Here is a 144179-nt window from a genome sequence, read left to right as displayed (position 1 = left end):
CTGTCTGCCTCCTCCCCTTCAGTGACTCTGAACCACTTGAAGTTGCCTGGAGGTGCGTCTTCATGATGCGCACACCTGTGTCCACTAAGGCCCTTCCTTCCACCTGGGATGCCCACCTGTGTCCTTGGTGGCCTGAGCAATCAGAGGCAGCTGAGACGCAGTCTGCTCTAGGGTCTACTTCTTGCCCCTCCCCCTCCCCCAGAGAAGAGGCAATTATTCCTTCTTAATTAAGGTCAGCAGTGATTTTAGGTGGGACACACATAGAGCGTAAGATATCATCAAACCGCGTGGTGAGAAAGTCACTCCCCTTCAGGTTTTCAATACTTCACACGAGGAAGTTTCGTTTTGGTGCTGGTGTGTCTTTAACACCTCTGTAATCCTTGCCAACCTCCTTTTTTAACAGAGAGTGAGCCTAAGTCTCAACACTTTCAATAGGAAAAAAGCGTTAGCTAGAAGTCAACAGCGCTGAAGTGTTTCCACCGTTTGTATTTTTACAGTTTCTTTCGTGGCAAGTGATTCTAGTTTTACATTTTTCACAGCGCTATAAAGTTTCCTTCAAAACCACATTTATTTGGCCAATGAAAAGGGAGTCAATTTAAAAGGGAAAACCTTAAATTAACAATGTGGCTGGTACGCAGCTAGGACAAAAAGAGAGGAGGGGTTCTTGAGTGACAAGTTTGGAAAAATCCTGAAATAGATCAGCTGTATAATCTCTTCTAAGAAAAACCCTCCAGCTCTTATAGGGTGTCCGTGTTGTTTGTGGAGCCATGCCTGTGTCTAACACCAGGTTCACAATTGCTGAGGGCAGGAACCATGTCTCCCCAGTCTTGGAGCCCAGCTCCTCACAAAGATGCTGGCAAATTCAGGCACTCCAGTACCATTCGTGAGAGAAGAGGGCGTTGCCGGTGATTCATCTTCCTGTCCTCAGCTAAATTGTGTTATCCCCATAGTGACAGTAAGAGGAAGAGGAGAAGTAATACTAGTAACTGTTACAGCGATAGTAAGAGTAGTAACAGTAATAGTAGCAGGAGTAGTCATATAATAGGAGTAGTTGTTGCAGTAATAGAAATCTCACAGTATTAATAGTAGCAACCGTTTACTGAGCACCTAATGCGGGTCAAGTATTGGGCTTAAGTGTACACCCATCTGTTCATTCAGTTCTCATGACAACCCTATGAGGCAGCTACTCTTATTATCTCCATTTTACCGATGAGGACATTGAGGCTTAAAATAATTTGCCCAAAGCTGCTCAGCTGGGAAGCAGCCGAGCTGGGAATCTAAGATCTGACTCCCAGGTCTGTGCTCTTCACAACCAGACAACCCCTCCTGCAAAGGTTTCCAGCATGCAAAGCTGTGTACCTTTCTGAAGGCAACAGGAACGCTGCTTCAGCAATTCATGTATAATTTAAGGGAATTCTGAAGCAGTTTGAATATTTAAATTGTGTCTCATCAAGGCAAAGGAAAAAACCTGCTTCTCTTCAATCTACGATCCCCAGAAATTCAGTGGAATATCTGAGAACTTTCCCATCTCTGCTCCGTCTCCACACACCCACCAGCCCCACCCATGCCATCCCCAGCCTCCGGCCTTTCATTTTACTGAAGAAATGAGATTCAGATGGAAAAATACTGGCACAAGCTTGACCGAGGTTCTCTAATAAAGACACTGTGCATCACGCATCAGCTGCTGCTGTTGCTATGGTGACAGCCACAATTTCTCCCAGACAGCTTGGGTCTGAAGGGAGGGTGGACCCTAGGGGAACAAGTGGATTTCTCCAACCTGTCAGTCCCTCTCACCTTTCCCTTTTCTCTCAGCTCCTCCACTCCCACCAGCCCCTGCACTTCCTTAGATGACGCCCACAGCAGGTACTAGCACCCCCAGACCATCGTAATTAGCAACTGGCTCCGAGCCCAGTCTTCTGGCAGCGCATTCCTCACCTTCCTCGCCAGCCAATCTCCTTTCCCCAGCATCCCTCCATCAGCACTGCAGCAGCTGCGGCACCAACAGCCTCAGCACCAAGGTCACCACCAGGGCCCACAATGACGAGGCACCCCCTTGCTCCCTGGGTGGGCATTACACCATTTAATGCCTCACGATTGCCTGAGCCGTTTCGGGTAATAAAATTGTGATTCTTAAAAAACAGGGTGCCCTCAGGATGATGAATAAGGGGAAACTCCAGTCCTTGGAGGGGCTAAGAGATTCATTTGGCTTAAGATTAATCACTTAAGTTCTCCAGGACAGAAGGAACAGAGCAAGATGGGCATAAGATATCCTAGAAGGGTGAGGAAAGAATCAGAAAAGTTCGTGTGTCAGTGCAGCTTGGAGCCAGGGGTACTGAAGATGGTGGTGATGATGAGAATGAGGATGATGAGGAAGATGAGGATGAGCATCATGATGACAACAGTAGTACCATTTATTGTTTACTCTGTGCCAGACACTGTAATTCGCACTTTATAGGCATTGGCGCCTTTAATCCTCACCTCAACTATGTAGTAGCCATGTGGCAGCTACTGTTACTACACCCGTGTCTCAGATGGGGACATAAGGCCTAAAAAAGTTTCAGATAGACGTGAGACATCCTTTCCTCCCCATCACAATACGGACACATAAAAGCAGGTAAACTGCTCAATGTATTGTGACAGAAGCTGACACTCTGCAAAGTAACCCTTTTAAGCATTGTTTATTCTCTCAAAACATCTCCCCCTCGACAACAAGCATATACACACATGTAGAGACTGGGCTAAATCTGAACAATCATGTGATGTAAACGTTTTAAAAATGGATCACAAGAAAGGTTATTGAAAGCCTGCCAAAGTCACCATCCCAGTCAGTCCACTCAAATTCTCCAGCCAACGCACCAATTTCATGCAATTTTCTGGTCCCAAGAGGGGGAAAAAAAATCGAAGAACCAAGACCTCTGGTGGACAGAGACAACCAACTGAAACTGCCAGTGAAGTGCAGAAAGGCAGTTTGCATGAGAAAGCTATGACTGTTCCCACTCAGATGGTAAATGCCTGCATCTCCCAAGATTCCAGGATGCTAAAGGATATGAATACATTTAACTTTGGAAGAGGATTCATTTTGGATACGGGATATTGAGTACCCGCAGGGGATCTAGGAATTCACACCACCTCAACCCGTGGACTCCTGGAGACCTTTGCATCTCTGTGTACAGGAGGTTACACAACTTCACAACCACAATCCAGAAGGATGTGTCACCCCTGGCTTTTCTTGCTTCTCTTTCCCCACTTGTCAAAAGCAATCCTGTTCTTCATGCCTAACGGAACTATTCCTAACCAAAGCATTAGGGCCGAATGAAAAAGGAAGAGCTGGCCGCCTCCCAGACTCTAAAATAACTTCAAGGATGGGCATTTAATTCAGATAATGCCTCCGAATTCTTATATGTGCCAATAGGAGGGAAACAGTCAAGGCTGATCCGCACTGTCTCCACTTCCTCACCTTCCCATCACTCCTCCACCTTCTCCCCTTCCCACTCCTCTCACTCCTGAAACTCTTCTCATTGTGGTCACCCATGACCAAGGGAGACATCTTGATTTCTTCACTGGGTTTGATGTAGCTGATCGCTCCTTTTCCTTCTGACTTTTTTTCCCTGTAGGATCCATGACATCCCCTCCTTGTCTCTCTGTTTGCTCCTTTATCTTCTCTTTCCTTTTTCCTTCTCTTTCCTTTTCCTCAGCCCTTAGGTGTTCCTATTCCTCAGGGTTCCACTAGCTTCCTTCTCTCTTTATATTCATTGATGTGACTTTAAATATCAGCACCGTGCCGCTGACGTCTTAGCTTCTGTCTCCCGTTCAGGCATCACTTCTGAGCTCCTAGGTTGGCGTCCAGTTGCCTCCTGAATATCCCCTGGTTGTCCCATAGTTTCCTTAAACCCACCATGTCCAACACTGGGCTTATTCTTCTTCCCTCAGTCTATTCCACCTCCAGTTTTTTTCCCTCAGACAAAAGCACCAGAGTTCACCAGTTGCCCAACCTTGAAATACAGGAGTCACCCTGAATTCCTCCCTCCTCTCACTCACCACATCCAGTCCCAGAATGCGGTGGGTTTAGCTGTGAAACCGATCGTGAATTGCACAGCTGCTGCCTTGTTTCTTGTGCTCATAATCTCTCTAGTTGCCTCGTCTTGCCTCTGCTATGCGTATTCCATGAGAAATTGAACTCGGTCTGTCTTGTTCACCATTTTATCTCCAGTACCTAGAATAGTGCCTGGGCACAAAGTAGTGCTCAGTACATACTGTTGAATTAGTGAATAACTCCTTGAACAGACCCTGCCTTGGACTGCCCGTGGTTCCTCTATTACATCTCTTCTTATCTATTGTTCATGTGGTTGCTGTATTATCTTTCCAATGGTAGGTATCCTCCATGATGTCCCCCAATGGTTCCTGCCTTCTGATATTCATGACCTTGTATAATCTTGTCCCCTTACGTGTGGGCTGGGTCTAGCAAGTCCTTCTAATAAATCAAACATGGAAAAAGAAGTGATAGGACGTCACTTCTAAGATTAGATGACAAAAACCTCTGACTTCCATTTCGCATGCCTTCTCCTGCTTGCTCTGTCTGAGGGAAGACAGCTATTATGTTGTGAGCCATCCTATGCAAAGAGCCACGCAGCAAGGAACTGAGGAAGAATCTCCTGCCAACAGCCAGCGAGGAGACCTGCCAACAGCCATATGAGTGAGCTCAGAAATGGGTTCTTCCCCACTTGAGCCATCAGATGAGACTGTAGTCTTGGTCATCACCTTGATTGCAGCCTTGTGAGAGACTATGATCCACAGAAACCATGAGATAATAAATATTGTTTTAAGATGCTAAATTCTAGGGTGACTTATTACATACATATAGATAATTAACACATGACCTAAGGGTCAGTTTCAAACTGCAAGCTCTAAGACCTCTAATAGCATAAGTTAACTGTGGTATGTCCATAGTATGAATGCTTTGGAGTAGTTAAGAGAAACTAAGTTGATCTAAAGGTTCTAATGTGAAAAAGCTTTCAAGACATTGAATTTTAAAAAGCAAGATGCAGAACAATACTTATTGTAGGATATTGTTCATGTAAAAGAAAAAAACCAACTCAACACAATATATTGTCTATAGCTACATGTAAATGTGTGTAAAGGCATGGAAATAATCCTGGAGGTAAACAGATCAACTGATAGCAGTGGTTACTTCAGGGTGGTTAAGAAGGTCTTAAACTTTGTCTACAATTTTTGAAAGTTTTATACAAAGAATATATTTATGTATAACTTTTGTGATAAAAAAGCAAATATTACTTTTTTTTTTGGAAAGACAGCAGTTTTTTTTTTCTGCTTTATCTCCCCAAACCCCCCTGTACACAGTTGTATATCTTAGTTGCACGTCCTTCTACTTGTGGGATGTGGGACGCCGCCTCAACGTGGCCTGATGAGTGGTGCCATGTCCGCGCCCAGGATCTGAACCCTAGGCTGCCGCAGCAGAGCATGAGAACTTAACCACTCAGCCACGGAGCCGGCCCCACAAATATTACTTTAAAAGGAAGGAAACAGGCGTAGAGGTTTTTTTTTTTTTTTTTTTTTAAAAAGATTTTATTTTTCTCCTTTTTCTCCCCAAAGCCCCCCGGTACATAGTTGTATATTTCGTTGTGGGTCCTTCTAGTTGTGGCATGTGGGACGCTGCCTCAGCGTGGTCTGATGAGCAGTGCCATGTCCGCGCCCAGGATTCGAACCAACGAAACACTGGGCCGCCTGCAGCGGAGCGCGCGAACTTAACCACTCGGCCACGGGGCCAGCCCCAGGCGTAGAGGTTTTATTGTTCAAAATGAAAACACCTTTTTTAATTAGGAACGCTTATCCCAATAAAACTCACATAATACAGACAGGGTAAAATAGAAAATAAATGTCCATAATCACCCTATCTCCCCAATTCATCATTAATAACAGTTTATTGTATATCCTTCCACACTTTCTTCTAAATCTAATAAATAAAAATTAGATCCTAATTTTACCTACTGTTCTGTAGGCAGATTTTTTTCTACTAATGACATATTCTGGACATGTTTCTATACTCATATATATGGAGCTACTAATTTATTTTTGCATAGTTGTATGTCATTCATTATGTCCATGTGTTGTAATTAATTCAACTGCTGGTGTAAGCTCCACGAGAAGAAGATTTCATAAAGCTTGTTTACTGCTGCATCCTTAGGGGCTTGCACAGTGCCTGCAGCTTAATGGGTACTCAAACAATATCCGTTGAGTGAATTAATTTAATTAGTCAACTACTGAGAGACGATTGGTTTGATTCCACCATAGTACATCTTTTCACCCTAGTACGATTATTCCCTTGAGATGAATTCCTACAGGTGAAATTTCTGGGTCAAAAGGGATACCTTAGTTTGAAACATGTTGGCAAATTCCTCCACATTTCGCTTCTACTAGATTCTGTTCCTGCTCATCAGTAGATGAAAGTACCTAGGTTGCCCCACCCTCACCAGTGTGGGGTGTAATTTATCTCTGACATGAAGTCGTGACGGGATACTCAACTATAACTATTGTGTTGGAATTGGAGAGCAGGTCTTTTATGAGACTGGGCAGAATGCACTGAGCCTACGAGGCATGCTTGGAAAATTAATTTAAATGAAGAGTGCTCAGTCAAGATCCCAGCAGGAAAGAGCAGGCACACTCAAATTAGGTGATTTAAGGGTCATTTCATGAAAGAACTCTTTCCAAAGGCAGGCAGGGTGTCAGAAAAAACCATAAGCATTCTCGGGGACTAATTACAGTGGGTTCTGTTAACACCCCTCGGCCTGAAGGGGCCAATGGGAAGAGAGATTGGTGTAATCTGGAGATGGAAAAACCTATGAGGAAAGGGCCACCTTACAGGAGCTGTAACCCTCAGGCACCTGCACCCGGAGACCCGGTAAGGAGGAAGCTGGAGAATAAATACCCTCAACCCCATTCTCTTTCCCCCTAGTCACCTTCTGGGGCTCTCTGTGGGTCAAAAGTAATGGGAAGTCAGAGAGTAAGGGAGCCCGTTGAATAGTCTATGCAGTTGGCCTCCCCAGGCACAGGGCATACAGCATACAGTAAGTGCTCAATAAATGTGTCATTGAATTTAACCCTCACAGCACTCCTTCAAGGTAAGCACTTACATCCCAATGGGGAAGCTGAAGCTCAGAGAGATTAATTAACTTGCCTAAGATCACGCAGCTAGTTTGGGAGGCTCCCAAGCCCTGTGCTCTTAAGTGCTAGGAGCTTGGATGTGAGGGCAAGTAGACAACAGTCAGCACACTTTGTCAAATATTGGAATTCTCCAACAGACGGCCGGATCTGAAGAGCAGTGATGGCAGCAAAAGACTCTCCCGCAGTTTCTATGACACGTGAGGGGGTAGCTCAGGTGAGCCGCAGCACAAGAGGCGCGACTCCCAGCTGGGGGCCCAGCGGCATCCCAGCGACACCAGGACACCGCCGCGGACGCGCACCCGGGCGGGGGCGCAGAGCGCCGCGCTGAAAGTCTGATTCTGGAAGTCAACTGCCCGAGTTCAGGTCCTGGCTCTGTCGCCGACTAGCTGTGTGACCTTGGGCAAGTTCCTCAGCTCCAGCTCTGGCTTGTTTCTTCACGTGTAGAGAGAGGATAATCATCGTACTTGCTTTGGGAGGACTGTGGGGAGGACTTCCCGAGTGAAACGGTGTGGCGAGTCCAGCCCGTTATCGTGGGCGTGGACACTAACTCAGAGGGATCGGCTGCTTCCTGGCCTCCCTCCCCTTCCAAGGTCCTGCTGTGCCATCCCTCCTTAAGCAGACTCTGCACCCTGAAGCCAGAGGCGTCTTGTCCAGGCCTCCACAACCTTCTTCTCAGTATTTTCTGCGTTGTGGACCACACAACTCTGTCGCAACTGCTGAACTCGGCCACGGCAGCGCAGAAGCGGCCACACGCATCCCGTGAACGCGCGTGTGGCTGTGTTCCAATAAAGCTCTATTTACGGACACTGAAATTTGAATTTCATGTAATTTTTACATGTCGCAAAATAATTTTTTTTTTAATTTCTTTTAAAAATTTAAAAACCGTTCTTAGTTTGCAGGCTATACAAACAAGCACAAACCAGATTTAGCCCTCGGTCTGTAATCGGCCAACCCCGACGCTAGGCCCCTTCCGGCAGGGTGGACCCCCTAACGGCGCCCAGGGAACCTGCCTTTCTTCTGTACTCGCTCAGAGTCGCTCTGGGAAGCAGCCCCACCTCTTCCCATTAGAGAGTAATCAGCCGCGAGCCCTGTGTGGTCCAGCTTCTGGCGCTCGCCTGCGTGCTGCTGGGGACTTCAGCCCCTCTGGCCTTCCTCCAGGGCTTCCAGGAGCCAACTCCTTCCCGCCTCGGGGCTTCGAGAGGGGCACTTTCCTCCGTCCTGAGTCCACCTGCCCACCCGCAGGCTGTGTGACCCTGGGCCTGCATTTGTCTTCTTTCCCACTGTACTTTCAAGGCCCAACGATAGTGCCTAGCACACAGTAAGTGCTCAATAAATGTGCATTGAATTTAACCCCACAACGATCCTTCAAGGTAGGTGCTTGAAGGATACCTTGGGGTATACCAATGGGGAAACTGAGACTCAGACTGATTAATTAACTTGCCCAAGGTCGCACAGCTCGTTTTGGAGGCTCCAAAGCCCTGTGTTCTTACGTGCTGTGCTCTGTTGCCCAAGATCTCTCAACGTGCCTCAAATTCCGGGGCCACCATCAACTGTCTGGGCGAGTCATTTAATCTCTCTGTGCCTCAGTTTTCTCATCAGTAAAATTGGCGTAATAATAACAACACCTTCTTCATTGGGTCGTCATGAGGATTGAATGAGTTAATAAATCTAGAGTGTGTAGGAATGTGCCTGGTGCCCAGCAAGCACCAAATACATGTTAGTCCTCGTCAGCATTAAGCCCCCAGCTGTGAAGGAGACTAAGGAGGTCTTAGCTCTGGGCAAAAAATGGCTTCCTCCTTCAGCGCTGGGGTGACGCTGCCCCGGGGACCCTGAAGGGGCTGGAGTTGCTGCTCAGCCTTCGGTGCTGAGGGCCCCCGGAGGGGAGGCCACTGGACATTCCTAGTGAAAACCGGGACCTCTCAGACCTGGAGGTGAGGCCACCCTGGCTTCGCGGGGGTTAAGTCCAACCAGAACGTGTTTATTTTCCCCTGTGCCTGGAAGGGCCTCTCTGGTCTCCATGGCAACGTGATTTCCTGTCCTGGTTTTCCCTTGGATGAGATACCTGCTGAATGCGGAGGGCCTGGGCGACAGCTTGGGGTGGAGGCCAGCGCTGAGGCAGGCCACTTTAACTGCCTCCCCCGGGCCGGCCGGCCGAGGGGCCAGCCCAGCCAGGGCCCGTGTCACAAGAGCCGTTGTTTACTGGCCCAGACATCCAACTTGAGGGTGACGTCATGGAATCCAGCCCGGAATCCTTGTTACACCCCCTTTTCTTTCCTCCGTTTCAAGGGTTTTGTTTCTTCCTGAGGCCGAAGAAACAGAGGCTCACACACATCCCCAATTTGCTAAGAATACTCCTAAGCCCTCCTAATCATGGCCTGTACCCTGGGTCTGGGAACTTCACTAACAATTGTTCCTTCATTCATTCAGCAGCCATTTTATTCATTCAACAAACATTTGCATACTGGCTTAAATGCCAAAACTGTGCTGGCGCTGAAGAAACAGAAGGGACAAGTCAGGTCTTTACTTTTAAGGAGCCTCTACTGGAGAATGGAGACAGGCATGTAAATAGCTAAACACCCTACACCGTGCTCGGTGCTGTGGCAGAGGCCTCTGCCAGGTGGTGTGCAGTTATGATGGGAAGCGCAACCTCTGCTACCTGCCTGCACTCAGATTCAGCTCCTAAACTCCGTGGCCTTAGGCAAATCCTAGCCTGAGCCTCAGTCTTCTCATCTGTGAAAGGGGGCCAATGATGGTACCCACCTGGGGGCGTCATATAGCATGGTGTTTAGGAGTCTAGGACTCGGAGTGGGACTGACTGGTTTGGGTCTCAGCTCTACCACTTACTAGCTCTGTGTCCTTGGGCAAGTTACTTAACCTCTCTGTTCAATAGGGATATCCTAGTGCCCGTCGCACAGAGCTGTTTGAGGTTTAAATAAGTGAATGCATGCACTGAGGACTGCTCTTAGACCTGTCTGTATTATTACCACTACCTCAAGGGACCCTGGGAGCCCAAAGAAGGGAGAGGAAGGGTCTCTCTGGAGAATGGGGGTGTGAGCAGTGGGAGAGGCCTTACAGAAGAGCAGCATCTAGATAATTAGTTATTCAATGTCTGTATCTCTCCCCGTACTTCCCTGAGGTCAGGGGTCATATCTGCATTGTTTATCATCTTACCCCCACCTCCTAGCACAGTCCGTGGAGTAGGAGATCAATGAATGTGGGAAGGGCTGAATGACTAAAACACAAGTCCAACCTCTGTATCACGGAATTCAAGATCTTTTATAATTTGACTAAGATCCACTGTGATGGTTAATTTTACATATCAACCTGACTGAGCCACAGGGGCCCAGATGTTTGGTTAAACATTATTTCTGGGTGTGTATGCAAGAGTGTTTCTGGATGAGATGAACATTTGAGTCAGTAGACTGAGTAAAGCAGATTGCTCTACCCAATGTGGGTGGGCCATATCTAATCCGTTGAAGGCCTGCATAGAATAAAAGGCTGAGTAAGAAAGAGTTCTCTCTCTCCACCTGACTGTCTTCAAGCTGGGACATCGGTCTTCTGCCTTTGGACTTGGACTTGGGCTGGGACGATACCATTGGCTCTCCAGGGTCTAGACTTCTCCATAGTCCATAGTCGTGTGAGCCAATTCTTTACAATAAATCTCTTTCTGTATAATATCCTATTAGCTCTGTTTCTCCGGAGAACCCTGTCTAACACACTCAATCTAATTTCTGGAAATTCTTCCTGGCTCTACTGCCCTCGGCTCTAGTTGTAATAAACCTCAAGAAGCCATGGCTGTTTAGGTTGTTCCAACTTTCTTGGGCAACCTTCTTTTCTTCCCCAGCAAGTGAAACCCTACTCATTCATTTATTCACGATTATTTAAAATAAGAATTGTGAGAATTGAAGGAATAGAGTGAAGGATGCTTTGAGATAGATTGTGAAGGAGATTGTGCTGTTCCCCAGCACCCCTCCCGCTCCTCTCCACCGTTCTGATCGATCCTCAGCTCCAGGGAAGAGGGGAAGGGAGGAGCCTGACTGATAAAAACCAGTTATGATATTTTATCCTCCATGTCACTGACTGATTCAGAAATCCAGACCTAGGTCAATCAGAATACGGCATTTTCCTAGAGACAAGGATCGGTCTAAGAATGGGTGATGACCCAACTCAGGCCAGTGAGGCCCAGAGGGAAGTTAGACAGGGCTCATGACGCTTAGGAGAAAGACTCCGGATACACCAGTCTCTCCTCTTCTGGACATTGTTGAGTGACAAAGTGAGACCAGCAGTAAAGCTGCCTTCTCTCTATGAGCCTGTGAACGAAATCTATGTGGGACCAAGCCAAGGCAAATGGAGCAGGAGCCACGGGGTCCAATCTGGCTGGAGGTCTACTCCATGTCTGGACTCTGTTAGATTCAGTGAATTTCCACAGTGATGAATCCAGAAGGAGGAACATTTTCTGGTAAAAGAAAAAAAACATCCAGGAACATCCTAACTGGTATAAACATGCAACATGGGGATCTACCCATCAAGAGGCAACATAGGTTCTTCCAGAGAAGAGTGGCAATGACCAAACCCAATGCTTTAAATAGAGCCCTCTGGCGGCAGTGAGGGAAGTGAACAGGATCTGAGACTGGAGGCAGCACCAGGCTGTAAGATGTCTGGTGCGGACATGGACCAAGGATGGATGGTGGAAGGAGACGCCTACAGCTGGAGGCTAAAATCTACACATTGACAAGGATTCTTCCTCAAACTCTAAATGTTCTGAGACTGTGGGACCACATGACAGGCCTGGAGAAAATTTAGGAATATTCATTCATTCATCCAAATATTTTTTTGAGCTCTTATGTGGCAGCACTGAGCTAGCTGCTGGAGATACAGCATGAACAAGACAGAAAAACTGCTCTCCTTGTAGTGCTGACATTTTAGCGGTGAGACAGACAATAAACCAAATGTATAAGTACACATATAAAGTTGGTTACGTGGTGACAGAGGCTATGAAGAAAAATTTTAAAAAGGAAAAAGGAATAGGGAGTGTCAGGGAAGAGAAATTATCTAGTCAGGAGTTCCCAATCTATGGTCTTGAAAAGTAGAGGTTTTCCTCAACAAAAAGCTTCAAGGAATGGCACCTTTCTGTATTCTGTGGCTGACACAAAGATCATTACTATTATGATAAAATAACCCTAAGATTTAGTGAGTGCCTCCTATGTGAAAACCAAAAGCATTGTTCCAATCTGTTGACAAGTGCTATTTTATTTAATCTCCATTTTAGAGATAAGGGAACCAAAAGTCAGTGACGTAAAGTAAGCCACCCAAGTTGGCGCCACGGTGATGGTTCTGAACACCGAGTTCTTTGTTTTGCCTTTTGACTGTATGGTACTAACTTAGCAGGGTAACTCCTCTTAATTCCAAATCCATGTTTCTTGGCAGCTACAATTAGTAGTATTAGATAAGACAACTAAAGAGAAAATGACTTCAGGACAAAGGCTATGTTTGATCAGATAAATGGAATCTTTCAAATGTGCTCGATGAGAGGAAATACAAAGGTCTTTGGAGGGTAAACACAGTTCAGCCTGACCTCGACCCAGATAGGCTTTGCACCAATATTCTTGATTATCTCTCACTCCATTGCCCATGTATCTCCCCCTTTTGCTTCCTAAATTATAAGCTCCAGGGGCTGCCAGGAGTTTGTTGGAGGTCTGGAACAGACCCAGAAAGGTGAAGATCTTTGGTACTTGGAGCAGTGAGTCAACCAGATTTCAGAGGAAGGGCTCCTTGTCCCTTACTCATACACGCAAAGAAGCTCCATGCAGTTCTGGAAACCCCGTGTCAGAGACCCAAGGGACAGAAAGCAAAGCAAAGGCTGTTCCGTGGACGCCCTTACTCGGGGCTACTTGGCTCCTCTCCCAACCACTTTTTTTATAATTATAAGTTAACTTATTAGAAAATTATTTTAATTGTATACACAATATATGAATATATTCTCCTTTAAAAAAATTAAAATGTAACCGGTAAGGCTAAAGTCCCCAATCTTGGGCTTCCCTTCCCTGCTCCTGTTTCATGTGTTTGGAGTGGATCCTTCCAGATGTTTTTCTAAACATTTCCTTTCTATGGAATCCACATACTGTTACTGTCTATGTGGGTTTTTTAAAAAAAATAAATGGTGTCATATTGTACATGTAATTCTGAAATTTTCACTCTTTATTTAAGAGGTAGTCAACTCTAGAAATCTCACCAGGAACTATTTTTAGTGAAAACCCAGGGAGGAAAACTAATATTTATCATTGGTTCCAGTAGGTGCCAGACACTGCGCTAAGCCACTTATCACAAATCCCAGAGGTTTCAGATTTGAGCCAAAGCTGTATTTACCCTAGAGTAAGCTTGCAAATATATTGCCAACTGCAGTATATTTAAAATAATAGTTTAATAATAATAATAGTACCATGAAAAATAATCATAATAAACATATACTCATACGGTGGCAAGATAATTTATGAGCTATTAACTCATAATTTGTTCCCGGTGAATTTTCCCTCTCGCTCCAAGAAGGAAACCAGACCTTGTGTCCTCTCCCCTGAAAGGGGTGGTTGGTATGGAGGACAGCAGAAGTAAGCTCAAAACAACCCCCATCTCTGGCTTTGTTCTTCAAAATATCATTTGTCTCGGGATTTACCTTGGGTCATCTCTGAAGAAGAGAGGAGGAGAGCAAGTACCTTGAAGGAGGGGAGGCAGAGCGACAAAAGCCAAGGGGACAGAATGGTCCCCAGGACTGGAAGCAGGCCAGAGACTGGCATGTCCCCACCCATGTCCCACCTCTTACAACACCCTGGGAAGTTGGCAGTACCGCAGAGGGCAATGACCTCATGTAGCGATTTGGCCTGGGGCCTGGGGCTCCCAGCTTAGCCCAGGCCCCCTGTGTTTGAGCTCTTCACAACAGCAGCCAAGCCACTTATCTCTAAAACCCCACTCATGGACTCGGACAATGGTGCTCAGTGCAGTATTCCAAGGGCAAGACCTGACAGAGCTCCCAGGACCATCGCCCACTAACAGCTGAGAAGGTCCAGGGAGCTGTTGGGGCACCCAGGGCTTTACTTTGATTTAGAAAAAACCCACAAAGTACTGTGACATCCCTTGCACCTGAGTGTCCTGGGCCTTGTGCACAGTAGACTCTATAATCCCACAGTGAGGGTGTTTCTGTTTTTTCCTTTTGTCGCTGAAGCTGAGGCTCTTGGAAGGGAGGTCAAGCAGTTAGCAAGTGGTAGGAGGGAACTCAATTCAAGTCTGCCTGATGCTGAAGCCCATGCACACACAACCATCCCAAATTACGACATCTACTTGTATTAGCTACGGTGCTTTCGGCTGCACGTCACGGAAGGCCAATGCCATCTGGCTTTATCTAAGGAAGGAAATTTATTACATCAACACATGAAATGGTCCAAGCAGGGTTTATGTGAGTCACAAACGTTATGGCTCTTTTCTCTCCCCATTTCTCCATTCCATCTCTTCATACTTGGCTGTGTTTTCAGTTAAGTTCATCTTGTGATTTCAAGAGGGCCTCCCGAAGCTTCTGGAGCTGTGGCCGTCCTTGTTGACACAGCGTGGAAAAGCAAGTCTGCTTCTCCAGTATTTCAACTGAAAGCACTGGATGTTGAGTCTTTTTAGCTCTGAAGATTAATTTAATTAGTGAGGTTTGGTGGCCAAGACGAACATCTCTCTTCGCCCTTAAAACACGCTCTCCTGACCCTCCTGGTGCCACAATGCCTGAGAGGCCACCACTAAAGTTACTTCCTGAGAACACCCCTGTTGACATGCCCAGATGGCCCCAAGGAAAGTGGCCCCTTACAGGGAGTTGGGCTCATCGGTTTGGCTGCCTGTCAGCTGGGAATATCCTTACGGAGGTGGGGGTAGGGCACGGCAGCAGGGCAGATTTCCGAGGGCCTCCTGCTCTGCTGACTTTAGCTCTGATGGATTTGCCATCATAGCCCCAAAAGTGCTAAAGAGACTAACAATATGCAGCACTGAGCAAGAATAAAGGGCAGATAAGGGTATAGGAACTCGTACCTCAGAGAATCTTATTTCCCAAGGACATGACATGATTCAAAAGCATCCGTAGCTTGGGGCGGCCGGTGGTGCAATGTTTAAGTTCGCATGTTCCGCTTTGATGGCCCGGTCCACCGGTTTGGATCCCCGGTGCGGACAGAGCACCACTTGTCAAGCCATGCTGTGGCAGGCATCCCACATAAAACAGAGGAAAATGGCCACGGATGTTAGCTCAGGGCCAGTCTTCCTCAGCAGAAAGAGGAGGACTGGCAACAGATGTTAGCTCAGGGCTAATCTTGCTCAAAAAAAAAAAAAAAAAAAAAAGGCATTGGTCGCCTGCCCCCAGTTCATTGTGCCAAAGTGTAGGATCATTCTAATTTTCAGTCTAACGACTGATTTGGCCCTGAACCAATCACTAGTAGTCTAGTGAGACTGGAGCACACTGATTGGCTCAGCCTCAGTCACAGGCTCCACCCCTTGAGCCTGGGGTTAATCACTTTCGCCAAAGCATGAGGGGGTGGAGTAAGAATGAGGGTGGGGGTGGGGTGGGATGAGGGTGGAGGACCTCCCTCAAGCTGAATCACTCTATGTCTCAAGAAGGGGAAGAGCTGATTGGGGGCCATCCCACTGCTCTCTGTGTGTATGAGAGTTTGAGAAGCTTCGTGGGAAAGCATGCTAAAGGTTCTTGTTCAGTCAAAGACAGTGGGTCAGAGGTGAGGGGCGGTTCTGAGACCAGCCCTCAGATTATCCTCCCACCCCGGACTTAGACACAAACCTGAGCCGCAGAGGCAGGAAGATACTATTTTACGCATTTTCCTAATAGTCTTCTGAGAGTGACAGGAAGCGGTGTGTACCTGACTCTAGGCACAAGTACAGACTTATGCTTATCAACCGGCTGATGTTGCCAGTTGCTTATCTAATATCCGTTCTCCTCATTCTTCCCCACTTCGTTTTGGGCAGGACTGTGCCCAAATACCTTCTCATCTTTCCTTGAAGCTATTGGTAGCCATGTGAAGACATTCTTGCCAATGAGATGTAAGCAGAGCTTTGCTGGAGATATGTGGGACGGCTTTTGCTTTTGCATTAAAAACGCACACTCGAAACTGGCCCTCCCCTTTACCCATCCTCCTTCTTTCTGCCTTGGTCACGGACTTGATGGCTGGAGCTGAAGCAGCCATCTTGTGGCCATGAGAATCACAAAGACACAGACTTGGATAACATTAAAATCCTGAAACAATGGCAGAAAATACATACATCTGGGTATCTTTTGATTTCTTTCTTTCAAATCCTGTTTTTAATGTTTGTTTATATGCTTATGTCTCACATGTGTGAGAAAAACAAATCCTTGTTGTTTAGGCCCTTATTAAAGTAAATGGTGATCCCTGGATCTACAATATCAGCATCACATGGGAGTTTGTTAGAAATGCAGAATCTCAGGTCTGCCCCAGATTCCAAATCAGAATCTACAAGATCTTCAGTTAATTCATAGATCCATTACAGTGTGAGAAACCATGGTTTCAGTAATCATAAGAGTGTGGCTGCATGCAATCTAACCAACACGAAGAGGTTGCCTGGCCCTACAAGATTGGATAGGCACCATTTTTGGCATCAGCCGTAGCGGGAGATCATTACAGCCAGTGGCGTGGGAGAGAAGGAAAATGGCAGGGCAGCCAGGAGGACTAAGCTGTGGCACCTTTTCCAGATATTTATGAAGTACTTATATGGTGTTCACTATGTTCCAGGTACTGTTACAAGCGCTATGCCAATAGTAGCTTATTTAATCTCCATGGCAACCCTTTGGCTCATTTCATGGATGAACAAATCAAGGCACAGATAGGGTGAATCACAGAGTTGGCAAGTAGCAGAGCCAGGATAGGAACCCACGCATTCTACTTCTGGAGTATCTGCTCCCTTCCCTGGGGTCTCCCCATAGTCTTTGGGGAGAATTTTAAGGAAGCCAAAGAACCTGCAGAGAGAGTAGGATGTGTACGAGTAGGCTTTCACATTCCGATTTCCTCCCGGCTAGTGTGGTTTGGGAGGCATGGGCCCCCATTTATCTCATGTAATCTTCACTGCTTCATTCCGTCGACACACACTTGTTGAGTGCCTGGTGTGTGCCTTGAACTGGGGATACGATGAGGAGCAGCTACTTCACCTGCCTCCACGGACCTGTAGGGGAGACGGACAGGTAGAGTCCCGAGGTGGCGCAGTTCGTCCTGTGAAGGAGGTATATGCACAGTGGGCAGCGCTGTGGGAGCAACGGAGAGGGACGCCTACTCCCGGGAGGCCAGCAGGAGATGGAAAAGAGCCAGAGGAGACCTGAAGGATGCCCAGGAGACCTTCAGGCAAAGCCGGGCTGCTGAGGGAATAACTAATACAAAGGCCCGGAGATGGGCAAGAAAGCACCACGCTGGAGGGCCACCCATACCATCTCTTCCACAGCCAGCCCTGAGGGGGTAGATGTTATGAAGTCCCATTTTACAGATGTGGAAACTGAGGCTCCAAGAGGCTAAGCAGTGTGCCAAATGTTGTGTTACACATCCAATAAGTAGCAAAGACAGGCTTTAAATCTAGATCTGATGCCAAAAGCTGTGTTCCTTCTACCACACTTTATCCTGCCCCTTCTAGAATCAGGGACCTTATGCCTCCGGGGCCAAGAGACTTTGGCCAGCGGTAACCCCAGTATCTGGTGATAGCTGGGATCAAAAGGTGTCCCCGAGGGTTCCCTCGCACTCTTCTCTTTTTCTTACTGCTGTCCTTACCACTCGTTGGCTGCGGGTCTCCAGGATGGAGGCGATTGATTGCTGTGCTCAGTAACTAGGTTCAAGGTGATGGGCTGTGCCTGTTAGGCCTGCCTGCTCCAGTGAGAGGCTGGCCCCGGGGAATGTCCCACATACGTGTCTCCCCCCGCCACCGATCCCTGACCCCCCACCTTTAGCCATTCTCCACACGCCAACCTGTTAAACATCTTTTCTAGCTTCTTTAACAAACCGCTGGTCTCCTCCCCTCTCACGTTCTCTGGTGGCTAACAAGGGGACTGACACATTATCAGACAGATTTATCTCTGCTCTTTGGATTTATTTGTCATTGACCCAATGCCCTGAGGCTGCCAAATGGAATCTGGTCATCGCAGGCTGAATTAATGAAAGCCTAGGGCCCAGGACCAAGGAGGTGGACTCGGATCAGCCCTCACCTGGGAAGAACATTCAGTTCTGGGAGGAAGGTTGCTAAAGGCAGGCAGTTCTGAGGAGTCTGTCCAGAGAGTGCAAGGCTCAAAGCCAGAGCGTGTGAGTAACATTGAAAGAATCGGGTTGTCTGGCCTGAAGCAGCGATGACTCAGGAGGAGATGGCTCCCAAAAGAGGCTGCAGGGAACTGCAGGGGAAGCTTCAGGAGCCGGGGCTCACTGCCCCTTCAGAATTTGTTCCTCTGCTGGCAGCTGGGCCTGCGATGCTCCGGAGTCCCCTCGAGCTCCCCTCTCACCCTCTTCCTAAGTTCGTCTAACTTTCCCCTCTCCTCAAACCCACGCCCTGCTCTCTCTTCTCTCATTTTCACAAATGATTTTGCCTTCTCTCCAGAGAAAATTGAGGCCAGTAAGAAAAAATTCTCTGCAGTATCAGCTAATTAGCATCTGAACTCATCCTCTCCTCCTTCCCTCTGGGCTCAGGGAAGAGAGACGAGACTCCTTCCAAGGCCATTTCTTCCTCCGACTCTGGAGTCCGTCCACCAACCTTTTGCTTTTTCTTCAACATCTCCTCCTGTGCTGGTTCTTTCTCCTCCTCCTATCCCAGAAGCCCAAGTCTCTCCTCTCCTAAACAGACAAGCCTCCCACTGCCTCCACGAATCAGCTTTTTTCTTATATCCCCATGCAGGTAATCTTGACACTTCCTCTTCTCCCAGTTTCATACATAAACTCTATCAGATCTTCAAGTCATGCCATAATCTGCCAGTGCTGTTTAAGATATTGTAGAATATTAGATGGAACCATATGAAATTGCAATATTTTTTTTGCTAAAAGCTTTATTGAGATATGATGCACATACCCTACAATTCGCACATTTAAGGTGTACAATTCAATGGTTTTTAATATTTTCACAGATTTGTATAACCATGACCACAATCAATTTTAGAACACTTTCATCACCCCAAAAAGAAACCCAATATCCTTTAACCATCACCCCCTATCTCCCAATCCTGCCTCCGTGCTCTAGGGAACCACTAATTTACTCCATTTGTCTATGGATTTGCCTATTCTGGGCATTTCATCTAAATGGAATCATATAATATGTGATCTGTTCTGACTGGCTTCTTTCACTTAGTACAATGTTTTCAAGATTCAGTCAGCATGCATCAGTACTTTATTCCTTTTTATGGCTAAATAATATTCCATTCAATGGATGTACTATGCTTGTTTATGCATTCATCAGTCCATAGACGTTTGAGTTATTTCTACTTCTTGACTATTATGTGTAGAACCACTAAAACATTTATGTGCAAGGTTTTGTGTGGATATATGTCCTCATTTCTCTCGGGTATATACTTAGAAGAGGATTTGATGGGTTATATGGTAATTCTATGTTTAACTTTTTGAGGAACTGCCAGACTATTTTCCAAAATGGCTGCACCACTTTACGTTCCCACCAACAGTGTATGAGGATTCCAATTTCTCCACATTTTTGTCAGCACTTGTATCTGTCTTATTGCTTTTAGCAATCCTAGTGGATGTGAAGTGGTATCGCATTGTGGTTTTAATTTGCATCTCCCTAATGACTAATGATGTTCAGCATATTTTCATGTGCTTATTGGCCATTTGTATATCTTCCTTGGAGAAATGTCCATACGGATCCTTTGCATATTTCTTATTTGAGTTACATGTCTTTTTTATTATTGGGTTGTAAGAGTTTCTTATGTATTTTTTCTAGATAGAAGTCCCTCATTAAATATATGGTTTGCAAATATTTTCTCCCATTGTATACGATATCTTTTCATTTTCTTGGTAGTGTCCTTTGAGGCACCAAAGTTTCTAATTTTGATGAAGTCCAATTTTCTGTTTAATTTATCTATTTTATTGTTATTGCTTATGCTTTTGGTGGCATATCTAAGAAACCATTGCCAAATCCAAGATCATAAAGACTTGTTCCTACGTTTTCGTTGAGAATTCTACAGTTTTTGCTCTTACATTTAGGTCTGTGATCCATCTTGAGTTAGTGTTTGTACATGGCATGAGATAGGGATCAAACTTCATTCTTTTACATTTGAATATCCTGTTGTTCCAGCACCCTGTGTTGAAAAGACTGCTCTTTCCCCCATTGAATTGTTTAACGTCCTTGTTGAAAAATCAATCCATCATAAATGTAAGAGTTTATTTCTGGATTCTCAGTTTTGTTCTATTGATCTATCTGTCTATCCTTATGTCAGTATCAAACTGTTTAATTACTGTGTTTTGTAGTAACTTTCGAAATCAAAAAATGTGAGTCCTCCAGCTTTGTTCTTTTCTAGATGGTTTTGTCTATTCTGGGTCCCTTACATTTCCATATAAATTTTAGGATTGGCTTGTCAATTTCCATAAAGAATATAGCTGGAATTCCAATACAGATTGTGTTAAATCTCTCGATCCTTTTGAGAAGTGTTGCCACTTTAACAATTGTCTTGTGAATGTACTTCCATTTATTTCAACTTTCTCTAATGCAATTGCTATTTTTGTAGTTTCAAAACAGTTGAATATTGGCAGTTTGGGATGGTTCAACCTAATATATAGAGAAGAAAGTCTTTCAAATTTTTCCATAAAGCCACTGTGACATTGATACACAAACCAGAATCCAGGAGCATCAGTAAACCATAATGCACTGCAACCCGTTACCAACAAAGTTGGTGGTTCCCTGTGGGGAGGGGCGTAGGGCGCCAACTGGGAGGTGGACGTGGAGAGCTCCTGGGGTGGAGTCGCGTATGTGTATACACTTTCCTGATAGTTCTTCCGGCTTTGCACTTTTCTGGCTGCATCTTATACTTCCATAAATAAATGAATAAGTTTATTTAAACAAACAAAAAAGCTCAATACTACAGTTGGGGTTATTCCAAGAATGCAATGCTAATGATTGATACTTACAGAGCATTTACTATGGACCAGGCACTGGTCAAAGGACCTTGTATATGTGTATTCATTTAAATCTTGCAACAACCCTATGCCTTAGGTGCTATTGTCAACTGTTTTATAAAGGAGGCATCAAAGACACAGAGAGCCTTTCTAAGAAACTTGCCAAGGTCACACGTATAGTAAGTGGGAGATCTGGAATTTAAACGAGCCAGCCTGGCCTTTCAAACTCTACATTATACGGTCTCTCTACTGATCTTAGAGGAACTCTTAATACTGGCTAAAGGAGAATAACTATGCTACTCTTCTTAGAGACTAACAGGATATTTAGTAAAATTCCACATCCATTATTGACATGATAAAAAACATGTTTAAGTTTAAAAATGCATCCTGTTTAAGGTTGAACACTAGAAGCATTTTCCATCATAGTCTGGAACAAGATAGGAGAAATATAGTGCTGCTATTATTTAACATTATTTTAGGTGTACCAAGATTAAAAAAGAAGAAGTTTAAGAGTTCTGAAGTGGAGACAATCTGATGACTATTTGCAGGTAATATAATTGCATATCTAGACAATCCAAGAGTACCATTAGAAAATCTCTTATAAATGATGAATTAAGTCAGAAACGTAGTTGGTTATAAGATTAATATCCAAAATCAGCAGCATTTCTATGTTTCAGGAAAAAAGCTAGAAAAAAATGGAAGAAAATACTGTACTTAAAAGAGTGCCAAAACCCACTATTACAACATCAGCAACAAGAAAAACTGAAGGAAAATGAAAGAAGAAACAAATGAAAATACATATCCTATTCATTAAGAAGAAGATTTAATGATGTAAAGATGCAAATTTTCTCTAAATTAACCTTTATGTTTAATTTTAGATCAGTAAAAAACACATTATGAGATTATTTTGGAAGTAGACTCACTGAGTCTAAAGTTCAAATGGAAAAATAAACAAATGAGGCTAGCCAGGAAAATTCCAAAAAAAGAAGGTAATAAAGAAGGATTAACCCTAGTATGCATTGAAGCATATTATAAAGCTGCATTTATGAAAAAAGTTTGGTACTGGTGCATGAAGAGAAAGGCAGATTATTGAAACGGATTAGAATCTAGAAACAGACCCAAATTCATCTGAGAAGCTAATATATGGTAAAGCTGTTTTTCAAACCAGGGAGGAAAAAATAAATTTACGCAGTACAGTAGTCGGCATTGGGGTAATTGTCTAGCCATTTCGAAAAACACAAGTTAAAGCTGGATGCCTATCTGATTCCTTACACCGAATAAATTCCCGATGGATAAACAATTTAAATGTAAACAAATGAAACAAGAAAAAAACCCCGAAAACATGGACATAAACACACACATACATAATTTCGAGTTGGAGAAAGTCTTTCCAAGTAAGACACAAAACTCAGAAACTAAAAAGGAAAAATTAATTACATAAAATTTAAAACAATTTCATAGGATAAAAATAGCACAAACTAAGTTAAAAGGTAGGTAGCAAGCTAGAAAAAAAGTGTTTCGCAATGCAGGTTACAGACAAAAAAATGTCCTCAATATACAAAGAGCTCTTAGAAATAAAAAGGAAATATGAATAGCTTTAAAATTGGACAGAGAATATGAAGATGAAGTTCACAAAAAAGAAATAGAAATCGCTTATAAACACATGAAAAGTTTCACAACCTCACTAGTGACTAAAGAAATACAAATTAAAATGAGATAACAGATTGGCAAAGATAAAAATGTTTAATAGAGCCCAAAACAAGTAGGAGGAAATAGACACTTTCATAAATTTCTGGTGAGGGTATGACTTGGCACAATCTCTTTGACAGGCAACTTGGTAATATTTATCACATTTTAAAATGCTCAGGGGCCAGCCCTGTGGCCAAGGTTAAGTTCAAGCACTCTGCTTTGCCGGCCTGGGGTTTCACCAGTTTGGATCCTGGGCACAGATGTGGCACCGCTCATCAGGCCATGCTGAGGCGGCATCCCACATGCCACAACCAGAAGGACCCACAACTGAAATATACAACTATGTACTGGAGGGCTTTGGTGAGAAAGGAAAAAGAAAAGATTGGCAACAGATGTTAGCTCAGGTGCCAATCTTTAAAACATTCATATCCTTGACCCAGCTAGTCCACTTCTATAAATCTATGCCACAAATATCTCAAAAATGTGAACAAAGGTATAAAAGAATGATTTTTTTTAACAATCACAAACTAACAAAAATTGAAAGTATGGAAAAAAGAACTTTTATTTTCCTGAACTATTTGAGAGTGAATTGCTGACACAAATCTGAAAATAGACCCAAATACATGCCACATCACCCTGGAATAAATTAGTGTCTATTTCCTACAAGCGAGGAAATTCTCCTACATAACCTCAATACAGTTGTTAAGTCAAGAAATTGACACTGAACTCATCTAATCCTCAGACCCCTGTCAGGTCCATAATTATCTTGATAATGTCTTTTTAGCAAAAGATCCAGGTCAGAATCAAGCATTGCTTTCAATTGTTTTATCTCCCAGTCTCCTTCAACCAGGAGCAGTTCCTCAGCCTTTCCTTAACTTTCATAACCTTGACACTTAAAAAAACTATAGCCCATGGGTCTGGGCCAGTGGTGTGGTGGTTAAGTCCGTGCACTCTGCTTCGGCAGCTGGGGTTCGCTGGTTTGCATCCTGGGTGTGGACCTACACACTGCTCATCAAGCCATGCTGTGGTGGCGTCCCACATACAAAATAGGGAAAGATTGGCACAGACTTTAGCTCAGGGCCAATCTTCCTCAACAAAGCAAATTACAGCCCAGTTATTTTGAAGCATTAATGTCCCACAATTTAGCTGGTCTGAGGTTTCCTTAGGATCAGGTTCAAGTTATGCATCTTTGACAGGAACAGCACAGGAGTAGTGCTGCACTCTCACTGCATCCTACCAGGCAGCGTGAGATTTTGAAGCGTCCTGTTCCTGAGGATGATCACTTCGGTCACTCGATTAAGGTGGTGTCTGTCAGCCTTCCTTAATGTAAAGTTACTCTTTTTCCCTTTTAATTTATAAGTGTCTTGTGGGGGTGTTTTGAAATTACATAAACATCCTTCATCCTTGTCAAGATTTTTTTTGGAAACAGCTTTATTGTCTCACATATTAAAGTGTATAATTTGATAAGTTTTGATGTCTGTATACAGCTGTGAAACCATCACCACAGTCAAGATAATAAAGATATCCATCACCCCCAAAAGTTTTCTCCTGCCTTTTTGTAATCTTTCCCTCTCACCTTTCCCTGAATCTTCCCCATCCCCACGCAAGCACTGATCTACTTTCTATTACTATAGAATAAGTTGTTTTCTAGAATTTTGTAAGTTGAATCATACAGTTTGTATTTGTTTTTGGTCTGAGTTCTTTCTATCAGTGTAATTATTTTGAATTTCATCTATGTTGTGTATACCAATAATTCATTCCCTTTAAATGCTGAAGAATATTCCATCATATGGGTATACACCAATTTATTTATCCATTCTTTTGTTGATGGACAATTGGGTTGTTTCTAGTTTTGGGGTATTACAAATGAAGCTTCTGTGAACATTCATGCACAAGTCTTTGTATGGACAAATGCTTTAAGATCTCTTGGGTAGGGATCTAGGAATGTAATGGCTAGGTCATATGGTGAGTGTGCTCTTACCTTTTTAAGAAACTACCAAAATGGTTTTCCAAAGTAATTGGATAATTTTATGTTTCCCTCAGCAGTGTATGAGAGCTACAGATGCTTCCCCTCCTCACCAACAAGAGTATGATGAGTATTTTTAATTTGGGGCATTCTTATAGGTGTGTAGTGGTATTTTATTGTGATTTTAATTTACATTTCTCTAATTACTAAAGATGTTGGGAATGTGTCTATCTTATTTACGGAAGTGTCTGTTCAAATCTTTGGCCCATTGAAAAGATAGGTTGTTTTCTTATTATTGAGTTTCGTGGCTCCTTTATGTATTCTAGATGCAAATTCTTTATCAGATTTGTGATTTGCAAATATTTTCTCCCAGTTTGTGCCTTGCTTTTTCATTCTCTGAACAGTGTCTTTTGAAAAGCTGTACTTCTTAATTTTGGTGTTTTATGGATCGTGTTTTTGGCGACTCGAAGTCATTGCCTGACCCAAGGCCACAAAGATTTCTTCTATTTTCTTTTAGAAGTTTTATCGTTTTTGTTTTCATATTTAGGTATGTGATCCACTTTGATTTAACATTTGTATATCATGTGAAATATGGGTTGAGGTACTATTTCCTTTTTCTTTTTTAAAGATTTTATTTTTCCTTTTCCCCTAAGCCCCCTGGTACATAGTTGTGTATTTTTAGTTGTGTATCATTCTAGTTGTGGCACGGGGGATGCCGCCTCAGCGTGGCCTGATGAGTGGCGCCGTGTCCGCACCCAGGATCGTACTGGCAAAACCCCAGGCCGCCAAGCAGAGTGCGCGAACTTAACCCCTCAGCCACGGGCCGGCCCCAAGGTACTATTTCTTGCATATGGATATCCAGCAAAAGTTATTGACAAGACTATCTTTGCTCCACTGAACTGTCTTTGCATCTTTTGATGAAAATAAATTGACCATATGTGTATAGGTTTATTTCTGGGCTCTCTGTTCTGTTACATTGATTTATTTGTCTATCTTGATGCCAAGACCACACTATCTTCATTACTGCAGCTTTATCACGCCTTGAAGTCAGCTTGTCTACTTCCTCCCATTTTGGGTTTTTTCCAAGGTTGTTTTGGCTATTCTATGTTCTCTGCAGTTCTATATGAGATTTAGAATCAATCTGTCAATTTTACCAAACAAAACAAGTCTGTTTAAATTTTGATTCTCATCACATTGGCTATACATCAATCTGGGGAGAATTGACATCTTAACACTAGTGAGGTTTCCAATCCATAAACATTATGTATCCATACATTTGTTTAGGTATTCTTGAATTTCTCTCAATGTTTTGTAGTTTTGTGTACAGGTTTTACGCATTTTGTCAGACTTATCCTTAAGTCTTTCACACTTTTTGATGTCATTGAAAATGGTTGTAATGTTTAATTCCAATTTCCAATTGATCATTGCTATCGTATAGAAGTGCAACTGATTTTCGTATGTCGCTTGTGCATCCTACAACCTTGCTAAACTCACTTACTAAATCTAGTAGTTTTTCATAGATTCCACGGAATTTCCTGCATAGATCATCATGCCATCTGTTAATAACACAGTTGTACTTCTTCCATGCCACTCTCGTGCGTTGGCTAGAACCTCCAGAACAACGTTGAGTAGAAGACGTACGAGCAGACATCTTTGTCTTGTTCCTGATATTAGAGGGAAAATAGTCACTATTTCATCACTAAGTATCATGTTGTAGAATTTTAGTAGATGCCTTTTATCATGTTGAGGAAGTTCTGCTCTATTCCCTGTTTCTTTGTTAAATCAGGAATGGATATTGGATTTTGTCAAAGCTTTCTCCACATCTATTGTGATGATCACATGGTTTTTCTTTTTAGTTTGTTAATATGATGAATTACATTGATTGCATTTCTGGAATATCACCATCTGGTTGTGGAATATTGTTCTTTTTATATATGGTTGGATTTGTTTTGCAAAAATTTTACATTTTGTGCATTTGTGTTCATTAGAGATATTGTAGTTTTCTTTTCTTGCAATGCCTTAGTCTGTGGTACTGGAGTAATGCTGGCCTTATGCAAGGAATTGGAAAATAGTCCCTCCTCTTTAGTTTTCTGGAAGAGTTTGTATTATTTATTTTTTAAATATTTGGTAGAATAAATGAAGCCATCTGGACCTAGAGTTTCTTCATGGGAAGGTTTTTAACTACAAAGTCAAATTTTCAAATAGACGTAAGACTATTCAGGTCATCTATTTCTTTTTGAGTGAGCTTGTAGTTTGTGTCTTTCAAGGAATTTGTCCATTTTACCTAAGTTGCTGAATTATTTGGCATAACCTGGTTCACAGTATACTCTTACTGCCATTTTAGTATCTATAGAATTTGTAGTGGTAACATATCACTTCACTCATTTCTGACACTACTTTGTGTTTTTCATCTGTTTTCCTAGCTAGAAGTTCATGAATTTCATTGATCTTCTCAAAAACTAGTATTTGGCTTTATTGCCTTTTCTCTATTATTTTTTGTTTTCTGTTTCACTTATTTCTACTTTGATCTTTATTATTTCCTTTCTTCTCTTTATTTTGGGTTTCATTTGCTCTTATTTTTCTAGTGTCTTAAAGTAGAAACTGAGGTCATTGATTTAAGATGTTTGTTTGTTTGTTTGTTTTTAAAGATTTTATTTTTCCTTTTTCTCCCCAAAGGCCCCCAGTACATAGTTGTATATTCTTCGTTGTGGGTCCTTCTAGTTGTGGCATATGGGACGCTGCCTCAGCGTGGTTTGATGAGCAGTGCCATGTCCGCGCCCAGGATTCAAGCCAACGAAACACTGGGCTGCCTGCAGCAGAGCGCGCGAACTTAACCACTCGGCCATGGGGCCAGCCTCTAAGACGTTTGTTTAATATAAATATTTAGTGTGCTATAAATACCTCTGTAAATAGTGCACTAACTACATTCTACAAATTTTGGTATGTTATGTTTTTGTTTTCCGTTATTCATATACTTTAATTTCCTTTTTGATTTCTCCTTTGACCCTTGGATTATTTAGAAGTGTGTTGTATTTCCAAATATCTGGGTTTTCCTAGATCTCTTTCTGCTATTTATTTCCCATTTTATTCTACTGAGTATGAGGATATATTGCGTACGATTAGAATTCTTTTTAATTTATTGAGGCTCTTTTATGACTCAGAAAATTGTTTATCTTGGTAAGTGTTCCGCATGCAATTGAAAAGAATGTATATTCTATTGTTATTGTGTGGAGTGTTCTATATATGTCAATTAAGTCAAGTTGGTTGATAATATTGTTCATATCCTTACTGATTTTCTGTCTACTTGTTCTATCAATTATTGAGATCTTTGGCTAAAATTGTAGATTTGTCCATTTCTCCTTGCAGTTCCATCATCTTTTGCTGTATTTTGAAGCTCTTCTAGCCCTTCTTTTTTTTTTTTTTTTTAAGATTTTATTTTTTTCCTTTTTCTCTCCAAAGCCCCCAGTACATAGTTGTGTATTTTTTAGTTGTGGGTCCTTCTAGTTGTGGCATGCCGCATGCCGCCTCAGCATGGCCTGGTGAATGGTGCCAGTCCGCGCTCGGGATTCGAACTGGCAAAAGCGTGGGCCACCAAAGCAGAGGGTGTGAACTTAATTACTAGGCCATGGGGCCGGCCACTCTTTGAGCCCTTCTGAAGCTGCATAAACTTAGGATTGTAATGTCCTCTTGATGAGTTGACCCATGATCACTATAAAATGACACTCTTGCCCTGATAATATTCTTTACTCTAAAATCAACTGTCTGATATTAATATAATCTCTTCACCTTTCTTTCGATTAGTATTAGCTTAGTTTATTTTTTGCATCCTTTTACTTTTAGCCTATTTATGTCTTACTATTTAAAGGAGGTTTCTTGTAGGCAGCATGCAGTCGAATCCTTTTTTATCCAGTCTGACTATCTCAGCCTTTGAATTGGGATGTTTAGACTACTTACATATGACGTGACTTGGTAGATTTTAAATTTGCATTTTGGCTATTTGTTTTCTATTTGTTCTTTTTTCCATTTTCCTTTTTTTCCTGCATATTTTTAGTTGAGCGATTTTTATGATTCCATTTTACCCCTTTGTAGAATGCCAAGACCATTCAGCGGTTAGAGGATAGTCTTTCAACAAATGGTGCTGGGAAAACTGGATAGCCACGTGCAACAGAACAAGTGGATCCTTACATCATTTTACCCCTTTCTTGGCTTATTAGTGATAAGTCTTTATTATGTTATTTTAGTGGTTGCTGCAGGGTTTACACATATATACATTCTTAACTTATCATGGTCTACCTTTAAGCAATAATGTATATGTTGGTAAATAGTCGTCACAACAGTACCTCCATTTTTGCTGCCCCGGATTTTGTGCTATTGTTGTCTTATATTTTATTTCTACATATGTTGTAAACCCCACAATACATTTTATCATGTTTATTTTAAACAATTATCTTTTAAAGACATTTAAACAATAAGAAAAGTGTTTTTCATATTGTCTGTGATTTACTTGTGTAGGTACCCCTGCAGTGCAGTTTTTCTCAAATTTGGAAAAATTTTTATCATTTCTTCAAATATTTCTTCTATTCTCCTATCCTCTCCATCAAGGACTCCAATAACACATATATTAGGCCTTTTAAATTGTTCTTCAACTCACTAGTGATGTTTGTTTAATTTTCAGTCTTTTTTTCCTATTTGTTTCATTTTAGGTAGCTTCTGTTACATCTTCAAATTCTCTAATCTTTTTTTTTGCAATGTCTAATCTGATGTTAATCTCATTCAGCATATTTTTCTTCTCTTATGTTGTAGTTTTTATCTCCAGAAGTTTTAATTAGGTTTTAAAAAAATTATTTTGGGGGCCAGTGCAGTGGTGTAGTGGTTAAGTTTGCGTGCTCTGCTTCAGCAGCCCGGGGTTCACAGGTTTGGATCCCAGGCACAGACCTACACACTGCTCATCAAGCCATGCTGTGGCAGTGTCCTATATACAAAATAGAGGAAGATTGGCACAGATGTTATCACAGCAACAGTCTTCTTCAAGCAAAAAGAGGAAGATTGGAAACAGATATTAGCTCAGGGCCAAACTTTCTTGCCAAAAAACACAAAAAACAAGAACAAAAAATATTTTCCAGTTCTCTACTTAACCTTTAGAACATACAGAATACAGTTTTTCTTTGTTTGTTTGTTGGTGAGGAAGATTTGCCCTGGGCTAGCATCTGTGGCCAATCTTCCTCTATTTTGTATGAGGGTCACTGCCACAGCATGACTGATGAGTGGTGTAGGTCACTGCCCAGCATCCGAACCTGCGAAGTGGAGCACACCAAACTTAACTACTACGCCATGGGGCCAGCCCCTGGAAAATAGTGGGTTTTTTGTAGGGTTTTTTTAAGATTTTATTTTTCCTTTTTCTCCCCAAAGCCCCCCGGTACATAGTTGTGTATTTTAGTTGTGTGTCCTTCTACTTGATGCATGTGGAATGCCACCTCAGCATGGCCTGATGAGTGGTGCCATGTCCACACCCAGGATCTGAACCAGCGAAACCCTGGGCCACTGAAGCGGAGCACACGAACTTAACCACTCGGCCATGGGGACATCCCTAAAGTTTTGTTGTTTTTTTTTTTTGAGAGATTAGCCCTGAGCTAACATCCATGTCCACCTTCCTCCACTTTATATGTGAGACGCCTGCCACAGCATGGCTTCCCAAGCGGTGCCATGTCTGGACCAAGGATCCAAACCCGTGAACCCCAGGCTGCCAAAGCGGAACGTGTGCACTTAACCACTGCACCACCAGGCCGGCCACTGGAAAACAGTTTTAATAACTATTTTTATGGCGTTTCCTCCTAATTTTAGCATCTGTGTCATTTCTGAGTCAATTTCAATTGACTAATTTTTCTCTTCATTTTAATCGTATTTTCCTACTTTTTTGTATTTCTGTTAGATGCCAGACATTATGAATTTTACCTTGTTGGGTGTTGAATATTTTTGTGTCACATAAATGTTGTTAAGTTTTGTTCTGGGATATAGTTAAGTTACCCAAAAACAGTTTGAAACTTTTAGGGATTTCTTTTAAACTTTATTGGGTAGTACAAGAGCAATGCTTGTTTGGGGCTAACTTTGTCCCACTATGGATGCAAAACCCTGCTGGGTATTCCATCTGATGCCCCAGGTTGTTTACTCTGGCTGTTGGGAACAGGAACTATTCCAAGCTCTCTGGGAGCCCTCATATTGTTTCTTCCAATCCTTTTGGGTGGTTCTTTCCCAATCTTGAGTAGTTTTATGACATGCATGTACAGTTCAGTTCTCAGCTGAAGACCCAACCATGACTCTCTGTGGATCTCTGGAGCTCTCCATCCGTGCAGTTCTCTCCTCTCTGGTAGTCTGACCTGTGAACTCTAGCCACTTTGACCTCTCCAGACTGTCAACTACATTGTCTCAACTCAGAGAATTCGCTCTGCTTGGGTTCCCCTTTCCTCTTCCACTGTATCGTTGCCTGGAAACTCTCCCAATCAGAAATCTAGGGCAATCATAGGGTTCCCTTCATTTGTTTCCCATCTCTCAGGGTTCACTGTCTTTTATTACTTGATGTTCAATATCTTGAAAACTGTTGTTTCATAAATTTTGTCTGTATTTTTAGTTGTTCAAGAGTGCTGGTGAATATAGTTTTGGTTGCCCCGTCTTGGTTAGAAGTGGAAGTCCTTGTTCCTCATCTAATGTTTAAAGGATGAATGATATACATTTGTCTATACAGACATACAGTTTCCTACTTTAGTGACTGGGTTATAATCCCTTCTACCATTATTTATTTTAATGTTTAAATTGTCCTAAATTTGGTCAGTGGGTATAAAAATTTTTAAATATAAAAATGTTTAACGTAGCATTTCTCCACCAAAATTAATGGACTGAGAGCAAAGGAAGTTGGCCCTCAAGGAGAGGCAGGATGCCATTATCACTTGTTCCATTCAGAGAAAAAAGCAGGGAAACAACAGATTATTTTAGCAATAAATGTTGCCCTAGTAAGAGGCAGAAGTACTCACTTTATCCTCAACAAAACAGTGAAGGTGTCTGGTGGGTCTGGTGGGAAACAAGAGCATCATGGAAAGAATGTTGTTTGCATCTGTAAGATAAAGCAAAATGAAGCAAATCTAAGAAACAAAATGGACGTCTAGGATAATCTAGTTCTTGCTGGTAGTCAAGATGGTAACAAGCTAGTGACTGGGAAAACAACCATGCACCTTGACACATGTTATGGAACTGCTTGGAAGAAAAACAGTATTCATTCCTCATCATTCAAAAAATAGTAATTTAATGTTTAATTCCTCCTGGGCACAGATCTGGACACTGGGGTGCAACACTGAACACAACAGACGCGTCCTCACTCTCAGGGGCCTTACATGCCAGCAGTGCCTGGAAAAAATGAGTTATCTCACGAGAACATGTGAGATTCCAGCCCTAAATGTTCAAGAGGTTCTTTCTAGAGGGCTGAATTTCCACCTGAATGGGAGGGGACAAGAGTCAGGGAAGTTTAAGTTAGTATTGGTACTTGAGTACCGTTCACATGATTATTAGTTACAGAGAATCTCAGGGAAGGCTTGCCAAAGGAGGTAACATTTGAACTTGGCTTTGAAGTGGGAGTTTGTTAGGTAGACATAATAGGAAAGGGGCTCCCCTCAGAGGAAATAACATGTGCAAGTCGTATAGGCATTGAAAAACAAGAGAAGATAGCAACAATTCAATAGCACTGGAACACAAAATAGAAATTCTAAGAAATGGGGCAGGTCAGGTAGTAAGAGTTCTCGAACAGCCTTTCATACTAGGCAAGGGGTTTCAGTAGTGGTCTATAGAATACAGAGATCCATTCAAAAATTTTAAGCAGCTGCAAGACCTGATCAGATTTACTTGTTAGAAAGATAATTGTGGTGGCATTGTGGATATTTGGATAGAGGGAGGTGAGCAAAGCATGGAAAAATCACTCCTTCACTTAATAGGTATTATTAAGGGCCTAATTTTCACTAGGCATTGTGCTAGATGCTGCAGATACAGGAGAATAAGACAGATATGGTCCTTGCACTGCTGGAGCTTACAAAGACTCGGGAGAATCAAAGACTAAACAAACAATGACAGAAATACTGCATCACAAATGTAATCATGCTATGAAGACGAAGTAGAGGATACCTTTAGAATATGTGACTGGGAGACCTAATGGCGTCAAGGCAGGTGGTGGTCAGAAGAGTCTTTCCTAAGGAAGTTACACAGGGGTTGAGAGCTGAAGGATGGTTGGGAGCAGTCTGAGTGAAGGTCTTAGAAAATGAAAGAGCCCTGCTATTGTTTGGAGCCTGTGAGCGAGGGGAATGAGTGGAGATAACATTGGGGAGACACTGAAGACCATGTTAAAGATATTAGGCTTTGAATCAAGAGCCCCAGAAAGCCTTTGAATCATTTTAAGCTGGAGAGTAAGCTGAGTAAGTTTTCATTTTCAGAAAAATCACTGAGGCTGCTCTATGGAGAATGGTTTCAAGAGGCGAAGAGTGAATGTGTACAATGCCAGCAAGGATGTGGAGCAAGCAGAACTCTTCCTGGGATCGCAAATGGAGCCTGGTGTCACCATTTTAGAAGCATTTTATAGCTTCTTATATAGTTATGTATACACTTATCCTGTGATTCAGCAATATAAATATTCCTAGCTATTTATCCAAGAGAAATAAAAACATATGTCTACTGTCCACAAAAAGACTTGTACAAGAATGTTCATAGCAGCTTTATCCATAACAGCCCCAAACTGGAAACAACCCAAATGTCAGTGAACAGGAGGATGGTAAACAAACTGTGGTACATTCATTCAATGGAATACTTCTCAATAATAAAAAGGAATGAACTTCTGAGACATGCAACAACGTGAAGGACTCTCACGGATGTTATGTTCAGCAAGAGAAGCCAGACACAAAAGGATATGTATGGGATGACTTCATTTATATGAGGTTCTAGAACAGATAGTACTAATTTTCAGTGATAGAAATCAGAAAAGTGGTTTCCTGGTGTTGGGGGCGGGCGCAGGGAGCAGATGAGTGATGGAAAGTGGCCAAAGGGAATTTCCTGGGGGTCATGGAAGTGTTCCAAAAATTGATTGCGGCAGTGTTGCATGGGTGTATTTATTTGTCAAAACTCATTGAATTTTTCACTTCAAATGTGTGTTCTTCATTGTATGTAAACTATGCCACAACCAGAAAAAAAGAAGAAGAAAAGAATCTGTGGAGTTTTCAGGGTGTACTGGGGGTGGCAGTGGAGAAGCAGAGGAAGGAAAGAATGGGAGTGAAGTTCAGATCGGAAACAAAATAACTTATTGATGCACCGATGAGGGAGAGGAAGGAATCAAAACTGACCCTTAGGTTTCTGGCAGGGGAAGCTTAGTGACTGGTATTGGTATACTGACCTGGGGAAAACTGACCCTTTGGGGGCAGGTTTACGTGTGGTGGGGAGAGATGGACAGAGAAGGAATAAGGAGGCTAAATTTTGACCTGTCAGTTTGTGTGGCATCCTGTGGCCCCATTACGCTACACTTAATCCTACCTTTCTAGATTCTTCACTGGAGTATCAGACTTCCTTAGGACTCCTTCCTCTGCTCTTTTCTCTCTCCATAGCAATGGTTCTCAACAAAGTAATACTTTACCTCCACTCCCCACAGAGGGTTGGGGAAACCACTGAAATGCATTCGGTTGTCACAAAAAGGTGGGGGGTTTGCTATGACGATTCAGTGGATAGATGCCATGGATGCCGGACAGCAATGGTCCCACGAAATGGAGAATTGCCCCGCTCGCTGGAAATTCACATAGGCAAAAGGCATGTTTATAATTATCTGAGGACCTAACACCTTACTTTTTCAGTTTTAATATACCCTGAATTTCCCGTAACGCAATTACCATATAAATTGAGGGGGAATTGTTTTCTAGTTGTTCGGAACTTGACCGAGAGTTGTTCTCTATTCCAGGTAAATTACGTCTCCAACATCACGATCGTTCTTGGTGTGTGAGTAATCAGTTCCACACTGCTGCGCCATTCTGCATTTGTAGGAGTGATTCCGCACATAGGCGTCAGCATCTGCCTACTTTACTGTTTTCCAGTGTAGACATTCCCGAACATTTACATAGTGAAAGGCACTTTATTATACTTACTTTTCTTTTCTTTCTCCTTTATATCAGAGATAAGTCATTACACATGATTTTTAAGTCATGTGTGAGGTAGATTATATTTTCTATGATTCTATATTTTCTATGATTATCATGTTGGGATAATGAGGGGTAGTGTTACAAAATATTTCTCATCAAAAGGGGCTGCAGGGGCTAATATGGTTGAGAAAAGCAGATCTGCAATGTAGTGGTTAGTGATCTGGGCTCTGGAGCCGAATGGCTTGGTTTTACCAGTTACTATTTAGGTGACCTTGGGCAAGTTAATTATTGTCATCTGTAAAACGAGTATAACATCCCTCCTTCATAGGGCTGTGTGAGGCCAACAATAATAATTAGTTAACATTTGTAAAGCACTTAGAACAGTTTATTACTGGCACACAAGTATCAAATAAATTTTAGTTAGATAAAATAAATATACTCTCTCCAGGAAATCGCACTCATGTTTATGTGTTCAATTTCCATTTATACATTATTGTGGAAAATTTTCTAAATTTAAAAATATTTTGCATCAGCTTTGCCTAGAAAAATACATATACATCTCAAGATGGCATTTGGTAGAGACTTGGGAGAAAAATATGCTTTTCTTTGATGTATATAATTTTCCAAGTATTAGATGAGTCATTCACCCTTCTCAGTAAGATAAAGAAGAGAGGGTTGGAGAACATTTATGTTCTGGTAAAATCAGAAACCAAAGGAACAAAGAACCCAAGGAAGAAAGACAAGTGGAGAAAAGGTCTCATTTAGGTTTAAATTTGTGCAGCATCTGTTTCTTATTACGCTCAGTAAGAAGCAAGAAGCTTCCTGAGATACTTAGAGATTCTTTGCAAGCTATTCCATAAAAAGTTATTGTAGGAAAGGCATTTAACGTTATATACAAATTCTTGAACTGTAAACTTCAACCATGAGGCATGCGAAATATTCTAATATTCACTTAATCTAGGGAATATGCTTGTTGTAGGAAATGGCTTTGCTTACACAAATGAGCTGAGTGAATGAAACCCATTACTCTACAGAGGATCTTGTTTCTGGTTTGTTCCTAAGTGACTAGACAAGCAAAATAAAAATGGCGGCTCCACTGGATGTAAAGCCAAATATAATATGAAGCCTGTTTTCATTGACAATGAGGACGCACAAATTTAAACCTCCAGCCCAAAACCCTTCCCCTGCTGTTCCCTGGGTCCTGAGTTGGCTGCCCCCATCCTTCAGCTCTCAAGTGAAGCTTTACATTTTCAAAAAAACCTTCTTCGACCATATAATCTATGTCATACTCCTTTGTTTTCACACTTTCTTAGAGCAACAGTTCTTTCCTTCTGTGCACTTGTCATAGCTTGTACTTACACAGTTCATCATTTGCTTAAAAAAATCTGTCTGCCACATTAGACTTAATCCATCAGAGAAGTTCCTCACGAGTGCCAAAAACTGGGCCCTAGTACAGTTCCTAGCACACAGTAGGTTCTCAATAAATATTTGCTGCAAGGGCAAATTATCATTTTGGCATTCTGGGGTACACAGGTGAGATATGGGCTAAAGATAGGAATGTGAGAGTCATCTCCAGTTAAACAGTATTTAAACACAGGAGAATGGATGAGATCACCCATCCTGAGAAGAAAGTGGAGATGAGACAGGTAAAGTCTGGAACAGAGCCTTGGGGATCTCCAACATTTAATTATTATAAAGCAAGAGATGCTGGCAAAGGAAACAAAAATAGGAATGGCTAGAGGGGTAAAAAGAAATTCAGGAGAATGTGCCACTAAGACAGCCAGGAAAACTAGACCTTCCTAAGAAGGTGGGAGCGGTCAGTTGTGGCAAATACAGCTAAGAAATAAATCAAGATCAGAATAGAAATGTTACCACTGAGTTCATGGCTTCAAGGTCGTTCGTGACCTTGATAAGAGTGATTTTGGGGGAGGGGTGGGAGATGTCAGCTCAGAGTGGGGTGGGAAAGGAGGTGAGCAGCTGAAAGCAGCTGGCGTAGAACACTTCTTCAAGAAGGTTTGCTGTGAAGGAGAACAAAACAATGAAGCTGGAGAGGAATGAAGCATCAACAAAGTTGGTTTTGTTTTGTTTGCATTTTTTTAGTGGAAATTACTAGAATATGTTTGTATGGTGATGGGATATGTTCGATATAAAGAGAGACTAATTACTGAAAAAGAGAAAGAATGACAAGAAGAGAAGATCCCTTAGTAGGTTCCTGAGAAGGAGTCAGTGCTGAGCTTATATTGTCATTCTTCTTTGACCTACCCCTATGCACCAAGTTTAAGTAAGAGAGAATTTAAAAAGTGATTAGTATGACTTCATAACGCAGCAGTGGAGGGGTCATATGGGACATGTCAAACCACTCTGGAAAGAACTTCAAGAAATCATATCTTCTCAGCTTCCTTTGGGCTGGGAATTAGTTCCAGAGTTTCTCAATCTTGTGCTGTTGGCGTTTTGGTTCACTCTTCTTTTTTTTTTTTTTTTTTTGAGGAAGATTAGCCCTGAGCTAACATCTGCTGCCAATCCTCCTCTTTTTTCTGAGGAAGACTGGCCCTGAGCTAACATCCGTGCCCAACTTCCTCTACTTTATATGTGGGACGCCTACCACAGCATGGCTTGCCGAGCGGTGCCATGTCCGCACCCGGGATCCGAACCTGCGAACCGCGGGCCGCCAAAGCAGAAAGTGTGCACTTAACCACTGCGCTACCAGGCCAGCCCCATGGTTCAAATACTCTTGTGTTGTAGGAGACTGTCTTGTGCATTGTAGGATGCTTAGCAGAATCCCTGGCCTCTACCCACTAGATATCAGTAGCATCCAGTTGTGACAACCAAAAACCAGACATTGCTAAATGTCCTTTGGGGTGCGGATGTGTGCAAAATCTCCCCAACTGAGAACTGTTGAGTTATTCAAACTTACAAAAGTCTAATAAATAGAATCAACTAATCTTACCTGTGTAAATGTTGATAAATACTACTGTTTTTATTGCCTTATGCTGTTGTGGAAAATTATTCATAAACCTGCTATGAAAATATATTCTGCTATACATACATGTCAGTATTTTTTAACTCCTAAAGAGATACTATAACACAATTTTTAACATTTTAAGTAGAAAGAACAATAAAAGAAAACCAAACCAAATACATGTATGGATGAATCGACCTTAGGGATGATGGCAGGAAACAGAAAGTCACTAGCATTTACGGGTGCCCCTACATTTTACATTTTGTAAACTTAACTTAAAACCCCCCCTTTTTTTTTGACATGCTCATTGTACAAAAATGAAACCAAACCCTCCCCCCCAAAAGCCAGATGCATTAAGAGAAGAAAATTAAAAACCTCATAACGTGATCAGTTAACATTTTGGAGCATAAGCTTTAGGACTTGCTGTGCATCCATCCATTCATTTATTCATTAATTTACTTATTACACATCTCTCTCAGAGGACAGGGACTGGGCAGTCAAGATTTTGTGTCTTTTTAATGGGAGACACTTGGGCATGTTTTCAAGCCAGTGGAAGGACCATTTAGAAAAAGGAAAATGGGATGATGCAGAGTGAGATTTCTGAGAAGAAATGAATTTTAAGCAGAGGAGGAATTATCTTTAAGAAAAAAAAAGCGTTGTGAGAGGATAGAAAGAATATGCAAATATTACACAGGAGTATATGTATCTGATTGTATCTACATGTATGTATATTGCTGTATCTACCTGTAGATATGTATGTATCTACATGTAGGTATTTTTTAACTTTACACGTTTGTATCTTACTGTGTCTACATGTTTCTCACCATGTGAGCTACTTTGGAATGTGCTTTTTCACCTATTCTATTGTAACCATTTTCCCCATTCAGTCACTCTTCCTCCACATCATTTTTACAGTTCCCTAACGCATGCCAGGAGTTCAGCCACCTCCTAATGTTGGACATTTTAGCCGTTTACAATTTTTCACCATCATCAATGCTGGGACTTAATATCTTGGTGGTGAAAAATTTGTAGATATCCCGGGTTATTTATTTTCTGAATGGAAATTTGGGCAAGTGGAACTGCCGAGTCAAATGGTCTGCAAAATTCGGTAGCTAAAAATCGCTTTTCAACCTCACGGCCCGCCTCAGGTACGCGTTCTTTACCTGAGGAGGAAACACAGAAGCAGAGGGGTTAAATAACTGGCCCAAGGTCAAAAATAATTAGAAGTGATGAATTTCAAAAACCACGCGGGCTCATCATGCTGCGGCAGGGATAGTATTTGCGGTTCACGGATTTTTCTTTCTTTCTTTCTTTCTTTTTTTTTGGTGTGTTTCAGTGGGGGAGGGGCCGGCTGGCAGGGAAGGAAACTTGTGTCGCAGCAAAGAAGGAGGACGGGAGGGACTCGAGTCAGATCAGAGCCGGCCGCGGCGAGAAAGGCTGGGCTCGGGGCTCGGCGGGCCCCCCAGCCGCTCTGCGGGGCGCCTCGGAAGCTGTGACCCCCCAATAGGGGGGTCCGGCTGGGGGTCGCGCGCCGAGCCCCGGCGGTTGCCAAGGGCCTGCCCCGTCTGCAGGTCCAGTTGCTAGGGCCTCCATCTTGAGGCCGCCGGCCGCGGCGCCCCCGGAAGAGGTTGCCGAGCGGGGCATTCACTTCCGGTCTGGGGCCTGCGGCGGCGGTGGCGGCGGCGGCGGCGGCAGCGGCGGCAGCGGGTCGGTGTAGAAAATGGCGCTGGTGCAGCGGCTCGGGCCTCTCCCCGCGGCGCTGCGGAGGGCTTGAGGCTCGCGAGCCTCACTCGCCGCGCCCCACTTGCTCGTGCACTTTACACACATGAGGTGAGCGGGGCGGGGGTCCTCCCTCCGGGCGGGCGGAGCCTCGGGCGCTGCCGCAGGGCCCGCGACCGCGGACGGCGGCGGCGGCGGCGCCAGGCGTCCCGGAGACCTCGGGCCTTGGCGGGGGGCGCGGGCGGCGCCGCTGCGGAGGCCGGCGGGAGGCCCGGAGGGGCCGCGCTGCGCCGCGGGGGCCGGGCCGGGGGCCGCGCGGGCCGCCCGCAGTCCGGGCTGCAGCCCCGCAGCTTTGCGAGCCCCCCCGGGCTCCCCTGCCGCCCCTCCCCCATCCGGCCCCGGCGCGAGCCTCTGCCGCAGCAGCTCCGTTTCACGCGCATCTCTCTCTCTCTCTCTTTTTCTTGTTCCAGAGAATTGGAAGCTAAAGCTACCAAAGACGTAGAAAGGAATCTTAGCAGGTAAGATGGGCGAGCTCTTCGTCTGTCGCCCCGTGAATCGTGTCTTTCCACTCTGGTTCGCCCTTTCTGGGTTTAGAAGTTCCCCGGTGTCATTTTCTCTCGCACGCAGGGGACAGGCATTCGGCAGAAGAGGCCAGAGGGAATATTGCATGGAGCGATTGCGGGGAGATGCGTAATTACGCATGTGTTCCTTTCTTTGGGGGCAAAAAACAGCGAAAAGCAATTCTTGTAAACTTAGTTAAAGCATTCTCAGCCTTTTAGAATTTAATTAGGGGACTTGTGTATTAATTACTATTGTAAATGGTTGCAGGCATTGTGTGACTCATGATTGAGGCCGCCCTTATGGCGGGCTGTCAAACTGTTTTGGCTTCCCCGTTATTACTTTGTAACTCAAATTGTTGCCTTTATAAAAAGATACTATGTGTTCGCATTTTTTCCAACACATTGTAGTCGGCCGGGTTCTGTTGCACTGGAAACAGTTTTGCCCTTGAACTTCACCAAGCATAAACTGCGTTTTGTTTTCTTTTGAAACTACATTTGTGTCTACGTTCGGTGTGTGTTCTTTTTATCAGCTGGTAAAATAATTAAAATCTGTTCCCAGTAAGTGGTTATCGTTCCTTTGGGGCCTAAGTGCTTTTGCACTGGTAACTTAAATCTTCTCCACAAAGGGAGTTTTTTTGTTTTTTAAACGATGCCTTTATGGAAATGTTCAGCGTTATTGAGCTGTAATTGCTTAAGCATCAGGGCATTGCACTGTACTTAACTCTTTTTCACATTCATGTTGTCTTACAGTCTTTTCCTTTCTTATTCGCCTTTTTTTTTTTTTTTTTGCATCATACTGGGACACTCTGAGAAACTTCTGGATTAATTTAATCAGTGAGCAGCTTTCACTAGGATAGAATAAAATGAAATTTCTCCTGTCTCAGTTCTTAATGTAATTCGTGCTTCGTGACTGTTTTTAGGTTTATGTTGAGGTTATTAACACTCACAAATCAAATCATGTGAATATTTTTCACCACATAGAATCATTCCAAATTGCTGGTCTTTTGAGTTTTATAGCTATTAATCTGTTAAAGTGATCATTAAAGAATCTATTCAGTTAGTGAAGGATGGGCGTTATTGGCTTACCAAATAAGAGATTTTTTTGTTAGAGTAATTACGGCATTATTTAAAGGAAATTAAGCTTGACATCACTGACTAAATTACTGTTCGTTGGACATTTAACTAAGTTTTGTTGTCAGAAGCTATTAAAGATTTGTTAAGATATGAAACCATTAAAGAAAACAGGTTGAGTTTTTAAGGTGTAATTTCATTAGCCGCAAGGAGCTTGGAGTTTGGGTCTATTTCTTCTATTTTTGCTTTGTCAGGTAACTATATCAGTATAATTCCTATGGAGGTATTCTGAGACTTGATTAAAAATTGTCTCTACCACAGGTATAATTTTTATATGCTATTACAGTTGGATAGAGCTTGAGGTTTCTGTATCAGAGTTTGAACCCTGGCTCTGCCACTTACAATATGACCTTGACTTGGCAAATCACTTAGCCTCTCTGTGCCTAATCTATAAAACGAGAGGTTTGGGCCAGCCAGTTGCTAAGTCTGTGGTCCCTTGGGTTATATAAAAGGAAGTCACATAAAGGCCTCGGAAATCTAGTAGGCAGACTAAGAAGTATTAAATAAATAACACAGGGTAAATGATGTGTAGGGGTCAAAAGAAGATACCCTCCCCTTCATATACTTGAGGATCTTTAGTTGATCAGAAGGAACGAAAAAGAAAAATACTTGTCAAGGAGGTTACGAGGCAGTATGTGCTAAGAACCGTAAGAGGGGAACATTTCCTAAAGGTTAAAAGTGTTCTGAGGAGGGAGAGATGTGATTAGATGGGCAAATGCTTCATTTCAACTCTCTCTAGCTCCATGCTTCCTTTTTCCCAGATAAGAAGAGCCTGTCTGACTTTACACGTTCGTGCTCTCCCCAGGAAGTCAAGGCAGTATTCTGTATTCATTTAGTAAACATTTCTTGAGCATCTTTCATGTTCCAAATGCAAAACTAGGCACTAGGGAGGGGAAGAACGGAAGCAGGTAAATTTATTGAATGTTTACTATCTGCCTGACGCTCTTTTCTGAAGACTTTACGTGGACTCATCTGGTCCCTGGAACACTCTGAGGTGGGTATTATTATTATCCCTGTTTTACAGATGAAGAATTTGAGGCACAAAGAGGTTAGGTAACTTTTAGGAGTCCACGCCACTGGTAATTAATTGGAGGAGCTGTCAAGCTTTGGACTATATTGTATTGTCTCTTACTAGAGGCATGGTTCTTTACCTTGAAAAATTTGAAAATCTCTTTGGGGAGGCTGAACTCACAGATACGTGCAATTTTTCTAGATTAGAGTTTCTCAACCTGGGCACTGTTGACATTGCAGTTTAGATAATTTATTATTGTGAAGTCTGTGCATTGTGGGATGCTCAGCAGTGTCTGAGGACTCTCCACTCAGTTCTGACAGTCAAAAATATCTTCAGATATGCCCTATGTCCCGTGGAGGGCAAAAATCACCCCCACTTGAGAACCACTGTTTTAAATCTTTCTATTTCCTGATGATAACCAAAGATTTGGATTTTTAACGTGAAATCTTTAAATGTTAAATTTACCATCTTTTAATGGGAGTTCACACCCCATTGTGTGGACCCTCAGTTTGGAAACTCTATCTCTGAATGTCAGAGATGTATTGCGATTCTCCTTTTCCTCTGCTAAGCTGCAAATCCTCCTCAAGACGGTGTGCCAGGTAGCCAGTGCCATTTAAACAAAATTGGCACAAGGGATAAATTAGTTTACCACCCTAGGTAAACTATCTTTCTTAGTTCACTATTGGCCATTAAAATTGCTACTTGATGTCAGTGTCCTGGGCATGCAAAAGAGGGAACTATAATGTCTACATGGGAGTGATCACCGATTGAACTGAACTTTAAAGAATGGAGTCAGTGTTGAAAGGCAGAGAAGAGAGTAGTGTAAGAACAGCAGCAGAAATAAAGGCGCAAAATCCAGAAAGTACAGGGAATTTGTAAATAACAGTGAGTAGTTCTGTTGGATTGGCATATAAGGGTGGGGACAGCTGTAGAGATTCTTGAATATCAGGTTGAGGACTTTTTGCCTAGATCTTTAGATAGTGGGGAGCTCTTGGATGTTTTGGGTTGGGTAGTGATATGATAGAATAGTAACAACTAGTGATCTAGGCATGACCTGAATTAAAGTGGGGGCAGAAAAGGGTGACATTAGAAGATACTGAGGAAGTGGAATCTGGGATTTGGCAGCTAACTAATCTGGGATTAGTTGTGAGAGGAGTCCAGATACACAGGGGTCTTGGGTGAATGGGAGATTGACCTACCCTATGAACAGGTCAGAACAGAAATAGGAGTTTGTGTAGAGAAGATGATGTTACATTTTCCAGTTGTAAAAAATCTCTTCTAACACAACTGATCTAATTTTAAAAAATATTTTGGAGGCCAAAGCTATAGAATCATTGAGTATTTAGAGCTGGACCATAATGTTAAATAGAGACCAGCCAGTAGTCTGCCCCATTCATTTTACAAATGAGAAAACTGTGGTTGAGACAGATCCAGTAACTTAGTCAAGGTTATATCTTCTAACAAGTGACAGAGTTGGGATTCAGACAGGCCTTTTGATTCTAACTATAGGGTTCTTCCAACTATGCAGTATTTTATTTTATACTGCACTATAGAAAAAAGATAACTTTGACTTCTCCGGTCTGAAAATAAAGAACAATGGTCTTAACCATATTTTGTGCCTACTCCAGTAATGAATTTACTGTAATGTAGGGTATATTGTCTAAAGCAGAAGTTACATGCTTCATGTTATGCTGATTCTTTTTTCTCCCAAACTCAATTATTAAATGCCATTATACAATAAAAGTTGTTAAAGATGATGTAGTACCATACAGTGTAGCATCTAAACTGGGACAGCTTTATCTGAGACACTTGTGCCTGGGGCAAATGCTATTAAATAAGAAAAGACTAGGGACAACAGGAGTAAATCAGGGAATTAGTTTTCTCCAGATAAGGTGGACCCGGCTCTTGCAGTTCATCAACCTTTATCTGAAAAAAAAAGTGATCTTGTGATTTTGTTAAGCTTCTCTGTTGCTTTCCTGTGATGTGGTTTGTAGGCCAGCAAATTCATACCGGTAAGTTTCTTTCTAGCCTAATTTGGCAGCTGTGTGGTAAATTAATTGATAAAATAAATGCATCACAAACTGTAAGCTTAATTGTAAAGTGTGTAACAACCCTCTGTGGTAAACTTAAATATAAACATGATTAAAAAATCTGAATATCAGTCTATAATCTCTTGTGAATTCTGGCATCAGAAGTACGTCTGCAAGTATAAAGTCCTTTACGGATCTGTTTTATGACAACCTCAAAAGTATTGGCCGAGTCTGGAGAGGTTAGAACAGACGTGTGCCGTATGTATTCTTCTCAGACTCACTTAGGAGAAGTCTCTCACTCAAAATCAAGAAAATATCCTCCCATTTAAAATTTTTAAAAAATCATTCTAACCATCAGCAAAGTAGAAAGAATAGTGCATAGAATACCTGTATCTCTCTCTGGGTTTACCGATTAGTGTTTTGCCACATTTCTTTTATCATGCCACTTCACCCCTAAAGAAGACAACCTGTATCTCCCAAGAACAAAGGCATTCTCCATAACGACAGTTAACTTATTACGCACGGGGAACTTTAACTTTGTTACAATGCTATTCGATCCATATTCAAACTGTTTCAATAATATCTTTTCAGATGTTTGTTCTTATCCCTCAATTCCTTAATCCAGGGTTGCGTTTAGTTTTCTTGCCTGTAATTTCATTACATCAGGAACAGTACCTTATCCTTTTCTTCTCCTTTCGTGACGTTGACATTTTGGAATAGTCCTGACTAGTTTCTGCAGGCTTCAATTTGGATTTGTCTGATCATTTCTGTATGATTAGATTCAGGTTAAACCTTTTTGGCAGGAACGTCACAGAAGTGATGTGTTTGTTCTGAGGGCATCACATCAGGCTCCCTCCCCCACCATTTTTAAGCAAATTAACAGGAAGTTTACCCAGTACTTTTGCCTTTACACTAACTAATGTTTCTTTCATTTTAGGATATGCCAAACAATTAGTTTAAACTAAGATAAAATTTTAAAGGGTTGCTAGGTCTTCTAATTACAGGTCTTCATGTTTAAATTGATCAATTGTAATGATCGCAGCTTTTTTGAAGATTTATTGTTAGACATAAAAGTTGCTTGTTTTCAGCTTTCATCAGTGATAAACTGGTAACCCTGCTAAGAAAATGAAACATATATCCTGGGCTTGTGATACATGTTTTTAAAAAGAATGCCCCATTGAAGTTAGAGTGGCATTGTGCCACCAAAACAGGGGTTCTCATCCTGGATTCTACAGAGTGACCATAGATGGTATGAAGTAGTTTGAAAAATTGCATTGTGTGCTTTAAGAAAGATGGTCCTTAGCATTGATCAGATTTCAAAGATTAAGAAACTGTGTTATAGGGAGGATGTCAGAGGAGTGAAATAATATCAATAAAAAGGAGATTTCAAGATTCAAAAGAGAGAAAGTAACATTGACTGTGGCATAAAAAAAAAAACTCTGAAAAGAAATATAGTTTAAATTTCCTATGAAGGTGGTCTTATTTTTAAAATGATTTGCATGTTGTGTGTGTGAGTTGGCTATGAAGCAGAAATCCCAGCCTTTCTACTCTTGTAACTAGGGAAAAGCATTTTGAATTTTCAGCAGTAGTATGTTATGTGATGATGACTCAGCTGACTTCCGTTTCAAGTGGAATGTTCAAAACAGATTGAAACCTGGTTAAGGAATTTTATACTTTGAACCTTAGAAGATATTTTCTGCAAACAGCAATTGATTGGATTTTGTATAATAACAAACAAGATTAAGCCGAGTCGCTTGTTTCGCTGTTCTTCCTGGTGGTTTTGAGTCAGCTAGCATTTGTCGTGCAGCTTGCTGCAGTGACACTGAATGCTTTTATAATTTTGACATCTCTGTTTTGGTGACTTCGGTCCCTTCTTTCTCTTATTCTTTTGAAGAATCCCCCTGAAACACAAGGAAATAGTGCTGTGTGGTGCTGAAGTATGCACTGATTTTAAATATATCTTTAAGCATTACAGCTGTTGGATAACTGCCTATACAAAGGATGTCAGAGGAATATGTTTTACTTAATATTCTACTTGTGAATCCCTAGGCAACATGAGGCATATAAGTGAGAATCTCACCATGTAAAGGTAGAAAGGGACATAAATGTGCATTCTTTATACTGCTGCAGGTTAATCATCCTCAAGTAACAGTTCTGAGCCTGCCACTCACTATTTCTTAGAGCTGTTTGCTGGCTCCCCAGTGACTGAAATTTAAGCGCAAAGACTTGTCTGTGCTCAGCTTATCTCTTTAGTTTTATCGCCTCTACCTCTTGCCCTATCCTCAGCTTCTTCTCTGAAGGTTCCTTCAATTTTTTAAAAACGGCTTTATTGAGATAAAATTCACATACCATAAAATTCACCCTTTTAAAAGTAGACAATTTGGTGGTTTTTAGTACCTTCACAGAGTTGTGCAATCATCATAACTATCTGATTCCAGAACATTTTTATCCCCCCACCTCAAAAAAAAAAACCCATATCTATTAACAATCACTTCCCATTCACCCCTCCCCACAGCCCCTGGCAACCACTAATCTGGACTGTCTCTGTGGATTTGCCTATTCTTGACATTTCATATAAATGGAATCATGCAATGTGTGGCCTTTTGTGTCTTGCTTTTTTCACTTAGCATGTTTTCAAGGTTCATCCATGTTGTAGCATATATCCATACTTGTTTTTTTTTATGGGTGAAAAATATTCCATTGTATAGCTATACCACATTTTGTTCATTCAGTTATCAGTTGATGGGCATTAGGTTTGTTTTCACTTTGGGCCTATTATGAATAATGATGTTATGAGCATTTGTGTACAAGTGTTTGTGTGGGCGTAGGTTTTCACTTCTCTTGGGTATATACCTTGGAGTGTAATTGCTGGGGCATATGGTAATACTCCTTAACTTTTTGAGCAACTGCCAGACTGTTTCCAAAGCGGCTGCACCATTTTGCATTCCCACCAGCAATGTATGAGTGTTCTGTTTTCTCCACATCCTCACCAACGCTTGTTACTGTTCTTTTTTATTGTAGTTATCTTAGTGGGTAGGAAGTGGTATCTCATTGTGGTTTTGATTTGCATTTCCCTAGTGACTAATGATGTTGAGCATCTTTATGTGCTTATTGGCCATTTGTGTATCTGATTTGGTGATATCTTTTTTCAAATCCTGTGCCCATTTAAAAAATTTGGTTATTTTTTTTATTGTTGAGTTGGAAGAATTCTTTATGTATTCTAGATAGAAGTCCTTTATTAGACACATGGTTTACAAATATTTTCTCCCATTCTGTGGGTTGCCTTTTCACTTTCTATTTTCTTTTTTAATTTTTAATTTTTTTAAATTACAGTAACATTGGGTTTTATCACTTTCTTGATGTTGTCCCTTGAAGCACAAAAGTTTTAAGTTTATATGTCCAGTTTACCATCTTAACCATTTTTGAGTGTACATTTCAGTGATTATTAAGCACTTTCACAGTTTGTGCCACTATCACCACCATCCATCTCTGCAACTTTTTTCATCTTGCAAAACTGAAACTCTGTACCTATTAGACAATGACTCTCCATTCTCCTTTCAAGCCCTGGCAGCCACCATCCTACTTTGTCCTTATGTACCCCAGCTAAGTGGAATCATAGAGTATTTGTCCTTTTGTGACTGGCTTATTTCACTTGATACAGTATCCTCGAGGTTCATCCATATTGTAGCATATCAGCCAGTTGGTTTTTGTATGTTGATCCTGTATCCTTCAGCTGTGCTAAACTCGTTTATTATTTCTAATAGTCTTTGTGTGTATGTGTCTTCCTCAGGACATTTTATGTATAAGATCATGTCTGTGAATAGAGATAGTTTTATAACTTCCTTTCCAGTCTTGGTGCCTTTTATTTATTTTTCCTGCCTAATTTTTCTGACTAGAACCTATAGTACAATGTTGAATAGAAGGGGCAAGAGCAGACGTTGTCTTCTTTCTAATCTTAGAGGAAAAGCATTCAGTCTTTTTTTTTTTTTTTTAAAGATTTTATTTTTTCCTTTTTCTCCCCAAAGCCCCCCGGTACATAGTCGTATAGTCTTCGTTGTGGGTCCTTCTAGTTGTGGCATGTGGGACGCTGCCTCACTGTGGTTTGATGAGCAGTGTCATGTCCGCGCCCAGGATTCGAACCAACGAAACACTGGGCCGCCTGCAGTGGAGCACGCGAACTTAACCACTTGGCCACGGAGCCAGCCCCGAAAAGCATTCAGTCTTAACCATTTAGTATGATGTGAACTGTGGGCTTTTTGTAGATGGCCTTTATCAGATTAAGGACATTTCCTTCTATTCCTAGTTTGAGTGTTTTCGTCTTGTCATGAAAGAGTGTTGGATTTTGTCAAATGCTTTTTCTGTGTCTGTTGAGATCATCATGTAGCTTTTGTCCTTTGTTCTATTAATATGTTGTATTACATTGATTGATTTTCGTGTGTTAAACCAACCTTGCATTCCTTGGATAAATCCCACTTGGACATGGTGTATAGTCCTTTTTATATGTTCCTAGATTTGATTTATTAGTCTTTTGTTTGCGGATTTTTGTGTCTGTATTCACAAGGGTTATTGATCTGTAGTTTTCTCTTGTGTCTTTGCCTTCTTTTGGTACATGGTACCTGATTTGGTCTGGTTTGGAATCTGGAATTTAGGTTCTTTAGCTGTTGGTTTGGCATCTACTTCATTCTGCATTGTGCTATAATAATTATTTTTGTATATTCAGTTCCATTTTCATTTTTTCTTTTTAATTTTTTTCCAGCTTTGTTAAGGTATGATTGACAAGTAAAATCAGTTCCCTCCCCACCCCTCAGCAGTTAGTGTGCTGCCCTTGTGTGGTGTGTTTAATTTTTGTTGAGATATAATTGACATCTAACTTTGTGAAAGTTTAAGGTATACAACATGCTGATTTGATACATTTATATATTGCAGTATGATTACCACTGAAGCATTAGGTAACACCTCTATTGTGTCACATAATTATCATTTCTTTTTTGTGGAGAGCATTTAAGATCTAGTCTGTTTGCAACTTTGAAGTATATAATGTAGTATTGTTGACTGTAATCACTATTGTTTGCATTAGATCTGCAGAACTTATTCCTCTTCTAGTTGCAAGTTGGTACCCTTTAACAACATCTCCCCAATTCCACCACCCTCCAGCCCCTGGTAATCACCATTCTACTCTCCGTTTCTACAAGTTCAGCTTTTTTAGGGTCTGCATATAAATGATATCACACAGTATTTGTGTTTCTCTCTGACTTATTTCACTTAGCATAGTGCCCTCAAAGTCCGTTCATGTTCTCGCAAATGGCAGAATTTCTTTCTTTCTCATAGCTGAGTAATATCCCTGTGTGTGTATATAGATATAAGAAAACACATTTTCATCTATTGATGGACACTTAGGTTATTTCTATATTTTGGCTATTGTGAAGAATGCTGTAATAAACATGGGAGTGCAGGTATGAGTTTTTGATACTCTGTTTTCATTTCCTTTAGATATATACCCAGAAGTGGGATTGCTAGATCATTGGTAGTTGTATTTTTAATTTTTTGAGGAACCTCCATTCTGTTTTCCATAGTAGGTGAACCAATTTACAGTCCCACCAACAGCACACACAGATTCCCTTTCCGCCTGTCCTCGCCAGCACTTATCTCTTGTCTTCTTGATGATATTCCTTCTAAGAAATATGTCGATTCCATTTTCTACTGCGTGCTCTCCCTTCTTTGTGGCAACCTTAACCTTAGCCCAGTGCGCTGTTTTGTACCTAGTCTCTTGTAGCTACCATTTAGTATACACTCAGTATGTGCATCTGTTAAGCACTTCCTCTGCATTACCTAATTTGATCTTCACAACAGCCCTTTGAGGGAGGTACAATTTGAGGGAGACCTCTTTGTAAACGAGGAGTTGGAGACTTTAGAGAATTAAACAAGTTGCTTGCACAAGTAGGTAGTGGAGTTGAGATTAAAGCCCACTTCTCCTTGGCATTGGAGTCAGAACCCTTAGCTGTATGCTGTGCTGCCAGGAAATGGTTGTTAGAATAGATTTCCACTGGTCCTTAAAAAAGTAGAATGTGGGTAGAAGTAAGAGTGAAGAGAGTGCATGTTTGGTGGTGATGATGGGGTTAGCGTGTTAGTAGAGGCAAGGAAGCAGGGATTGGCATTTAATTGGAGTGCCCAATGCTGGAGAATACATAGTAGTAGAACTGGTTTTTGTCCCCAGAGCAGTAATTAGTCCTATTTGGAAAAGTGAGTTTAACATCTGAAATAGTTAGAAAATGAGGATTGTTTAATTAGAGGTCAAGGGTGAGGTTTTGTATGTGTTGGAAAGAATCATGAAGGAACTAGTAATTAAGCCTCAAAAGAGGAGTCGAATTTAGGAGGGTAGTTTAGCAAATGGAATTTGGGGTCAGACCATACAAGTCACTTAGACTTTCTGATCCTTGGTTTCTTTAAATGTCAAATGGGAATAACGTCAGTTCTCTGTTTCGAGGTTGTGGCTTCAAAATGGATGCTATCTCAGAGTACTTTGTAAATTATAGAGTGCTTCTTTCATTCTAGTGGGGTGTGTGTTCTCTCAAATTTCTAATCTCACCAACTGTCCTCAATAGGAGCTTTTTATTTTAAGATAATTTCAGACTTAGAGAAATTTTGCAAGAATAGAACAAAGAATTCTTGAATATTCTTCAAATGTTAACATTTCACGACATTTGCTTTATTCTTCTCTCTTTTTATAAACATACTGTTTTTTTCTGAACCATTTGAGATTAACTTGGAGATATATGTCCCTTTAACCCTTAAAAAGAAATATTTATTACCTAAAATCAAAGACATTTTCTTAGTAACTACAGTACCATTATCAAAATTGGGAAAGTAGTATTGGTGCCATCCTAATAGTGAGTCTGTAGACCTTAGTCACATTTTGCCAATTGTCTCAATAATGTCTTTTAAAGCAAATAAAAAAAATTTTCTGGTCAGAGATTCAATCCAGGAACACAGGTTGCATTTAGTTTTCATGTTTGTTTGGTCACCTGCATTCTGGGACAGTTTCTCAGCCTTAGTGTTTGAAGACCTTGATATTTTTTAAAGAGTACAGGCCAGTTACTTGGTAGAATGTCCCTCAGTCTGTATTTGATGTTTCCTCTTGATTAGATTCGGGTATGGATTGTTGGTAGACCGATGTTGTATGTGATTAGTGTGTCACAGCAGAGGTGCATGATGCCCGTCTACCCCATTCCTGGTGGCAGTAACTTCAACTACTGGGTTAAGGTGGTCTATGCAGAGTTTGTCACTGTACAGTTAGTATTTTTCCCTTCATAATTGATAATTATATTGTTGGGAGAACTTTGAGACTATGTAAGTAACTTGTTTCTCATCAAGATTCTTGCCTGAATCAATGAATTGCCAAATAGTGATTTTCTAAGTCTGTCATTCTTTCTACATTAGTTGACATTCTCCTGTAAGATCTGTCCCTTTACCCTATGCATTCATCCATTCATTTATTAATATCAGTAGAGACTCACGGATTCTTACTTTTTTCAGTGAGTTATAATCCTTTACTAGCATTATTGTATTGCTCAGATTATAGGGCCACTGGAAGCCCCCTTCAAGCTCAACCTCCTACTTTTTGAAGAGATCCACACTGTGTATCTGGATCTTCACTGCTACCTCTTTATATCCTATTTTCCTATTTCCCGTTCTTAAGAGGAGGATGCTGACTCTTCACTACCGTCTGTGTCTCTAAAGTTAAGCTTTTTGCCTATGCTTTATGATTCAAAATGAAATACTGTCTAGAAATACACACTGTTGCTGCCACCCTGACTCTTCTTTTCTCCTCATAGTCTTGTCACAAATAGGTGCTTTTATTTGTGGGTGTGTACTTCCAGAATTTATTTATGCAAATACAAGCACGTGGGGATATATAGTCTTATCTCTCCCCCCTTTTTTAAGAGATTGCCACTTGAGCTAACATCTGTTGCCAATCTTTGTGGGGTTTTTTTCTTATTCTTCTCTTCCCCAAAGCCCCCCGTACATAGTTGTATATTCTAGTTGTAAGTGCCTCTGCTTGTGCTGTGTGGGACACCGCCTCAGCATGGCTTGATGAGTGGTGCTAGGTCCGCATCCAGGATCCAAACTGGCAAAACCCTGGGCCGCTGAAGCAGAGTGCGCGAACCCAACCACTAGGCCACGGGGCCGGCCCCTCCCCGCTTTTAACACAAAAGATAGTATACTGAACCTTAGTTTCTTTCCCGATTAACTATACACCTTCCAGATCCTTTGATACCAGAACATGGAGACCTTCTTTATCTGTTTTACAGCTGGAGAGGATTCCATGTTATGGATGTGTCAGTTTTATTTAACTACAACACTATTTGCAGATATAGACTGCCTTTAAGTGTGAGCTAGCCTCTGTCTGTTACACCATCTATTATTATCTTCTCTGATATGTTTGTTCTTTATCCCCTTTTCTAGCTGCAAATATGTACTAGTCTTTCTTATTTTAAAAATAATCCAAAAAACTTCATTTTTTTCCTCTTCATATCATTGCCAAAGTTTTTGAAAAACTGATCCGAACCCCCGACTCTGCTCTTACCTATTTTTGCTGTAATTAGGTTTTCATCTCTACTATTTGCTGAAATTACAATTTTGAGGGTTACCAGTGACTTTCTATTATGTAGTGCTAGACTGGCTTTGGTGATTAATCTAGGTGTAGGAGGACAGGGAGGAGGAAAAAAAGAGGAGTCGGCAAACAGATAGAAAAAGAGGAAGCAGAAGGCTGGGAGAAAATAGAATAAAGTGTAAGGGAAAAAGTAGGTGGAAAAACATTTTTTGGCAGAAGGTGTGAAATGTATTTTCATAACTAGCTTGTAACATACAACTGACTTCTGTTGAAGATGAGCTGGCTTATGGTAAGTTGGTGACTGATGGGCTAGTGGGCCCTCTGCAAAGTTGCCCCCTATTTTCTTTCCTAAAGCGTGATAGGAACATCTAACCCCTTATCCTATTATGATCATTTCTGACAGCAGAGCCTCCATTTTAAAATTTTTGCCTTCTAAAATCTGGAGTTGTCATTAACATCTCTCTGTTTTGTCATTTTTATTAATGTCAGCTATTCCAATTTCTAATGATTATCCTGGATTTATTTTTTGCTTTTCATTTTCACTGCCAATATCATGGTTCTGGACAGTACACATTTACTTGGATGGCTGCAACAGTGTTCTCACCCTATTCAGCCAGTATATTTCTTACTTTTCCCCAACACTTATCCCCGCTTTTCTATCCTCACTATCCCCATCAATACAACTCACTGAAATTGCTGTGCCAACAACTCTCCGTGCTTTGCTGGTGTCCTTGCCCTTCTGTGCTCCCTTACCTGAAAAGGGCTGCCTCTCTGTGTGTAGAAACCCTCCGTCTTCTTCAAGACCCAAGTCAGTCTTTACCGCTCCACCAACCCTAAGCCTTCCATAGCCATAACAGCTCTCATGCACAGCTTATTTTCCTAAACTTGTTTACAGCCTCTACCAAATGATTGCTTTTTTCTTTCTTTCAGGTGTATTTGGTGGTTGTTCCTACAAAATTGTGGTTTAAAATCATGTTTTCTACTTGGGTTCTCCCAGTGCACAGCAGGCTTCCTGGCTTATCGGAATCCCTAAGTAATTCTTATTGATTTATTGATTAGACATTGTGTAGGTTATTATTAAATTATTTTGATGCAAAGTCAGCTCTTCCAGGTACCTTGAGGGTCTGCTCTCCTCTGCTTCCCTTCTGTACTGTGGAAAATGTGTACTCTTTAATGGGATTTTCTTTTGGTTTTTCTGGCAAATGACATACTGTTCTGGATCCTGACCTTTTTTTTTTTTTTTTTGACTCAGCAGTGTGTTCTAGAAATCTTTCTATGCAAAGTCATGCTTGTCAGGGATCCCCAAGAGAAGTCTCAGGCTTGATGATTCACCAGGAAGACTCACTCTTGGCTTATAGTCGTACTAACGGCTGTGCTTTATTGCAGTGAAAGTATACAAAGCAAACTTGGCAAAGTGAAAAGGCACGTGGGACAAAATTTGGAGGAAACTAGGTGCAAGCTTCCAGGAGTTCTCTCCCTGTGATGTCACACAGGACATGCTTAATTTCTCTAGCATCAAATTATGACACTGTGTAAAATGTCTACCAGGATAGTTCATTAGAAATTCAGTGCCCAAGGTTTCTCTTAGGGGCTGGTTATGTAGATACCCTCTGCCTAACATATACCAAAATTCCACACTCCCAGAAGGAAAGCAGGTTTTCAGCATAAACTGTGTTGTTTGTGCAGTTTATCCTTATCAGTTAGGGAATGGTGGGAACCTTCTTGAAATCCAAATTCCTTGACATCAGCCAAGGACCAAACTTATTGTGCTTTGATGATCACAGTCTCAGACCTGCTGGGTTAACTGTTTTCTGCACACCATGGAAATCTGCAACCTCCCTCCTTTTTTAAAACTACCGTGTGGTCTTCCATGGTAGGGATACATTCTGGTTTGTTTAACTTTTCCCTATTGATTGGTTTTTAGGCTGTTATTTTGCAGTGTCTGTTTTTGTACAGTTCCTTTTCTAGAGGGTTAGATTGGAAGTGATGGGTCATAACATAGTGACATTTAAAATTTTAGTATTAATAAATACTACTAGATTGTTCACCAGAGGGCTTTCCATACTTCCAACAGCAGTTTACAGGAGTACCCTTTGGAAATGATTACTTTTAATGATACTCATGTTGGAAATGTAGAAAAACTGACCGTTAAGCATCAGGAAGAGCAGGACCAGGAAGGACATTCTAGATCCCAGGTGTATCCTGCTGCCATTATGGACGTTTGCCTTACCCATTCTCTTCCTGCTCCCAAGACTCTTGTTTCTCACACACATCTACTTCTTCCTCTGTCTCTAATCTTTCTCCTTGTTGCCTTTAATTATTGGTGTGAAGGCTTGTGATTTTTTTTGTCTTTCATTATAGAAAACTTCAAACATACACAAAAATAGAATAAGAAACCTACACGCACCCATTACTCAGTTACAGCAATTGACAACATTTTGTCAATCTTGTTTCATTTTTCTCTTTACCTTTTTTTGGGGGATGGGATGGGGCCTGGAGTAGTGAGAGCACATTTTAGACATTGTGGTGTTTTAAAAAACGTTTTTTTGTACGGTCACATGTTGCTTAATGATGTCCTGAGAAGTGTGTTGTTAGGCGATTTTGTCATTGTGCAAACACCATAGAGTGCACTTACACGAACCTAGATTGTCTGGCCTCCTGTACACCTAGGCTCTGGATGGTACTAATCTTATGGGACTATTGTCATATATGCCATCCCTCGTTGACTGTAACGTCATTATGCGGTGCATGACTGTGCTAATTTACAGAAATAACGCATGATAAACCATAACATTTTAAATAGAGTTGTACTTTTTAAAAAACTTAATTTCCCTAAATACTTGGTTCAGTTGTGATGTTATTCTGATGTTCCTAGTTCAGGAAGGTATTTCTTCATGTCTTTCTCTAAATTTGTATAAAGTTAGACAAATAGACAACTTAAGAAAAAATATGTGGGGCCGGCCCTGTGGCTGAGTGGTTAAGTTTGCATGCTTTCACTGGTTCGGATCCTGGGTACCGACATGGTACTGCTCATTAGGCCATGCTGAGGTGGCGTCCCACATGCCACAACTAGAAGGACCCACAACTAAAATATACAACTATGTACTGGGGGGATTTGGGGAGAAAAAGCGGGGAAAAAAGAAAAGACTGGCACCAGTTGTTAGCTCAGGTGCCAATCTTAAAAAAAAAAAACATACGGGATAACGTTCACATTTCTGCAACTTGCTTTTTTCATTTAACAATATCTTAGGGACATTCCTTGAAATCAATAAACAGATCAACTCCTTTTTAATATAATATGCTATGTTATGAATATATAGCCACTTCTTTATTGATGGACATTCAGTTTTTTTGCTTTTCAGCCCTGTGAACCTTGCAGTGAGCTTTCATGTGCATATGACCTTGTGTACTAATGCTTTATTACTGTAAGATAGATTCTGAAGAATTGGGGTGACTGGTTAGGATATGTATAAACTTGAATTGTTAAAACTGTTACCACAGTACTTTCCAAAAGGTTATAGTGGTTTTCCACCAGCAATATAAGACAAAACCTCTTAACTTTCACTCCCTCCAGCACTGGATATTATTACTCTGCAAAATTTTTGCCAATAAAATTAGTAAAAAAGAAATGGTATGTATTATAGTTTTAAGTTGGCTTTATTAGAAAAAAAAGCAATTTATTAAAAAAATAATATATTGAGTGGGGTTTATACTAGCAAATGCAAGTGTGGTTTAATACTAGAAAATCTATTGATACAATTAATCATATCAGTAATCAAAAGACAAAAATCTTATAACCATTTCAACAATACAGAAAAGAAATCTAACATCTAGTACACACTCATGACTGAATCTCCTAGCAAACTAGAAACAGAGAACAGCCGTTTACTTTTTAAATATTAAAATTTACTCATTTAATATTAATACTTGAAATTTTTTAACATTTAATTTTTTGAATACTTATCTTTCATGTGGTTCAGAAATTAAAATATATAAAAAGGTTTGTAGAGAGAGATCTCTCTTCCTCTCATCCCCCATCTACCTAGTTCCTCCTGCCCCCTCCCCCACAATCACTATTAGTTTGTTAGGTGTTCTTTCAGAGTCATTTTATACACGTACAGGCAAGTATGACGCATATCCTATCTCATGCTTTTTATGCAAATGCTAGCATACTATGTACTCTGTCATGCCCCTTGCATTTTTCATGATGGGTTTTTTTTAAAGGACATTTTGCTCATTTCTGATAACTTTCTAGCTGTCTTCCTATTTCTCTCTCTCTCTCTCTTTTAAACTATTGAACTCCTCAAATGTGGGACCTTACAGCTGTTCACTAGTTGTGGTCTAGTTGTTTCTCCTACATCACCTTCCCACAAATGTTCACAAAATAAAAAATAGTGAAGTTACTCTCTTAAAGATCACCACTGCCTGGTCCCCTCTTGTTAAAACCACTGGCTGTTCACTCTTTGTTTTTGATTCTCTTGCTGTTCTTCCTCCTCGTTACATACTTTCTTGGAACTCTAATACTTGGTGTTTTCTGAAGTACATTCTGTTATAAGTGTTCTGGTGGAAGGTAGAAGGAAGTAAGAAAAGGATTGTGGAGACACACAGTCTGGGGAAAAGATATGCTTTAAGTAAGAAGATATATTACTTAAACTATCTAAAGGAGAAGGATTCTCTGTGGCTCCTGAAAAGAGCTAGTACTTTATTTTGGGAAGTATCATGGTCTGGGGAAAGGAAAGGCCATGACTTGGAGAACCTGGATTTGAATCTTAACTCCACCCTGGGTTAAGCTATATGACCTTGGACAAGTCACTTAACCTTTCTGAACTTCAATTTTTTTGTCTGTAAAAGGGACACTTTACCTATTGTTTTTTTAAAAGTGATAATTAAATGGGAATATATGTGAAAGTGCCCAGCATAGTCATTAACATTTTAATCACTTGGAGGTTGTTCTCATTCCTAGGTCCAGAACTTGCAGATTTGAGGTACCTTACTACTCACCTTCAAGGGATGAATGTTGTGTTTGTGGAGTATGTATCAAATATGATGGCCCTCTTAGACCTATCAGGTCCATCAGTCCTTAGTCCTTTTGATAGATGTGGTAAATGATAGAGTCAGATGTCTTAAATAAATTTCTATTAGCATTTAAATCCTGAAAGCCAAAGTCTTTGGCACAGGTGGTTTATTTATATATTTTTTTCCAGTTGGCTTTCTGAAGGAAGAGATGTGGTAAAAGTTTGATTAGTTGGCTGTGATGACAGTGTTGAAGAATAGAACTTTTTTTCTCTAAGCTTTCAGTATCGGCTGATATTGTAGCAAATATTTCCTTGAGAGGAAATGTGGTACATCTTTTAAGTACTGAAGAGACCATTTTTGTCCAGGAAAACAGTTGCTAATCTCATCAAAAAGCCTCCAAAACGAAATTTGAGAAGGGGGAAAAATTCCAGGTAAATGGTAAGGGAACATCCCGTAGAGTAAAATTATAGTGACATAGAACAAGATTAGAAAAGGCCACATATGTAATTCACAAGGGAACATGAAGAACAAATGTTGAAGATTCCTAATGTTTCTGCATAAAAAGTTCCAATAATATCTTGACAAAAGTAAATGCAGGCTTCTGGGTGCCACTGAGAACTGGGGAGAGGGGTTCGTGACTAGGCATTTGAGCGCTTCCTAGAGGCACTGTTAGGCACTCCTCATTTAGTCATTATAAAAGTGTTATGAAGTAGATGTATACGGTAATTTATCCCCAGCTTTAATGAAGAAACTGAGGCCAAAGAAGGTTAAGCATTTAGATCTAGTAATCAACTTTTGATAGGTAACATGGCAATGATATAACTTAATTGCCTTTGTTTACTAATTGTTCTCTTCCTCGCATATGCTGTAGCTTTCTTGATTGTTCACTTTTTCAGGATTATTGTGTGAGTGAGCTTGCCCACTCTCATCACCTCCCTCACACAGAATGGGAAAGAGAATGAGTCATGGTTACAGTTGGCGCGAATCTGTTTTGCTACTCTGTTAGCCACGTGACAGTTCTACTTGCAACAAAATGACAAAATATAACAACAGTTATCATACTCTTCTTCCAACTTCTAACTGATTTTATCAGCCATATACTTAACCTTACTAAATTGTCATCTATCATACATAATGTCACTCATGTTTTCACTGTCTCTCTGCATCTCCACTATCTTCCATCTGTAAAGCCGAAAATTTTGTATAATCTCATTGTAGTACACTTACAACACACCTTTCAATTTCTTATGTATTTTCCTATCTTTCTCATTTTATCTTCCACTGCATCGCCACTAGCATATGCTTTCCAGCCTTATAAATTATTTGCAGTTCTCCTGATGTCTAGTTCATGTCCCTTGAATCTCCTCTTGTCTGTCTGATATCCCCTCTGGAAAGCTTCCTCAGGGCAGAGTTAGGTACCTTGTGTGTTGATTTTCTTCAAGTATGTGATGATGTTTGTTTGGTTGTTGATACTATGAATGAAGGTTTAGCTTCTAGACTCTAAGGTGATTAACATAGTAACTGGAGTGAGTTTCCTCTAATTTTGTATAGATTTCATTACCCACTAGGCTCCTAACGAGAACAGGAGAGCTGAGGCTGAGTTCTGTATGTATGAAGGGTGCTGATTGGCAGGCTTTACTTTAGGGTGTGTTGGATGGGACTGGCAGTAGTTTCCAATAAGAAAGGCTTTTTGACCTGGGCACCAAACCCATTGTAGAAGCTCTACCGCACTCCTGCCAATGGTTTAGTTTCTTTAGAGAGTGTTTCTTCGGTTTTAGGCTGGATTCAAATGCAGCTGCTACCTGTGGCCATGTAGGCATGGGGATGGAAAGTGAGTGGGAGGAACTGAGTAGTTGTGGTCTTTCTATTCCTTAGGCGTTCCTTTGCTCTATGCCTGTTTCTGCTTTCCCAGCTCTGAACTTGGTGCCTCTCTAGACCTCCACGAGAGGATGGCACATCCATCCATTCAGGGCTTCTCTTGTGTTTATTCTTGCATTGTAGCTTTTTTTTGCTCTTGTTTATTCAGCAGCTCTGAATAGATTTGTTACCCTTTTTCCTATCATTTCAGTAAGGTAGAGTGGAAAGGAAGAGGCAAACACATTTGTCTGGTTTATCATTTTGAAATCCTGAGCCAGAGGTTCTGTAGACAACTTTGAGCATTTGTGATTTTAAGAATTGAAACATGCTTATATAATGAGTTTTATTGATTCCCAAGTCTTGATAGAATAGTTTGGAATGTTTATAGGATATGAAGTTATTGTAATGCTGAAATACATCATGTATTTATGAATAACTTGTGTTCTAAAATTAGTTATAAAGCTTTTTAGAGCAAGAAAGCCCAAAGGTCCCATAGATGCCTGGGTAGGAGAGGACTGTGGGGTGGTTCCAGGCGTTGCCATTGGCTGCTAATTGATAATTGGGGCCAGAATCAAGGTAACTCTGGCTTACATGATATTGTTTACATTCTAGAATTGGAAGGAGTAACTTGTTTCCCAATGTAAAATTTGCTAATTTTAGGTTGCTTTCTTTGATATGACATTGAGATAAAAGCTCTACCACTTGTGTGTTACTAAAGAAAAGTACTGTATAGTGGCTCTATAGTTAGATTTAGTTTGCAAGTTGTATTTCAATAAATAATAAAAGAATAATTTATCATGTCTTCTAATAAGAGTGAAAATGAATCTGTATGCAACATTATTTTTATTTCTTAATACATTTTGGGAAAGTTAATTGCAACTGTGTGGTTCAGGGATTTAGTGCAAGAAGAAGAACAGTTGATGGAAGAAAAGAAAAAGAAAAAAGACGACAAGAAAAAGAAGGAAGCTGCTCAAAAGAAGGTAGTATATGTATAAACTATTTATATTAAGCAATTTAAACAGATTTAAAAACAAAATTACTCTTATTGGATTTTTTAAAGCATTTGATTTAATGTTTTAACTTCAGTGGAGATTCATTTTAATATCTAATGTCTTTGAATATGCATATATAGTAACTTGCCAAGTGTGTACGATTTATTGCATAGTTATTTAATCTTGCCACTAGTTTTTTCAAAGGTAAGTGCTTTATATAGGCTTTATCTTTCAATTAGCTGTTGCTAGGTTTTCATGATACATTGTTTTATAAGTGAGAAGAGCATGGAATTTGTAGCTGCATAGACAGGATTTAAAATCTGGGTCTCCCACATAGCATACAGAACAATGTGGCCTTAAACTTTATTTAGCCTCTCTGGGCCTTAGTTTCCTTATGTTTGTAAAGTGAGAATTGAATTAAATGAGATAATGTAATACATAACACAATAATACACATAATAGGAAATAAAGTGTCCGTTTTCTTTTCACTTTTCATTCGGTACCTGGGCTGATTTTCAAAATTTGCAGTTTACGTTAGGGTGTTTTAAAATAACCCAAAGACACTATTTGCTGCAAAATACCTCTAGTCAGTACGTTGTCAGAAACTGTAACCAAAGCAATACTAATTGTGGAAAAATAAAATATTATGTAAAGATTTTTACAAATTAGAAAGATTGGTGACAGATAACTAACCTGGCAGTCATCTCCTACTGTATCAAGGTTTCCAGAACTTTAAAAATGTTCTAAAAGACCCAGTGAAATTACTGTTCCGTTTCTCATTTCTGTATTCTAGTGAAAAATTATGATTAATTTTTAATATATACCTCTTTTGTGCCAGACACTGTGCTAGGAACTGGATATAGACTACAGCAACATACTTCTCTTTACATTATTTAATAGAGAAATACGTTATTTAATAGAGAAAAACGCAGGAGACAAAACTGTGGTAGGTAGGGAACTGTTGAAGCACAGAGAGAAGTGCTTAACTCAGCCTAAAATGGGGCAGAGGTACAGGGAACTTTTCTTAGAATAGAAATTTGCCAAGTGAATAAGAAACAGAGAAAAGGATTCCAAGCAGAGTAAACTCAGAAGTGTCCATAGCCTGTTTGTGTTCAAATGTGGCTTTTGATGGGGCAGGGGGAAAGCCAAGGGTAGAAATGTCAGGGGATGAGATTGGAGAGGTTGATGGTAGCTGTCAGCTCTTCTTGGGGTTTTGGTCATTGGATGTTGGGGAAAACACTGAAGACTTTTTAGTAGAGTGACACAAAAGTTTGTATTGTAGAATGTTTACCTCGGCAAATTGTGGAAGTGGGTCAGAAGGGATAGAAACTAGAGACTGAAATACTAGTCGTGGGCCTATTAAAAGAATCCACACAATTTGAAAGAATATGAAGGAAGAATAATCTAGATTGACTCTTAGGTTCCAGATTGGGTGACTGACTATGTCTTGGGAGCAAACCAAGTTAGAGAATACACAGAAAGGGGAAAAGAGATATAGTTCAGTTCTGGATATGCTGAGCTTAGGGTATCATCAGCATGAACTGTGGAGGTGTAGAGTTAGGCGCGCTGGAGGATTAAGTGATGAGATAATGGGTGACCCTACTCGAAGGCCTTTGGTTGCTCTCAGGAGTGACTCGGAAGAGATGCATTGGTAATTGTCATAGTTAGGGTTTGGAATAAGTTTCTAGCTTTGGCATTGACTCTTTCAGAGGCCTGTTGGTATAAGACGGTCTTTGCATCTAATCAGTCTTTGCTCAGGATGTGTTAGGAAACAGTTGTGTCCTCAGTAAGTCTAAGGTTGAGGGAAGGCTTATCAGACTTCTATGGTGTGAAGGCCATTTACTTAATGAAAAGAGCTCCTAAGAAACTTAAGAGATTTGTGGAGGAAGAAGTAAAAGTGTACTTTACATAGAATCGGTAGTTGGCTAGCATCTGAGTGTTGGATTAAGCCCTGCTGATCCCTACTTCTAAGGAATTTAAGATTTAGCTGGTAAGTCAGGATGTATGTGAAATGGCTAGAGAAGAGGCCTAAGGAATTAAATAATAAAGCATGTTTATTTGGAATTGACCCTATTTACTGAGGAAATTCTAAGAAAGGGGGTTCACTGGACTGATTTCTTTAAATATTGTGTTTTTAAAATATGTAGTGTGGGTATAATTTTTAAATTGTAACATATACAAATAATGGCTCTAATTGTTAAAGTTCATCTTTATATTTTTTCATAACCAAATCTCCAAGTCACCAAGTCAGTGTCTTTAATACACGAATGATGATTTTTGTGCCATTTGGCTTCTCACCAAATCTGAAGTGACACCTCTTCATATTCTTTCCCGCTCTATCCCTGTCTCACCCCATTGTTCTAATCTCTCACCCTAACCATGTCCTAGAACCATCATCAGAGGCTTAGAGATACAGGGAGTTTTTTCTCCTTCTGCTAGATCTTCAGCATTGATAGAGTATTCCTGTCTGTCTCATAATAGCCACTGAACACTATAAAGGAAAATGTAATACTGCTAATAAACCTTAAGTGTAGTGAGCTAGACTGCCACTGTAAATAAGACTGTTCTTCAGATTCTAAATAACTAGCTTACAACTGAATTTGAATACGCTATTGGTGAAATGAGGACAGCTGGTATTTCTATAGGCTGTTACCAAATAGCTATTAAAAAACAAAACAAAACTCCGAGTTGGCACACTTGTATCCCGTATGAAAGATTGTGAGTCACAGGAGTTTGAAGACAAGTTTCCTCAAGCTTGTCTTCTGTCTGTGTTGGAGCCAGCAGGTGTATCCAGGTAGGTGACAGGTATCTACATGAGCCAGGGCGGCAGGCCTATTTATATAAACATTGGAACGTAAACTCACTACAGTAAAAAACCCTGCCTGTTTATGTAATCTCTGTACACTTAAAAAACCTATGTGTATTTCTGAAAAAGACTTCAGATGCTGTTTGTTCTAATCCATTCATTTTCAGTATAAGGAACTCAAGCATTAAAATGAGTTACGTGGCTAACCATGGTTATATCAGGGTGAGAGAACTAGGAATAGAATTGAAATCTTCTCATTCCCCCTGCTGGTGCTTTTCCAAAACTTGGTGCCATGGCTTTTATCCTTTTGATGCAGAACATTATCTTATACTTTTGCTTTATTTTTCACAATCTAAAGGTGAACTTTAAAGCTGAAAATAATATATTATGGTAATTTTTATAAGGCATTTAATAGGTCTTTATGGCATGAATACAGAAACATATTTAACAGTCTCTAATAGCCACTGTAGTCCTTTAAAGAAATTTAAATTCAGACCACAGGTTATGTTCTATTTTATTTTTTTTCCTCTCTTTTTTTTTTGAGGAAGATTAGCCCTGAGCTAACTACTGCCAATCCTCCTCTTTTTGCTGAGGAAGCCTGGCCCTGACATCCATGCCCATCTTCCTCTACTTTATATGTGGGACGCCTACCACAGCGTGGTGTGCCAAGCAGTGCCATGTCCACACCCGGGATCCGAACTGGCGAACCCCAGGCAGCTGAGATGCGGAATGTGCAAACTTAACCACTGCACCACCAGGCCAGCCCCTATTTTCTATGTTAAGTAAACAATTAGAGAACACAACTCCTTATGTAAACAATTAGACACCAACAAGTCTCTCACTACAATATTTTTACCATGATAGTTTGCCTTACTTTGTTATTTAAATATAAATTTATATATTTAAATTCCTCTTTAGAGAAATTTTACGCAAAAATTATGTGATTTTTCTTATATTTCAGCCTTAATACATCTCTAATTAATAATAGAGCTCAATGACTGGATGGCTTTGTTTGTAATTTTTTGTGTGTGAAAAGCCTTCTATCTCACATCTAAGTATCATAGCTGTTTACTTCTCCTCCGATTCTAGGGCTTAGGAGATAATGTGATGTATCCCGGGAATGCCGTTTCTGTACTTAAAAAAGGGCAGCAATTGTAGCAGTTAGTCATTACCATGGCTTTAGCTCCAGGTTCTGTTTTTAGAAGAAATTGTTAGAAGGAATCTTGAGAGAAACGTAGTGAGGAGGGAAAAGGAGGTTGAGAAATAGGTTAATTATAGAGGGATAATTTAGTATAACCTTTACTTTGAGCATGTAATTGTAGTTCCTAGAAAGCATATAATGGTTGAGGGCTGGAGGGAAGCAACAATACAAATTGGGCTCTTACGGTGCTGAGAATGTTTTAAAGTCAATGTTCCTAGGTATTTTTGTTACTGTGTTAAGAGCTGAAGGGATTTTTATAGGCTTTGTGGATTTAAATGTATTCAGTTCGAGTTTAAATGACACTTAGGTTGTAGAAAACGTCCAACTTCATTCCCCTTTTTGGAAGTTTTTGTATTTACTTATCATGTCTGCAAAGACCATTTTGTTCTGAGACTGGGGATTGTATTTAGCAGTCAGAGTAGCAAATTTTCTCAGTAACCTAGGTGGCATTGTAACCAGGCCTGGAATGTTGCATGGCATCTGGGGCATTTAGGTGCTCCCTTACAGTCCTGCCACTAATTTCGGCTTACTATTCTCTTCTCCTTTTTTTTTCTTTTTTTTTTTTTTTTTAACTCGTTTTATTAAGCAGACCTAAGTTCTAGACTGGGTGCTGCTTGCTAAGATAAGGAATCATAGAAAAGCTCTCTGACAACTAACTTAGCTCATTTAAAATAGGTGAATTGAACTATTAATTCTTTATTCCTAATGTTAGTTTCTGATACCTGGAACTGTCAAGACGTTGTAGATGATTAGAAAAAAAGAAAAAAGCAAGACTTGGGAACTGGGAGTGAGTTTGAGTCAGATCATCTCCAAGTGTGAAAGGACTGAGCCAAAGCATGGGCAAGTGGAGCTGATGATAGCAGCCGCAGCAAATATCTGTTGAATGCGTTCTGTGTGCTAGGCACTGTCCTAAGCTTCCCGCGCCCCCACACCGCAGCCAAGTTCTTTATATGAGTTAAATCTTTTTAAGCTCACAGCACCTCTGAGCTAGGTGGTTTTGTTCCTGCCTTGTAGATTAGGAAACCACGCTTTAGAGAAGTTAATTTTGACCAAGGTCACCCAGTGTAAGTGGTGGAGCCAGCATTCAAAGCCAGACAATCTGGCTTTAGACTCTGAGCTCTTAACCACTGAGGTATGCTTGGGGATTGAGTTGTTGGGAGAAGTGGTGCAGAGCCTGACAGAAGCAAAGGACCCAGCATGCTATGTGCCTGCCACTTGTCTGATGCCTTCATTAACGAATTGAGGCAGTTGTGATGTTTATGGAATCACGGCTCAAGTTTGTTTGTTTTAAAGAAAAAAATATTCAAAATGGAAATCATTTTGCTTCTAGATTTGCCAGAATCCTTTGATTCTGTTGTACAAGATGATCTGCAATGATACCTCACATTTGAATAGTTTGTATAGTTTTTCCAGAAAAGATCTTTTTATACTTTACTTGAGCCTCATAATAGCCCTGAAAGGTAAGCAGTACAGTTTTTTTTTTTCTCTGTTTGAGGAATTAGGAAACTGAGACCCAGAGGGTTTAAATGACAAGGTCGTTCAAGAGTAAAAAAGAAAGAAACAATTGAAGTTAATTTTAATATATTTTATGTAACCCAATATATCCAAAATATTGCTATTTTAACATGTAATCAGTATAAAATATTATTAATGAGATATTTTACCCTTTTTTTAATATTAAATAGTAGAAATCTGGTATGTATTTTATACATATCAATTCTGACTATTCCTGCTGTCAGTAGCCACATGTGGATGGTGGCAACCATTTTGAACAGATCTCTGACCCAACTTGGAAAATTCTCTTTTTCATAGTTTGAGTAATATACTGGGTCCCTGGACCAACCACAAAAACCTGCTTTAATGAAATGGAACTCTTACCAGTTTCATTTCCTAGGAGGAGCAGTTAGGAGCTCTTGGCTTCCGTTACTTACATTCCTCCACTCCATTAGTCAGTCTTCTGATGGACAGGCACCTTCAGGTGTCTCCTTCGTGCCGTTCTCTGTAGATGACACAATACTAAATGAGGGTGACCGTTGTTCTGAAGCAGCATGGAGTTGTTTTTCCAAAGGAGTTGCAGAGTAACTTCTTTATGTTGTGAGGCCTGAAAGAGCAACACTGTGTATCTTTGGGTTCAGTAATGTGTTCATGGTTTCTGTGTACAGGAACTTAGTTTCCTTTGGAAGTAAACTGTGGAAGAGACCAGGAAAGTTAATTCTAATACTTCAAAGTATTCACATACCAAGTTCTTTCTAGTAAGACTGTTTTTTTTACTATCAGATTTTAAAAACAGTTTCTCCAGAAATAAATTAAATGTTCAAGTTAGTTGACTGGTCTTTTGTCGTTGTCCTTAGATCAATTTTTTAAAAATTTTGATCCATATAAAGTAGAAGATGGGCCTCCATTACTTAACATATCACTAGTGCTCTAAAACTTGGCAAAGCACTTCATTGCCTTGACTGACTTTCTGGCTCTCTGGGGAAAGATTAATGTTTGCTGTGGCTTCAATATTAGAGTAACTGCCATATAGTTCTTTACCATATCGTTCTATAATGATATAATTCAAAAAATGGTATTCTTGGTAACAATAATTTAATATTACTAAGCAAAATGAATTACCATGCCCCATGGCAGTTAAGAAAAGCTTTATCTTCGTTTAGAAACAAGTCCTGGTTACTCAGTTACTAATTATTCAGTCTTTACTTACCTCCCTGCCTATCCTTGTATCGTTTATCTTTTGGACTCCCATACAATTGGTCCTGATCAAAAAGTTGATTTTTGCTTGTGGTCTCTGTCTATAATCACTTCTTTCTTTTTGAGGCCCTTGAAGTTTGTGGCAGCCCTACTGTCCTCAAGCCCCTTTCCCTGTTGTGTCAGAGACAGTGGAAGTAGAGGCAGGCATGCCAAAGCAGGGCTCATGTCAGTTTAGCTTCTGAACAGAGTAATTTTAATGAACTGTCAGATGTGTCAGAAGCAACAAATATGTTTGAAAATTTTTCCCACTCAAAAATACTTAAAAGTTAAATATGTTTAACTGTAATAACAGCCTAACCTCCAGGAGTTAAATTTATTACTAATTAGGCCAAAGTGGTTGTATGCAGCTTTTCTTCTAGAAAACTTAGTTCATGTTTTATCATTTGAAATAATTTTTGAAGACATTTAAGCACATGCAAAGCTCATTAGATCCATTAAATGTAAAGGTGACAGTTATATAAAAATCATTTTAAAACTAAATGATGAGAAAAGTGCAGTTCCATTTTTAAATTGCATACTGTCATACTATGATGTCTTCTCTGCTTTGTGTCTAAAGAAACATTTCAAAAATTTTTTATCACGGACAATGGGGCACATCTCTGGGAAAAGCATGCTTTCTTTGCATATCTTTTCCTATCCGGTTCATCTAATTGGCAAATTCCTTATTTAATAAAAGTGTATGTATCTTATATAGTAGTAATATATGAGCATTTTATCATAACAATCCATTTCTTTCAGTTTCATATTTACATTGTTTTTTGTTTGTTTGTTTTTATTTTAGGCCACTGAACAAAAAATCAAAGGTACGTTGTTTAAAGCTATTTTTTATTCTTTTTTTCATTAAACCAAGGTTGTTGAAATGCATTTTTATTCGCCTCCAGGATGAGAGATAGAAGAGCATGAAAGGAACAGAGGGATGGGGACAGACTTCTTCAGTGACATGACCTTGGAGTCATTCTTTGGGGTTTATGGTTTATCATGGCATATATTACCACTTTTAAAATAGACTGTCTCAAGAACTACCTTAGAACTGTCTCTTAGGATGAACAACACCTCCTAACATACTCCCTTGATTTGAGTCTTTGAGCACATGCACCTTTCCTTCAGTCTTCCATCTAAAAGCCTTCTTGTCTGTGGCTCCCTCTAGGACTTTTACCCCATCCCTTGCTTTATTTCTTGTTCTCTGTATATTATTGTCCCCTGCTCCTTCCTGGAAGCAGACAGTGACTCCACTCTATATTATCACTGAAAATAGTAGATAGCTGACCTTGTGGTCCTTGTGCCAGGTTGAACAGCTCCCAGTACTTACCAAACAAAAGATTTCAAGGTGTTAAGGAAACAGGAACCTAATCCCTCTCAGATTCCAACTCAGGAATTCTTCACCCTTCCAGGAGTTGACTACCTGATAATGAAGGTGTACGGCTCTCAGAGGCTGAACTTGTTAGGCCTAATGATTCTGAATTTTAACTTTTAGCTATATCAAAAGTATGGTCCCTGCATTTGATTGATATATGCAGTCAGTACTACCTATTTTTATTTAAGGTCAGCATTGGTTAAGGTAACGTTTATTAGGTGCAATGGTGTAAGAGTGAATAAGTACAGTTGTACCTTATCTTTACTGGAGAAGGAGTGGCAATAGAAGGTCACACCCAAACACAGTATAGTATAATGTGATTGGTTAGAGTGAAAATTGCTCCTCTGGAGCACAGAGGAGCGATAATTAGCTTAACCCAGGGGGTTAAGGAAGACCTCCTTGAGATTATAAATCTTAAAAGATGAAACAGCCAAAGAAAGAATGGGATGGCAGAGGGATCAGCATGATTGAAAGCGCAGAGACAAGAGATGATGTGATGCTATATGCGGTGGTGGTATTCCCAGAACACTGAATACCCAGTGATTGGTCGGCAGAGTTGAAGGGTTTTTCTGAAGAAACAGGTAGTGGTCAGGTCAAAGAGGACCTATGCTATATGTACCAAGGAGCTTGGACTTTTGTTTTAGAGGCAGTTAGCCACTGAAGAGTTTAAGCAGAGGAGTGAATGGTTTGTTTTTTTTTTTCGTTCTTTTTTAAAAGCTGTCAATCACTGTACATGGAAAGTGTTGGCTGAAAGATGGAGCTAAGAGAAGAAAGGCACTCTGGACAGAGGAGGCGGGTGGACAAGAAGAGGGACCATTCAGAGAATGAGCATAGGGGTGTTGGGGGGAAGTGACAGAATATAGGCCTGGAGGTAGGGGGAACCAGAGGGCTTCATGCTGGTTAAAGTGGAGAGCCAGCAAAGGTTTTTGCATTTCGAGTTCATGGTCATAAGCTGTGCTTTAGGAACATTTCTTTGTCAGTAGTGTCTAGTCGCACCAATAGAAGCAGGACCAGAGAGGGAAGAGAAAGAAAAGAGAGGGTAGTAAGGATTTGAACTGAGGTCTTGGCAGTAGAGATCGGAGATGGATGATACATGAGTAAGGTATAATTGACAGGCTTGGCAACCCATAAGATCAGAAGAGGAATTAAAGGTGATATTGTGGCTTTCAACCTGGAGGTCTAAGAAAGTTACGGGGATGTGGAATGATGTAGGGAGGAACATTGCCACATTAACTTTCCTAAACATCTGCTTTTGTCATACCACTTGCCTATATAGGAATGTTAAGTTGTCCTTTGTTGCTCTGCTTCAAGACCAAACTCTTCTTCTTGGCTTCCAGGGCCCTCTTTAATCTGACCTCCCATGATCTGACCAACCTGTTTCCCATCACTCCTTTTCAGATCATTATCTCTTTCATGTTCATTCCTGTTTCTGTTTCTTTTTTATCCAATTTCTCCTGCAACCAACGCCTTCAGCATTTCTGAACCTCTCAGAGCTCATCTTCTAATGGATTGTTCCAACTGCCATTGATCCCTCCCTTTTCAATTTCTTAGGATGTTATGATTTATCTTAAATTTGGGGCACTTGATTGTATTCTATCTTAGATTTTTGACTGGCTCTTGGATATTTGTTTCTCCAGTACCGTCTTTGAGTACCTAGTGTTTATGTCCTTTCCAAATGTAAATCATTCTTTACATCCATATATAAGATATGAACATATTTGAATCTTGTTTTTAGATTCTCAACAATTCTGAGAATGTTAGGCTGAATATATGAAACTCTCTTCAAAATGCGTTATGTTGTTTTACCATCTGTTTTACTCACTTCATCCTTCTTGTAATGGTAGCTCCCTTCATAATTGGTCATGCTTATTCTGATTCATGAAAATATATGGTTTGTTTTCATGCTGTTTATAATATCTATGGTGTTTATGGTTTTGGGTTCACAGTGATTAGAGATTATAAACTGGAAGATTCTAGGGTGGGTTTGGCCTACTCAGTTGTTGTTTTTCACTAAACTTTTTATTTTGGAATAATTTATGATTTACAGAAAAGTTGAAAAGATAGCACAGAGAGTTTCCCATATACACCTTGCCCAGTTTCCCCATTATTAACATCTTATAGTTCTGTGGTACATTTGTCAGAACTAAGAAACTAAACTCCAGACTTTGTTTAGATTTCACCATTTCTTCCAGTAACTTCTTTCTGTTCTAGGATCCAGCGCAAGATACACAATGCATTTAGTTGTCACGTCTCCCCAATTTCCTCTGGTCTCCACACAGTGTTTTTATTATTATCCTTTAAATTTTTAATTCATTGCCAACATTTAAAAATCAGGAGAATACACTTAATCCAGAATTGCAGTTTTTTCAGTCAATGTCATTTTTTGTCTTTTTGTATTACAGAGTCTTTATAAAGCCCAAGTTTAGTCACATGTGGCTATCGAGTACTTGAAATGTGGCTAATGGGACTAAAGAATTGAATTTTTAATTTTATTGGACTACATCACGGTAGAGCCTTCTTGACTGTTAAGAATCAAGATTTTAGTGCTCAGACTGAGCGTCACTATTTAGCCTGTAGCACACCCTATAGAATTTTGCCTTAAAGAGCTTGAGTGACATAATGAAATTCTTGGAAGTTTTATTCTTACCTTCTGACTTGAACTTTGAAAAACTGTAAGGAGCATGAACATTTGAATGTTTAAATATTTGAAATGACTTTTAAAAATATGTATATTGTGAGTGTCTCCTTGAGACAGTAGGGCAGTGAAGTGCTGAAAAATTTATGGTGAGGTATAGGAATAGATGGATAAATTTGAAGATGCCCTATGGCCTGTGTAATGTAAGGGCAGGGAAGAGTTAATGTCTCCTCTTCAGAATGTCCGTGGGAACTTGATTAAGAATAAAGGTCATCTTTTAAAAAGAGGTTTTCAGCTCTGGCACTAGCTTGTTTTGGAGGCATGCTGATTGTATGTTCCTTGCAAAAGAATAAGCACTGTTAATTTTTGACAGCTAGTATCTGTCTTACCATGCCAGTGCTTTTCTTCAGGTGATTTCATAAGCAAGCTATATTTCAGAGAATAACAAACCCCACAGCTCCAAAAGGAGGTGAGGGGAACCTGGGGATGGAAGCAGGAGTAGAGAAGAATGAACAGAGATTTTTTTTGTTTTCTGGTGATCACACAGGGAAGCATACTTTATTACTGCTGTTCTCTTTTAAAAACCTATGAAAATTGAATCAGGGACCGGCCCCGTGGCCAAGAGGTTAAGTTCGCGAGCTCTGCTTCGGTGGCCCAGGGTTTTGCCAGTTTGGATCCTCGGCACAGACATGGCACTGCTCATCAAGCCATGCTGAGGCAGCGTCCCACATAGCACAAGCAGAAGAACCTACAACTAGAATATACAACTCTGTACTGTGGGGCTTTGGGGAGGAGAAGGAGGAGAAGAAAAAAAAAAGAAAAAGATTGGCAACAGTTGTTAGCTCAGGTGCCAATCTTTAAAAGAAAAAAAATTAGGCTGGCATTGATTTTAAAAAGAAAAAGAAAATTGAATCAACAATTAAAACACATTTTTGTTTCTGTTGCAATTGGAAACCATTATTCTTATTCAATTCTAGCCTTAGTATTTGGGTTTTTTTGGTTGTTTTTGTGTGTGTGTTTTTATTTTGGATGAGGAAGAATGGCCCTGAGCTAACATCTCTTGCCAGTCTTCCTCTTTTTGCTTGAGGAAGATTGTCACTGAGCTAACATCTGTGCCAGTCCTCCTCTGTTTTGTATGTGGGACTCTTCCACAGTGTGTGTAGGTCCATGGTTAGGATCCAAACCATGAACCCCAGGCCACCAAAGCGGAGCGTGCGAACTTAACCGCTATGCCACTGGGCTGGCCCCTACTATTTGTTTTTTTAATCAAACACATTTCATTGCTTAAATCCATTGATCTTGGGAGTGATCAAAATATTTAAGAGCTGTTAAGTCAGCCTCATGTCAGATCATCTTAGAGACATATGATAGCTAACTTTGAGCACTTACTGTGTGCCGTGCACTGTGCTTGATGTTTACTTCACTTAATCAAGGAAAGTATTGTAAACATTTAATCACCAGTAACTAATGGGCACCAGCAAATTCAGAACACGTACTGGAGCAGGGTCCTAAAAGCTTAATGTGCTAAGAGTAACCCTTCAGCTATTGAATTTTGGGAAATGTGTGGGACCCAGGGGAGGGGCTAGGGTGGCAGGTTGGGAACTCTGAGACCTCATGCAGTGGATATTTAAAAATTAATGTGGGAGTAGGGCTCTGTCAGTGTGTACTAGCATAATATAAGTCTGCATCTAGTCACTTTAGCAGCCCTATGAACGATAGATAGTATTACCACCATTTACGGGTTAAACTGAGGCTCAGAAAAGTTAAATCACTTGCTTATTGGTTATGTAGCTGATGAATGCTTGAGCCAGGATTTGACTACTAACTTTACTGGGCTCTACTGGTCCTTTTTCTTTGAAAATAGCCCTGTAGTTACATGGAAGACAAAATAGAAAGCCTTATACCATTGCCCATGCTTTAATAATAATCAATGAGTGAACTAAAACAATACATCTTTTAAAAATGTTTCTGAAATATCTTTTAACAGATTTTATAGTTTTCCCTTTTGATTGAGCACAAAGAAATAAGTGAAAAATTGTGTCACCAGCATAATTTTGTGAATCAGGGAGGATTTGACAACTTTGCAGTGTGTTGGTTGGCTTTTCAGGAGTATTGGAGCAAGCTCTTAAATTGGTTATTACACCTTTTAGTGTTGATGGAAAAGAATAGGTGTTTTGACGACCAAGCAAGAAGCTGATTCTAAAAACTTTCTCTAAGCTTCAGACCTCTATGCAATGAAAACTGATCCTTTTATGGAGCCAAACCTGACTGCTAATTAAATTTGAAATGTCTTGCTTCAACTCTTTAAGGGAGGTGTAAAGAGATTTTTGATGAAAAACCCACATAGCTTCCGTTTGTGCATTCTTCAAAAGGGTGGAGAAGGCACCTTCTGAAGGGCTTGGGCCCTGGTGAAGTCCCTTTCCAGTGTGCTTATTGACCGATAAATAGGATAAAGTTATAGGACACAATTTAACACTTGGAATACTGCTGAGATGGCTCAGTTTGAGTCAAAGGAAGAAAAGTGTTTAATTTGTCCCCCTGTCATTAATAAATCACTTCTTAGTTTTTCTCTTAAAAATCAGTGCCAATATCAGCCATGTTTCATGATCTCATGAGATCATCTTGGGAAACAAAGATACGTGAAAAATAATTGTGCAGTAATCTATTATGTGAAACTTAGAATCCATAAAGTGCCATTGTTTTCTTCATTTAACATTCATGAAATATTTATTGTGCGCCAACCCTGTTTTCACGCACTGTTGTGGTCCCTCTTGTGCAAGGAAAAAACAAACCCCAAGTCGTTGTCTCCACTGCACTTCCATTCTCATCTTTGTTTTAGTTTAGTAAAAGTAAGTATATTTACCTGTGATCTCAGTGTACCACTCCATTTTCTCCATAAGGTCTTAAGTTTCTCAATCACAAAGCCTCCTATGATAATGAAATTCAGTAACTTTGGTGGTTTAACAAAGGAGTGCTGTACTGCATAGATTTTCAGAGGGGAAAACTGATGCCAGCTAGATTGTGACTTGAACACATTCCCTAACGTTTTTCACATAATGAGACATGTAGAAAATGATATGTTCTATTATCTCTATTAATGGTATTTCTCACAGCTGAAGATGACAGTCCCAGAGTCTGGTCACCCAGACTGAGGTGTTCTTCCCCTCAGCAAACCTCTAACCTATTTCTGTCACACAGATTGGAAAGTTCTGCTGTTGGAACTGGGGCTCAGTTCAGTGTTTTTCTCCACAGACTAGGTTTGATTCCAAATGTGCCGTGATAGTAGTTTTGCTTTAAGAGGTTTTGAAGGCAAATGTGTGCTGAAGGACACATGTGTCCACACGTGGGTTGAAGGAGAAGCAGAGGTTCTTACTGGTTTAGAATTTACTCTGATGAATGTGTTTCTTCCTGTGAAAGATGTTTTTGAGCCGTGTAACAAATAAGATTCGTAGCCCTGCACTAACAAAAGAGGGGAAAATAGCCTTCTCATTGCATGGGAAATATTCAAATTATTACTTTTAGGTATATCAAAGTCACCATTTTTCTTTTCCTCCTGTTGAGAAAAGAAAATGGTTTATATAGATTTATACATGTTAATCTAGATTTATGTTATGAAGAATGCTAAAGACCCCTTTTTGCTTTAAGAACCATCTTATTTCTAGCAAATGTACATGTGCTTGCTTATAAATACTAATAAATTATTAAAATAAGTAGAAATGAAAGCTTTTGTAACTTGAGATGTCTGTGATGAAACTAGAGTGGGAGAAAATAGACAGGAAATAGGAGAAAAGCAGAGATTAGTGCAGTTAGCAAAGTAAACTATTGTTGAAAACTAGATTCAGGGACTAAGGAGCCCATAGTTGTTGGAGGCTTGTGGGAGCATCCTGAGCCCTGAGATTCTACCTTGGCAACAACTAGGTCTTCAGTTTCAAAGAAAACAAATCAGGGGCCGGCCCAGTGGCGTAGTGATTGGGATCCTGCGCTCTCCTTCGGTGGCTCAGGGTTCTCCGGTTCGGGTCCCAGGCGTGGACCTGCGCACCACTTATCAAGCCATGCTTTGGCAGGCATCCCACATAGAAAATGGAGGAAGATGGGCACAGATGTTATCTTGGGGCTAATATTCCTCAAAAAAGAGAAAGAAAGAAAAATCAAGGATCTTCTGATTTAAGTTTGGAGTAGAAACAGGGTGGATTAGTCAGAATAGCTTTATCAATTATAACCAGGTAAGAGAAAACTCCAGATTAGGAGAAAACACAGTATATATCATAATTTGCACTTTTATATTCTTTTAGTTCTAATAAAAGTAGTAGCTGTGCCTCAGATTGGGTACTGAGAGCTCCCTTTCAGTGCTGTAGCCTTAGCGAAAATGTGCCTGATAAAGCTGCTTAAAGGCAGCATTTGGCCAGAAGCAAAAAAGCAGTGAGTCATCTACTAAAGATAACCCTGGAATTTTAGCACAAACACAGCACAGTGGTTAGAAGTCCAGGCTTCTGAGTCAGATAGACTTGGACTTGAACATTGCCTTTGTAGTTCTCACTTCTGTGACCTTGGGCAAGTTCCTTAACCTCTAAGCCTCGGTTTGACTGTTGAAAGGAGATAATCCAGGGTGCTTAATGTTGTGGGAATGAAATGATTTGGAACATAAATCATGGGACCTGGAGGGTAGTAAATGCTGAGTATGTAATAGATATGTTATTATTATAGATACTAGTTAGAAATTTTTGATTTGCAGCTTTCAAAGTGACTAAGCTATAATTAATCATTCCCTTATTTTTGGAGAGTTTAATTTTATTCTTATAAGTAAGATGATAATTTTTACTAGAAGGAAAGTTGGTTTAGAGGTAAGATTTGGTTTTGAATTTCAGCCCTGCTTTTTACTAGATGTTTCATCAGGAGCAGCCTTCTTCTGAGCCTTAGCTGCCTCATCTGTAAAATGGAAATAATGTTTCAGATTTATAGAATCATGATGAGGATAAAGAGATATCAGAAATATTGCCTGGCATCCAGCTGATACTTGGTAAATTTTAGTTTCCACCACTATGGTTGTGCAGTATCTTAGCAACATTTCAGCCCCTTGAAACAACATACTAGCAGTTTCCCCAGTCGTTTCAGAGTTCCTCCTCACCCAGACGATGATTTGTTTTTTCCTCTCATTAAAGGAGAACCCAGCCCAGCATGGGTGAATCACAGTGCAGTGTCTTTGCCATGGTGTGAAGAATATGTCCTGCAACCTGACAAAGGGATATAGCATCTTTATAAATTTGGCAGGCCAAAATTGATATTTTATTGCTTTGATTTGTATTTATTTATTGGCAAAACGGAATATCATATGTTTAATTACTTGTACTTTTTTCCTCTTATGGATTACCCATTTGTCTCTTGGGCTTAGAGGTTTTGTTATCAATTTACATGAGTTCTTTATATAGTAAGCTCATTAGCATTCCATCTAATGTTTTTGATGCAAATATTTCCAACATTATAGACTACATCGTATGTTTGAAGTCATTCTGAGGATAAGATACCAGGCAGAAATATCTAAATTTTGCCCAGTACCACACCCCATAGGGGATATACACACAGAAGATGGCAAATATATATTCAGAAGAAGGAAAGCAAAATTAAATAACATTTATATTCTTAGCTTGAACTCTGGTCCTAAACTGTAGTGACTCTGTTGAATGCTTTCCTATGTTAGGTTTAGCAGCCAACCAAACAGGACCGGTTTTCGCTTGGTTAGGGAAAATTGGAGTGGGAGGGGAGAGAATGGGTCCCTTTAACTTGTTCCAGAGGACAGAGATTTTCCAGTTTGCCTTTTAATTTGGAATAAACACAGGCACGGACACACACACGCATGCACACGCTCTTGAAAAAATAATATATACTTCATAATTTTACTTGGTGAAACTTAAACAATTTTTTACTTGTTGATTTCTTGACTCACTTTTATGTTGAGAAAACTTGCCATTTATCCAGGTTTTGAAAAATTTTCGCATATGTTTTCTAAAAGCTTTAAAAAACATTAGCATTTTATAGTATTACTGTTTAATTTATTTGAACTTTATGTATTTGGGACTTTTTTGGAATTTAAGAAAATCAACTGACCATCATTCATTTCTTAAATAATTTGTACTTTCAGAGATTTATGGCAATTTCTTTATTGTATAACTTTTGGTATCCTCAAATTTTTTTTTTTTTTTTTACATTTCAGTGTGTTTGGGACTTTTTTTGCTGTTCTTGTTACTAAGTTCTAATTGAATTGTTAGGCACAGTCATGTGCCACATACAATGTTTCAGTTGCTGTGTATACGACAGTGGCCCCTTAGAATCAGTACCACCTAGTCTAGATGTATAGTAGGCTATATAACCATCTAGGTTTGTAAGTACACTCTGATGTTCGCACAATGACAGAATCGCCGAACGACACATTGCTCAGAATGTATCCCCATTGTTAAAGTGACACATGGCTATGTTATTTTTTTTGAGTCACAGATGGAAGTCCAAAGCTCTCTAGATGTTGCTACTGTATCTACTAGAAGTTTTCCAAATTTACTCACACATGAGAACCACATGCAATACTTGTTTTTAAAAATGCAAAATACAGGTTCTGATTTAGTAAATCTGTAAGGCTAAAAAATCTTTTTTTTTTTTTAACAAGTGCCCCATAGGAGTTCTAATTAAACAAATTTGGGGATCACTTCTAGAATTGTAAGTTATGAAAGAGACTTAAGGGCAATCTCACTTTTTTTTTTTTTTTTTGCTGAGGAAGTTTCTCCCTGTCCTAACGTCTGTTGCCAACTGCCCCCACCCCTCCCCCAGCTTGAGAAAGATTAGCCCTGAGCTAACAGTTGTGCCAGACTTTCTCTATTTTGTATGTGGGTGGCCGCCACAGCATGGCTGATGAGTGGTATAGATCCGCACCTGGGATCCGAACCCAGGCCACCAAATTGAGCACGCTGAACTTAACCACTACACCACAGGGCCAGCTCCTGACTTGTTTTTCTTTTGAAGTGTGTGCCTCTGCCTGAAAAATGTATCTTTCGTCATCCCACTTTTCTGAATTTCACATATTTGGACAAGTTTTAATGGGCAGATCTTGGAAATAACCATATTGTGAATATTATGTGGGTATCCTCCAGCTCTTGAAGAAGAGCTGTACTTTAGAAAGGATATCCCTTGCCCAGGTATTTTGCTGAAGAGCAGAATTTCTCAGTAGGGTGGTTTCATCCTGAATTTAGTTGAAGCAGCTCAGGGAAATAACTTATTCAGTGCCCTAAACCTAGAGAATTGTATCGAGACAAAGCAGTTACATTTCTCTCTGTGTTGGTCATTTAAGGTGGGAGGGATTTGGGTAAGAAGATAGAGTTCCTTGAGGGAGTAGTCAGGTGCCTCCTTAAGACCCAGGAGAAAGTATCTTCCCATTTCTCTAGGATTTGTGAAGGGAATTAAAACTAAATTCAATTTAATATTTATTTTAACTTCGATATCTAGTTTTGAACTGATTGTTTATGATATCTTGCTGTTTGGTATCTTAAGATCTTTTTAACAGAAATACTAAGATTTGCTTTTACCTATATAAAATATAAATGCGGTTTATTGTGTTTCATGTTAGTTTTTAAGTCTTATTCTTTTAAGTTTTCATAAACAGCCATTTAGTTCAACCTACTTGCTAAGGATTAGCAGAAGTTGATGGATTGGTAAGCATTTAGATATTTTCCAGGTTTACTAGTGGCACTTAAAATTGCAGCCATTTATCCACAACAACAATTCTAGCACTGCATCTGTGTGTATCAACTTAAAGGCCAGACTTCCCCCCCGTGCTCTTCAGCATTCCAGAACTCACTCAAGTTAGCACAGGACAGGGAATGTATATTATACAGAGGAAGTATATTATGAATCATCCAGTATGCTTATTAATGATTAAGAAGACGATTTTTATCGTAGTACGTTTCACCATGTTTTAAATAAATTTGATTTATAAGCTCACTTTAATTGAATAGAACAGCTCTTTGCATTGTTCAACCAGCCGGCTTCTTCTTTCCCCTCCTGGTCCTCATAAAATATAGGGAGATGGAATTTAAGTTATTGGGCCTCAAATACAGGGGAACTTGGCAATAGCAGTAAGATGACACTGTGCCTTTCCTCCATTTTCCACTGAAAGCTGTGGAGTGGGAAAAGCAACAGAAGTTAGAAACACCTTTCTTTGGAATTTCTCGATGTAGAGAATTTTGTAATCTACTTTGAAGTTTTCATCAGGTTTGTGCCTTTTGAAAATCTGTGTCCCAATGTGATAATGCTGCTGTTCTTCATCAGGAAAGTGGGAAGAATTGATTTCATCCATACTTGTTTGCTCTTCCTCTGATCATGAGGCAGATTCTTTAAACTGAGTATTATTGAAAGCTACCTTGTTATTTTAGCACAGCAGCTAGAATAATTGATTTGAGAATTCAGGTTTAAAGAGATTATAATTACATGTTAGAAACATTAACAGTAGAGAAGAAAGATAAATCTTATATGTGATTTTGCCTGATAAACAGTAACTCTTAAGAGCATAAAATAATTCCCTTTAAATAAAGATTTTAAAGAACGTTTATCTATAGATGACATTATTTTTTTTAGATGACACTTATTTTGAAAGATTATTTTAACTATTGTAAGGATTTTTTTAAGCATCAAGCATTTAGAGTTAAACCTAATTATTTGATAGGTAGAAATTTTACCTTTTAATTTTTGAAAACACAGTTTCCTGGCTTGTTACTGAATTGCTTTAGTACATTTTTATCCTATTGATTATGCCTAATCTCATTTTCATACCTTCTCGAGGTAGGAAAATTTTTCTTAAAAAAAAAATAAAAGATGAATTCTTAGGAGAATCCTGTATTGTTGCTTTTATGTGAGAATAACATTTTCTAACTGAGACGGTTTCATTGGTACATGCCATCTTGTCTTCAAAGAGCTTAATTTGATGGTTTGGTTTTTCCTATGTAATGATACATGTTGTTAAGATTAGAAATCGTAATTCTAGGTGAATTTAAATCTTGCTGAAAGAAGTCTTTAAAAAGCACTCTATATTCTATAGATGCTTATTAAGTAATCTTTTTAGCTGGTAATTTTAACTATTTCAGTCCTTTTAAGAATTCAAATACAATTCTATATGTGGTTTTTATTTTGTGGAGATCAGTTTAACACTTAGTTCTGTTAAAGTGAAATCATGTCTTAAAATGACTTTTTGTATACTATGCTTATTATTTATGCCAGTATTTTTAGAAGATTTGTAATGCAGCCACTATGAAAACTGTTATGCAAAGCTTAAATTGTAGGCTTTGAAAGGATAAGAATAAAGGAAGGGCTTGAGGTATTAAGGCATGGTAATTGATGTTTGGGGGGAGTTTGGTAGTAATCCAAGGTGGTGGATGGCTGGTTCATATTTAAACTGTTGTTTCTATTAAGCTTGTAGATAGTCAAAAAGAAGTTTATTTATTTACTATTTCCTGAAATAAATTTATTAAAATGACATTTTAAAAAGTTATTTTAAAGATTTAAAGATGTATTAATTTTAAATAATTTTAATTATTAATAAAAATAAATAAAATTTGTTCTTACAAATTTAGAACTTGGTGTATTTAGAACTTTGGATATTAAACTATCTATTGGTTTTTTACTTGAATGTGAGACAGTTGCTATGGTACTTTTTTTTCAATTAATAGGCAATTTTTTAGAACAGTTTTAGGTTTACAGAATAATAGGATGTTTTTACATAAGAAATATCAGAAAACGCAAAAATTAGCAAAAGTTAGTAATTTAATTGTTATATTTCATTCTTTCACAAAGTGAGAAGCCTTGATTTGGAGCATAATTTAGGAAAATGGTTGGTTTAAATTCTTTGAATGAGTTATTTTTCCATTCTTAAAAATTAAAAAATTTGTTTATTTCTGGGCCACTTCAGATTTTGCTTATCTCCTTTAAACTGCAAAAGACAAGCTGGGTCATAGTATCACAAAAAAAGTAAAAATAAAATTTATAGTTGGTAGGTATATTTTATACTAGCTGAATGAAACTCCTTCAAAATATGTTTCTGAAATTAGAAACAATATAGTGTTACGGCCAATTAGGGTATCTTTCCACATTAATGATCATATTGACTAAACCTGTCTTGTTCTCTGGATGCTGGCTTAAGATTTTTTTGTAGAGCAGATATTTGTAACCACTGAGTAATTCAGCGGCCTACAAACCAGGTACCATCATCATCCTTACTCTTTCTACTTTTCTTGATCATTCTTTCTCCCTCTTCTTTACCACTTCTTGATTATCCCACCTCTTGAATGTCAGTATTCCACAATGTTTCATCCTCAATATCATTCTGTATTGTTCTTTGGATTCAATCATCTCATGTATGCTAACAATTCTTAAGTTGTTCATTCAACCAGTAGTTCTCGAGCATTTACTGTTCTTGGTGCCGGCCATGCCAGTGACAAAGGGAAGGATAAATAAGAAACCACTTAAAGAGCACATACCGTGTGAGGAGTGCATGAGAGTTCTGTGCGAGTGGAGGGGAAGTTGGTGTCATCAAATGCTTCTAAGATTAGCTGAATCTGGAAGGGGGAGAGGGTTAGTTGTTTCCTAGGAAAGATGGACAGAAAGATTTGTAAGAAAGATATCAAGGCATTTTAGGCAAAAGAAGTATCATGAAAGAGTATGATACCTTTTGGAGAATTGCAGATATTTGGTGTGGAAGAGAAGGAAATGTATGTGGACGTAGTAGGATATGAATCTGGAGAAGTGGGAGATAGGGGCCATGCTAGGTATTTAAGATTAATTCTGAAGCACTTTAATGATCTAGATACCTTGAGGCAGAGAGATGGTAGACTTGGGGAGGGAGAAAATGACGAAGGGCTCAAGACTTAAGCCAAGGAGGCGATTAGGAAGTTTTTGCAAGAGTAAATTGATGGGGGCCTAAATCTCAGCAGTGGCATTGGAGATAAAAGGGTACGTTTGAATTATCTCAAGGGGATAATCAGTTAGACCTGTTGACTGACTAGATCTAAAGGGATAGGGAGAATTGAGGAAGATATTCCTGCTTGAGTAACTAAATAGAGAGTAAGGCTGTTTACTAAAATAAGTGACTTCTCCTCTCCTACCCTTCTGGCCGGTTTGACTTATTCTTGCCTTTGTTTCTCTTCTGCTGTCTGCTACTTAAACCTATTCCGTAGATCTTCCCATTCCACAGCTCTCATGACTTCTTTTTCCACCTGTATGCTGAATCCTAAATCCATATTTTTAGTTCAAACTTTTACTGAACTCCAGAACTGTATTGTCAGTTGCATTCTCCACATGGATATCCTATAGCAATGGTTTTCAAAGTTTGTCTCAGAACCGCTGAGAGGCTGCTTGAAACTTTCATCAGAGCCACAGGGTCAAAACTATTTTCATAGTAATAAGAAGACTTTATTTGTCGTGTTCACTCTTGTTCTCTCAGGAGTATATAGTGGGGTTTTCTAGAGGCTCCATAATGTGAATAGCACAGCAAATTGGATGCAGAAGCAGATGTGAGAATCCACCTGCCTTCTGTCAAGCCAGATATTAAAGAGATCTGCAAAAATGTAAAGCAATGCATGCTTCTCACTAACTTTTTGTTTTGGAAAAGAGTTATTTTTCAAAAATACATACATTTATTTTAATATGTGAAGGATTTATTTTTTAAATGAATTAATAAATACTTTAAAATTTTCTGTGTTTAAATTTCTAATATGGTAAATATCTATAGATGTAACCCATGTAAACAAAAGATCTTTAATGTTCTCAGTAATTTTTGAAAGTGTAAAGGGGTCTTGAAACCAAAAAAGTTGGAGAATTGCTGCCCTACAGTAACAACAAACCCAACATCAAAAACTAAACTCATTCTCTCTCATACTTCCCAAACTTAATTTTTGTCTTCTGTTTTGTATCTTGGTGAATGGTACCACCATCTGCCTAGACTCCAGGCCAGAAACCTGGGGTCGTCTTTATTCCTCCTTTTATTAGCGAGATGGTAATAATCATCGCTAACATTTATTGAGGACTAATCCTGTGCTAGATACTATGCTTAGTTCTTTACATTCATTATCTTGTTAAAGCCTCACACCAACCCTGCACTTGTAGGTCTTAATACTTACTCCTGTTTTACAGATGAGGAAACAGAGGTACAGAGTGGTTTAAGTACCTTGCCCACGGTCATACAGGTAGTAAGTTAGAGAGCCAAGATTAGAATTCAGCCAGTCTTTTGAATCTGTACTTCTTTTTCCTGGAACACTTTATATAAGATTGGTATTATATATTTCTTGAGGATTTTGTATACACACTCCTTATAAAGTCATCTGGGCCCAGTGCTTTTCAGAGAGGTAAATCTTGGAGGACCTTTTCAGTGTCTTCTGCTATTATGCTATAGGATCTTCTCCTCCATGAGCTCAATTTGGTAAAGTATATTTTGCAGAGAAGAGGCTGGAAAACTACAGCCTGCAGGCCAACTCTGGCCAACTGCCTATTTTCATATATGAAGTTTGGTTGGAACACAGTCACATCCATTCACTTAGTTGTTGTCTGTGGCTGTTTTTTGTGCTACAGTGGCAGAGTTGAATAGTTGCAACAGAGACTATGGCCTGCAAAACCTAAAATGTTTACTATCTGGCCCATTACGGAAGTGGTTTGCCATCTCATGTTATAGGACATTGTTCAATTCATCTGCGTTTTCTGATTTATTGGTATAAATTATACATAATATTTTCTTGTCTTTCAGAATCTCTACATTTGAAGTTAAGTTTTTTTTAATTCCCAGTACTATTTATGTTTCTTCTTTTTTCCCCCCATTGTTTGGTGTTACTAAAATTTTGTCCTGATTTATTGGTAACAGAATTATATTGGTCTTCCATCTTAGGCTGTGCTTTACGACAATTTAAATAACATTAGACTTAGAGATATTTGTTTCTTAAAAGTATGCTAGTTAAAAAAAAAACTATGGTAGTATTGATGAATGAAACTATCTGATCCTGATGAGTGATTTCATAAATTTCTCCTAAGCTGATTAATGTATTTATATTCCCTGCCTCTTTGGGGGTCAATGTTAAATCGTTCCCTCCTCCAGCTTTTCACATTATTGATGGAGTTGAGTCTAAAGAAATATCTTAATTTCAGAAAGTCATCTCTTGTTTTTTTCCATTTTCATTTTTTAAAATTAGGTTAACTAGTAGTTTTTTTCATTAAACTATGCCTTGGATTTATTGGTTCACTTTTAAAGTCATTGATTTCTACTTTTATCTTACTAATTCCTTCTCCTTATTTTTTTTTAACTTGAGTTGGATGCTTTATATTCTTTCTTGTTTGTTGAAAATCATCAAGACTGTGAATGTTTCTTTGAGCACTTGTTTAGCCATATTTTAAAACATATGTATTGTTTTCACTGTTATTTTCTTGACAAACCTGCAGTTTTGGTAGTTATTTCCTCTTCAACTCAAATTTTATGTAAGGCAGTTTTATTTGCTAGTTTTGTTGTTTCAAGTGTGATTACATTGTAATCCAGAAATATCATCTATATTATTTCTACTTTTTGGAATTTATTCATGTTTTCTTTTGTGTTGTGTGTGTGTGTGTGTACTTTTTTTTTTATGACTGTTTCATGGGAACTTCTCAAAAAAGATGTTATATTATCTATTTTCAAGGTATATGGTACTGCTTTTTTTTCCTTCCAGTTTTTCTGTCTCTATTTGGTTTACATGTTTTGATACTATGAGTTTGGTGTATAAAGGTTTTTAGCTGTTTATATCTTTTTAGTTGGTTTCTTTTATCAATATGAAATATCTTGCCATTTATATTGCTTTTCTCCTTGAACTTTTAAATCTGGTATTAATATTGCTTTCATTTAAATTTTCTTAGCATTTCATGGTGGTATATCTGTGCTCTTTTCCCCCAATTTTTCTTCATTGTTTTGTTTCAGGAGTGATTTTTGCAAAATGTATTCCTTAAGTTTGTTTTTCTTTTCTTAACCCAGTTTAAGAGCCTTTATTAACAAGTGAATTTAATCCATTCATATTTATTGTGATTATAGATATTTTAGGGCTTATTCTTGGCATGTTATTTTATATTGCATATTAACCACAATTTTGAAATAATTCTTTTTGCATTTTCTGTATCTGTTAAATGGATCAAGTTTTCTTGTTTTAATTTTTTTATCCTTTCAATGGTTTGGGTATTTACTACATAATTAACCTAAATTTTAATTACACATACACAGTAGCCAAATCGTTCAGTATTTATTCTGTTACCCAGCAACCCCACTCTTACCCCTTCACCTACTCATTCTGTTAGCTTCTCTTTTACTCTTTACTACCACATCCCATGTTTACATCTGAGATTTTACTTCAGGTTATTTACTCTAGTTTTGTAATCAATAATTACCTTGTCTTAATGATTTTACTGGTTTAGGTGAAGTTTTCTGGCCCCAGAAATGAGTACTTATCTCAGCCTTATTTTCCCCATGACACCTTACAGCAATTCTTTGAATTTGAAGTAGGGTTGGGGTTGCTGAGTGACAGACATAAATACTGCTTCTCAGTTCCTAGCCATTTTTGATGAAGTGTTAGAGTTCTTGCGCATGTTTTCGTGTAGGTCATTCACAGTTTTTGCTTCTAGGTTATCTTCTAACTCCTTGAATATATTAAAGAACATTTTCCTGTTGCTATCTCACGTAAATAACATCTTGTTTGGATATTAAATTGTTGTCATAATCTTTTCTTTGTAGCAATAAAGTGGCATGGCAAACAAGCCTGTATGACAGCAGTGGGTGACTGTACCACTTTAAGGTTATGTTCAGTTGCCAAATACCATGCTGAGCCCAGTCCTAAGCATGTAGATGCTGAGTTAGAGTTTTTTTTGTTCCTTATGATTTCATAGTTACATATACTTTTTTGTTTTCAGGGGTACTTTAGAATATTCTAATGCTTTATTTTCCTCTTGACAAAGGAATATATATTATTGCTGCATTCTGGGCGCATTAAATTATCTGAGAGACAAAATTTCGTACATAAAGTAATTAGACCTAAAAGCACGTGGCCCAAAGTATTAATAAGAGGCTTTTCAGTTGCCTTCAAGAAGGTTGGAAAGGATTCCAAACAATAATTAGAATGTTTGTAATTTTTCAGTGTAATTTCTCCTGAACTACAATTTGCTTGTATTACTTTAGAAAAATCAAAGTCACATTTAAAAAAATAAGAGGCCAAGATCATATGTTTAAAAGTATTAGTATTGGTGATATAGACTAAATTCACAAGTTGTTGAGAGAAGGAAGATGATGGTGAGGCTATATATATTGTTAAGTGACGGGCAGGTTCTAGAGCTGAAGGTGTCTAAGGAAATTTGAGTGACTACTGGAAACAGCACAGGTGACCAACATTTTATCCCAGCATTGTATATGTTGTAGGCATTTGATAAATACTTCTTTTATTTGGGCCGGAGTAATAGCTTTTGTTTTCTGAGTGTTTACATCATGCTGGGTCCTAGACCAAGACTGTGCTGTATAAACGAGGGGAAGGACACAGATAACCCAGCTGGTGAGTGGTGCGGCTGTTTTAATTTCAGGCCTGGTGCTCTTAGTCCTTGAGCAGAGTTTTGTCTAAATGTCCTTACTGGTCACATGGAGATGTTTCACTTTACTTATCTGACAGTGGCATCTCTGAAGATGCATCAAAATCCCACAGACATATTAAACTGCTACAAAAGTGTAAGGTGGAATAGTGCCAATCATTAAAAAATGGCCACTATTTATTTAGCCTTGTGTTTGATGCTCTATAGACAATATATGTAATCTTAGGCTAGCTCTGCAAGGTAGGGGTGTTATCCCCATTTTACAGAGGAGACCACTGGCTTGGCAAGATTTATGCAGTTTGCCTAAAGACACAAAGCTTCGTTAAGGCAGAGCTGGAGTTGAAACCTGGGTCCATCTGGCACCGTAAGTTCCGTATACTGTGCTGCCTCTCTGTAGTTTCAGAGATTGGGTGTATCTACCCTGTTTAAGGCTTTCCATCAGTTTATTTGCTTATTTAATCTCTTTTAGGAGTTCAGAAATTCACTGTAGTTTCTGATTGTTCATACAGTAGACAAATGGCTGTTTCTCAGACTTGCTTAAGACAGGGTATCCGAGTTATCTCTCCAATTTTGGTTAGTCTCGTAGATTTTTTTTTTTTTAATATTTTATTTTTTCCTTTTTCTCCCCAAAGCGCCCCAGTACATAGTTGTATATTCTTCGTTGTGGGTCCCTCTAGTTGTGGCATGTGGGACGCTGCCTCAGCGTGGTTTGATGAGCAGTGCCATGTCCGCACCCAGGATTCGAACCAGCGAAACACTGGGCCGCCTGCAGCGGAGCGCACGAACTTAACCACTTGGCCACGGGGCTAGCCCCAGTCTCGTAGATTTTATTCTGTTATCTTTGTTTTTACTTCTCTGTTCTGAGTTTGTCTTATTTGAATCAGACTTCACATTTTAACGACAAAAAACGTTGTTAACTTTGCCTTTTTTGAAAGGAAATTGGCGGGTTGTTTTCTATCCTTGTTCGTGTGTTGTCTTTCAAAGATGAAAAATTGGGACCAAACACATTACAAATGAGGCAGATTAAGAGCAGTTACCAGGGACTTAAGAATGCTTTTAGGGACTAGCAAAACTTGTTTGCCACATATGTTCTTTTAGTCCTTGTGAGTTCCATAGTTGTATAATCAATGCTTGTTCTCCTATCAGAGAATAATATGGGAAAGAGATGGTGAGCATGAGCTGTCATCCAGGCCAGGGAATGCCAGTGGTCTCCATGTTCTTATTAGGTAGGTAGTTAGCAAAAGTAAAATTTGACTCTTGGTAGTAGGGATTTCTCCTAAGAAAACTTGAGCCCGTGAATGAGGCTATCCCCACACGCTTAATGCTTCTGTTCCTTTAGGATTGTTTTTTTTTAGTGCCTTTTTATTTAGATGGCTTACTATGGAGGTACACTTTACTGGCTAATCTTTTCCACCCCTTTTCTTTTGTTGGGATTAGTGCCAGAACAGATAAAGCCCAGTGTAAGCCAGCCTCAGCCTGCCAACTCTAATAACGGCACTTCCACAGCAACCAGCACTAATAATAATGCCAAGCGAGCCACAGCCAACAATCAGCAGCAGCAGCAGCAGCAACAGCAACAACAGCAGCAGCCACAGCAGCAGCAGCAGCAACAGCCACCACAGGCCTTGCCTCGGTATCCTCGTGAAGTACCACCACGATTTCGCCACCAGGAACATAAACAGCTTCTAAAGAGGGGTCAGCATTTTCCTGTCATAGCAGCAAACCTGGGATCTGCTGTTAAAGTATTAAGCAGCCAGTCAGAAAGCAGTGCTTTAACAAATCAACAGCCACAAAATAACGGAGAGGTGCAGAACAGCAAAAACCAGTCAGGTGAGAGAAGGCATTTCTTACAAGACTCCAACTATCATCGTTAATAGTGTAGCAAGTTTATAAGTTCATGGCTTTTTGGTGATGTATTTGTATTCATCAGTATCTGGGTTGCAAATAAGAATTCTGTACAGGCAGTTATGAATGAGGAATCTTAAAATGTTTCCTGTAGTTAATTGCCCGTCCTACTTTGACCAAATGATTAATCACCCTCCAGGTTCTACCCATTTTAATAAGCAGCTTTATAGCGAAAATTGATCATAAGAATATAGCTAAAATTGAGCACTCTCCCAGCCTCAAGTTATATGCTAAGCAGTTGTACCTAGTGTTGCATTTAATCCTCAACAACCTGTGAGATATAAGTTGTTCGTATCTCCACTTTTCAGTAGAGGAAACTGAGGCACCAAGACATTAAATAACTTGCCCAAGAACACTCAGTTACATGTGTCATAAGAAGATTGCCACTCATGAAAATTGTATTCAAACAGAGCACATGCGTTCACTTATTGCCTGAGAATGGCTTTTCTCAATTCAGTAATGGTTGTGAGGCAGAAAATAAATCTAGTATGTGATTACAGTTTTCTCAGAGCCTAGTTTGTTTTGACATGTTCTGATAGGTTCTGGTGGTTTGTGGTTTGTCCCTTCATTTATTGAACTATTTTGAAGCTTTTACCATAAGCCAGATAGAGAATTGAGGAGAATCAAGCCTCCCATACATGAAAACACTAGCATTCTGGTATTGAACAAAATTTCTAGAGCCAAATGGACCTGGATTTTAAATCCTAACTCCACCATATACCAGCATGTATGACCTTGAGCAGATTACTTAATGGCACCGTGCGTCTGAGTCTTGTCCAAGCAGCCTTTCCTAACAGTCCTAGGTAGAGTTAATTCACTTTCTACCTCTGTGCTGTCTTATATATACCAGGAGCTACTCTGTACATTATAATATATTATGGTATTTCACAGCCAATGAGTAGCAGAGCCTGGACTCACATCAAGATATGTCTGGCTCCCAAGCTATGCTTGTAACAATCATGCTGTGCTTTGGCAACATACTGGATGAGATAGGTAAGGAGGAAGAGGACACAAATAGAGTTTTCTACCATAGGTAATTAGAGCAGCACATTATTGTTGGAAAGGATACAAACTTAACTTATTATCCTGAGTTAATACTTCCCTCCGTACTCCCCAGCTACTTACTACCTGTGTGAGCCTGGCCAAATTACTTAACTCCTCTGACTGTCTTTCCTAATCTGTGAAGTGTGGACAGTAATACCCAAGCTATAAGGTTGCTGATGTGTTAAAGTAGCTTAGTGCCTAATATTTAGGTACTGAATGAATTATCTTCCCCGAAACTTTTACAGAAGGACCTGCACTTTTCAGCAAGGAGAATCTGGTTTAGACATATTACATATAGTGTCAAGCAATTAATCATTTTGTTTGAAGTTCCTCTGGGAAGTCAGATTGGAAGCAGATGTATGAGTCATCAGCATTATAAAACAATGTGATTAAAACCTTAGGAGAGGTTATGCAGCAAATGCTTGAGTACCTTCTGTAGGCTAAGCAAGGGTGGTATGATAAGCAACAAAATAGGGAGGTAGGATAGTAAATTTAGAAAATAATATGTGTTGAATATGCTTTTTCAGTTTGGGAAATGAAAGAACAAAGCTGTTTTGAAATGGAAACAATAGGAGTGTAAGAAAACCAAAAATGGTTGTAGGTCAAAAAGACCTAAAAGTGTTAAAGGTGTACATTCAGATAAGAAAAAGACCTAAGATGTGGGCATAGAAAGAAGTGTTCAGAAAAGGCTGAGGCGGGAAAAATATCCCATCTGTTTTTGAAAGGGCTTCTTGAGGGTAGACTGCATTAATGTAGAGGTCAAGATGGAAGTCAGGAGTGGGCAGGATCTGACTCAGGTCTGGAATTAAATCCCCAAGCAACTAGAGAATGCAAATGATGAAGGCGAAGCATTCTGCAGAAGAAGGAGATTTGTGGTTTTGTCTTTTTTTAAACGTTTGTGAATCCCTACTTACCAGCATGTGTCACATGATTACATTAAAATATCTTTGTAGGTGCTACTAGGAATGATTATAGAAACTTTAGCCATGTAGTCAACCACTGGGTGTCTGTGATTCAGGAAAGACTTCTTAGACAGATCAGTCCCAGCTCCTGAAGGGTTAACAACCATAATAATAATGATATAACAACTAGCCCTTATGGAAGTGCTTACTGTGACCTATATACTGTATTAACGAATTCAGTCCTTCTTGTACAGGTTAGATAGTATCACCTTCGTTTTGCAGATTAGAGATTAGCCCAGTGATCAATGAAAAACAGTGTACTGGACAGTATAAACAGCATGAGTAACAGCCCAGAAACATGAAAGTTTTATGCTGTGAACTACATGTAGTTCAGAACTGTGGGAACATAATCTTTTTATCTCTTTGTGTTTGCATTTGGCTTTTTTGTTTCCTAAACAGATAACTAAGGGAGTAGTTTTGACATTTAAATTAATACATAGGAATTTACTTAAAGTTTTCATGGTAAAAATGAGGAGTGCTGGATATGCCTCCCTTGTCCTCATATAATGCATTTCTCCTTTATTCAGTGCAATGAGGGAGTAGGGATGGAACCTAGATGAGATTAGGTATTTTATGTATCAGAGATCACAAACCAAATATCTTCATAGGCTGGCAGGTAAGTGAGGTAAAAGGTGAAAAGGAATGATGGGAATCGTGGGAAATGTTTTGAGTTTTGTACCCTGCCTAAATACCTTTATGTTCTCATTTAAGTTTTTTAGAACCCTGTGCTGGTCAAACCTGACAACTCTGCAGGCTGAACTGCCAGTTTGTGGTTGTGTCTCAGACACTTACTGATGATGACTTCAGTTGGCACTCTAAGACCTCCCTTTTACAGTTGATCTCTTAGAGCCCTAAGGTATCAGGCCCTGCTACTGCCCAAATAACCCTTGAATTTAGGGGGTTCACAGGCCATGTAATAAAGGATTTAGGGAGACTAATGCTTACCAGGGCTGGCAGCAATATTATTCTTTTTTTTTTTTTTTTTTTTTTTTTTAAAGATTTTATTTTTTTCCTTTTTTCTCCCCAAAGCCCCCCTGTACATAGTTGTGTATTCTTGGTTGTGGGTCCTTCCAGTTGTGGCACGCGGGACGCCGCCTCAGCGTGGTCTGATGAGCAGTGCCATGTCCGCGCCCAGGACTCGAACCAACGAAACACTGGGCCGCCTGCAGCGGAGCGCGCGAACCCAACCACTCGGCCACGGGGCCAGCCCCAGCAATATTATTCTTAAGAGCCACAGTGTTGCATCCACTTTTTATCATCCAGTTGACATGTCACATACAGAAAAGTTAAACGGATAGAACAGCAAACACCCATGTACCCTGACTCAAATCCAACACTTGTTTATATTTTCTCATCTTGACTTCACACACACACCTCCCTCCCTCCCTCCTTCCCTTATCTCACATTGTTTATACATACGTATGCATATGTGTGCACAAATGTTCATCACACTTCACCTTAATATTTCCACAGGTAATGTCCTGAGAATAAGGATAGTCTCCTATACGATGTGATACCATGATCACCTCTAAGCAAAAGGGGGGTATATTCAGCAATATCCTCTGATAGGTACTTCATGTACACGTTTCCCCTGGTTGTCCTAAGAATGTCTTTTTGTTTGTTTACAGTATGATAGCATTTATATAAAATGCAAAGCATGCAAAACATTGTATACTGCTTAGAGATGAATGCAAAGATAGCATTTTGAGTGGTTGCCACTTGGTTACCCATTGAGGAAGGAAGGAGATGTAATCAGAGAAGGGGTTACCACAGGAATTTTCTACTATATTAATAGTTTGTTTCTTAATATGAGGGATATGTGGGTATTTTTTATATTATTCTTTATAACCTTTCCTTTTTAGCCTTTTCTTTTTAAAAGGTCAGAGATATTTGAGCTGTAATGGTGAATGACTAAGAATTGGCACTGTTTTAACAAGAATTGTTAATATTAAAGTTTCTGGAGATATTTAAAGATTAAAATACTGTCCATCCACCTGTGCTCTTGACTGTCTTTTCAGTGTGGTTTATTTCCTCGCTGTCCTGTAACTTCCACTTCTTGCTCTCAACTTGGACCTTCCCCTCGAGTCTCTATCATCCTTTAAAAAAATTCCTTTAAAACCCCGTTCTCTTGAAGCTGTTAGAGAATTTCTCTCCTCTCTCCGCGCTCAGAGTTCTTAAAGGAGTCATCTATACTTGCAGTCTCTAATACATTACTTCAGTCCACTGTAACCTGGCTCCTGCTCACTTGACTAAAATAGCTTTACTAAGGTCACTGATCTTCTGAATGTCAAATCCAGACTTTCCTATTTTTATCTTCATAGATACCTACTTTTTTCTTTTCTTTTTTTTTTTTTTTTTTACTGTTGATCACTCCGTCCTCCTTAAAACTCATTTCTCTTTGACCAGTTTTCAGATTTTATTCCCTCCCATGGCTTTGTCTCAAATCTCTCCCCAGTTTTAGGTTCATCTCTTCTGGATGTCTTCAGCTGATGTTGGGACCCTCAAACACAATATGTCCAAAATTGAACTCATTATCTTGCCATGTATGTTTCTCCTTTTAGATTCCATTACTCAAAAGGTTGGAACCCTCATTCATCCAATCACCCATCTAGAAACCTCTAAATCATGTTTGCTTCTTCCTTCTTCATGTCTCACATGCTACTGGTTTACTATGTCCTGATGATTTTAACTCCAAAATAACTCTCAGCTTTCCTCTCTTCTGCTCTGCTGCCACCATTGACCCGAGTCAGGCACTCACCATCTGGTCTAGAGCAACAGCCCTGAGAATATCTCTCCCACCACCCTCACCCCATCTCTCAAGCCAGAAACCAGTCATGATCCATGCATTGCATTTGGTTGTGATATTGCTCTTGTCTTCTTTAATCTAGAACAGAGGTTGGCTTGCAGCCTATTTGAGTCAGTTTTTATTGGACGACTGCCATGCCTATTTATTTACATAAACTCTGTGGCTGCTTTCAGGCTACAATAGCAGAGTTGAGTGCTTGCCTCAGAGACCATCTTGGCTGGGAAGACCTGAAATATTTACTAAGTGTACCTTTACAGAAAAAGTTTGCCAACCCCTGGACTAGAGGCTAGAATAACTGAAAGAAACATTTTAAACTTTCTCACTTAAGTGCCATTTGAAATTGTGCACCTTGGATTGTCTCATATTCCCAATGATACCATTTCATACTTCCCGGAAACACTATAGAAGCTAAGTACTATTTACTTCAGAAGGTCTTTCCCTTCTGGTGAGATTGAAAGTCTCTAAGGCAGAAAGCACATATTTAACTCTTTTGTATGTTACATGCTGTATATTTAATAAGAAAAATCTATGAATTTATCTGGGTCTAAATTCTTCCTGAATAAATTATGCTATTTCTGTATAAATCACTTGAATTATCCCCAGTCTGCTGTACTCTCACGTGTCCTCTTTGATCGTCTTGAATATGTGCTGTGTAATGCACGGTTACATTCATTTTGAGGTATGGTACTAGAGTTTCCCCCAGTTCTCCTAAGATAATTTTGTTTGAGAGTAGGATGCTGATGATATTTTAGAGTTCAAATGTTTCTCAGTAAAGTGCAGTCTTCCAAAGCTTAGTTTGCCTACAGCAGTGCAATGTATAAAAATTTGTATTTTTCGTTATACTCAGTAAAACTCAATTGCCCTCTTCCCTCCCACCAGCAGAGTTATACAGCCTTACTGTTTCTCACTATTTCCTGGAACAGCTTGATGATCATCCTCTACTTAATAATGTTTCTATATTTTTATCCTCCAGATCATTTGTAACTATGAGTTTAGCTTCCTTTTCTCTAGGGAAAATATATTATTTGATTTCTTCCAATTCTGAATTAATCTCTGACTTTGTGAAACACTTAAGTTGTGATTGCTGAGGAGTCCTGTTCTTTTTACACCATTAATTAGACTAGTGTGTGTCCCCCACCCCCGACACACACACCCTTAGATTTTTTTCTACCTAAACCACGACGTTTCTCGTAACCAAAAAGGTCCTTGTGATCTCCCCATGGTAAGCGTAATTTTCAAAATAGCCTTTTAATTTAGTTTTTTTTGAAAGTATCAAGTAGGTTCCAGATTAAAAACAGAATTTTAGCTAATAATTACTGATGGTATCTCTCCTTACTTTCCTAAGACACATAGGAAGATATAGCAAAAGACAGATTTAGACCACCTTTAAACCAGTCATGACCTGATTCTGAGAGAAGTTTTCACTAACATTAAAAGTGATAGAATTGGTTTCCAAAATGTTTTCTGATTTTTGCTATTTTGTTTTGCTTTTAATGTATTCTGACATAAAAAAGCTTCACTGTTTTTTGTAGTAGTCAAATCTCTGTCGTTTCTTTCATGGTTTCTTTCTTTGTCTTTATGCAATCAGCCCTCCACACCCGCTGCTTTCATATCTGCAGATTCAGCCAACCACGGATCGAAAGGCCTAAAATGATTGCATCTTTACTGAACGTGTACAGACTTTTCTTCTTGTCGTTATTCTCTAAACAACACAGTATAACAACTATTTACATAGCATTTACATTGTATTAGGTGTTATAAGTAATCTGGAGATGATTTAAAGTATACGGGAGGATGTGCATAGGCTGTATGCAAATACTGCGCCATGTTCTGTAAAGGACTTGAGTGTCCTTGGATTTTGGTATCTATGGGGGATACTGAGCAACGGCTGTATAAGAAATTCTCATTCACAGATAACTTCATAATTTCATATCTTACTTTTAACGCTTTAATCATTTAGAATTACTTTTTATATATTGTCTCATTTAAAAAATCTTCTTAAAGTAACGAATATTCTTTTTTTCCTACTGATTTAAAATGCTAACCTTTGACATATACTTGGGTCTGTTTCTGGGTTACTTTTTCTGTTCAATTGAAGTGCTTATATACTCTGGTAGTGCAATGCTGTTGAACTGTTACATGATATTGCAGATCCCCCTTCCCTACTCCCATAATTCTTCTTTTTGAGATTTTTTTATTCTCACATTTGTTTACATGAAGACTCTTGTTAGCAATTTCTTATAATTGAATTAAGCTTAGGAAGAACATTTTGTTACATCTTTGTCTCTAGGAACAAGTTTCTATACTTAATCAAGTTGTCTTCTATGGCCTGCAACAAAATTTAATCTCATATGGCATTTAGTATTTTTGTTAGCTTTCTTCCAAGTTACTTTCTATTCTATAAAGTTTTTGTGACTTACAATTAGGATCTTTTTTCCATCACATTTTCTCATTGATTATTGCTCGTGTATAGGAAAACTATTACTTTTCACATGTTAACCTTTTTTGTTTCTTTTCCACTACCTTTACCTCATTTTGGGGTCATATTTCATCAATTAGTACTTCCAGCACAAGGTGAAGTAGTAGTATTGGTGTCAAGTATTCTCCTATCTTTTTCCTGTCATTATGGGATTGCCTCTGATTTAAATTCCAGGTCCATTCCTTTATTTTCAAGTTGGGTAGTTTTGTCTTACATTACCAAACTTATTTTTTTATTCCTGCTGTGTGGAAGTGGCAACACATGCACACATACACAGGGACATATGAAAAAGCAAATAATGGCAACAGAAATACTTTTGCTTTAGACCATGAGAAGAAAATGATGATGGCTTGATTGTTTTAGATTTGAAGAAAAGTGGGTGGATTTGGGACTTGGTGATGTTTTGGATTTGCTGTGCACAGGAAGGAATCAAGGATAAATCTTAGGTTTTAGGAAACTTACTGAAATGAGGAAAACTAGTAAAGAAGCAGGGTTATTTTTTTTTCCTTTGGGAGGAGGTGCCTGTGGAAGTATAATCCAGGAGTTAACATTCTGTTTGAGATATTTAAGTGAAGATTTAACGTAAGCAAGTTGTTACATGATTTCTAACTTTGTTCTTCATGAGAGAGACAAGGTGGAATGAAAAATGTGCTTTGGAGACAGGAGTTTTGAAAAATAATGATAATCATTAATACACATTAATTAGTGATGATCATGAGTCTCATTTAATATGCACCTAATTTGGAGCAGATATGGTTCAAAGCACTTTTGATTATTAATCAGTTAATCTTCACAACTGTATAAGTACTATTATTGTTCCCACTTTACAGATGAGGAAACTAAGGTACAGAAAAGTCAAGGGTCTTGCCTGTGTTACGTAGCTAGTAAATGGCAGAGCAGCTTTTAAACCCAAGCAGTCTGGCTCCAGAGTCTGTGTTCTTGATTACTACACTAAACTGCCCTTCATGGAACACTTATTTGAAGCTGGCACTGAGCTACATACTTTATGTATGGCAGTAGGGTTAACTAACTAACCAGGTAAAGAAGTACTCTTTGTACCCCCATTTTGCAGATTTGGTCATACAACTTGCGTAGAATCCAGACTTGAGTCTAGGTGTTTCTAGAGTTCTAGCCATCTTCTTAGCCACTGTACTTTATTACCTTCTGGTGAATCTTATCTTTCTCACTTGATTTTCTACAAGTTAACCTCTGAGCCTTGATTTCCTCATCTGCAAAGTGAAGGTAATACCTATGCTCTAGGGTCATTTCAAGGATTCATTGATAAAGTGCATATGTGATCCATAGTGCTGAATGATGTTGCTGGCGGTGCAGGCACTAGTGTATTGATTTTTTTTTTACCCAGTGAGACCCACTGACTTTTGGGTATCCTTATTTCATAAGAAAAATCCTCCTCATGGGCACTGAAAGATGACAAATTTTATTTGGCAGCTGAAATAAACGATTCTTAAACAGGGAGTGGAAATCAGAGTCACTTATGGAACTTTAAAATGTATGTATGGTGCATTATATATACATTTGGGGTCTCCCTCTAGTCCTTTTTCCTGCTTGTCTTTCTAGTCCATCATCTTTTGCTGCTTAACAGTTGTGCCTTGTGAGAAAATGATGCAAGATGAACCTGATTTTCCATATTAGCATTACCCTGATAGTGCATTACATTTATTTTCTAGGCCTATAGCCCCTGGTGGTTGGTTCCTAGGTCTGGGACATGACTTGAGCCATGTGTATTATATAAAAGCACTACATATGATTCTGATTCCTACTCTAGTAGAAAACTATAATATAAGCTACTCTCTAAAGATGGTCTAAATGCAAACATCTTATGCAGGTTAATATCTCTGAGGAATTTCCAACTACCAGATCCTTAAACTGAATGAGAGTAATGAACCTGGGGAAGTATCAGAAGCACTAGAACTGCCTGCCCTACCAACAGTAGAGTAACTGAATGATTATACATAGCGGCAGTAAATCTAAGATGATAGGACTATATGACTGATCATTAATGGTCCTCAATAATGCTGTGATCTTCACTATATCAATTAATCATTTTTCTGTGTTCTTCTAATAACATGGCTGTGAAGGTAAATTAAGAAATTTTTTTGAAGGAGAGTAGAACTAAAAAAAAATATTTCAGGTTGAATATGGACACTAATGAAATAGAAATAAAATGGAAAGGGCTTTGTAATTTTTATAAACTTGTTACAATACCCAAAACAGTTGTGTGAAAAAGCTATTCTAAGAAAGGGAAGATTCTTCTCTAAGAAAGAAAAGGATTCTTAATATATTTCTAATACATTTCATCAAGTTTGGGCTGTTCACTTGTTCTTATCCATCTACATCCCAGCCCCTTCTTTCCTGTGTCAGGCCTCTAAGCCTGTGTTGTTCCATTATCGTAATACATTACTACCACCCAGTCCTTCCTGACCCCATAATTCTTTTTCTTGCTGGTAAGTTAGCAGTTCATTCATTCAGCAAATAATTATTGAGGGGCTCTTATGTTCCAGGTACTGCTCTAGGCTCTTAGGATAACATCAGTGAACAAAGCAGCAGAATTCCCTGCCTGTATGGAATTAATTACTGGATGTGGAAAGTTCGTGGCTAGGATATAACCAATGCCCTTGTGACCATGCTGCCAAATATTACATCTTGTTAATGTTAGGAGCCACGTACATTTATAATAGTTATTTTTTCAAACGTTTAATAAATCTTTGTACTTCTCTTTATTCTAGATATAAACCACAATACTTCAGCATCCCATTATGAAAATTCGCAGCAGGGACCTGTGTCTTCTACAAGTGACTCTAGCACAAACTGTAAGAATGCTGTTGTGAACGACTCCCCTGAAAAAGAAGCATGGCCCTCAGTCCCTGGCAGTGATCCAGAGTTGGCTTCAGAATGTATGGATGCTGATTCTGTCTCCAGTTCTGAATCAGAGAGAAACATCACTATCATGGCTTCAGGGAGCACAGGTGGTGAAAAAGATGGCCTTCGGAATAGCACTGGACTTGGTTCCCAAAACAAATTTGTGGTTGGTAGCAGCAGCAATAATGTGGGCCATGGAAGTAGTACTGGGCCATGGGGTTTTTCCCATGGAGCCATAATAAGCACATGTCAGGTCTCTGTGGATGCTCCTGAAAGCAAATCAGAAAGTAGCAACAATAGAATGAATGCTTGGGGCACTGTAAGTTCTTCATCAAATGGAGGGTTAAATCCAAGCACTTTGAATTCAGCTAGCAACCATGGTGCCTGGCCAGTATTAGAGAACAACGGACTTGCCCTCAAAGGGCCTGTAGGGAGTGGTAGTTCTGGCATCAATATTCAGTGCAGTACCATAGGCCAGATGCCTAACAATCAGAGTATTAACTCTAAAGTGGGTAGTTCTTCTACCCATGGTACCTGGGGAAGCCTTCAGGAAACTTGTGAATCTGAAGTAAGTGGTACACAGAAGGTTTCATTCAGTGGTCAACCTCAAAATATTACCACTGAAATGACTGGACCAAATAACACTACTAACTTTATGACCTCTAGTTTACCAAACTCCGGTTCAGTACAGAATAATGAACTGCCTAGTAATACAGGGGCCTGGCGTGTGAGCACAATGAATCATCCTCAGATACAGGCTCCATCAGTTATAAATGGCACTTCCCTTTCTCACCTTAGCAATGGAGAGTCAAAAAGTGGAGGCTCTTACGGTACTACATGGGGTGCCTATGGTTCTAATTTCTCTGGAGACAAATGTGCAAGCCCTAATGGCCAAGCTAATGGTGACACTGTGAATGCAACTCTAATGCAGCCTGGCGTAAATGGGCCTATGGGCACTAACTTTCAAGTTAACACAAATAAAGGAGGAGGTGTGTGGGAGTCTGGGGCAGCAAATTCTCAGAGTGCATCATGGGGAAGTGGAAATGGTGCCAATTCTGGAGGAAGCCGAAGAGGATGGGGAGCTCCTGCACAAAACACTGGCACTAATATACCTAGCGTGGAGTGGAACAAACTGCCTAGCAATCAGCATTCCAATGACAGTGCAAATGGCAATGGTAAGAAGTTTACAAATGGATGGAAATCTACTGAGGAAGAGGATCAGGGTTCTGCCACATCTCAGACAAATGAGCAAAACAGCGTGTGGGCCAAAACAGGAGGTACAGTGGAGAGTGAAGGTAGTACGGAAAGCACTGGACGCCTCGAGGAAAAAGTAACTGGGGAAAATCAGAGTAGGGATAGAAGAAAAATTGATCAGCACACATTACTCCAAAGCATTGTTAACAGAACTGACTTAGATCCACGTGTCCTATCCAACTCTGGTTGGGGACAGACTCCTATTAAGCAGAATACTGCCTGGGATACTGAAACATCACCTAGAGGGGAAAGAAAGACTGATAATGGGACAGAGGCCTGGGGAAGCTCTGCAACACAGACTTTTAACTCAGGGGCATGTATAGATAAGACTAGCCCTAATAGTACTGATACCTCATCTGTATCGGGGTGGGGAGATCCCAAACCTACTCTGAGGTGGGGAGATTCCAAAGGCTCAAACTGCCAGGGGGGATGGGAAGATGATTCTGCTGCTACAGGAATGGTCAAGAGCAATCAGTGGGGGAATTGCAAAGAAGAGAAGTCTGCATGGAATGATTCGCAAAAGAACAAACAGGGATGGGGTGATGGACAAAAATCAAACCAAGGGTGGTCCGTTTCTGCCAGTGATAACTGGGGAGAAACTTCAAGGAGTAACCATTGGGGTGAAGCTAATAAGAAATCTAGCTCAGGAGGTAGTGACAGTGACAGGTCCGTTTCTGGTTGGAACGAACTTGGTAAAACTAGTTCTTTCACTTGGGGAAATAACATAAATCCAAATAATTCATCAGGATGGGATGAATCTTCTAAACCTAATCCTTCCCAGGGATGGGGAGATGCTCCAAAGTCTAATCAGTCTCTAGGTTGGGGAGATTCGTCAAAGCCAGTCAGTTCTCCAGACTGGAATAAGCAACAGGACATTGTCGGATCTTGGGGAATCCCACCAGCTACAGGCAAACCTCCTGGTACCGGCTGGCTTGGAGGACCTATACCAGCCCCAGCAAAAGAAGAAGAACCCACAGGCTGGGAGGAGCCATCCCCAGAATCCATACGTCGCAAAATGGAGATTGATGATGGAACTTCAGCTTGGGGAGATCCAAGCAAATACAACTACAAAAATGTGAACATGTGGAACAAAAATGTCCCAAATGGCAGCAGCCGTTCAGACCAGCAAGCACAGGTACTTCAGTTGCTGCCATCTGCAAGTGCCGTCTCAAACAAAGAGGCAAGCAGTGGCACTGGTAAGTTTTTATTTTATGGAGTCTGATGGTGTTACAAAATACTTCACAGTATTATAAGCCTTCTTTCAGTTTACTGTTACTGTTTAACAAGGGATTTGGATATGTGCACAAAGGCCTTTTTTGTTCTAATCAGGAGAAGCTTATAGGGAAGAAAATTATAGTGAAGGTGTTTACCATCAGGGAACAGAGCTCTGCCTTTGGCAATGTTGGTTGTGAATCCTACATGCTCCATTCTCTATTAGGAATGCTACAGAAAGCAGAGTTGGAAAAGTGGTGTCAAGTGGGAATGCTGTACACTCTTCTCAGTTCTTCTGAGTCCAGCCATTACTTTTTGGTTTTATTATTGTGACTAAAATACCCCCCATAGATAAAAGAAGTATGTAAGTATAATACTCTCTAAATAGTAGGTACTATGTTTGGCCTTAGAAGGGATTTAAGGCATGAAATCCAAATCTTTTAGATACAGCATGTATGTGCTTAAAACATTTGACAATATCTTTCTAATATGTTCCACTTTCCTCTTATAACAAGGAACTAATTCCTATCTCTGCAAATTATCTTGACAATGACATTTTCATTAAGTGTCATTGGAATGCATTGTCTTTGTTAATGGGGGTTCTATTGACCAGTAACCCCACTGGACGTAGAGATAGGAGTGTTTTCATGAACTAACCTTTTAGCACCTAGTTTTCTTCCCGAGTATAGTTTGTTGTATTAATTTAGGTTTAATTCTTAGAAGAAACAGGTATATATCTAAGGGGAAGGCTATTTTGGTTCTTTTAAACAATGTTTCTGGCTTTGATTTCCTTTGCTTTGGACAATCTAATACTTCAAAATTTTTAAGAGATTTTGCCCAGCATGTATAAAAATAGGACGCCTAACTATTCTTAGTCTTGTAGTTCATTGTTTTTCCAGAACAGTGATATTAAAAGGTTGCACTTCTGATAAAAATTTTATACATACACTATTACCCAGCTTGATCACCTGCTTTAAATCACTAGGTTTGGCTCAGAATGACTTGGTTTTTTTAGGAATTAAATTCATCTTCAAAGGAAGATGACTTTACCATAATTAAGGTTATCCAAAAGAATCTGCTCTACAGCCAGAGGGCAGTTATGAAGGGGCGGGGGCGGGGGGGGGGGGCGTGGCCAAGTGGTTAAGTTTGCACACTCCACTTCAGCTGCCCAGAGTTTTGCTGCTTCAGATCCTGGGTGCAGACATGGCACTGCTTATCAAGCCATGCTGAGGCAGTGTCCCACATAACACAACCAGAGACACTCACAACTAGAATATACAACTGTGTATTGGGGGGCTTTGAGGGAGAAGAAGAATAAAAAAAAAAAAAGATTGGCGACAGTCGTAAGCTCAGGTGCCAATCTTTAAAAAAAAGCAACAACAACAAAGGAAGAAGTAGAAATCCCCAAGGGTTACTAACAAAGGAAGAAAAGAAGGAAGAGGTGAAAAAAATATTCACACCATATAGTTAAATAGTTAAATAATGAGAAATGGTTTGTCTTCTTTACATAAAACAGATGTCATCTTTTTGGCCCATCACAGCGTCATTATTTAATACATAAATGTGAAGTTCCTCATCTTTTGTTCCCTATTGCGTCTTATTCCACTTACCTCCCTTCCGTGTGCTGATGACTTCTTTTCCCACACTTTCCTAAAGGCTGGGGTGAGCCCTGGGGGGAGCCTTCTACTCCAGCCACAACTGTGGATAATGGTACTTCAGCATGGGGTAAACCCATAGACAGTGGTCCCAGCTGGGGGGAACCCATTGCTGCGGCATCCAGCACATCCACATGGGGCTCCAGCTCTGTTGGTCCACAAGCGTTAAGCAAATCTGGTAAGTTATTGATAATCTCTGGTAGCTATTTTGTAGCAGTGGTGATCTCCCATTGACTATAAGTAATTGAATAATCTTTATATCATTGATAGTGTATCCATGTATCATCATACTAGATGATATTTACTGTTTGGCTCTTTCGATTTAGAACATACATGGTTTGCTCTTTTATCTTTCTGAATTTTCCTGTCCTCATTTTTCTTAGAACTGTAAGTATTAATGATTTGCATATACTTCACCAAGTCTAAATTATATTTTGCCAAATTAGATTGTCTGGAAATAGTCAAGCAACTTTCATTCTGTCCAACATGAGAGAATGAATATAATAGTCATGGGGACACATATCCAAACTGTCTTTCTAAGGTTCCAGATGATTCCCAGAATGTTGTATAGAAAATGAGCAAAGTTCAGGAAGGACCCCTGATATTCAGATGAACATTATCACTATCCCATAGATTGGAATTCCTATAGAGTATCCCATCTACAAAGACCAAGTGTAGAGATAAAATACTTTCTGCTTATGGTATGCAATAATTTTTGGCCACTCTCCTTGAAAATATGTATCAAAATGAATTCTTTTAAATGTCATCCATCTTCTTTGTCCTCTGCTTCACCATGCAGATTCAGTGAGTACAGACAAGAATGCCACCATTGTCCAGTGCTCTTATTTGTAGAGGCATAGATGTTTTATTCAGATTTTTAATAAAAATAAATTCTTGTTTGGGGCTGGCCCCGTGGCTGAGTGGTTAAGTTCGCGCGCTCCGCTGCAGGCGGCCCAGTGTTTCGTTGGTTCGAATCCTGGGCGCGGACATGGCACTGCTCATCAAACCACGCTGAGGCAGCGTCCCACATGCCACAACTAGAAGGACCCACAACGAAAAATATACAACTATGTACCGGGGGGCTTTGGGGAGAAAAAGGAAAAAAAATAAAAAATCTTAAAAAAAAATAAAAAAAAAAAAATAAATTCTTGTTTAATGGAGCCTTTAACTCAGTATATGGCGTACATTCCTGCCCTGCAAATTTGGGAAAAGAAATAAAAGTTTTTTAGGTGCTTTCTCCCCACCTATGTCACCTTGATGTGTGCTCATCCTCCAGAAAGAATGGTTTTATTGAAGTATGTTTTTCTTTGTATCACAAATCCACAATCAGGGCCAAAATCTATGCAAGATGGCTGGTGTGGTGATGATATGCCATTGCCTGGAAATCGCCCCACTGGCTGGGAAGAGGAAGAGGATGTAGAAATTGGAATGTGGAATAGTAATTCATCTCAAGAGCTTAACTCATCTTTAAATTGGCCACCATATACAAAGAAAATGTCATCGAAGGTAAACATTTCAAGGGCAAAGCCCTTGAAACTTTAAATTCCAAAGGTAGTTTACCCATAGAAAATTAACGTTCTGCCTGCCCATTTATGACAATCAGTACAGTCCAGGCAGTCCCCAACTTAGGTATAGCCTCTTGTGTGGGCAGCCACCTAGAAAAACATAAGACCACAGGAACTTCCTTTCTCCCCACTGCTACAGCTTGGGATTTCTCTCCTCCTCCCCCTCCACCAGTGCTACCTGGGACAACCCCTCAGCCCAGAGTGGTGCCTGCAGTGGTGAGGATGAAGAGAAGGGCAAATCTCCATGTTGGACTCTTTCCATCCCACTGCCAATTCATCTCCCATTCCATCTCCTACCTCGAGTCCCCAACCTCCCGTTCACCCAGTCACTGTCTTCCTTATTCATCCCTCATCCTTGTCCCTTCCCCATCCCAAAAGGTCCTGTGACAAAAATCCCTAGGAATGAGCCAAATTAGTTTTGCTTTTATATGTGGGCAAATATTTCCAAACCTGGCTCTACATCAGAATCATATGGCATTGTTAAAAGTATAGCTTCCCATACCCCAGACCTACTGTAGTTTGGAAATTGGACCGCATTTATTGTCTTAAACAAGCTTCCCAAATGTTTCTGGTGCAGAGCCAGGTTTGAGAACCACTGATTTAGAGCACTGGTTCTTCAGAGGTGGTGTTGGATGCTGGTGTCTGAGTCTCCTGAGGACCATTTTCAAAATCAGTGCCTAGTCCCCCAGGTGATGCTAATACACCCTCCCCACCCTATTTGGGAACGATTACTTTTTGGGGACCTTAGTTCAATTAGCTGACTGCTGGGGTCCCTCCCTTTTACTCCTGGGATTCTAAGTCTGGGACCTGCCATTTTCATTTTTAAATTTTTTCATTTGCCTATTGCCTCGCCATGTAGCTTATGAAGTGCTTTCCCATATTTTACATGAACCATTTGATCCTCATAATCCTCTGAGGTAGAATACTGATGAGGAATTTGAGACTGGAAAAGGTGGTGACTTGCCCAAAGTTGCATAACTAGTAAGTGACAGAGTAAGGACTTAAGTTTAGGCCTTCCAATTCCAAACCCTGTGTTCTTCCCACTGGACCATGCTGTTTTGTGACTTTGTCTTTCCTTACAGGGTCTGAGTGGCAAAAAAAGGAGGAGGGAAAGGGTGTGTAGCCTTTTTACTCTTTCTCCTTTGTTTCTACTAGTAAAAATCTTTTAGAAAGCAACTGCAAACATTTATTTAGCTTCTGCTGTGTGCCAGGTACTGTGCTTGGTGCTGGGGGTTCAAAAAAACACTAAGATATAAGTTACATCTTCAGAGTCTAGTCGTTTGGGGCATTAGGAGAGCTCTAAGGAGTATCAGCTTGAATGTGAAAGATGCCTGGGGGTGGGATGTGTTAAGGAAAATAGTAACTGACATAGCTAAGATATAGAATTTGTGGACAGAGGTGACGAGATCTGGCTCTGTAGTCAGATTAAGAGCAGATTGTAAAGTGTTTTCAGTACCATGCCAAAGAATTTGAGCTTTATTCTGTGTAAAATATGGAGCCAGTGAAATTGAATAGAAGGCAACATCAGTTTTGTTTTTTAAATTGATTCTTCAAAGAAAGCTAACCAAAGGTAGTATGAAACATAAACTGGAACAGAGGAGAGACCAGAGTTAGAGATCTCAGTTAGGAAGTTTCTGCATTCCTTCAGACTGGAAGGGAGGGCCTGAAGTGGGAAGCAAGAATGGATATATAGTGAAAGGGACTGATTTGAGAGACATTTTGGAAAGGAAGAGATAGAAGGCCTTGGCAGCCAGTTAGGCTTGGGGATGGGGATGAAAGAGGAAAAGGAATCAAAGACGACTTCAGATACCTTGGAAAGGGTTAGGTGCTTGCTTCAAAGACCTGCATTTAGAGGGGGAATTATGAAGCTGTGTTCTGTTCCACAGTCAGAAGGAACAGTTAGTAGCAATGGGAAAGGGAAATGAAGGCAGCAGAATGAGAATGGTCCTGTGATCTTTACATTAGTGGGAAACCTTGGTCTCTGTGGCTTCCAGCCTTCCCATCTCCCAGACCGCCAATCATGGGCCAGTCATTCGCTCCACTCAGGTCTCAAAGTAGCTTCTGTACCGCCCATACCCCAGCCAGCCGCAGAAAGCCAACACCAAGTTGGAGGAATCCCAGCTTCAGCTGCTGCTGGGGATATTGTGTTCTTGGCAACACAGATTAAAATTTTAAGATACTTTTTCATATGGAAACATACGTGTTTTTCACATAGTGTAATTAAATTTTGGGTTAAATTGGTTTCTTTGGACTAGCCTGAGAACCTAATAACTATTTTTACTTTGGTTTGGTGTGAGAATTCTGTAAATCCAAATTATAATCAATCTTTTAGAACACAGTCCCTTTGTAAATTGGAAACTGTCTGATGAACAGTTTTCTATTATTCAGAGGACCTTTTTTCTTTTTGTGGGTCATTGAGGCCCTTTGCATCTATCTTTTCCTTCTGACTGCTTGCCTTTAGAGATTTCTCTGTACATTACAGCTATACCAGAGGACTGGAGCAAAGGAAGTTGAAAATCAAATAAGTTGATTTTTAATTGTTAGCAACTCTGATAAGAATTGGTTGGAGGGGAAATTATTGGCTAAAAATGAGAGTTGGGAATTGTCTTGAAGTTTTATTAATCCATCACTATGCCCAGATAAATAGAGATGGCCATGGCATCTTTCTGCTCTTTTATTTTGCAAAGGGAATGATGAAAGGTGGAAACAAACAAGAAGAAGCATGGATAAATCCGTTTGTTAAACAGTTTTCAAATATCAGTTTTTCGGTAAGTGCGTTTTCCTAGCAGCCCCTTCTTTTAATGGTGGTCTGTAAATTTATCCTAATTTCAATTTTTTGTTTTCTTAACAAATTATTCTTTATCTTTGAGTTCTTATGAATATGCTGAGGTTAGAGTAAAATTGGCTGTGAAGCCTTTTATATTTTTATAGTTTTAGCTAAAAACATTGATCATGGGGCCAGCCCAGTGGTGTAGCAGTTAAGTTCTCGTGCTCTTCAGCGGACTAGGGTTCACAGGTTTGGATCTTGGGCACGGACCTGCACATTGCTCATCAAGCCTTTCTGTGGTGGCATCCCATATATAAAGTAGAGGAAGATGGGCACAGATGTTAGCTCAGGGCCAGTGTTTCTCAGCAAAACAAAAAAGCAAAAAACAGCAACAAAAACCATTTATCTCATATAGTTTTTTTATTATATAAGGCAGTGAAAAATCAAGTTTCATGATCCACCTTAATTTCACAAATGAAATAAAGTAAAACTCTTCATTTTTAATTTATTTTTATTAATTAAGGTCTGCTAACATGCTGCTTTTTCTTACCTCAGAGAGACTCACCAGAAGAAAATGTACAGAGCAATAAGATGGACCTTTCTGGAGGTAAGAAATTAAATCGGTTTGAGTTCATATTCGTCATTGAAGGCCAAACATATCTGTGACATGATCCTACTAAAGGAGCACTGACATGTCCAGGAGAGGGGAGCCGTGGGTTCCTGTTGCAGTATTCCTGTGCTCTCCAGCATATACTAGAATGTGGCAATTATCTGGGTTGATATGCCCTTGCAATGCAAATCACTGTGCAAATCTAAGGCAGTGGTGATATTAGTCTGTGATTACCTCAAATCTAGTCCTAATAAGAATGTGTTATCCGGGCTTGGTATTACAGTCTTCTTAATTTAGGGAACCAGTATATACAAAAGGCCCTGATATACGACAGAGCCATCTTAAACCATATTGGAGAAATGTCAAGTAGTCCCATGTAATGGAAGAAGAAATATAAATTGGTTGCGGTGATGGTAAAAACTTCACCTAGGCAAAGATGTTAGAAAACTAGGTAGGTGCTGGGGCCGGCCCTGTGGCCTAGTGGTTGAGTTTGTGCGCTCCGCTTCAGCAGCCTGGGGTTTTGCTGGTTCGGATCCTGGGCACGGACATGGCACTGCTCATCAGGCCATGCTGAGGTGGCATCCCACATGCCACAACTAGGAGGACCCACAACTAAGAGGTGCAACTATGTACTAGGGGGGTTTGGGGAGATAAAGCAAAAAACACCCAAAAAACAAAAACAACAAAACTAGGTAGGTGCTAAATCGTTGAGGAGCTGGGGTTTTGAACTTCATTGTGAAAGTATGAAATTAAAGGATTTTAAGCAGGAGAATGTCATGATTTGGATTTATGTTTTAGAAAAATTATGGCTATAGATTGAAGATATTTTAGGACAGAAACATTGGCAGCAGAGGACAGACAAAAAGTTACTAAACAGCAAAACCAGTTAGAGATTTGTTGCAGTAGCCCATAAGAATTTTCAAAGCTCTAAACTAAGACAGTAGGTGGGAAGAATCTAATTCAGAGCCGATACAGAAATTTAGAATCAACGAAAGTTGATAACCAGTTTGAACTAGTTTGTTATGGAAGATAAGGGGGTGGATGTGATAAAGATGATTCCAGCTTTCTTGCCTGGACACTTTAGTAGGTGGTGGTATTATTCTATTAGTCTGAGTCCAGGCAGGAGAGAGAAACTGTTACACAGTAATTTGAACAAGGAAAGTTTAATATAAATATAAAGAATTATTAGAGTAGTGAGGGATTGGCTAGTAAGAGCTAAAGAAAACTCTAAAGAATATATGAATACAAGTTTAGGGAGAAGACACTAATCTCAGGACTGAGACTCATGCCGGAGGAAGAGTCCCCCTGTCCCACCCAGTGTGACTCCAGGGCTGAGATCCAGCCTCTTGGGCATGGCCTCTGCTCGCTGCGAAGCAGAGAAGTCACTGGGGGTGCCACCCCATGGAATTGCAGGAAATCCACCTTCTAGGGGAGGCGCCTCACTGGAGGCACTCTGCTACAAAACTGTCAGAGGGGCTGATCACCAGGGTGAGGTGAGCACTGCAGGAGCCTGCTGCTGGAAAAGCTGCCTCTGCTGCAGGAGAGAGCACACTGGAACCAGGAATCGCAGCCTTCTCATAGTGTCTCTCCTGCACCCTCTGCTGACAAAGCTTCAGTCAGCTGGCAAAGGAAAAGAATATGTGAAAGGTCCAGATCCGTTTTTTTACAGAGCAGTCAAGGGTGGATTTGGAGCTGAGAGATAGTAAGTCAGTAATTGGTGCAGTTCACCCTGCCCCTTTGACTACTCAGCTTCCATATGTACCCTTCTACACACATTTCAATTCCACTTCAATGGCAAAACAACTCTTTTATCTTTCTGTTTGACAAGATACAGCTTTCTTCCTTACAAGTGGGGAAGCTTTTGCCCTCTCACCAGAATGAGGAGGTGCGCTGTCCTGAGTCATCGTATTTATCACTGCTGTATTATTTCCCCTAAAATCCAGTTACAGTTTTATTACTTATAGACTAAATTGTAAAGTAAACTTTCAACAGCTTGTGAATAAAATAAAAATGAGAAAGAAGAAAGTGGTTGGTTTGTACAAATAAACACATACGTGTAACAAGCAATAGAAAACTTGCAAAATTACCACTGGCCTCATTTCTGTTATTAGTCACAAGCTATCGTTGGTATCTGTGGCTTCCTTCTTTCACTACCCATACATATGTGCCCCACTCTCAGCCAGCACCTAAGCTCCTCTGGGTTCTTTTGCTGGGAGAGTGACCCAAACTTTCATTCTTGAAGGGTTTGAGCCCTCAGTCACCCTGCCTTTTTTGGTTGCTGTAGTTTTTTATTAGCCTTTACTACTGGGCATGGACCTACTCTGAGGTCCCCAGAGAATCCTCTGGTTTCCAAAGTCCTCACTGCCTTCATTTTGTATCGGGAAACCAATTACCCCTTGGTAATCAGAACCAGTCTCTCCAGCTAGTGGACGAGCCCTGTTTTTGCCTGTTGGTTGAGTGGCATAAGAAGTGGAAAATGTCCACCTGGCAGTTTTCATCTTCTAATTCATCAGAGCTATTGTGTCTCCTGGTGGAAGCATTTTCTCTTTTGAGGACTAAGATCTCTAAACTTGCAGAGTTGCAGGAACAGGAAGCAAGAATTCTCCAAGTGGCTTATTAGGTGTAATAGTGAGAGAAGCTACTCCTGCTTTCACCTTTTGATCCCCAGACCTCTGTATTCTGGTAATGTGGGAGATACTTACTGTGTCCTGTAAGACAGAAGCTCATCCTTGTTGGATGTTGTCTCCCAACTTAATTTGTAACTGAGTAACTGAGTCTTGAGTAACCAGTTCTACCTATCAGTCTGGCTGGCTGCTTTTGGGTGATGGTGTATGTGGTAAAACCAATTAATCCCATGGGCATGAGCCCATTCCTATACTTCCTTTGCTATGAATTGAGTTCCTTCTTCAGACGAATGCTGTGAGGAGTGCCATGACAGTGGATAAAGCTTCTGTGAGACCATGGATGGCAGAAGCTTTACAGGCAGGAAAAACAAATCTGTATCCAGAATATATGTCTATTCCTGTGAGGACAAGGCTCTGCCTCCTCCATGGCTCACTGAATGGCAGAGAAGTTGCTGTGATAATGTGCTTGTGGAACTTGCTGGAAATCTACCCTGTAGGGTGCTGGGAAAAGCTGTTCATAGAGAAAGATACCACCAGACACTCTGCTACAAATCTGTTTGGAGGTATGTGGGAATGCTGGGAGAAGCTGGCTACTGAGTGTTGCTGACCACCCTGTACTTCGAGAGTAGGGCACTGGAGAAACTGAGCACTGCCAAAGCCACGTGTGCATATTAGACCGGGAAGCAATGTCCTCCTTCACTGTCTCTCCAGCACCCTCTACTGACAAAGCCTAGTGCCAGCGGGGCAAGGAAAAAAATGTATAGCCCAGATGTTTTCACAGGCAGTCAAAAAGGGTGAATTTGGATGTGAGAGAGAATAAATCAGTAACTGGCCATTATTTGAGATAAGAAATATAATAGGAGTAACAGGTTTGATAGACAAGATATTGAATTTAAAGTTGCTGTGACAACCATGTAGTGATGTCCAGTAAGCAGTAGAAAATCTGGGTGTGGAGCTCAGAAGAGAGAGGATTGGATATAAGTGTAACTAATTAGACACTGAAGGTAGTAAAGGCTCAAAAATACATTGACCACAGAGTCGTAAAGGACCAAAGACAAAATCCCGGGGGAACAATGACATTTAAGGAAAGATCTTGAGGAGAAGTGGGACAAGTTAGAGTAGAATAATTTTTCAGAAGCCAAGTAAGAAAAGAGATTTGAAGCAAGGAGCATGGTTGTCAGGGAGTGGATTTGACACTGGGTGTTAGGATGAGTCATTGGTAACTTTAGGCCAGGACCTTCTTAGAGGATCGATAGGCTAAGAGAGGCTGCCGCATTTGGCACTCAGACCATTTATAAAGGGTTGCAGTTTTGGAGGAATGGTTTGTGGAGAAGATGTAACATGCTACTCTTTTAAAAGATATTTTTTGGAGAGGCATAAATAATGTGGATTATCAAGAAAAAACGGCTTGGAGAGAGACTTAGGAAGAAGAGTTGGCTGGATTTGGTTATAGGATTAGATGTGGAGAGTGAGGAAAAGAGTTCAAGATAGCGGGATTGGGTGCATCAGTGAATAATGGTGCCATTAACAGGGAGAAAGAACAGAAGAGAAGTTGCAAAGGATTATTGACATTCAAAAGAGAGCTCTTACAAGTACTAAAAGGTGGATTATCCAGATATCTGACCCATAGCTGCAAAAGTACTTCAAGAAACCAACAGCATTTTAAAATGGTACCTCTTTTAAGAATCCTTTCCTTAAAAATTTTTCCTTTCTATTTGCCTGGTATGGGGGTAGTGAATGTGAGTGTTATGGTGGTGGCAGCAGCAGCAGACATCTCAAAGAATGACAGAAATTGCAAAGATATTTGAGAAAATGTGGAGAATGAGGAACAAGGAGCTAGGGAAAAAAGGTATTTTTTCAAATTGAAAACCAAGGTTTCAGGGATTTGTGACTGCGAGAATAAAGATGCCACTTTCAAGTCCCATGAAGGAAGATCTAGAGGGAAAGACCCTGTGCTTGGTTTCACCTGTTAGAAGTGACAGTGGGGCACTCAAGTGGCTATGCTTTGCAGGCAATTAAAGATGTGGGACTTTGCTCAGAAGTGAAAGTAAACTAGACGTTTGTATTTGAGTCACTTCAATGGCAATGACTCTTGATACCTTGGTAGCGAATAAGTCTAAGGGAAATAAGTTTTTAGAGAGAGAGTCAAAAGACAGACACCTTGAGTGTACTGAGTAAGTCTTCGTATATCCCAACATTGAAGAAAGAGAAAGAAGTGGGCTCAGGTGTGGAGAGAGGAGAAAAGCCAGGTGGGCATATGGTAAAGATATGGGAACAGAGAGCATTGTCCTCTTTTGAAAGATTTGTTGAAGTAGGATGGCAGCTTGGGGGCTGACTGTTTCAAGCAAAGAAGATTCTGCAGGATAGGGCGTTTCCATGAAAGGAGGTCATATTTTCTGCAGAGAAGTCAGAATGAGGAGAGTAATGGATAGAGCAAGACGTGAGAGAGGGGAAAATGTTAGCCTGTCTGCTCTCCAGTTTCCCCAGCTGCTAAATGGAATTGATAATAGTAGAATTACAAGCATTAAATTAGAACACACATTTAGAACAGTGCCTGGCACATGGTAAGCATCTATTAGACAGTGGTGGTAGTTTGTTGTGGTGCTGTTTTTGTTGTTACTGGAAACCATGTTTTTATTGTAAAATTAAATGGATTAGAGATGACCAAAGATGTCTTACCTTTTGTCTGCTAGCCTATTTTCAATTTAATTGGTTCAATAAAATAACGGTATCTGCTAAACCCAACTTTACTTGTGAGGAACGCAAGATTTATTAAATGCAAGTGCATTTTTCACATGTCCTTGTCAAGGCAGAAGTCATTTCAGTTTGGGAAGTGAGTATTTCGCTTTCTGCTGTAAATTTATCTGAAACCAACTAGGTTAATTATCTTCCTACTTGGTAACATGGTCTCCTGAATTTATTAGGAATATTGCAAGACAAACGAATGGAGATAGATAAACATAGCCTAAATATTGGTGATTACAATCGAACGGTCGGGAAAGGTCCTGGTTCTCGGCCTCAGATTTCCAAAGAGTCTTCCATGGAGCGCAGTCCTTATTTTGATAAGGTAGGTGTCTGTGTTTGTTTGTTTTACCCCTGTGGCTAATAAACCAATACACTTAGTAGCATAATTTTCTCATTAATATTTTACAACATTTAATATAAAGTGTTAGAATCCAGTGCCAAATCCTATTACTGAATTCGTAGTTCATTGTCCCATGTCTCGATTTAGCATAGGAATTGTATGTATATTTTCTTCTTAATCCTGTGAAATGTGTTTGGTTCTTTTTATGTGCTCTAGAATTAACACTAATCTGATCTCTTCTGTTTTCTGCCTGTTTCCTGTTGATGCTGGAATGTCATGTGACCTCTCTTCTGTTCCTGCAATGATTTCTCCCTTCCACTTGTTTGCTTGGCTGGTGTTGCACATCTTTCTGTCTGTCCAATCAGGATGGCATTGTAGCAGATGAATCCCAAAACATGCAGTTTATGTCCAGTCAAAGCATGAAGCTTCCCCCTTCAAATAGTGCACTACCTAACCAGGCCCTTGGCTCCATAGCAGGGCTGGGTATGCAAAACTTGAATTCTGTTAGACAGGTAAGTCTGCGTGTGTATTTTAGGCTCTCTGTTGAATGATTTGTATAAGTAATAAAATCTCTCTTATGTGTAGTTACTGTATTTAAGTCAGTATTACAGAGTAGTAATGAAATGTTTGTCCCTAAAGGATCCCACTGTTATTCTGTTGTTGTTTGCTTTTTGTAGAATGGCAATCCCAGTATGTTTGGTGTTGGAAACACAGCAGCACAACCCCGGGGCATGCAGCAGCCTCCAGCACAACCTCTTAGTTCATCTCAGCCTAATCTCCGTGCTCAAGTGCCTCCTCCATTACTCTCCCCTCAGGTAAATAAACTCCGACTATATTCTCTTCTGTTTACCTGGAAAAGAACCTTGAATAATTTTATATTTGGATGAGAAGACTTGTTGATCATCGTAATATTCATTGGCATCTTTGAGATGCAGCTAATTCTGAATTAGCTATTATTACAAAAGGCTGTAGGTAGGGTGGAGAAAATGAGTCAAAGATAATTTAAATCTAAAATTTACCGTTATCTACCATAAAACATCTTGAGAGGAGGAGGACAAAAGCAAAGTAAATTGGCTGATTTAAGATTCATCTCTGTCACCTTTTACTTAACCCATGAAAGTATATGTGAACAATAAATTAGTAAAGCAAAGAAAGAACATGATTCCCCCCCAAAATAATAGTCCACAGTTTAATTGATAATTTGAAATACACAGTACATTTAGTAGTTTGAGTTATTTTATAAACATTATTAACCTTCCATTGTGATCCTAAGGTTCCAGTTTCATTGCTGAAGTATGCACCAAACAACGGTGGCCTGAATCCGCTCTTTGGCCCTCAACAGGTAGCCATGCTGAACCAGCTATCCCAACTAAACCAGCTTTCTCAGATCTCCCAGTTACAGGTAAGTAGGATAAGAGCCCTACTCAGTATACATTTGAATGTCTAGTGTGTGCTAAACACTAGACTCTGTGCAGGAAGTGTTACAGTAGACAAAACAGGCATGGTCATGGCCCTTAGGGAGCTTACAGTCCATCAGTGAAGACAGACAGTGAACTCAAAGGACAAGGTGCTATGTGTTCAAGCCCAGCCAAGTCTAGGGTGGTAGGGGGGTAGGATGATCAGGAAAAATTTCCCTGATGAAGTGGAAATTTAGATTGAACAAAAGGCTGAATTCAACAGAATGGCCGAAGGCCAGAGAGTTCAAGGAAGAGATTATACTAGATGAGTCAGGACATGGCATTGAGTCAATGAAGTCATGCTCTTGTAGGTCCATCTGCCACAGTCACTCTCAAGCATGCTACTCTCTGATGATGTGATACTGAAGACCTTTTTGCAATGTTTCCTTCTAGCGATTGTTAGCGCAGCAGCAAAGGGCGGCGCAGAGTCAGAGAAGCGTGCCTTCTGGTAACCGGCAGCAGCAAGACCAGCAGGTAGATCAGATCCGTCCCCTGCTACGCTTAAACTCAACTTATATATCAATTTCATTGTAACGAGATTTGAAATGCTTTTATTTAAAATATAATGAAACATTGTTTATTACGTCTTCTGTTTGCCCAGAAGTCATGTTAACTGATATTCAGTGATTGTTTACCTTCCTGCTGAGAAGGAAGTGAATTCAGAAATGAAAAGGAATATGTCTGTAAAGACTTTTTCTCCACAGTTCTTCCCATTTTGTTGTTTGAAGGGTCGACCTCTTAGTGTGCAGCAGCAAATGATGCAACAATCCCGTCAACTTGATCCAAACCTGTTGGTGAAGCAACAGACTCCGCCATCTCAGCAGCAGTCACTCCATCAGCCAGCCATGAAGTCTTTCCTCGAAAACGTCATGCCCCACACTACACCCGAGCTGCAAAAAGGGCCATCACCAATAAATGCTTTCAGCAACTTCCCTATAGGTGGGTTTCTCCTTGGCCAAAACATTCAGCTAATGCTCGGTAATCACAAGCTTACATCCTTCTCTCTTACCTTTACAGTCTATTCCCTCATGAAAGCCATGCTGGTACTTCAGCTGTTTCCTCTCTGAGAGTTGCCATACCTCTTCTAGGTTTAATTAGCCTATCTTCATGGTTCAGTAAAGGCCTCTCTTCATTCAAGAAAATCACACCATCAAAAATTCTGCATTCATTTAAAGCGGGTTAGTGGCCGAGTGGTTGAGTTCGTGCACTCCGCTTCGGCAGCCCGGGGTTTTGCCAGTTCAGATCCTGGGCGTGGACCTAGCACCATTATCAGGCCATGCTGAGGTGGCATCCCACATAACAGAGCCAGAAGGACCTACAACTAGAATACACAGCTAGGTACTGGGGGGCTTTGGGGAGAAAAAGAAAAAAAGAGGGTTAGAATAAAGATACTTCTTTTTAAGAACTGGATATCTTAATTGTAGGATATTAAGGGAAGAGGACTGAAATAATTACTAGAAACAGTGCACCAGAGAAATTTTGAGCAGTGCTGCTTTGGGGAAACAACTGTGAATAGTCACATTTGTAGTTTTCAGAACCTGAAATTTTAATTTGTCTAAATATTTGTAAATGATTAGTGGTATAAATGTAGACAATGGGAGTGAGAGAAAGGATTGCCCTTATCACATTTGCAATAACTTTCCCCCTTCTCCTTTTTCATTATGTCTCCAGGCTTTTATTCCCTCCAGAAATATCAGGCTTCTGTGTTTTCTCCTTCCTTAGGTCCCTGTTCTTCTTGTGCCTTTGATTATATTTTGATCCTTGGTTGTTCGCACCCTGTTCATTTTGCTTTTCCTTTTTCTCTTTTCCTTTACAATGGTTTCTTGTAAACCAGCTTTGTTGGTTGCTAACCCAACTGTGTTGAAGGTGGTTAGTTACCTAGCATGTTGTGGGCTACAGGCAGGGATGGGGCCTGCTGTTGCCCCTGCCCCTGCTTCTCTCTGTGCCTGCACTGATACATGGTTTGGCACTCCCTGGTATTGCCATGGGCTCTCAGCTATGATATAGATTGCACTTTGAGTCCCTGGGATTGTTAGCAATCTCTTTACATTCCCAGAAGCAGTTCCTTTATCAGTTACAACTGCGGATAGATAGCATAGAAGCCTTTTGGTGGTGACCAGCTGATCCCAAAGACAGCAGTATAGAGTATAGTGGTAAAAGAATACCCAAGTACATTGAGAGGTTTTGGTCTCACCAGTGAAGGGAAGTGACTCACATTGTTTGACTACATACTGGACATATAAATTGGGCCAGTGAGGAGATAAATTTTTAAATATGGGGTTTCCTATCCGGGCTGGCTTTATAGCAAGAGATACTTTTTCCTGATTAAGAAAGTCTGCTTGACCCTTGCAAACACCAGTATGGGTGTCTAAATCATACATTGGCAAACTACAGCCTATTGGCCAGATTTGGGCGGCTGCCTAACTTTATAAATAAAGTTTTATTGGAACACAGATGTGCTCTTTTGTTAATATATTTTCTGTGGCTGCTTTTGTGCCATAGCAGTAGAGTTGCATAGAGACGCTGAGACCGTATGGCTCACAGAGCCCAAGATATTTACTATCTGAATAGTTACAGAAAAAAATTGCCAACTCTTGGGTCTAATTGATGAGTCCAGAGAGCAACAAATTTAATTGCTCACTCCAAAAATAGGGATGATATTAGAGATTTCATATTATTAAAGTTTTTAAGTTTGACTGACCTAATATCACATGGACTCTCATCAGACCCAAGTATTTAGAACCATTTGTTTTGAAACTTTAGAATAAGAACCACCAGGATGTGTGTTAAAGTTCTGGTTCCCGCTGAAAAGTCCTCATTTTTAACAAGTATCTCACATGATTCTGATGTTGATGGTTGTCCTGGATCACACTTTAAGAAACATTGGCTTAATGGTCAATTTTTTTTACTGTAGTATCTAAGATAGAAATTTCCATCCGTCTTCAAAGAGAATATCTAAGTCTGATGTGTGCCATGGGCAAAATTCAAGGAAATTGTGCCTTGGGATATTGAAGTCTCACGTTTAAGTATAATTAGAGCAGGACATTTTTACTTTTAAATGACACTATGCTTTGGCTGGTCAGCCAGTTAAAAATTGTTGTTTACAAGCAAAGGATAGTAACTGAAAGTGATTATATGTGATTCTTCATGCATGGTAGTCTTAGGAAATAGCTAGAGAGATGTAGTTTATTAGAGATAAACTTGAATATCTGGCTTTCTTAAAATTTTCTTATTTTTCCAGGGAATTTAAAAATAACCAAAATTATATGGAGAAATATTTTTCTACAGTTAATGCAATTATAGTATTACCAGTTTTATGGTTTGAAAAAGTTGTATTATTTATTGAGTGTTAGAATAGCTATTTGAGATTTCTGCGTATTGCTCTCTCTGCTAACCTAGTCCTGGCTTTTTCTGCCAACCTTGTTTCTGCATGACGTTGGACAGGAGCCCAGAATGTTTGTTCTGCCTGCCTTGCCTTTGTCTGTAATCATTTGGCTATGCCACATCTGCAGGGTGATATTTATTAAGGGACATTGGGCAGGATTGAAGATGTTAATTACATATTTTTAAAACCTAGAAAATTGAAGTTGTAGTACCAGAAGGAAAACGTGGTATGTTTTATGAAGTGTTTTTTAAAATTAGTATTTTATTTTTAGGCTTGAACTCAAACTTGAATGTAAATATGGATATGAACAGTATTAAAGAGCCACAGTCAAGACTAAGGAAGTGGACTACAGTGGACAGCATTTCTGCAAACACATCTTTGGATCAAAACTCCAGCAAACATGGTATAAAATACATTCTTACATTTTGCCATTTTTTAAAAATCTGTAGAATACTCAATTTAGGCTTTTATTTTAAATGTGTATTTTCAAAGCCAAATTCTCATAGAACCTTTCCTCATTATTAAAAAATGCTTTATTAGTTATTAAATCTTAGTTAAAACAAAAAAACAAAATTAACTTATTTTATTATGCTATTGTACGAAATAGAGATCACATTATACACTTAATTTTTTAATTATTCCCCTTTTGATGGTCATTTAGGTTTTTGCAATTGATTTTATTGTTCTAACGTTCTACTTAACATTTACTTAGTTTAATCTGATGTAGGGTGTTAAAAACTTCCATAATAATTTGATTTCTATCAGTTTCTTGTATGTTGACACATTTTCTTTATTGCTATCCATAAATCCTAAGATTCAATATTATTGTCTTCTCATCAATTAATTTTTATTTTAGAAATATCATCTTCATCTTATTTAATATTATCCATTCATCTAGAAAATGTTAGTGGGATATCTTCTGCTTTCCAACCACTGTACCAGGCCACCTGCAATACATATATATATATATATATACACACACACACATACGTGTACACAATTGAGTAAAAATACTTGCCCTGAAGGTGCTCCTTGTTTGGTAGCAAAAATAACCATGTAAACAGCTTTAGAACACTGTGGTAGGTACTATAAAAGTTAATATGTATAATAGTACAAATAATATAATAATGTGAAATCCATGGGAGGATTGAGTCAGGAATAGCGAACTGGATGTGGCAGGTCTGGAAACACTTTATAGAGAGTCATCTGAACTGAGTCTTCAAGGTTACCAACAACTAGAGAAAGAATGAGAGTATAGCATGTGAAAAGTTAAAAGACAGGACAGCCTGGTGAGTTCTCTTATGTGGGCATGTCTTGAGGTGAAGGTGCAAATGAGAGAAAGGAGGAAGGTGAAACTGGAATAGTAGGTATGGAGCAAATCATAGATAACTTTTATGCTGTAAATCATTTTAAACATAAAAACGGCAGCTATCTAGAGGCATGTAGGACTTAAAGTGGTCTAAGTGAGCGAAAGAGGGCAATGGACATGAGAGGGAGTGCACTGAAGAGAGTGTTAGAATTAAGGCCAAAAGGGCTTGGTAACTAACTTAACTAATTCTGCAAGTATACAGTTGGCTATAATCTCCTGTACCTCTAGCCCCCTTCGATCTAACCCCTTGATCTTTAATACTTGGCTCAAAAGTCGTTTCCAAGGAGTTTCCTCCAGGCTTTATGTTCCCCTAGCATGTCTTTATGGATCTGTGTCTTGTGTAAGTATCCATTTAGGCCTGTCTTCGTCACAGGACATAAACTCCTGGAGGAGAGTGCCCACACTTTGCTTACTTTGTAGCCCCATTGAGCGCGTTGAAGCCCTCGGGAAACACTTGGCTAGATGAAAGAGTGAGTGGGTGATAATGCGATTAATGGTTGAGAGTAAATGCAGGAATCAAAGCAGGCTTGGTGGGACAGACAATGAATTGATTTTGACTTCTTGAGTGTGGTGTTTTGGGGATAGCTCAATGTGGAGGAACCCAGTAAGAAATTAGAAATAGAGTCCTAGCACTCAGAAGAGGAATTCTGGGCTAGAGTAAGATTTGGTGTTCATCAGAATGTTGAGGTCATGGACATGAATCAGATTGCCCAGAGGGACAGAGCATAGAGAGAAAAGAACAAGGATGGAATCCTGGAGCCACTAGTAGTGACGCAAACTGGAAAAGAATGACTGGAGGGATAGACTGTGGAGACCCACAAAAATGTTTCTACATACAGGTTTTCTGTCTTCTCAGTTAAAATAAATTTTTCCAAGTCTGTTTTCCATATGTGTGCCTCAGTTTCTCTGTAAAAGTGAAATATTCCCTGCCTTTCACTGCTGTTGTGGGTGTAACATATAATCTCAAGTGCTCAGTATACTTACATAGGGCATACTGGTTGGTATCCAGTGTGCGCTATATAAGTGGGGTGTCATCATGCAGCATAGGTTTTAAAGTCAAATATACTTGAGATTCAGTCTCAGTTCTTAAAGTCTTTTAGCTATAGTGTTTACATTTGGAAAATAGAAATCATAGAATTCGGTTTTGCTTGTTTGTTTCTTTTTTAAAGATTTTATTTTTCCTTTTTTCTCCCAAATCCCCCCAGTATGTAGTTATGCATTTTTAGTTGTGGGTCCTTCTAGTTGTGGCATGTGGGATGCCGCCTCAGCATGGCTCGATGAGCAGTGCCATGTCCGCGCCCAGGATATGAACTGGCGAAACCCCGGGCCACTGAAGTAGATCACACAAACTTAACCACTTGGCAACGGGGCCGGCCCCAAAATCGTAGATTTTTTGAGAGAGTTAAATGAGATAGCTATTAAGCTCTTATCTCATTGCTTGGCAACTAAAATGCAGGCGGTGGGGGTGGGGGGGGGTCTTCTTATAAGCAGCCTATTATCATCATAAGTTTGTTTTTTATTCAATTAATGAAAGAAATTTTGTGTTTTATTTTTTGTTTTTAATTTTGTATTTATCTTCTGTTTTTTTAAACTTAACATCTGGTTTTTATCATTTTTTTCACTGTGCATTTTATTGCATAAACTGTTTTCTTTTTTTGGTTTGGGGTTTTTTTTAGTGAGGAAGATTGGCCCTAACATCTGTTGCCAACCTTCCTCTTTTTGCTTGAGGAAGATTGTCACTGAGCTAACATCTGTGCCAGTCTCCCTGTTTTGTATGTGGGATTCCACCACAGCGTGAATTGATGAGCTGTATGTAGGTCCATGCCTGGGATATGAACCTGTGAACCCCAGGGCACCGAAGCAGAGTGCACAAACTTAACCACTATGCCACCAGGCTGGCCCCCAGACTGTTTTCTTCTACATAAATCTGGAATGTGAACAGTGGATTTTTAAGTTTTTTAGTAATTAGCTTAAACAACAAATATTTTATTTCTGTATCTATAGCAATCTAATGCACATATTCTAGTAACATTCTCTTCAGAATAATAAGGTCGATGCTTTTTCTGTGCTTCAGTCTAGATTCCCACTTATTTCCTTAATTTGACGTCTTGAGCCTTTGTCATTCTTTCTCTGTTTGTAAAATTTTTATTTTATTTTTGAGGAAGATAAGCCGTGAGCTAACATCTGCTGCTAATCCTCCTCTTTTTACTGAGGAAGGTTGGCCCTGAGCTAACGTCTGTGCCCATCTTCCTCTCTTTTATGTGTGGGACGCCTACCATAGCATGACGTGATAAGCGGTGCTAGGTCCGTGCCTTGAATCTGAGCTGGTGAACCCCGGGCTGCCAAAGCAAAGCACGCGAACTTAAACCGCAGCGCCACCAGGCTGGCCCCTCTCTTTTTTTTTTTAATTATTTTTCTATTAGTAATACGAATTACTTAATTTTCGTCTGCTTCCCCATCCCTAAAATGTTCTCATTTTCTTTACATTAGCAGGCGGTGTGACTAATCTTAATCAACCCAAGACCGGTAGTCTTCCTTTCATGGATGTTATTTGATATCTCCCAGCTTTTATTTTTTTTAATTTATTTACTTATTTATTTATTTATTTTTATTTTTTGAAGAAGATTAGCCCTGAGCTAACTGCTGTCAATCCTCCTCTTTTTCTGAGGAAGACTGGCCCTGAGCTAACATCCGTGCCCGTCCTCCTCTACTTTATATGTGGGACGCCTACCACAGCATGGCTTGTGAAGTGGTGCCATGTCCGCACCCGAGATTCGAACCTGTGAACCCCAGGCTGCCGAAGCGGAACATGCGCACTTAACTGCTGCGCCACTGGGCCGGCCCCTCTCCCGGCTTTTATTTTATTCCACAAAAAAATCAAGAATGTTTGATGAGGTTTCTTCTGTTTGTTTGCTTTTATTATTTCTTCGTTGTATTTTTTTCTTCCTTGTGAAAGTGACTTCAAAAATATACCTTGGTCTGGTCATGGTTTTAGTCTTCATCTCTCAAAAGAAAGGCAGGTTAGTTTTATATCTGTATATGAGAGCCCTTTAAATTTCAAGTCTTAAAATGCTGACTTTTTTTTTAAGCCTTTTAATCTGTTTAAAGAAAGTGCTTTTTCTTATCCTCGTAACCCTCCAATTGTTTATAGTATTGTTTTCTCCCAGAACTACTTCTTTTTGCTTGGTGTCTCTTTTCCTTCTCTTAGTATCTCTCTCTCTCTAGCATTGGAGATTTAGAATCTTCTTCTCAGGCATATTCTTTTTTTTTTTTTTTAATGATTTTATTTTTCCTTTTTCTCCCAAAGCCTCCCAGTACATAGTTGTGTATTTTTAGTTGTGGGTCCTTCTAGTTGTGGCACATGGGACGCTGCCTTAGCATGACTTCATGAGTCGTGCCATGTCTGCGCCCAGGATATGAACTGGCGAAACCCTGGGCCGCTGAAGTGGAACTCGCAAACTTAACCACTCCGCCACAGGGCCAGCCCCAGGCGTATTCTTTTTGTTTGCTTTTTTCCCCCTTTTCCTTATATTAAAAATTAGGAAAATGTTAATCATCCTGTTTCCATTGTTAATATTTTGGTGTAGTTTCTTCTTTTTCCCTTATAAAAAATAAAATATGGGCCGGCTCCGTGGCCAAGTGGTTAAGTTCGCAAGCTCCGCTGCGGTGGCCCAGGGTTCGGATCCTGGGTGCGGACATGGCACTGCTCATCAGGCCACGTTGAGGCGGTGTCCCACATCCCACAACTAGAAGGACCTGCAACTAAGATATACAACTATGTACGGGGAGATAAAGCAGAAAAAAAAACCAGATTGACAGCAGTTGTTAGCCAAGGTGCCAATCTTTAAAAAAAATAAATAAGAAAATTAAAATAAAATAAAATAAATTGCCATCTGACTGTGTTCAGGAGAGATCCTGAAAATTCCAGCTCACGTATTATGTTTTGTTAAATTCTCACTATTTTGAAAATAACTTTTTTGAGCCAACTTCTGTTTAAACATTCAGGAAGTTTCATGTCAAAATTCAGATTTCTGGCATCTCTTTAGAAATGTGAAGATCTGGCAGCACTGAGCTCCAAAGCGGTAACCACCCAAAACTGAGTGGCTGCTGCCCATGCGTGCGCTGGCCCACTGCCACTCTCGTTGTCCCTCTGCTGGATGGTAGCATCATTTGCCATTTATCTTTGCGCTTACTCAGGAGTGTTTTTATGTTTTGTTTTTCTTCACAATTCCCTCATACCTATGCCCTCCCCTCATTGGTGGATAAATGTTTTCCTCTGCTCTGTAACCCAAGAAATATTTCCCTGCTGTCATCTTTCTGTCTGAGGAAGGACCATGGGACTTTTCCTATAGCCCACCTGCTTCACTTGTTTATGAAACGGGATTGGCCTCGTTGGCATTTGCGTTTCCCTCTTGTAGAAAATAGTAGCTGCTGTTCCGTAGTAGTAGAGTAGTGTAGAGAGAATTTTTTGAGGGAGAGTGATCTGATAGCAATATTCAGGATCACATCAGAGATAGGCTGAGCCAGGGGAGGAGAGAGGCCTGTGGGGAAGGCCGTGGCTGGCACTGGCAGTTTGCAGCACAGTCTGAGGTGGGCTCTATTGTTACCTCCATTTTTAGTGAAGCTTAGAGAACCAGTAAGTCAGTTGTAGAACAGAGAAGAAGGAGAAAATCCAGGAGACCTTCTGTGTCACGGGTCCCCAAGACCATGCTCAAGTTTGCGGGTCTGCTAGAAGATCTCAAAGAACTCAAAAAAGCTGTAATACTCATGCGTATGGTTTATTACAGCAGAAGAATACAGGTTAAAATCAGCAAAGGAAAAAGGCGCATAGGGCAGAGTCCAGGAGAAGCTTCCTGCTGTCCTATTCCACTGGAGTCCCACAGACTTGATTCTCCCAGCAGTGATGTGTGAAATCATGTACAAAGTATTGCCAAACAGAGAAGCTCACTAAAGCCTTGGTGTCCAAGGTTTTTTATCAGGGATCAGTCATATAGGCATGGAGCCACCTGCATGACTGATCTTAGCTACTCAGTCTCCAACCCCCTGCAGACCTCTCAGAGGTCAGACAAATATAACATGACCAAGGCCCCTCGCAGACAAAAGCAAGTGTTCACCATAAATCATATTTTTCTTATAAACTATGTGGTATGGAGTGGCCCAGGGTATGCAAAGCTCTTCTTATCTGGTAGGTTATTCTCTGGGCTTAGATGGGCCCATGAACCAATCAAGTGCCAGTCCTGAAGCTCTTTGCAGTGTGCAGTCTGGGCCTGCTGTGCGAACCCTTTACTGCTCACCTTCTAGAGTGAGAAAAACCAGATTTGTTGAGGGAAGTAGAGTGGAGTGGAGGCGAGGACACTTGACTAGGAAATTGTGCATCGAGGAAGGGTTGGACTGGGATGTCTGTGGTAGTTTATGGTCCTAAGATTCTGTGACTTCAAGCTAGTTTATAAAATCCCTTTCTAGCCCTCACCTCCCAGAGAAAATTACAGTGTTCTGGGGAGGGGCACATAGACAGAAGGATGTTTATTTTCGTCTTGAGGTTGAAGGCAGTTGGGAAAGGCTTCCAAGAGGCCCTGTGGTCTCTTAAGCTGAGATATGAAAGATAAACAGGAGTTAGCCAGGCAGAGGGGAAGGGAGGGAAAACCATGAGAGGTGGGCGGAGGCTAGAATTTTAAGAGACTTAGAAACTGTTGAAGAGTTTGAATGTTACTCCCTCCGTGAAGGAGAACGGTTTTAAGCTGGGAAGTGACATGATCAGGTTGCATTTTCTGGCTGCAGTGTGGAGAACTGGGGAGTAGAGGTGGACCGAGGGATCAGTTGGGAACCTTCTCTGCCTAACCCAAAGCTTAGCCAAACAAGAGATGACAGTAGCTTGACCTAGTGTAGTCATTATTCAAGAGCTGTGTGATCGTTTCACAGTATGTTCAAATATAGAATCATTACGTTGTATAGTTAAAACTAATGTCAATTATATCTCAATAAAAAAATTTTGTAAAGAAATGAAGAGTAGGGGCCAGCCTGGTGGTGCAGCAGTTAAGTGCGCACGTTCTGCTTCGGTGGCCCAGGGTTTGCTGGTTCGGATCCCGGGTGTGGACATGGCACTGCTCATCAAGCCATGCTGTGGCAGGCGTCCCACATATAAAGTAGAGGAAGATGAGCACGGATGTTAGCTCAGGGCCAGTCTTCCTCAGCAAAAAGAGGAGGATTGGCAATAGTTAGCTCAGGGCTAATCTTCCTCAAAAAAAAAAAAAGAAATGAAGAGTAAATGTATAATATAAATTATAAAGACACCCACTAAAACAAAAATATAAGCCTTCCACATTTTCAGAGAGTTTTTAAAGAATCTATAAAGAAATAGAAGGCATCACATAAAATAATATGAGAGAACTAAGACCAAATATATTTCAATTTGATAAATATAAATGGGCCAAACTAATTTGTTAAAATAAAAGAAATTATGATTGAATCATAAAGCAAAATCCAACTCCATGCTGTATACAAGGGACCCAAACAAAATAATTCAGAAATCTTTGCAATTGCAAAAAGGAAAAAAAAAGAGCTATGTAGGAAGCAGAATTGACAGGACTTACTGATTTTAGGATAATGGAGAGGGAGAAGCCAGAAGAGACACTGTTTTCTAACTTCAGCAACATCCAATCTGTGTTCCTCTGATTAGTATTAGAAGCACATTTTTATGACATTCATTTCTTTCCTTTCTTTTGGATTTTATCTTAAAACTTTATGTGACTAAACTTGGCTTAAAAGTCAGTTTGCTAGTTTGTACTCATTGAACTGATGATCAGAAATTGAAGGTGAAATTGTCATGTAATAGAAGGAACGTTGGACCATAAATCATACAGACCTGAATTCTAAGTTGAATTTGCCACTCAAGGGTATATTTCATTTGGAATTTTTCTTAAGAGCGGGAATGGGAGTTGAGGCGGTGGCAAAATAAATATGGACCCTGGATTTGAAACCTAGTTCTGCTGCTGATTAGCTCTGCTACTTATTGGCTACTGGCAAGTAACCCAACCTTTCTGAACTTCGGCTCCCTCATCAGCTAAATGGGAATAATAATAGTACTTCTTACGATCTTTTGAGGATGAATAAGACAATACCTCTGAAGCACTTAAGCACCAGAACAGGGTTAGACATGTAAGTGGTCATTAGTTCTCAGCCTTCATTATTGTTACTGCCGTCATAGTTATCTCCTGAGATGCCCTACCTCTAAGACGGCACCGTTTCTCCAGCTTAGTTTGTAAATCCAGCTTAGTTTGCTTGGACTAAATTTACTGCATAAATTTTACATTTCATTTTTTTGATGTGATTAATAGAATATGATTGGACCGTAGCTGCCTTTTATGTCATCTATTTTTCTTTTTAATAATTGTTTCTTACTAAAAAAAAAAGGGAATGCTTTTATCACTTCAGCTTCTTACATAGGATTTAATCACTTGAAATTTGGCAACTCTGCTTACTTAACTGTATCACCTGCAACTACTACTTTATTTATATCCCACTTCATTCCCAAGTGGTTTAAATTCAGCTTGCAGAGAAGATATGTAGTTCAGGGGCCGGCCCAGTGGCGCAGCAGTTAAGTTCACACGTTCCACTTCTTGGCCACCCGGGGTTCGCCGGTTTGGGTCCTGGCACCGCTTGGCAAAAGCCATGCTGTGGTAGGCGTCCCACGTATAGAGTAGAGGAAGATGGGCATGGATGTTAGCTCAGGGGCAGTCTTCCTCCAAAAAAAAAAAAATACGTAGGTCACTCAGATAAAAGTCACTAGATGAGGAAGCCAGAGAAGAGGGGAAATGGGATTGGTGGGATGACCAAATCCAGTCCAGGATAGGTTAGTGCCCGCTGCTGAGCGGAGGTCCTTTTGGGCTTCAGCTCTGCTGTCTCTCAGTAGCTGAGAGAAACTTGAATGTTTCCTGCAGCCAGGGGAACGTTTGTCACGGAATGAAGGAGACTGAAGCGACGTTTGGGCTCCACTTTGCGTTACCAGAAGCTCGTAGCTAGAGCAGCCTTGAATCCATGAACCAGGGCTTTTCTTTGCATCTATTTGAAACTCAACATGAGAGGACAAGACACTTGATTTTCCTTTCTTCACTCTTGCTCCTCATTCCAGTAAATTGTACCTCCTTCTAGGAAGTTAGTGAAGCTAGAAACTTGAGAAATTCTTTTTTTTTAAGTTCATTAAGATAATTTACATATAGTACAATTCCTCCTTTAAAGTACACAATTCAGTGGCTTTTAGTATATTCTCATAGTTATGTATCCGTCACCACAGTCAATTTGGAACATTTGCCTTACCCTAGGAGAACCCCTGAGGTGTCACTCCTCCATTTTCCTTTCTCTCCCAACCATAAGTAAAAACTAATCTTCCAGGGCCGGCCCCATGGCTCAGCAGTTAAATTCACGCTCTGCTTCTGCAGCCCAGGGTTTCACCAGTTCAGATGCTGGGCACGGACATGGCACCGCTCATCGAGCCATGCTGAGGCGATGTCCCACGTGCCATAACTAGAAGGACCCACAACTAAAAATATACAACTGTGAACCGGGGGGCTTTGGGGAGAAAAAGGAAAAATAAAATCTTAAAAAAAAAACCTAATCTTTCTGTTTTCTATTAATTTGTCTATATTTGACATTTCATATAAGTGGAAGCATGTAATATCTGGGCCTTTGTGACTGGCATTTTTGGCTTAACATATGTTTTCAAGGTTCATCTGTGTTGTAGCATGCATAAGTATTTCATTCCTCGTTATAGTCATGCTGGATAATAACCACATTTTGTTTATCCATTTATCACTGGGTAGATATTTGGGTCCAAGAGATATTCTTGATTTTTTTTCCTTTCTCCAACCTCCACATCCAGTCCATCCAAACAGTGCCCATTCTACTTCCTAATATGTAGTTTATGCATCCATGTGTCTCACCATCTTAACAGCCTCCTGGTCATCTCCCTGCTTCCATCCCTGCCTGCCTTCCGTTTTCCACACTGCAGCAAAAGTGATCTCAAAACACATCAGGTTGTATCACTTCTCTTCTTAAAACCCTTCAACATAAAGAACTCCTTTCTGTGTCCTACAAAAGCCTCACATGAGGGTGTTGCAAATTCTGATGCCTTCAGGGAACAGGCAGGGTGTAGACCAATCTGGAGGGGTAGGGCCTGGGGCAGCCAGAGTGCACACCCCACCTGAGGGCCTTTGAATTCCCTCACTCCCTCATGTTATTCACTCTTCCACTTCCTATTTTTCAGACAGAATGGTCTTTTGGTTCCTCAAATGTGCGAATCTGTCTTTCTCCTCAGGTGTTTGTTCAGGCTGTACCCATTGCCTCGAATTCCCTCCCCCAACCCTTTATTTGACAGCCCTGCCCACTCCTTGCCACACACACTCTCCTTCCATTCTCTGTCCGTTTACTTGGCTTTTTATTAGAATATACTATCACTGAGGGCAAGAACCCCATTCATCCTCACCTTTCTATGTCCAGCGTTTAGCACAGCAGCTGGCACTGTTCTGATAGGAGAATGATGTGTTTTGCCTATTGTGTAAAGCATTGGTCAGTTTAAGACGCATTCAAAGATAGGTATGGAGAATAATACCAGAAAACAATGTTGCTAAGTGAGAGTAAGTTGTAGTTTTATGGAATTTCATACTCATTTTGTTAACAAATATCTTTACCAATGCTGTATAATCACAAGGGGGCATAGTATAGGGTAGAAATATAAGTATCCTGATAGAAAAGGATATTAATTTGTTTTCATTACATGTGTGTTGTGGGCATAGCCATTTCCTGGAGTCTCAGGTATACCTCTTTGCCGCTCACGATGTCCTTTACCACAGTTTTTTCTTTACTGCAGTTGTTTCTTCCTTCCAGTGCTTCTCACTCCCCCCCACCCCCAACCATGAATCTCCCCTGCAGAGTTCACTGTGCTTGTTCTCACTTTAGGCCAAAATACAAGTGTTTTAATGACTTGGAAATGGTTTTGTACTCATATTCTGATCACTTATTGATGCTTATGTTCCTTATATCCTTCTTGAAATAAAATCCACTGTGATCATTTTCATATCTCAATATATGAGAGTTAAAAGTAATTGAAGTCTGAAGGAGAGCACAGAGTTGTCTTTTCTCCTTGCATTTTCACCTAATCTGTAGAATACAGTTTGAAACCCACAGATCTAGTAGAAAGTTTTTTGTTATATTTGAGAAACTACAAGAAATAAGTTGAGTAGTATATTTCGCTCCCATTTCACTCTCCTTTTTCTCTTTGTAGGTGCTATTTCAAGTGGTTTCAGGCTGGAAGAGCCCCCGTTTGTTCCCTATGACTTCATGAATAGCAGTACTTCTCCAGCCAGCCCTCCGGGTTCAATAGGAGACGGCTGGCCACGTGCCAAATCGCCTAATGGCTCTAGCAGTGTTAATTGGCCACCAGGTAAAATGGCAACAGCTTCTTTCATGAGGGTTTGTTTCTGTTAAGATTTTGTGACCTCTATATGTATTAATTCTGCCTGATTGGACTGAACTGTGCTAACGATAAGAAAGAATGCAAAAATGACAGATGAAAAGTTGAACATCAAGTCTTATGCAGATGAATGCGTCTGGCCTGTTACCAGTGCCTTTGTGCTCCAAGCAGTGAAGGTGGGATTAGTCCCACTGGCGGCATGCAGAATTATATAAAGATCTTGAGTCCTTTTTTTTTCTTAAGCCGTGTCAGGGGACTAACTCGACAGTATTTTATTGATGCTGAGGAGTCACCGGAAAGGCACCTGTGGCCTGCCTTGTCCTGTTGGACTTGCTTTGTGATTTGTAATTAAAGCACTTTAAAATATCACTGTTTAAAAATATATAAATCCAGGGAAATGGTTTCGGCTGCAAAAACTTGCAAGTTATTCATAAATAACAGCTTATAATAATTGTATTGCTGAATCAGCCTCTTAGGGTGCTAGTGTTAATTGGAAAATATTTGAGAATTACATAGACTTTAGGAATAAAAGTTTTGGATATTTAATAATGGGTTTTTAAATAATTGAGTCTGAACTAATTCTGAATTTTTATTTCCAGAATTTCGCCCTGGTGAACCATGGAAAGGTTATCCAAACATTGACCCTGAAACTGACCCTTACGTCACTCCTGGCAGTGTCATAAACAATCTTTCAATTAATACTGTACGGGAAGTTGACCACCTCAGGGACAGGAACAGTGGTATGTAGACGGTACAAGTCAGAATTTCTGAATGATGGTGGACAGCATGGTTTAAGAATGGCTCAAAGTGGCCGTGAAACTCTGAACAGCAAAAGTCACTCTGGCACATCACAGCACCTGACATCCAAGGGCATCATGGCAATGAAAACACTTTAATTCTCAATTTTCCTATAGGTGGCTCTTTAGCCATTTTTAAAATGAGGACTTATCACTTGATATGGTAAACACGTATATTAACTTAGTAAGTTAACACAAACATTTGCTTTCCAGTAATTGTATTAGCAACTCAAGGTTGCTGTGTACTTTATAACTCATTTCAATAGTGGCTGTTTAAGAAATGGATGTTTCTTGTAAAAGATTTTATATTATTTGTTTATACACACTGGATATTAAAGGGCTTTCATCTGGAGAAGCAATTTGGCTTTGTCTCCCAGAGTGAAAATAAGACCAATTTAAGGGTCTCTGCAGTCCTGATGCACTTTATAATGGGTTATCAAATAAAATCATTATACTACCTACCACATGATTATTTTTCACACCAGGTATTTACAAGTATTGCATGTATACACTAGGAGAAAGGTGAATGAAAATATTTTCTCTGTTTCTGTAATGTATATCCTCCCATCTACCCCTTTAAACAGTTTATAATAAAATGGCAAACAGTCAGCATTTTACATTAAATATGTAATTTGTGAACAGATGTTTGCCATATCACAGTGGTGAGAAGAGAATCCTCATTGTTCTGAAGTAACTGAGTTTAACGGACAGCCATGTAGAAGTGAAGGCACTACTTTTCCGGGAGGAAGGGGCCAGAGCCAAGCCCGAGCCCGCACGCCTGGGAGTTAGTGAGAGAGTCTGGCAGCTTGCGGAAACAAGGGCTGCTGCTTGTTTCTAGAAGATTCTGAAAGTCAGGAGAGGAGTTTAGATTTGATATTAAAAGAAATAAACCTTTGAAGGTTTTGGGTGGGAGAATCATCGTTTAAGGTGGGGTAATCTGACGGTAAGCAGAATGGATTGGAGTGGGAGACCAGTTAGGAGCTGTTGGAGTGTTCCAGATCATGGTTGAGTCTAGAACTAAATTAGAATAGTGGTCAAGGGGATTTTTTTTAAATAGGGAGAAAGGCTAGGTTTTGGAGAATGAAAATGGGGCATGGTGGAGAAAGATGAAGGCCTGGTTAACTGGCAGTGTCAGTGCCAGGGTGCCTTGGTGAACTGCCTGATAAGAAGTCACTGGAGTTCAGAGATAGGAGTTGGGAGCATAAGAATTATCCCTCCTTTTGGAACCCCATACTGGGAAGTAAAGCCAGGTGTTGTCTTGGGGATGTATCTCCTTATCCTGTGCCATTGTTAGAATGTATTCTCACAGACAGGGCTGGGAGGGAAATACTTCATCTGAGCCACAGTAAAAACAGTGAGCAAGCTCTCGGCCTGCTGTTTTGAAGGCGAGAAGGCAGATGAGATCTTGGGTACCATCTGTGACCCTGAGCCTACCTGTTTCCTTTCAGTGGCTACTGTTGCAGTTTCACGGGATGCTTTTGCTTTTTCTCAAACACCATGTCCCTTGCTCTGGGGATGACTCATTGGGCTCTTCCCCCCACATAGGGTCATCCTCATCCTTGAACACCACGCTGCCTTCAACTAGTGCCTGGTCATCCATTCGTGCCTCCAACTACAACGTTCCCCTCAGCAGTACAGCACAAAGCACTTCAGGTGGGCCTTGGGGGGACAGGGTCTGGGGGGGTGGGGGGGAGGTCAGCACCTGGGGCTGGGCTGGGCTTTTCAGTCCCTCTTCCTTTTATCTGAAGTCATATTTTCATAGAGGTAGGAGAATATATTTCTAAGCCTTGGAAAATATTTTTAACACCAGTTTGTCCCTTTTTATAATATACTGTATCTAGCAATCATTTACTAAAGTAATGAGCTTTCACAGAATAGTTCTCACTGTCATCTGAGAGCCATCTCAGCTTTGTAATTAAATGTAATTTAATTACATTTAATTTAAACTATCTGCAGTGAAGGATATGTTACTTTTAAAATTTCCAATCCTTTGTAAACTCATACTTTTGTAGAATACAGTAAACCTGAACTTGGAATTGCTAGGAAAATGATTACATACTTGGGAGTTATGGCGATGTCAAGTTGCTGTCAACGTTTACAAACGCTCCTCTGAATTTCTGTACGCATTCTGTCACGGGCCAGTAATTAACTGTTGTGACCAGTCTTTGACCACACTTCAAGTCGCGCTGATTAAAGGACATGCGCTTTATGAATCAAGTAGAAGAATAGTTGACAGTGGCAGAAATTATAAAATTTTCCATCCCCATCTGCCCCCTCATGTTTTTAGCGTTATTTTGACGTGCTTTCCTTTGTGCCTGATCCCTGCACAGCCCTGTCGCTGTGAGGCAGCGCACGTCAGGGAATGAGCTTGCTCACTTTCTTCTTTTTTGTTTTTGAAAGCTAGACAGGCCTAGGTTCCTGGCTGTGCACTGGACCCATAGGCAAGTTGCTTAACCTCTCTATCCTCAGTAGAATGTGTGTCAGGGTTAGGGATGGCATATGCCAAGTGTCAGCAGCCCAGCGCTCAGCACAGAGAGGCACGCAGAGTGAATGTCTGCTGTGATGACCCCCTGAGTGGGGGCTGCTTTTGGAGTCCTTTTTTCTATGAGTAAACAGTATAGTTCTAGAATCTCTTTAATGGCCTATGTGACAATTGCGAGTGACTCAGTTATGGTTATTAAGATAAGGAGTTCCCAATTGCTGTTTTAGAGCAATTCAAAGCAGTGGGGGTTTTTTTGTTTTGATTTCAATTAAAGTGTAGTTTTGAGGGGCTGGCCCCGTGGCCGAGTGGTTAAGTTCGTGCGCTCCGCTGCAGGCGGCCCAGTGTTTCGTTGGTTCGAATCCTGGGCGCGGACGTGGCACTGCTCATCAAACCATGCTGAGGCAGCGTCCCACATGCCACAACTGGAAAGACCCGCAGTGAAGAATATACAACTATGTACTGGGGGGCTTTGGGGAGAAAAAGGAAAAAAATGAAATCTTTTTTTTTTTTTTTAAGTGTAGTTTTGTACACTGGAATAAGAATTTCATAGGTCTTAAAACTATTAATAACACAAATGATCTGAGCATTTTGAGGCAACAAAGAGCAGTTTCCTTTTGGCTTTTTGTTTTTATTTGGCAGTTTAGTTTGATTTGGGGGTTTTTAATGGAGTTTCTTTTTGTTTGATTTGCTTTTAGTGGGAGAATGGGTGTTAACTCTTTAAATTTTCTCTTTTCTGAAAGCACTCTGTCTCCCCCCACTTTGTTTTCTTCCTTTGAGTAGCCAGAAATAGTGATTCCAAATTGACATGGTCTCCTGGTTCAGTTACAAACACCTCTCTGGCTCATGAGCTGTGGAAGGTCCCTTTGCCACCTAAAAACATCACTGCTCCGTCCCGCCCACCTCCGGGACTGACTGGTCAGAAGCCACCCTTGTCTACGTGGGATAATTCTCCCCTTCGTGTAGGTGGAGGATGGGGAAATTCTGACACCAGGTATACCCCAGGTAAGATGAAGAGCACAGGATGGTTTCATGTGCTGTATTTGCTGAACACTGACTGGTACCAACAGTCTAGTTTAATAGAGACCTAAATGGTGACTGTCACATTCCTCTCTGTAAAAGAGGATTCTAACCTAAAGAAACGTACACTTCCTAGTGCATTGGCATCTGTAATTTCCGTGTGTTTGAGAGTCTTAAATTTTATTTCAAGTTTTGCCCAGTTTACTTAAGAACATTTGCCCAAAGACACATAACAGTCAGTTCTAAAGTTAATGGAATGGGGCTCTCCTTTCTTTCAAAAGTTTATCAAAAGCTCATCCTAAAATGTGTGCTAACTTCCTGCTCGTGGCAGGCATGCAGAATAACACCATGTCACATGGAACAGAAGCTATTATTTGATGAGGCTGGGGAAGGTGGGAGCAGCCCATCTAGGCCTTGAAGAATAGAGCGTGTCTGGGGGAAAGCTGGGGCTGTGCTCAGGCTCATTGTAAAATGTGATGTTAAGCGGGACATTTGAGAGTGAAAGGGGATGCTGCTAATTAATCATACAGTGCCCATGGGCATAAACCAGACTGTCCCTGGAGAACTGGGACGAGTGGCTTCCCTACCTCTCTCCTTCTGTAAGTGACTAGCCCTGGATTTGTACTGGCATCGTGTCCCCGCCCACCTCCCCCCAACACACACACACACACAGAGCCACAAATTTAACTCAGAATTGTCTGCCAGTTCTAACAGTAAATGTGGTTGTCTCCTTCATTCTCCTTGGCCCCAAAACCATGCCAAACTTTCTCATCTTCAGGCTGAAAATGATAGTAAAACCTCATTAGTAATTTCTAGCCTTTAGATAGGAGATTGACTGAAATAAATTTTATAGTGTTTCCTTTAGAGGAAAGTTTTAATTACACGAAAAGAACACTGTTCCAAGCTACTAAATGCAAATTTATGTAATTGGCGTCATGTGCAAGTGGTTCTTTCAGACCACAAACATCTTCTGGGAGCCAGCTAAGTGACCGGTAGTACACAGTGAAGGGAGATAATAAAAGTGGCCTAGGAGCCCCCACCCCAAGGAGGGTTGGTGGAGTTAAGTGGGATCAGGAAGCCTGTAAGAGTAAGCCAAGCAAAACAGAGGGAACAGCATATGCCAGGGCTCAGAGACCTGGGAAAGCACAAAGCTTCCCTGTGGAGTTATTAGAGATCGGTGGGCGGGGATCGGGGCCAGGGGTCAGGGAGAAATGAGTAGGCATGAGCTAGCTGTGTCATGGAGCCATCTTCCTAAGCCACACTGAAGTGTTTGTGAGACACCTTTAAATAGTTGTAGATACGGTAGTGACTTGATCGTGTTTTAAAGCTCTGCCGCTGGGAGAGAGCAGATGCTGTGGGGCAGAGCAGGAAGGCCAATTAGGGAGCTCCTGTGGTACCCCAGATAAAAATGAGGAATGTCTGGATGATTGCAAGCTCTTAAATCCCCTTAGAGCTTCACACCCTGTGGGACGTGCATGCAAGGTCATTGATGCCTGAGATAATCACAGACAGGCCTTTCCGCAAAGGGTACCATTTTGAGATAGTTTTGGCTTTATAAATGAAAAGATCCCAAAGGGGTATGGCCTTTTTTGGCTCACTAGCCTGCCATGTGATGAGCTGGGAGCCGCCTGGGCCTAGGGAGAAAGTACCCCAGGTAGAAGTGCAGATAAGTAAGAAGGCAGGGAAGGATGCCAAGAGCGCAGATGATCCCCCTGAATACCTGTAATTTGACTGGGATGTGTTTGTCCTCAACAGTCATTCAGGCCACAGTCTTGGAAACTGACTTGTCTTTCTCATTCCTTATTAGGTTCCAGCTGGGGTGAGAGCAGCTCAGGGAGAATAACAAATTGGCTTGTTCTAAAAAACCTTACACCTCAGGTAAGAACACCAGGTATTCTGTTTTGTGTGGATGTGCCAGGTAGCATGGGAGCAAAGGTTTCCAGTGTTAAGTTTAAGATGGTGCTACGCAGGCCTACCAAGTGGTACTAAGCAGATGTCAAGGCTGGGCAGAGGACAGTCTTTAGATGGCTCAGGCAGGCTGTGGTCTGATTCAGTGGTTTTCACACTGTGAAATGTACATGAAAATACAGACCAAAAATACAGATCCCAGGTTTCACCCCAAGGACTGATTTAGTGATCTGGGCTGGATCAGGAATCTGCATTTTTATAAGGGCATTCTCGTGGATTTGATGCAGGTCATCCTTGTGTTGCACTTTGAGAAACCCCAGTCTGCCCTTTTAGATTAGGACATTTTCTTAGTCCCTGGACCACTCCATCCTCTGGAGGCTGGATGTTAAGAGCCCACCCCCCTCCTCCCCCAGGGAGCAGTGCCTTGATGAATCCTGTCCTCAGGGCAGGGAAGAGAGAAGACATGAAGCCACAGCAGGGGCACTGGCTAACTAAGGAATTGGGGATCTGGGGAATGTCCAGGAGTCTAGAGGCCACAGAGGTATGGCTCTGGGACCAGTGGAGGTGGGGAGGGGGGCGCTGTACCCCATCACAGCAGTGAGTCCCAGTGAAGAGTGACACCAGGAGTAAGAACTATGGGTGAGAGAGAAAGGACCAGAGTCCCAGTTGGGACAACCTCCCTGGGTGGTCCTCGAGACAGTGCATCTAATTGGTGGTTCCTCACACTCTGTTTCCTAGATTGATGGCTCAACTCTGCGTACTCTGTGCATGCAGCATGGCCCACTGATAACATTCCACCTGAACCTCCCACATGGAAATGCTTTGGTCCGTTACAGTTCAAAAGAAGAGGTAGTGAAGGCACAAAAGTCTCTGCACATGTAAGTTGGCCGTTCTGTGTGACACCTGGGAAAAGCCCTCACAATTGTAAGAGTTTGGGGTTCCCTCATTTGGGGTTCCCTTGTGTGTGAGGACAGCTGATGACGCTGTGCACCATCTCCAGGCCAGCGGCAGCCTCACTCTATCTTGGGTTCCCAGGTTGACAGTCTAAGGGGAAGCATCATCCCTGGTCAGTAGGGCCCTAGAAAGTCCCTTGAACTGCCTGTAGGAGGCAAAAAGACATGATCTTGCCACCACAGCTGCATTCCCAGGGGAGCTTCGCTCTGGCCCTCGAGAGCCCTGGGCGCCGTGCCCCACCCTCTGCTGCCTGGGGTACTGCTCATTGAAGGGAGGGCATGCTGGGTGCCTCGTGTGTTCTCCCCTCTCCCTCTCCCCACTTCATTGCTTTTTTAGCAGAGATTCTCTAAGTTTCACCCTCAGTTTTGAATCAATAAAACCCTTCAGGGGCCCACCTCCGTGGCCGAATGGTTAAGTTTGCACACTCCGCTTCGCTGGCCCCAGGTTTCACTGGTTCAGATCCTGGGCGTGGACGTGGCACCGCCCATCAGGTCATACTGAGGTGGCGTCCCACATAGCACAACCAGAGGCACTCACAACTAGAATATACAACTGTGTACTGGGGAGCTTTGGGGAGAAGAAGAAGAAAAAAAAAGAAGATTGGCAACAGATGCCGATCTTTAAAAAACAAAAAAACCCTGAATTCAGATCTCCTGAGTCTTCACTGTGCCTACTTGTCTCTCTCTCTAGGTGTGTATTGGGGAACACTACTATTCTTGCTGAGTTTGCCAGTGAAGAGGAGATCAGTCGTTTCTTTGCACAAAGTCAGTCTCTGACCCCTTCTCCTGGCTGGCAGTCTCTCGGGTCCAGCCAGAGCCGGCTGGGCGCTCTCGACTGTTCCCACCCGTTCTCCAGCCGGACCGATCTCAATCACTGGAATGGTGCTGGGCTGTCGGGAACTAACTGTGGAGACCTTCACGGCACTTCACTCTGGGGGACCCCACATTATTCCACAAGCCTGTGGGGTCCTCCAAGCAGCAGCGACCCCCGGGGAATTAGCAGCCCATCCCCCATTAATGCTTTTCTTTCTGTTGACCACCTGGGTGGGGGTGGAGAGTCCATGTAACAGTGTAGACGTCGACTCACGAACTGTGACCTCAAGATGTAAAAGAAAGGAGCACTAAGTTGGGCTCGCCGCCTGCAGCCAGGGGCCACCTGTGGGAACAGCTATTCTCTGCACATTTTCCACTTTGTTTTCCCTGAAACATATCAGTTTGAATACTTGAATCATGCAGGCCAATATTATAATGTGAAAAGGTATCTATCTATTTACACTCCCAAGTAGCGCCATACATGCTAAACCATATAGAATGAGCTCACTTGTGTATATTCATCATGTTTAGCCTTTGGGTTCCTTTTTTTCCTCCCTCTTATCCTTCCCTCCCCCCTTTATTCTCTTCTTTTTTTTTTTTTTTTTTTGCAAAACCGTTTTTTTGGGCTGATAATGTATGAGCTTTTAACTTTGCACTGAATGATGTTCTCTCCGTCTAATCGGCAATATGGGGGGGCAGCTGTTCCAGTGTAAATGTTTACTCAAGGATGTTCTTAAAAGGTGTGCGCTCTCTACTATGCCTTGATGTTTGCCTACCTTATTGTGGTATCGTGGCGATTAAAAGATCAAGTTATGATACTGACTTAGGATGTAAATGAAAGTATTGCACCAGTTTTTTCATGTTATAAAACTAAAGAATTTTCGCTCTGCAGTTTGAAAAACTGTGGCCACAGCTGTGACTTGCAGCCCACCTGCCACCCAGGACGGGCCCTGCACTTTGAATAGGCTTTCCATTTTGTTTTGAAGGTTCCCACGTTGAACCTTCTTGTTTACAGATTTTTTTGTTTGTTTTTTGAGAAAAAGAAATGTTTACTCTTCCATCATTTAAAAAAAATTTAAAAGACAAAAAAAAAATGGAGGATGATTTAAAAGATGCTTTCTATCTCTGGGAAAAAGGAGCAGCATTTGGCCATGTTCTTTTGTTTTTCTATTCCTGTCCTAAATCAAAGAGCATGGTTCTCAGGAAAACCAGTTCCCCAGTAAAAAAACTCCTTGTAGTTTCTTATAGGAAAAAAGAAAAACCCCAACTTTTAGCACTGATACTACGTATTGCTCTGTTAAAAAATTTTCTCTGCCAAAAAAAAGAAAAAACAAAAAAACGCTTAAAGCTGGAGTTTGACATTCTGCTTTCAGATGCTGTCTTTTTATTAGTGAGTGATGATGGTTTGCTAATAATCAGTAGGTAATAATTTTTTGTAATCCCATCAAGTGGCTCTATATGTTTCTGCTCTCTTGTGACTGTGTTAATGTTTAACTGTTGTACCTTAAAGCCGAAATCAGTAACTATGCATACTGTAACCAAGGTATTGGGCTTACAGAATTGTTCGTTGTATAAAGAAAATTTTAAATGTTGTTGCAAACTAACGAGTTACACCATTTTTAAAATTTCTTTCTCTCCTCCCCCCTTTTTTTGCCCACAAATGGTATTATAATGCTTGCTTAGTCAAAGAAGAGAGACTAAACAAGGGTAAAAAATTTTAACAATACAGAATTTGCCATCATTTCATTGCCTTGATTCTAACTGTTTGTGTCCTAAGATGCAAAAGAAGTCAGTGGCTTTTAACTGTTTACAAATAGAATGTGATTGTAAAATGTACAGTTTGGTTGTGTTTGAATTATGAAATTTCTTCAGATATAATAAACCATGACTTTTTGGCTGCTCAACATTAATTGTCTCTTTTTTGTGAATTTATTTGTACGCTCTTTTTTATGATGAAACTTTCAAAGTTGCTATGTATGAGGGTTCTCATAGAGCAACTGATTAGAAATCTAAGCAAATATTTGAACATTTTATCTGAACTTATCCACAATTTCACCCTGAGATAATGTGAGAACAATGGGAAACTGTAGCTTGCTCCTTCCTACCCTCTTTGAGCATCTTTGGGATCTTGTTGCTCAAAACTCTTCTGTGACTTCATCTTCCCCACCATTTGTGCCCATCTCAAGCCTCAGCAAGAGACCATTTGGAACATGAAGCTTAATGACTTGACAGTGTTCTCGTGTTAAACTCTCATACCTCTGTTACAAAATGAGAAATGCCACAACCTGGACTGGCCTTTTTCTTCCCCCTTCACGGCCCTGACTCCTCACTGCAGGAGCTCTGGGGCAAAACCTGTGTATGTCTTTCAGTGTATGACTTCAAATCATGCTCCAACTTGCCAGGTGTAAGCTGATGTTGTCAGACACCTTAATATAAGCAAATGTTGTTCAATGCATTCAATGTATATTGACTTCCATACTGGTTTTTCCAAAAACCAAAGGTAGCTTTGAAAAACCATGTCTGGAAATGTTTGCAACGTTAAGCTGATTGACCTTTTGGGGCTTTGAGTAGTATATAATTGACTTCGTAACTGCGTTAATTGTATTGTTAAAGTGTTTGGGAGTTTTTTGCGCTTGTTATGTGGAAATAAAGTGTTTGATCTAAAAAATTAAAAAGTGGTTTTGATTTTTGCCTAGTCCTTGAATAACACGGCTCTCTTCCCAAAATGACTGTGTTACTCCTAAGTTTTCCTTGATCTCTGTCAACCGTCCGTGCCCTAGTCCAGGCCATTAGTCTCTTGGCACCATTTCTCTGGCTTAATGGCCTCGAGTCACGGACAGCCTGCAAGAGTCGGTCTAAATGTTTTAACATGTCTAGTCATGCATTTCCAAATGCTGCTCACAATGCCACACGGCTCCTGCTCCCTGTGTCTTCTGGACTCTGGACTTCTGAGGTCTGCACTGCTGCTCTGGCTCTGTTCTCCTCCCAGCGGGCCGGTCCAGCACTGCCTAACCCTCAGTGACTCGACATGGTATCACTGAGGCCAGCTTCCCTGTGCTCTCTCTTCCCATCGAGAGTAGGCACCTTCCCTCATTGCTGATGCTACAAAAATGTGATCCCCTCTCCAATCAGTATCTCAAGCTACTGTACCAGGCCACCAGCTGATGAATAAACTCTTGCTCATCTTTGTGATTCATGAGATCAGACACCTACTGGAAGGAATAACAGCTGTTACCTGTTGACATTTGAGGACTGAAGATAGCGGTAGTGCCACTCTTAAATTATGAGGGTGGATGAACCAGGGAAGGTTGAGGTAAAGTTCTTGACAGGTGGGGTCAAATTCAGGCTAAATATTGTGAAGATAGAGGTTGAGGTAAGAGGGGGTGTATTTGGATCAAGGCAGGAACGACAAATTGAGGTTGCATTGAGCAAGCTGGCGTAATAATTAGCTAAGATCATTTCTGTGCTTTGGGACTTCACTAGTTTCCCTCTTCAAAGTTTAAGATCTCTTCCTGACGATCCTTTGATTTCAGAAGTGAGTGGCGGGGTCTCTGAACAGGAGCCAGAATCGGAATTCAAATGAACCTTGAGAGCCCCTCACAAAGACCAGGCCTCGTGGCACTTCCTCTGAGCAGGCATTTGCAAGGTCATAGGGAAGAGGGAGTAACAGTATGTTAAGGCTTCTCTATGTGCCAAGTGCTTTGTACGTGCTTTCTCACTTAACTTTCACAGCACCCCAGCCCGGCCCTAGAACAGGAAACTGCAGTGTTTCTCAAATTCTCCACCAACACGCCCCCAAAGTTAAGCAGGGGATGGAGGCTGCGGATCCCCCTGGGATCTGAAGGCAGAGTTTTAACCTCTGCATTTTAGGTTAAAATTGCATATGAATGTTGCATTCTGCCCCATCATACCTGTTTTCATCTAAAAATAGTGTTTTAAGTAGCCAGTGAGGTGGTTCTTCAAAAGTCTGATGCTTCAGAAAGATGAGCCGTGATAAGGCCCGCGTCCCCCACTTGAAGAAGCAGGGCTGGAGAGCCTCCGCTCTGGGTGACTTGAGTGGCAGAGACAGCTCCAGCGAAGGGACAAGAAGAGTGACCCATTCGCCAACCCAGCCCTGAGTCTGTGGGCCCTGTCTAAGCTCTCAGGGACCAAGATGCCCCTGTCCTGGCTGGCTGTTGACCCACTGGGTAGGGAAGCCCCGCAGTCTACCGGTAGAGGAGGACTCAGCTTCAGGCAGTGAGCTAACTTGTGTCCACAGTCCAGCAAACTTCCAGAAGGGGACAAACTGAAAAATATCAGCAGGCCTAAGCAGCCTGCAGGCCTGAATCCAATTCATGGACTTCCATTACAATATTACCATATCCTGGAACCGCCTAGTTTTCATTGATTCCATGGTTTTTAAAATCAACTTATTAAATGAATTTCTGGACAAAGGTTAGTGATGGACAGAAAATCAGTGCTGTTTGCTGTAAATAAAAGGGAGCTGTATGGGGCCAGCCCAGTGGCTCAGTGGTTAAGTTCGCACGTTCTGCTTTGGCGACCCGGGGTTCACAGGTTTGGATCCCAAGTGCGGACATGGCACCCCTTGGCAAGCCACGCTGTGGTAGGCGTCCCACATATAAAGTAGAGGAAGATGGGCACGGATGTGAGCTCAGGGCCAGTCTTCCTCAGCAAGAAGAGAAGGATTGGCAGCACTTAGCTCAGGGCTAATCTTCCTCAAAAGTAAAAGAAATTCTTTAAAAAAAAAAAAAAGGGAGCTGTAAAAGAAACACAAAACAAACCAAAGGGTGTTTTCAACTCTGGGTGGAGACTTCTCTGTCCAAGTTCCAGGGAGGGGTCCGAGAGTGCTGGAGAGGGCTTAAAGGCACTCCACTGTGGGGACATCCCGCCGACACGGCCAGGCAGACGGCAAGGGGAAAGCTTTATCCATTTGTAATTCACTGTTACCTCCTCTACCTGAAGAAGCCCTGTCAGGTCACCCCCACCCCCGGTGGTACAGGACCTGCACTTTAGAAATCTGCCCTCTGGGAGACCCGCGGTGTGCGCAGGGGTCGAGGTCACCTCCCAAATGTGTCCCGCTCGCTCCTGCCCTAAGGCCTTGGCTGGCATTCATGGGAAGCTGCCCTCTGACAGCTGCTGCTGTCTCCACAGAGAAGTGTGATGACAACTGACTACCCCCCCAGACGACCCTGAGCAATTGGAACAAGACCCATACTCCTTTCTGAGGAGGGAGCGTTTGAGCAGACCCCTAAGTGGGGTGAAGCCGCAGCCAAGCTTGGAGAAAAGCATTCCCACAGGCTGAGAGGGCCTCGGGGTGTCTGGGACGGG

General features: G+C 40.4%; 1 protein-coding gene across 10 annotated transcripts; it reads left to right on the top strand.

Annotated features, from left to right (window-relative positions):
* Positions 1-39443: 39443 nt before the first annotated feature.
* Positions 39444-141526, top strand: TNRC6A (trinucleotide repeat containing adaptor 6A). 10 transcript variants are annotated; one of them, XR_011494218.1, is made up of 26 exons: positions 39444-39903; positions 40263-40310; positions 60902-60989; positions 68541-68562; positions 88795-89187; positions 99301-101883; positions 103556-103732; positions 104885-105060; positions 106202-106234; positions 107807-107887; positions 108442-108493; positions 114045-114187; positions 114571-114717; positions 114883-115020; positions 115479-115607; positions 116056-116136; positions 116391-116601; positions 119319-119450; positions 130693-130851; positions 131481-131621; positions 133224-133331; positions 134941-135162; positions 136985-137055; positions 137499-137626; positions 137824-137963; positions 138730-140167. XR_011494218.1 is itself a non-coding variant. In XM_044747573.2 (25 exons), exons 1-25 carry the CDS (start codon positions 39899-39901, stop codon positions 139103-139105), a joined length of 5856 nt encoding a protein of 1951 aa, XP_044603508.1. In that variant the 5' UTR covers positions 39444-39898; the 3' UTR covers positions 139106-141526. The 10 variants fall into 10 exon arrangements, 8 of the variants coding, with proteins under 8 accessions (XP_044603508.1, XP_070340772.1, XP_044603512.1 ...); XR_011494219.1 differs by lacking the exon at positions 114571-114717; XM_044747573.2 differs by lacking the exon at positions 137499-137626 and having other exon boundaries at positions 138730-141526.
* The last annotated feature ends 2653 nt before the right edge of the window (positions 141527-144179 follow it).

The sequence above is a fragment of the Equus asinus genome, chromosome 14 (genome assembly GCF_041296235.1).
Source record: "Equus asinus isolate D_3611 breed Donkey chromosome 14, EquAss-T2T_v2, whole genome shotgun sequence".
Classification (NCBI taxonomy): domain Eukaryota; kingdom Metazoa; phylum Chordata; class Mammalia; order Perissodactyla; family Equidae; genus Equus; species Equus asinus.
The sequence above is the reverse complement of the archived record's forward strand: the minus strand, read 5'-3'. Positions and strand labels throughout refer to the sequence as shown.

Bases quoted from the DNA above. Each gene is read 5' to 3' on its own strand.
- TNRC6A (XM_044747573.2), top strand. The intron at 108,494-114,044 runs GTAAGAAATTAA...TGAATTTATTAG, and splicing joins TAAGATGGACCTTTCTGGAG to GAATATTGCAAGACAAACGA. The intron at 114,718-114,882 runs GTAAGTCTGCGT...TGCTTTTTGTAG, and splicing joins ACTTGAATTCTGTTAGACAG to AATGGCAATCCCAGTATGTT.